The sequence below is a fragment of the Chiloscyllium punctatum genome, chromosome 4, assembly GCF_047496795.1.
Source record: "Chiloscyllium punctatum isolate Juve2018m chromosome 4, sChiPun1.3, whole genome shotgun sequence".
Taxonomy (NCBI): Eukaryota; Metazoa; Chordata; class Chondrichthyes; order Orectolobiformes; family Hemiscylliidae; genus Chiloscyllium; species Chiloscyllium punctatum.
Window position 1 is genome coordinate 95372319 of NC_092742.1, and position 144179 is coordinate 95516497.

At 41.6% G+C, this 144179-nt stretch overlaps 2 protein-coding genes across 2 annotated transcripts in view; one reads left to right on the forward strand and one right to left on the reverse strand.

Moving 5' to 3' along the window:
* The first annotated feature begins 5495 nt into the window (after window positions 1-5495).
* On the forward strand, window positions 5496-117393 carry LOC140475995 (cytosolic phospholipase A2 zeta-like). The gene is made up of 20 exons (XM_072567897.1): window positions 5496-5594; window positions 13203-13275; window positions 19300-19436; window positions 24664-24786; window positions 26497-26537; window positions 36053-36095; window positions 42226-42292; window positions 48224-48402; window positions 52233-52346; window positions 55744-55784; window positions 58522-58657; window positions 65204-65340; window positions 70327-70549; window positions 81647-81761; window positions 82937-83074; window positions 84028-84135; window positions 92139-92321; window positions 108177-108343; window positions 115715-115901; window positions 116748-117393. The coding sequence occupies exons 1-20, from the start codon at window positions 5496-5498 to the stop codon at window positions 116954-116956; spliced, it is 2520 nt and encodes an 839-aa protein (XP_072423998.1). The 3' UTR covers window positions 116957-117393.
* Window positions 117394-119573: 2180 nt separating this feature from the next.
* The window catches only part of LOC140475996 (eIF-2-alpha kinase GCN2-like), a 127087-nt gene continuing 102481 nt past the window's right edge, over window positions 119574-144179 (reverse strand). The window contains exons 33-40 of the mRNA XM_072567898.1: window positions 142559-142639; window positions 139778-139887; window positions 137828-137886; window positions 135610-135707; window positions 128679-128747; window positions 127045-127089; window positions 126332-126450; window positions 119574-121694 (exon numbers count right to left, since the gene is read on the reverse strand). Of these exons, the coding sequence (XP_072423999.1) occupies window positions 121637-121694; window positions 126332-126450; window positions 127045-127089; window positions 128679-128747; window positions 135610-135707; window positions 137828-137886; window positions 139778-139887; window positions 142559-142639 (639 nt within the window). The 3' untranslated portion in view covers window positions 119574-121636. The remainder of the gene's footprint in view (window positions 121695-126331; window positions 126451-127044; window positions 127090-128678; window positions 128748-135609; window positions 135708-137827; window positions 137887-139777; window positions 139888-142558; window positions 142640-144179) is intronic.

Sequence of the window (144179 nt, forward strand, 5' to 3'; positions counted from 1 at the left end):
AGAATTTTTCCAGGCCTTTTATTCAGGGACGGCAGTTGCATAAAGAAGATTGCCTCCTGCAAGTTGGAACTGTATTGCTGCTCCTTTAGTAAAGGTGGTTAAAGTCCTGAACCTCCCTCTCTAACGGTATTGTGGATGTGCCTATATCACGTGGACTGCAGAGGCTCAAGAGATAGCTCAACACCATTTTTTCAGTGACAGTTAGGGGTTTGTAACATTGCTGACCTAGCATGTGGCACTCTTGTGATAGAATACAAATCAAAAATGTGAATCAGCTTTAGGGCTTCAATTTTCTGACTATAGGTATTGTCTTGCTTGTTAGTTGCAGGATATTAAATTTGTATGCAAAAGTATTGATGGAGTGACATAACCATTTGCGATGATTTTGAAATGAGCTGTTACAGAATTCAAGGTCATGTGACTTGTATTGCAGTGCAATCAAACATGCAAAATGTATTGCAATTATTGGAATTCTGAAATAAAAATGGAAATTGCTGGAAAGACTCATCCAGTCTGGCAACACCTGTGTGAAAAGAAACAGAGTTAATGTCTAAGGTTGTGACCTTTGTCAGAAAGTCAGCTGAGGTTCACAAGTGGTAAGCATGACATCTGTATCTCCCACCACAGATGCTGCAAGATTTTGAGTATTTTCAGCATTTTTTGTTTTTATAGAAAACAAATCACTTCTTTGAAATTGAATTTTGCCGTATGGTTCCATTAAAGTCTGGTTTATGAGGTAGTGTATTTACATGTTTCAAAGACTTTCATGTTATTAGGTCTCTGCCTTTGTTTTACTTGATTACTTTTCCTGTGACTGTCTGCTCATTTCATCTTGTTCTAAGGCCACCACTCCTTGTTGTGCTTCAGTAGTTTTGTATTTCCTCACTGTTTTCCATTGTTCTGGTGAATTGTTCAGTGCTAAATGATTGATTACCCATGTCCCAATGGAACTGTAGCCTTTGTTGACTAAATGATCACCTCTACATTCTCAGAGTGATTGAGTAATATCAAGTGTGTGGATGTTTTGTTAGTGGCAGGCATTGTTTGGTTAAAGACTAAGAACCCATGCTCATAGTGTATCTGAATAGCTCTGAACGTAATCCTTGAACCGGACTCATTTATTGTCAGTCTCTGGTGCAGTTGGTTGGAGTGTTCAGCTGATAATCAAACAGTTTGTGGTTTGAGACCATCCAGAGATAAAATCTTCATTATTGAGGAAGCTCCTTATTGTATAATGGTTCATATTCCTTTTTTCTCAGGAGATTTGTGTTCAGCTTCCTAGTGGGGATACGTCATTCTCTATGTTTAGCTGTGGAAGGTCAAGTCAGTATTTACTGCAGGAGACAGGGTGCATTATCAGCTTCAGGAATAACATTTTAACTTAATTTTGTAAGTTTCATTTTAAGACTTGTTGCATTTCAGACCGGGTTTTTTAAGTTGACCAGTTCATTAGAGTACTCTAAACAGTCAGCCAGGACGCTGGGTCAGTAGTTAGGAGATATAAACCTCCAACGCTATTTTGAATATAACTGCTATCAAATAAAAGATTTGTGAGGTGCTGCATTTTTTGAAAGCAAACCTTAGCAGGACTTATACACTTAATGGTAAGGTCTGTTACTGAACAGAGAGACCATGGAGTGCAGGTTCATAGCTCCTTGAAAGTAGAGTCACAGGTAGATAGGATAGTGAAGAAGGTGTTTGGTACGCTTTCCTTTATTGGTCAGAGTATTGAGTACAGGAGTTGGGAGGTCGTTTTGCAGCTGTACAGGACATTGGTTAGGCCATTGTTGAAATATAGCGTGCAATTCTGGTCCCCTTCCTATTGGAAGGATGCTGTGAAACTTGAAAGGATTCAGAAAAGATTTACAAGGATGTTGCCAGGGTTGGAGGATTTGAGCCATAGGGAGAGGCTGAATAGGCTGGGGCTGTTTTCCCTGGAGCGTCAGAGGCTGAGGGGTGACTTTATAGAGGTTTATAAAATCATGAGGGGCATGGAAAGGATAAATAGACAAAGTATTTTCCCTGGGGTGGGGGAGTCTAGAACTAGAGGGCATAGGTTTAGGGTGAAAGGGGAAAGATATAAAAGGGACCAAGGGGCAACTTGTTCTCACAGAGGGTGGTGTATGTATGGAATGAGCTGCCAGAGGAAGTGGTGGAGGCTGGTACGATTGCAACATTTAAAAGGCATGTGGATGGGTATATGAATAGGAAGGGTTTGGAGGGATATGGGCTGGGTGGGACTACATTAGGTTGGGATATCTGTTTTGCATGGATGAGTTGGACTGAAGGATCTATTTACGTGCTGTCCATCTCTATGACTCTATTTGTATTTCCTTTGAACTTTACCATCTGGCATGAATCCATATGACATCCAAGAGATTTTTCTTTCTAATTAGATGCACCGAGACTAGATCTGGAGACTCAGTAGCTCCCACAATTGAAATATGAACTTGGCATGTGAAGAGGATCAAATCTGCACCATATCTGATCCACCACTTACTGCCTAACACTGTGCAACTTATTGAGTGTATTCATTTGTTTTTAAATAAAAACTGAATTTGTATTGTAGGTACTTTCATTCCCATTGAGCTGGTAAGCTATCTGACAATTGAAAGGACAAAAGTATCACAACACAAGAATAGTGCAGTACAGGTACAAGCCTTTTGCTCGTTCTGTCTGTTCTGAACTAATCCCATCAGCCTGAAAATGGTCTGTATCCCTCTAATCATTGGCTGTATGTGTGTCTGTCTAAATGCCTCTTAAATGTCGATATCACCTCGGCAGCACATTTCAGGCACCTATCTCCTTTTGTATGTGGGGGAAATAAAATCTTTCCACACACATCTCCTTTAAAACTTTCCCATTCTCACCTTAAACCTTTGCTCCCTAGTATTTTACATTTCTGCCTTGGGAAAAAAGATTCCCAACAGTCAAACTTATCCATGCCTTTTATAGTTTTATATACTTCAATCAGGTCACCCTCAGCCTCCAAAGCTGTAAAGAAAACAATCCACGTTTGTCCAACCTCTCCATATATTGCACTCCAATCCAGGCAATATCTTGGTAAACCTCTTTTGTCACCCTCTCCAAAGCCGCCTATGCAGTATTATACAATGGGAATAGTTTATAATATGCAAAATGCTTGCTACAAATCTCTCCAAAGAATGACAGCACCGTTTACATTTGATAAATTGAATGCTTTTTGTTAACATTGTAATTGCTTTTATACTTGCATTGGATTCACTATACGTCTGCTTCCTCAGTGTATTTTAAATTAAATTAAAATTCATTAATTTTAGAGGACAGTCAAAACTGAATTTCACTTTTTATTTAAACAACACTTATTAATTGTAAAGTAATTCGTCCCCTGCAGCTGCAGTTATTTTTCTGTTAAAATGGATAAGAAAGATCCAATGTGGTCTAGAATCTCTAGATATTAAGTTACCCCATGTGAAATGTTGCTTCGGAGGTTCCATCATCATCTGCCCTAATCAGTTAAATTATTGAGTGTTGAGACTAGCAAAGGCTCCGCCCAAAGGTCAGGTTATGACTTAAGTGTTAACACAGGCTGAACAGGCTGGGGTTGTTTTCCCTGGAGCGTCAGAGGCTGAGGGATGACCTTATAGAGGTTTACAAAATTATGAGGGGCAAGGATTAGGTAAATAGGGAAAGACTTTTCCCTGGGGTGGGCGAGTCCAGAATGAGAGGGCATAGGTTTAGGGTGAGAGGCAAAAGATATAAAAGAGACCTGAGGAGCAACCTTTTCACGTAGACTGTAGTACATGTATGGAATGAGCTGCCAGAGGAAGTGGTGAAGGCTGGTACAGTTGCAACATTTAAGAGGCATTTGGATGGGTAGATGAATAGGAAGGGTTTGGAGGGATATGGGCCGGGTGCTGGCAGGTGGGACTAGGTTGGGTTGGGATAGCTGGTCGGCATGGATGGGTTGGACCGAAGGGTTTGTTTCCATGCTATATATTTGTATGACTGTATGACTCTAATATAGATTTACCATATGTGCTTTATGCATAAATCAACATGTCTTTTAATTGTCCACTGTCCGCATGATCGTTTTGTAATTGCTTCAGCTGTTTCTCAGGTCACTGCTGGAATTTCATTGAACAAGACTTTCCACTTGAGTGAGCTGTCACAGAAATGCATAAAACCTTTATAATGGCAAACAAACTTTCCTGCAACTAAAGGTGAGTTAGACCATAAGACATGGGAGTAGAAGTAGACTATTTGGCCCAGCGAGTCTAGTCCATCAATCAGTGAGATCATGGCTCAATCATTCCTCTCAATCATTCCTTTTGATTAAAAGCTGTCAAACTCAACTTTGGATATACGTAACAACCCAGCCTCTACATTGCTTTGTGGTGAAGAGTTCTGCAAATTGATTACCGTCATGAGGCATGCCTCCTCATCTCTGTTTTAAATGTGCAATTCCTTATTCTGAGATTATGTCCTCTGGTCCAACATTCCCACAAGGGGAAACAGCCTCTCAGAATCAAGCTGCCAAGGATCTAATTTGTTTTAAATTAAAGAATTGTGAAGGCTTACTGCATGGAAGAAGGCCACTCAGCCCATTATGTTTTGTGCAGCGGGCAAATACTCAATCAGCTTAATCGTGATGTTGTGTTGCTTTGAATGGATTACCACGACCAAATCACATCAGTTAAAATAAATATTCCCCTTTATCTTTCACAGTGCTATATCATACTCAAATTCACACTGTAGGTCTCAAACTTGTTAGCACAAATGCTTTTATGAGTGATCTAGTATTCTGGAGATATTTTTCATTACATGAGATGAGATAATAGTATGCTGACAAATGCTTGGGCATTCTGACGATGATTCCTAGTGCATGTGGGCTCAAATGCACAAAATTAGTGTCTCCTTTGGTGAGATTAATATAAAAAGATCCAAATAACACTCCAATCCAACAGTGAAAGTTAGAATAGATTATTGGTGTGAAATAAATTCTGACTAGATTCATATTATGCTTCACATGCCAAGAGAATAGTTTGCATCAAATTTAAAATTTTTCCTATTCCTCAATATGATCCACACAAAAGGTAACTTCACTGAGAGTGTATTCTGTTTATACAAGCTAGTATACATGAAATAGTACCCAAACAAGATTCCTTAATTTTTTTTTAATCTCTTGTCTCATTAAATGGGAAGTGACCAAAATTTCCTTTTCAAAGCACCTATGCAGTTGTTTCATAGTTCTACCACAAGATATGTGATGTAATATGAATGCAAACTCGAGAATAATGGGATTTTCATTAAGCTGTAGAAAAACTAGTTAAATCGCAAAGTGGTCATTTGCATTAATGACTTCTTACTGCATACTTCTTTACTATGCTACAATTGTTCAACAGTTTAGCCCCTCCAATTGCAGATAAAAAGTGGACTGACGAGAGGGACAAATAGACGACAATTAAAAACTCAGATTAAGTGGAACAAGCAGAACAACACTTCCAAATTTCACCATGTTCATGAGAGTGTCAACACGAATTCTCCCGTGTGTGGTTAGTGTTCTGTTTAAATCAGAAGATATACCAAGAAAAGCTACGCCAGTGTCTTTTAAGGTACTGTAACTTTGAACTTTACTCAACTGCATACACTATATTTTGTTGTCTTTTAGTTCCCTATGTTAGAAATAACCACATTTTAAACTTTGAAAGGTTAGAGTTCTTTGTGTTCAGTACGTGGCATCTGGAAACAAGACTGCCTTAGACCAGTGTACATATTGCGCAACAGAACTCTCCAGTCCAGCTGTGAATGTGACCCCTTGGAATACATACAAATAATAATGGGTGAAGGTTAACTAGTTCTCCATTTGATAGAGACAATAAAACAATATATTACATTCCACTTTCTTAAAAATGTAATGCCTCTATTGTTATAATTGTGGACGGCACAGTGGTTAGCACTGCTGCCTCACAGCGCCAGAGACCCGGGTTCAATTCCTACCTCAGGCAACTGTCTGTGTGGAGTTTGCACGTTCTCCCCGCTGTCTGCGTGGGTTTCCTCCGGGTGCTCCAGTTTCCTTCCATAGTCCAAAAGTGTGCAGGTCAGGTGAATTGGCCATCCTAAATTACCCGTAGTGTTAGGTGAAGGGGTAAATGTAAGGGAATGGGTCTGGGTGGGTTACTTTTTGGAGGGTCAGTGTGGACTTGTTGGGCCGAAGGGCCTGTTCCACACTGTAAGTAATCTAATCTAATAATTATGCATTCATTACATTTTCTAAACTACAGAGGATTGCTAATCAACACTTTTTTTAGTAATAAGTGAGTTTTTTTAGTCTTTCATTACATTTTTTTTAAAATATGATTCATTGTATTGTTTAGGTGATAAGAATATTGTGCATCCGTGCTTGCAATTTTCTTATTGGTGAGTTGGAGTGCTGTAGAGGCAATGTTGATCTGGTGTTTCGAGAGCCATTTATAATTATGTTTCTGCTGTTGTTGATTGTGTCTGATTTTCCAGCTCAAGCACATTGAATATGGACTGTCTTTCATCTTATTTGCATATCAGCTTCTATCTCAAGTATCATTGATCTTGGAGCCACAGCTTCAGCATAGTTTTGCTGGGTTCCACCTTTTCATGTACAATTGCCCTTTCAATAATTCAGGCAAAAATTTGAAATGCTCATTGAAGCACTGACCATCTTCTACCTGCACTAAACCTATATTGTTCAGTGAATTCCTTAAATTGTCTGTATACAGGAGACAGTGGCTTAATGATATTCCACAGTCATAATCCAGAGATCCAGATAATGTTCTGGGGACCTAAGTGTGAATTCCAGCACGGCAGATAGTAGAATTTGAATTCAGTGAAAGAAATCTGGAATTAAATCTGATAATGACTGTGATATTGTCAATTTGTTGTTAAAAACAGAAAAAAATATGGTGCAGTAATGTCCTTCATGCTTAGTGGCCTGTTCTAGCCTACATGTAATTTCAGCCCAACAGCAATATGGTTGACTCTTAACTGCCTTCTGAAATGGTCCAGCAAGTCATTACTGAATCAACCACTCCAAAGTCTAAGGAAGGAATGAAACAAACAAACCATCTAGCATCGAAAAAGGGACAGAAACAAGCAATGACAAACTCAGCCCTGTCAACCCTGCAAAGTTGTGAAGAAGGGTTACACCTGACATGACGACTACTTCACCACCTGATGCTGCCTGGCTTGCTGTGTTCTTCCAGCCTCCTGCTTATCTACCTTGGATCCCAGTATCTGCAGGTTTTTTTTTGTCTCCTACTAATATCTAGGGGCTAGTCCAAAATTGGAAAAGCTGTTGCAAAGAATAGTCAAGCTTCAGTCAATTCCGCAATAAATTACATGAAAGCTCTGCTGTCCTGCCACATCTTAGTTGTGACAATAGTTAAAAAAGAATTAAGCATCCACATCCTCAATAATCACATGGCTTGGCTCAGCCACAAAATAAATCTTTTAATGGCCTGATACAAAGCATCTAAGCTGATTTAATGATGCAACAACATGCCCAAAATGTTGACTCTCCTCCTCGGATGATGTCTGACCTGCTGTGCTTTTCCAGCACCACACCTTTTGGCTCTGACTCTCCAGCATCTGCAGTCCTCACTTTCTCCTAACATCTTGAATGATTTGTCAAATTTAAATCCTTCCGAGATTTAACTTTGCATCCCACCCAAAACACATTGTCAGCACGACTTTTTAGGTAGAAAGTTTTATTGAAAATAAAGAGGAAAAACATCCTATTTCTGCCCAAACTTTACTTAATTCAGTCAGGATGTAGTTATTACCCTTTAAGGTTAACTTATCCCCTCAGTCGCCATACCTCTCAGATTTGGTTCTTAACTTTTAATCCTCCATATGGTTGTTCCTTTCAGTGAGAACTCTTAGTCCACAAGCCAGCTTAAATGTTCCTGACCCCTGTCTGTGACTGACAATCCCTCCAGACTAAGATCACTACAGTTTGGCTGGAACCCTCATAATCTTCAACATTGTTTATCCTTCCAATATTGATTATTGACCTGAGTCAGGCTGACAAGTCCTGACTCCCTCCTGACTGTAGTAAAGTTGTCCTCTTTTATTAAGATTCATTTCAAACATACCTTAACCACATCATGAATAACAGGAAATTGCTGAGAGCTAATCCTCCTGAGTATATTTCACACTCGATCCAGTCAAGTACAATTGAAAATGCAGTCCGGACAACCTGATCAGTTCACTGTGGTTCTAAACATCACTGCTGTTGTTTGGTGATGATACAAGACTAGACAAAGGTTTGAATGATTTTTCTATACATAGTTTCTCCCAGACAACATGGGCCAGATCCTCTTTTATTATATTAAGATTTTTTTTCCCCAGTTCAGAGCCTTTACCTCCAATTCATCTTTGTCCTTTTTCATAACTATCTTAAGTCTTTTTGCATTATGGTCACATCATTGAAATGTTCCTCCACTGACACTTCTACCACTTACCTGCCTTTGTTCCCTAAAATTAGAACTTTCTTTAAACGAGATTAAAAATCTCCTGAGCCCATCTTAAGAAGTGTGCCCCCTCTGAGCCTTTCACATTTGTCTATGCCAGTTAATCTTGGGGAGTTAAAATTCCCTAATATAACTCTTTAAATTTTATATTTCTCTGAGATTTGTCTACATATCTGTCCCTGTATCTCTCACTGTCTGTATGTTTGAGGATTTATTGTAGACTCCCAGCAATGTGATTACACTCTTTTTGTTTTTAAGTTCTATCCATATGGTCGAATTTGAGGAACCTTCTAAGATATCATCCTTCCTTTTTGGAGTAATTGACTCTTTAATCAAGATTGCGACACTATCACTCTTACACCTGTCCCTTTCTTGATTGAAGTTTCTACACCCATCCTGTCCCTCCCTCAGCCATGTTTCCATGATAGCAATGACCTCACGTTACCACGTGCTAATCAATACCCTCAATTCATCTGCCTTACTCACAAAACTCCTTGCATTAGCGTAAATGCTATCCAGACTCTCCATGCTCTCTTATGTTATAATCTGACTGTATATTCTCTGCCTTGCAAATGACTTGTTTATTTTTCTCTATGATTGCCTGTGTATCGTTCTCTACTGAATCTCCACTCTGTGAATCCCATCCCTTGCCAAGCCATTTAAATCCTCATTAACAGCACTGGCAGAGTTAAGATTAAGCCCAGCATGACTCTTCGGAACTTCTGAATTTTTTCTTCCCTATAAGTGACTGTGCACCATTCTCTATTAAATCATCTTTCTTGAAAGAAGGTTTTCCTTAATGCAGCTTTAAAATCGAGGAAAACAACTTGCTCATTATTAATTAATCAGCTGTCTGTTTGTGCTGCCTTTTATCAGCCTTATCAAATTCTGGTGGGATTCCTTTGGAAGTTAGCTAATGCTACAGTTGGCTCACTCTCTCACCCTATCTCCTGCTGATTTCATAGCCACAAAATCTTCTGATCTCTAGCTCTTTCTACTGTTCGTTTTGTGGTCCCAGATGTAGCTATTGGAGAGAATTCTTAGGGATAAACTCTATTTTGCACATTTGGAACAGCAAAGCCTAATTAGGGGCAGTCAGCATGGCTTTGTACAGCACCGGTCATGTCTTACTAACCTAATTGAATTTTTTGAGGATGTGACAAAAGTGATTAGCGAGGGTTGAGCAGTGGATGTTGTCTGCACGGATTTTAGTAAGGCATTTCAACAAGGTCCCTCATTGTAGGCTCATCCAGAAAATTAAGATGCATAGGATTCATGATGACCTGGCTGCGTGGATTCAGAATTGGCTTGCCCATAGACAGAAGGTAGAGATGGAAGAGTGTTTTTCAGACTGGAGGTCTGTGACAAGTGGTGTTCCACAGGGATCTGTACTGGGATCTCTGCTGTTTATGATATATGTAAATGACTTCGATGAAAATGTAACCGGGTGGGTTAAGTAAGTTTGCAGATGATGCAAAGAAGTTGTGGGTAGTGTAGTGTGGCAGGATGTAGATCAATTGCAGATATGGGCAGAGAAATGGCACATGGATTTTAATCCAGGTAAGTGTGAGGTGCTGCACTTTTGGAGATCACAAATTAAGGAAAAATAATAGTAGGACTCTGAAAACATTGATGTACAGAAGGATCTTGTGGTTCAAGTCCATACCTCCCTGAAAGTGGCCACACAAGTAGATAGGGTGGTAAAGATGGTGTATGGCATGCTTGCTGTTGTTGGTCGAGAACTGAGTACAAGAGTCAGGATGTCATGTTGCAGCTTTACAAGACTTTGGTTAGGCCATACTTAGAGTACTGCATTTAATTCTGTTTGCCACATTACAGGAAGGATGTGGAAGCTTTGGAGAGGGTGCAGAAGAGGTTCACCAGGCTGCTTTGGAGATGCCGGTGTTGGACTGGGGTGTACAAAGTTAAAAGTCACACAGCATCAGGTTATAGTCCAACAGGTTTAATTGGAAGCACTAGCTTATGGAGCACCGTTCCTTCAGCACCTGATGAAGGAGCGGCGCTCCGAAAGCTAGTGCTTCCGAATAAACCTGTTGGACTATAACCTGATGTTGTGTGATTTTTAACTTTGTGCCAGGATGCTGCCCAGATTAGAGAGTATGATCTTTAAGGAGCTAGAAAAATTTGGGTTGTTTTCTCTGGAGCAACGGACGCTGAGGGGAGACTCAATAGAAGTCTATAAAATTATGAAATGCATAGGTAGATAGATTTGAGCATCAGAATCTTTTTCCCAGAGTTGAAATGTGTAAAACTAGGGGCATGCATTTAGGGTGAGAGGGGGGTAAATTCAAAGAAAATGTGAGAGGCAAGATGTTTACATAGTAATAGGAGTATGGAACACACTGGGGTGGTGGTGGAGGAGGCAGGTACAATAGAGGCATTTAAGGGACTTTTAGATAAGCACATAGGCAAGGAATGGAGGGATATGGACCAATGGCAGGCAGAAAGGATTAGTTTAATTTGGCATTATGTTCTCATCGTGGACCGAAGGGCCTGTTCCTGTGCTGTACAATTCTATGTTCTGTCTGTGAATTTATGTAGTCATTCACAGCTTCAGCACATCTTTCTCTCTCTTTTGCTGTATATTCCTTTGGCACTGTTCCACTGCATCAGCTCTGCTGCCTTTATCATGTGTTAATTGAAGGCTAGATATTTGCATAGTCAGCATTTTTATCTGTCTGCTCCTGGCTTCACGTGTTGTGGCAATGTCTACAGCCTGTGCTGGTGAGCTTAAATGTAATTGTTTGTCTCCTGTCCACAGAAAGATTTGTTCACCCTCTCTATATTGCTTATGCCTTTTCAAAATCTAGACTATCAATTCTGTTTAAACTTCTTAAGATGTCTTTATGACAACATTAGCTTCCAAATTCATTGTGAGTGGTGCTTTCATTGTTGAGCCAGTCAACATTCAGTTGTTTTCACATAGTGCACTCAGCTTTTTAGTTTCTACATCTGTGGTACTTGTTTAGGTCAATTTATCCCAATCAGCATTAAGTTAATTGAAAATGTTATTTTGTTTACTCAAAGATGTTTTTTGTCACCATAATACATCTTCTCTTGCCTTTTGGTTCCCATGTGTTAGAAATAATCTTACTTTAGACTTTGTAAGGTTGGAGCTTTTTGTGTTTAATACAGCATGCCATGCTACCTGGTAAGAAGACTGTCTGAGACCTGTATATTGTTGGATGTCACGTGGTTGACTCGTGCTGCCATTAGCCAAGCTATTCCAGTACAGTTATAAGAATGGCATCGTAATAACGCCCCAGTATGTCCAGTCCACAAAAAGATGGCCTGCCCTTCTGGTCACACTGTTGGTATGACTGACTCAAGTCCCTTTCTAGTCATTGTGTGGAGATTCAACAGTAGTAATGTCATTGAATGTCAGGGACTGATGACAGGATTCTCTATTGTTGGAAGTGGTCATTGCCTGGCACTTCACAGAATCATAGAATTGTTACAGCTCAGAAGGATGCCATTTAGCCCATTATGCCAACAACAACTGTTCAAATGAGCTCTTCAAAATTCTATGGTGCAAATGTTACTTGCCATCTATTAGCTGAAGCCTGGATATTATTCAGGTCTTGCTGGACTGCTTCATTACATGAATGTGGCTGAATGTTATGAAATCATCAATAAACATACCTATATCTGACCTATTGCAGGGCAGGTCATTGAAGCAGCTGAAGATGGTTCAGCGTAGAACACTATCCAGAGAAACGTTCTGAAGCTGAGCTGATGTAGCCCTGGAAGCCTATCCATCATTTGCAAGGCACAAGTGAGATGTGTGATGGAATTACATTTGACTTGATGAGTTTTGCTCCAGCACCTTGCAGAAGCTTGACGTCATCCAGAACCTTGTAGCCTACTTGCTTGGCATCTCATATAGCACCTTCAGAAAGGTTCCTTGGACAGCACTTTCTAAACCTACAACTTCTACCTCCCAGCACTGCTGACTCTCTGCTTCCCATAATGGCTGGTGTATAACCTAATTACATTTGTTTATTTAATTGTTCTTGTTCCCCTGGATAGTTCTGTAGTTGCAGTTGATGCCTAATTTACCTGTAGCTAGATTAGCCAATAGTAGTTAATCGTGCTTCAATATTTGTACGACCTGAGACCAAAAGATCATAATACTGTTCTTTGGGATACTGTCAGACTTCAAATGCTTGACAACTTTCATATTATCTAAAACTAGAATGGCCTGTTCTTGTTTGCACAGAGAATTCCTTTCCCACCTCCTTTCTTAATAAATCCAGCTACAATAAACAGGAAAGGAGACTAACACAAATAATCCCTGTGACCCCTCCAACCAATAAACTATGGCGTATATTGTGTTCCTTCATTCTTTCTGGGTCAATATCCTGGGACTCAGTACCTAAAAACACTGTGCATTTCTTGCACCACATAGATTTTACTTGTTCCAGAAGGCAACTCACCTTCTCGAGCACACTTGGGCATGGGCAATAAATAGCCATCAATGCACACATTCCCTTGCAAGAATAAAAATAGATCTGGATCTTACTGAATTATTTATTCACTAATTCAAACAGAAGCATAAAAAACAGAAAGTGCCAGAGAAAACAATATGCCTGGCAGCATCTGTGGAGAGACAAATAAAGTTAACTTTTTGGTACCTTTAATTGGTATCAACTTTCACTGCATGACTTTGGGTAATAACACTGCTTTCCTTTTCAGAAAGAGAGTCATCCTTACTATGACTTATCTGTGAAAATTCTACGAGCAAAAAATATTGTTGGAGGAGATTTCTGTAAGTAATTACCTGTTTATCTATTTGTGTATTTGTGATTTTGCTGATACTTTCAGAGGTTGTGTCTGTAATTGGAACAACAGTAGAAATAATTGTGTACTGGCAGTTGATACCTATTTTACCTGTAGCTACTTTAGTCTATAGCAGTTCACCATGCTTCAAAAATTTGTATGACCTGAGACCATAAGATCAATATTTTGTATACTGTTCCTTGGGATACTGTCAGATTTTGAATGCTTGACTATTTTCATAGTATTTAAAACTAGATTGGTCTGTTCTTGTTTGCACAGAAAATTCTTTTCTCACCTCCTTTACTTGACAAAACTAGTCACAATATACAGCAAAGGAGACTAACATGAATAATCCCTGATCCTTGCATGCAGTGAATCTCTAAATGTATGTGCAGGTATTACTTGGAGATATACCAGTTATGTGTATTTTTATTTTAGAGAGATGTGGTTTCTGATTTTCATCATCTTAATCTGGTATGTACAAACATAGCTCTTGTACAGAAGTAGGTCCCATAGTTTCCTTTTCATTTAAAAGGTTCTGAGTAAATGGCCAAGAGGAGTCTTGATAAATTTAGAAAAAGACTTGTTTCCTCGCAGTGCCCTATCTCTTCCTCCTCACCGGTACAATTTCCTGTACTGTGCCCCAACAATTCAGCATAAATACCTCAATATCATTCTGATTACCTCAACCAAGCGTACAAAACGCATTGGATGGCAGAGAGTCCCTGGAGTCTCATTGCAAAAATATATGGTGGGATTCATTATATAGTGACATTATTACGCTCAGTTCTTTTTAGTATTTCCCACTTCTCAGTACCAGGGAAGCCTGTGCATGTGGTAATGGTGAGGTATCAAATTCACTGGGACCCACTGAAACACCAAATCTGTTTATAGCATTCAGTTGCTGAAAATCCTTAACCTGGATACCATTCGGATGAAACACAAATGGAGTCAGAGCAGCAATGCATACTGCCCTGTCATTAGTCCATAATAGAAGTAATCACTTTCCAGTCACCCAAAAAGACCTTATGAACCCATTTGTGTATAATGTGTTTTCTCAATTCTTTGATGGATGCTCTCGTGTCGTGCTCCCCTTTGGTGTGCTGGAGACAGGCTGCTGCCCCTTTTCCTGGGAAAAGGTTTCTTGCTATCCACCCTGTCTAAACTTTCCATGATTTTGTAGGTCTCAATCAGATCCCCACTCGACCTTTGTCGTTTCAATGAAAATAATCCGAATCTACTCAACCTCTCATCATAGCTAGCACCGTCCATACCAGCCCTAGTGAACCTCCTCTGCACCGTCTCCGAAGCATCCACATCCTTTTGGTAACATGACGACCAGAACTGTATGCAGAATTCTGAAAGTGCCAAACCAAAGTCTTATACAATTGTAACACGACCTGCCAACTACTGTACTTAATACCCCGTTTGATGAAGGGAAGCATGTCATATGTCGTCTTGACAACTCTACTGACCTGCATTGCCACCTTCAGGGAACAATGGGCCTGAACACCCAGATCTCTCTGTACATCAATTTTCCCCAGGACTTCTCTTGAATTGGATCTTCCAAAATGCATCATTTCGCATTTGTCCAGATTGAACTCCATCTGCCATTTCTCTGCCCAACTCACCAATCTATCTATATTCTGCTGTATTCTCTGACAGTCCCCTTCACTATCTGTTACTCCACCAATTTTAATGTCATCTGAAAACTTGTTAATGAGGCAACCTAAACTTCCTCCAAATTATTTATGTTTATCACAAACAACGGTGGTCCCAGCACGGATCCCTGTGGGACACCACTGGTCACTGATCTCCATTTTGAGAAGCACCCTTCCACTACTACTGTCTCCTGTTGCCCGACCAGTTCTCTATCCATCCAGCTAGAACACCCTGGACCCCATGCGACTTCACCTTCTCCATCAGCCTACCATGGGGAATCTTATCAAATGCCTTACTAAAGTCCATGTATATGACATATGCATCCCTTCCTTCAACAATCAACTTTGTCATCTCTTCAAAGAATTCTATTAGGTCTATAAGACACCACCTTCCCTGCACAAAACCGTGCTGCTATCACTGATAAGCCCATTTTCTTCCAAATGGATATGTATCCTATCCGTCAGTATCTTCTCCAACAACTTCCCTACTAGTGACGTCAGGCTCACAGGTCTGTAATTACCTAGATTATCCCTGCTACCCTTCTTAAACAGGGGACAACGTTAGCAATTCTCCAGTCCTCTGGGACTTCCCCCGTGTTCAAGGATGCTGCAAAGATATCTGTTAAAGCTTCAGTTATTTCCTCTCTCACTTCCCTCAGTAACCTGGAATAGATTCCATCTGGACCTGGGAATTTGTCCAGGTTAATGCCTTTTAGAAGGCCCAACATTTCCTCCCTCCTTATGCCGATTTGACTTAGAGTAATCAAAGATCTAACCCTAACCTCAACATCCGCCATGTCCCTCTCCTCTGTGAATACCGATGCAAAGTACTCATTAAGAATCTCCCATTTTCTCTGACTCCATGCATATCTTTCTTCCTTTGTCCTTCAGTGGGCTAACCCTTCCCTCGTTACCCTCTTGCTCCTTATGTATGAATAAAAGGCTTTGGGGTTATCCTTAACCCTGCTTGCCAAGGATATCTCATGACCTCTTTTAGCTCTCTTAATTCTTCAAAGTTAAAGGCCCATATTCTGTCAGTCTCTCAGCTGGTTTTATAAGTTGCAGCTGTGACATGTTCATTCCAGTATGAGTGTCCTTTTCATCTGCTTTAAACATAACCATAAAAGGTGTATATATATCCATGCTGTTGCTATATGCCGCGCAAAGACATCTTGGTGCATCCTCTGAGGCTTCCTCCACCTTGCCAGAGACTAATGTTAGGATCTCAAGGCTGGTAACTGCAGAGACCAATGTTTCACCTGGTGGGGAAACAAATAATGATTATGAAAGTCACCATCATCAGTAAGCTTCTCAGGATCAATAAGGAGAGATCACATCCAGAGTGAGGCACAGCCACATTGAGTGTATATACTTATGGGATTTTGGAGCAGCTCAGAAATTTGGTGATGCAGGGAAGAAGTTTTTTTTTTCTTTTGGTTAATAGTTTCTAAGGCCTTTTAAACAGGATAAATTAAAGCCCAGCATAATAGGCCCAGCAGAAAACAAAGGGTGACAGCACAGGGAAACTGCAAGTTTATTGGTTGGTAATAACTACTCATTTGACTATGTTATTATAAGGTACTTTCACATTAAAGGCAAGTAGGAGAAATATTTTGCAGATTAAAAACTAAAAACTCATAAGAAATTAAAAAGAAATAACTTAACTATAAATAAAATCTATTCCTATAATAAAAGAGATGGAAGGCAAGGCCAGGTAATTGCATGATATGGGAGCTGGTGGACGCCATTGTGGTTCATGTTAGCCACATCTATCATAAGTGTTGGTTGTTTGAGGGATCGTTCAGCTGGAGTTGCCAATTAGCTGGAGTCTGAACTTTGAACATCGCGACACGTCAGAGAGAGGCAGAGTTACTTGGATGCAGTGCTTGAGGAGGTGCTCACACCTTTAGATTAATGACCTTGAATTCAGTCAATGATCAGGGGCAGGAAGGGTGTGATTTGGTTATGAGCAGGGTAGGCAAAGGAATTCAAGAGGTAGTGTCGAAGGAGCCTCAGCTCTGAGCTTGTCTAACAGGTTTGAAATTCTTTCTCCCTGTGTGGATGAAAGTAGGGGCTTCAGGGAGGATAAGCAAACTGACCACACCACTGTGGTACAAGAAGCCATGGAGGTTTGTAAAGAGACATCTAGTTGTAATTGGGGATAGTATAATCAGACAGACAGATACTGTTTTCTGTGGCCAAGATCAAGAGATCTGAAGACTGTGTTACCAGCCTGGTGCCTGTCTCATCTGGGCTTCAGAAGGACTTAAGAGTGGGAGGGGAAAGATCCAGTTGTTATGCTTTACATAAGCACCAACAATATAAGTAGAAAGAAGACAAAGGTTCTATTCAGGGAATATGACAACTATATTAAAAAGCATATTCAAAAAGGTGGTCATGCCTGGATTACTACCTGAGCTATGAGATAATCGGCAGAGTCAGCAACATTAAAGAGGAAAAAAATGTGTCTCAAAGATTGGTGTGCAAGGAATGGGCTCAAAGTTTGGGATATTGGCACCAGTACTGAGGAAGAAGGGAGCTGTTCCAATGGGACAGGCTCTGCCTGAATCCTGCTGGGACCACAGTCCTGGCAAATCACATAACTAGGGTTTTAAGCTAAATAGTAGGGGATGAATTCAGTTGCGTGGAAAACTATCAAAACTACTGCTTCTCGGATGCTGCCTGAACTACTGTGCTTTTCCAGCACCACTCTAATCTAAACTTTGGTTTCCAGCATCTGCAGTCATTGCTTTTATCTGGAAATCTATCAAATCAAAGGTAGAGGAGAAAGTGGGATTGCAGGTCAGTGATGTGCTGATTGTTACCACAATATAAAAGGGACTGTCAATATGCGTGAATGTCATATTGAACCAAGAAACCATAAGTGTGGGAAATTCAAAAATAGAACAAGCGTAAAAGCTTTGTGTCCTAATGTAGGAAGTACTTGGAATAAGATACATCAACTGTGAATGTGTAAATTGGGGTAAATAAATATGATCTCATTGGCATTAAGGAAACTTGGTCACAAGGATATCAAAACTGGGAACTTAACATTGAGGGTTATTTGATTTTTTTGGAAGGACTGGTGGGATAGGTGATGAAATAAACACAGCTGTAAGAGATGATCGAGGCTCACAGGATGTCAAGTTCGTTTGGGCAGCAGTCGAAAACAGCAAGGAAAGGAAGACATTGATGGAAATGTAGTGTACAGATCCTCAAACATGAGCCACTCTGAGAGAGACTGTAAATCAACAAATAAGAATAGGAGGATGTAAAAAGAATAGAGCAATAATTATGGGTGACTTAGATCTTTATGTTGCTTGAGTTAATCAAATTTAAAAGGGTAACTATGGCAACTGGTTCATAGAGATAGTTCTAAGAAATAGTCTCCTAAACAGTGGCATGGCAAAAATATATCCCAGAGAGGAGGAAAGATTGAGAGAAGCATAAGCCAGCCATGGCTAACCAATGAAGTTAAGGAAATTATTAAATTGAAAGCAAAAGCATATAAAGAGGAAAAAGTCAGTGATTGCTCTGAAGTCTGAGATAAATTCAGAATCCAGCAAAAGAAGAATAAAAAGATAATAAAGACAGAAAATAAACTACTAAGGTAATCTAGCAAGGAAAATAAAAGCTGACAGTAAGAGCTTCTTTGAATATATCAGATAGAAGAGAGAGAGGTCAAAGTGAATATAGGACTCTTACAAAATGAACTTGAGACAGTTACGAGGGATAAGGAAATGGTAGAGGAGTTTAACAGATATTTTGCATTCGTCTTTAAGGTGGAAGATGCTTCAAACATCACAGTAATACAAAACAATATGGGATAGGAATTAAGTAACATCTGTTCCTCTCTCTCTTTCTGTCTTGCTCTGTCGTTTTCTTTCTTTCTTTGTCTCTCTCTCTCTTATTCCTCCCCTCCCCCCGCCAATCTCTGGCCCTCTCTCTCTCTATTTTCAAAGGAGCCCATCTTGTAGTTGGTACACACTGCTGCCACTGTGTGTGTGGCCAGCAATAAATGTTTAAGGTGGTACTTGTGTTTTGAAATATAATCAGAACAATTGTTATACTAGCATAATAATATGCTTCTCTGTACATATTTATAGAAATGAAAAGGCATGTGGTGTTCTCAGCGCGACAAGGTCCTCCTAAAAAGGATCAAACAAGATTTTGTTTGATACATTCGAGTAACAAGTTAAGACTCCTGATATTTTTTAATAGTGCTGAACTAATTTTAATATGCAGGAGTAGCAGGGACCAAGGCTGTCTGCCTATTCTATTCTATTGTGCAATAACATGCCTGAACATGCATTGAAATGGCTTTTGATTGTTTCAAATTTGATTGTTCCCAGTACGTGCAGCAGACTGTTATGTTTCTTTGCACCTCCCTACGGCATCTGCAGTTGATTACAGAACAAAAACCATACCCAATACCAATAATCCTGAGTGGAATGAAACATTCACATACAGGCTACAGAGTATGGTGAAGGTAAGCCAGGCTTGATAAAAGAAGGCAATGTATAATGGTATGGAACAGTGAGTTCTCATCTAAGTGTTACATGAACTATCCTGCAGATTGGAAAAGGGACGCTCTGTTGTATTGCTGATTTCAAAGCTGCTAAATTTAGAATGGTTTTATGGAAGAAATTAATATCATTCTATTGTACTGAAATGTCATATTGCATAATTGTGGAAGGGAGACAGATGCAAAGCCATATTGGGTCACATTGGGAAGGATATACAGGGACCATGTTAGATTATATTAGGGAACGGTTTATAGAGATCATATTGCGTCAAAGTGGGAAGGGTATACAGAGCCCATGTTGGGTTACACTGGGAAAGGTTTGCAGAGCCCATGTTGGGTAACATTGGGAGAAGTATGCAGAGACCATATTTGATCACTTTGGGGGTGGAGGGCATTGGATCATATTTTTCAGGGGGTTGTGATGCACTGCGCTCATTTGTGTCATGTTTGGAGGAGTGGGTGGCACTGCCCATACTAGGTCATGGTGAGTATAAAGACCATATTGTGTTACAGGTAAGTAAATCCCATATTATGTAAGGTTGAGGAAGGTGTACAGAGTTATATTAGGGGTGGATATGCAGATTTCATATTGTTATGTTGGACAAGGTGTGCAGAGTTCTGTTATGTGCAAAATCTGTATTTTGTCACTGTGGGAAAGTATGTGCTCAACCGTATTGTGCTATGTTGAGAAAATGCAGCAACCAAGCTATGTCACATTGAAAGTGGTGAAAAGGTCTAGAGGAACAAATGTTCAAGGCATTTAGGGGTTCAAGAATTTCAGAATATCTGTGGTAGACTAGGATCATAGTAGTCTAAAGAGCAGAGTCCTAGATGGTCTTTGGGTGATTTTCTACTGCAATGTGTTTCTAGTCCACTGAGAAAGATGGTACTGCTTGACTTGGTCCATGAGCATATGGTGGACTATTTGAATCAGAGTCAAGGCAGTGATAAAGGGGAAAACTAAGACATGCAAGGCAAGAGAAATAGTGATAAAAAGGAAGAAGTGTCCTTATGATAGATGTTGGGTCGATAATAAATTGAGAAGTAGGCTGAATATAGAAAGGTTCAGAGAGAAATTGAAAAAAATGAAAGGCTTTTAAAGCCAACATAAAAGACAATCAATAGTCTTCTGTAGGCATTGAACTAGTAAGAAGAATATAGTCAATTAGCAGCCAGAAAGAGAATTTAGATATGGAGACAGAGGTACTGCTGAGTTTGTAAATAAATATTTGTATCTGTCTTTGCCAAGGATGTGAAGGTACAGTGCCAGGTCATGGTGAAAGAGGAGGTAATTTAGATGCTTAAATGTTCAAAATTGATGAGCTATTTGATAAGGCTACCTGTCCTTAAAGCACCAGGATTGGATGAGATTCAAAGATATTCAAGGAAGTGAAAGTGGGAATTGTGGAGGTACTAGTTGTCCTTGGATGCAGGGTTGGTGTCACAGCACTGGAGATGTTTTTTTTTTAGATTACTTACAGTGTGCATGTTATACCCCGTTCAAGAATTACAGGCGGTTTTAGATTAGATTAGATTCCCTACAGTGTGGAAACAGGCCCTTCAGCTCAACAAGTCCATACCGACCCTCCTAAGAGTAACCCACCCAGACCCATTTCCCTCTAACTAATGTGCCTAACACTATGGGCAATTAAGCATGGCCAATTCACCTGACCTGCACATCTTTGGACTGTGGGACGAAAACGGAGCACCCTGAGGAAACCCACACAGACACGGAGAATGTGCAACCTCTACACAGACAGTCACCCGAGGCAGGAATCGAACCCCCACCTCTCCTTCCCCCACCTCTCTCCCTCTCTCTCTCTCCCTCTATACCTCTGTCTCTCCCACCCTCTCTCTCTCTTTCCCCCCCTCCCCCCCCACTCCGCCTCTTTGTCTGTCTCTCTCTCTCTCTCTCTCTCTTTTTGATGATGGCAATACTGTTTTTGTGCTGCATATAATTCTGGAAGCTATTTGACAGATTTGAGAAGTCACAGGTTTGAGAAATGAAATGAACAAGTAGTAAAGTGTATGAAGTTAGCTGAGTTACAGGGACTGAAGAGAAATAGTTAGTGGATGTTTTTCAGACTTGAGGAAGATAGCTGTTGGAGTTCATCAACTATTAGACTGACTATTCCTGATGGATATTAGTGATCGAGACCTTAGTGTTTCAAAATTTTCAAATGATACAAAACCTGGGGGCATTCTGTGATGATGGTGTTGAATCTCAAAAACGTATATGTATATCAGGGGAATGAGCAGAATAGTGGCAGATGAAATTAAATGCATTGAAATGTGAAGTTATTCATTTTGGTAGATTAAAACAGAGAAATCATAAAATAAAGAATAAAATTCTAGAGAGTGTGTAGGGGTAAATATGCATGCGTACACATCATTGAAAGTTGCAGGATTGGTTGAGAGTATGGTTATTAAAGCATATAGCACCTGATGTTCAATTAATAGAGCATAAGCAACAAAATCATATTACACTTGTGTACAACAATATTTCATTCACTTGTGAGTACCATATTTAAGAAGGGTTTGAAAGCATTAGAATGAGTGCAGGGAAAATTCATAAGAATGTTTCCAGGGAAGAGGAACCTTAGTTATGAAGATAGACTTGAGAAATTAGGACTGTTTTTCTTGTAGGTGAGAAGGTTGAGAAGTGATTTGATAGTATTCAAAATCGTAGTCGATGGTTAGAGTAGGTGGGAAAAGCTGTCCCCATTGATGGAAGGGTTAAGAACACCAGGACGTACATTGAAGGTACAGGCCAAAAAAAAGAGACATGAGGAATTCTTCATAAAATTAGTGGTTAGGGTTTGGAATGCACTACATGAGAATAGCTAGAAGCAGGTTCAGTTGAGGCATTTAAGAAGGTAGTAGATCATTATTTGAAAAGGAAGACAATGCAGGACTACAGTGCCAAAGTGGAAGTGGCATGTGGTGATTTACTTTTTAGGAGAGCCAGCAGAGACATGGTGGACTGAATGATCTCCTTTTCTGTAATCATTCTGTAATTGTCTATGATTCTGGATAATGCATTGTTCATTTGGTGTTACATGAGGAAGGATGGGAAGAGCCCATATTGTAGGCAAAAGTGAGGACCGCAGATGCTGGAAACCAGAGTTTAGATCAGAGTGGTGCTAGAAAAGCACAGCAGGTCAGGCAGCATCCGAGGAGCAGGAAAATCAACATTTCGGGCAAAAGCCTCAGGCATCAGGACTGATGAAGGACTTTTGCCCGAAATGTTGATTTTCCTGCTCTTTGGATGCTGCCTGACCTGCTGTGTTTTTCCAGCATCACTCTGATCAGAGCCCATATTGTATCCCACTGGATGTAGTGCGCAATGCACATAATGTGTCTCGATGGAAATAGCCCAAAACCCAGATTTTTTTGCAATGGGGAATCTTGTGCAGCACTCATATATTTTGTCACATTTACACTTACTGATAGAGATTGTTTCGAATAGTGTCACACACTGTTTTACTATTTGGTTTAATTGGAGACTGATAAGTTTCCTTAGAAGTTCCTTTAGACAGCCATAAGTTTCCTTAGACTCATAGAGGTGTACAGCATGGAAACAGACCCTCAGGTCCAACACGTTCATGCCAACTAGGTATCCTAAATTAATCTATTCCCATTTGCCAGCATTTGGCCCTTCCTATTCATGTACCCATCCAGATGCCTTTTTAAATGTTGCAGTTGTACCAACTTCTCTGGCAGTTCAATCCATACACACATCACCCCTGTGTGAAAATGTTGCTCCCTTTTAAATCTTTCTCTTCTCACCTTAACCTATGCCCTCTAGTTTTGGACTCCCCTACCCTGAGAAAAACACCTTGACTTATCTATGTCCCTCATGATTTTATGAATCTGTATAAACTTACCCTTCAGCCTCTGATGTTTCATGGACAATAGCCTCAGCCTATTCAGCCTCTCCCTCTACCTCAAATCTTCCAACACTAGCAACAGCCTTGTAAATCTTGTCTGAACCCTTTCAAGTTTCACAACATCTTTAGCAAGGAGACCAGGATTGAACACAGTATTCCAAAAGTGGCCTGACCAATATCCTAGGAGACAGTGAAGTCTGCAGATGCTGGAGATCAGAGTTGAGAGTGTGTTGCTGGAAAAGCACAGCAAGTCAGACAGCATCTGAGGATCAAGAAAATCAACGCTTCAGGCCAGAACCCTTCATCAGGAATATGAACAGCTCCGGCCTGGAACGTTGATTTTCCTGCTCCTCGGATGCTGCCTGACCAATGTCCCATACAGCCACAACATGTCCTCCCAACTCCTATACTCAATGCACTGACCAATAAAGGCAAGCATACCAAATGCTGCCTTCACTATCCTATCTACATGCGACTCCACTTTCAAGGAACTATGAACCTGCACTCCAAGGTCTATTTGTTTGGCACCACTTCCCAGGACCTTACCATTAAGTGTTTAACTCCTACCATGATTTGCTCTACCAAATCGTAGCATTTCACATTTATCTAGATTAAACTCTAAATACCACTCCTCGGTGCATCTGATAGAGGTCCCGTTGTATTCTGAGGCAACCTTCTTCGCTGTCCACTACACTGCCAATTTTGGTGTCATCTGTAAATTTACTAACCATGCCTCCTGTATTCACATCCACATCATTGACATCAATGACAAAAAGCGGTGGACCCAGTACCTAACTCTGTGGTATACCACCATTCACGGGCCTGCTGTCTGAAAAGCAACCTTACACCACTACCCTCTGTCTCTTATCTTCTAAGTTAAAAATCACACAACACCAGGTTATAGTCTAACAGGTGTATTTGGAAGTACAAGCTTTTGGAGCACTGCAGTGCTCCTTTGCAAGGTAGCTTGCTGACCCCAGTCCAACACTGGCACCTCCACATCTTCCAGCAAATTTTGTATCCAAGTGACTAGTTCTCCCTGTATTACATGTGATCTAACCTTGTTAACCAGTCTACTGTGCAGACCGTGGTCCAATGTGTTGCTGAAGTCTATATAGGCAACATCCACTGCTCTGTCTTCACCAATGCTTTTCATCACTTCTTCAAAAAATTCACTCGTTTGTGAGACACAATTTCCCTTCCTTAACAAGATATTGTTTGCCTGATGATCTTGTATTGTGCAGTGTTTTGTTATGATGTATTTTCTGTTCTGTTTGAGAGATTTTCCTTGTTTTATTTAGCATGTACTGGAGCTCTCCCTCTATGATGCCAATGTTAAAGGGACAAAACATCTATCGACCGTAGCCATTGATATTGGAAAAATTGAACATGGTAGCAACTTGAAGACTACTATAGACCTGAAGGTGAAGTATCTGTTTTGCTATGATAGAATCATGTCCCGCACATGTCCCTTTTTCTCTACATATTAAGGGAAAGTGTAGTGTGTGCTGTCAATGTTTTTAAAAGGAACGCAGCCAACAGAGGTTATGTTTATAAAAGGGGAACCCAGCTTGTCATAGGACTGTATTATGACAGAAGATTGCCTATGCAACTACAATAGCTATACTTCAAAAGTAAGGTTCTGAAATACTGTGAGGACATGTAAGGTCTGTGCAAATGCACATTGCTTCTCACTTGAGACTTGTTCTGATAATCATATTATGCCAGAACTCAGGAAAGAAATAGCAATTACTCCCGTTTCCTGGTTTGTGGGCCTTCTTTCAAGCACTGATTTTCTTTTGCCAATTTACCACACAGACTAGGACCAGGAGTAGACCATTTGGTCCATCAAGGCTGCTTCACCATTGAGTAGGATCATGGCTGATCCAACATTGCTAATATCCATTTGCCTGTGTTTTCCCTGTAACCCTTGAATCTCTGCTTGATCAAGAATCTACATATCTCACCCTTAAATATACACAATGACTCTGCCCCCACAGCTGTCTGAGAGTTACCAAAGACTCTCAACTGCCTGAGAGAAGACATTTCTCCTCATCTCAATTTTAAATTAGGCCCTTTTATTACAAGACTATGTCATCAAGTCTTAGACTCACCAACAAGGGAAAACATCTTCCCAGCATTTTGCGTGTCAAACCCCTTTAAGAAACTGATATCTTTCAATGAGATCACCCTTCAATTCTTCTTGACTGCAGTGAGTAATATTCCAACTATTTAGCCTTTGTTCATAAGACAATCCTTCCACATCAGGAATCATCCTCTGAACTGCCTCCAATTAAATAATGTCTTCTCTTAAATAAACTGCTCACAGTACTCCAGATGTAGTCTCACCAGCAGCTTGTACGGTTGCAAAGTGAACAACTTTGCATTTTCTCGTATACTTTATGTGCCAGCGTTTTATCCATTTACTTAACCTTCAATATCTCTCTGTATGTTTCCCTGTTCAACTATCAAGGCTGTAATATAGCTAGGGGTAGAAGGAGTCAAAAGTGGGCAATCCTCACACTACTTTTGAATGATCATGAGTTAGGTGCCACAGGATCTTCATACCATGACTTGATATTTATCAAAATGATTTTATGTTAACGAGTATTTGTTAATGCTCAACACACAACAAACACACTGTTGACTTGATCAGTACTTCTCAAACCATGGAATGGAATTTCACCTTTCATCTAGTTAATGTCACCCCACACACCAAGTTTCCAGCTCTGGTGAGCTTTTAAAATTCTTCCTGTTGGCCTTGGATGGGCAGTATTGTGGATTTACGAGAATGATATCTGAATTCCAATGATTAAATTGCAAAGATGAGTTTCATAAGCTAGGGTTGTATTTCCTGGAATATAAAAGTTGGAGCATAGGTGAATACGCAGCTGTGAGTAACTAAATATTGTAGTCTATTCCTGTTTCCTGCATTCCTCATTTACATTTTTCTCGATCACGATTACTGAGGCCAGTCCTAGTGCTGGTATTCAAGAAATGTCTTTTAAAAGTAGTATGAAGTCAAAGACAATCTGATTGCTAGATTTCCCTGCATCTCAGCTCAATGCACCATTAAAAACTGAAAGCAATAAATGAGCAATGGAATCTCATTACATTTAATCTGTTCCTTTTAGGATGATGAACAACTGGAAGTGGAGTTTCATTTGGCAAAATCGTGAGTGTTGAAATTACGGTGTATCAGGATTTTGAGGATAGGAAAAATGTCTTTCAATAGTATTGTCATTTTTGTAACCACTTCTTTTCAAAAGCCTTTTGCTGTAGGTACCAACATTCAGCCATGTGATTTTTAACAAGCGGCTGATTATTTTGAACAGAGTAAGTTATAGACTGACTGGTTTATGCACTAGTTCAACTTTTGCCATCTTCTATATATCTATATATTTGAGAAATTGCACAGGTATCATTTTCACAAAAGAGGACAAATCGTATCAGACCTATTATCACCTTATCAAACCTCTTCTAATTATTAGCATAGTGGTAGAAGTATCATTGAGCAATGCATATCCATCCATAGCCTGCTTACTGCTGCTCAGATCAGATTTCACCAAAGCCACTGGACCACCAACTTGTCACAGACCTGATCTTGAAGTGAGTGCAGGAGCTGACGCCAGCTGACGAGTAAGCAGCAAAGCACTGTACACAGCACCCAGGAACCTGCTGTACTGAGGTAAACAAGAGTCAGGAGAAAGCCCTGAAACTAAACTCAACCAAGTCAAAGTCATTCATTACTCTAATGTTACAAAGCATAATCGTTGATCTGAGGCTTGGAAGAGTTTTAGAAATTTACAAAAGGTGACCAAAAATTAAAAAAAACAGAAGAAATAGAGTCTGAGAGTAAACCAGCTAGGAATACAAAATCAGCTTGTAATAGCCTTTATGAATTTATGAAAAGAGACATAATGAGAGTACATGTTGGTCCCTTAGAAACAGGCGAAGAAAAGCTTTTCATGGAAATTGATGTAGTAGTAAAGATGCTGGGTAAATATTTTGCATGTACCTTCATTATATGAGGACATAAATTATATACCAGAAATAGCAAATGGCCAAAGGGGCTGTTCCTTATTTGTAAACAGAAGATAACTAATAGAAAAAAAGTATGAGAGGAAACTTAAGAGACTAAGTTCCCAAGTATCCAAGATATGGTGTTGTACAAACTAGAGTTCTAAATGGGGTAGTTGCAGAGTTACTGGTTAAGATCTTTCAGTATTCCCTAATGTAACAGTGCTTCAGGAAAGAGGGGAGATAGAAAATAGTGAACTGAAGGTAGTTAATGTGACTTGTGTTATCAGGAAACCAGAAATTATTACTAGAAAGACTTAACAATACACTTAGACAATCATGTTATGATCAGAAAGAGTCTTATTGTTTTGTGAAAGTAATTTCAATTTTGAGAAATGTGTGCATGGACGTCATTGGGTAGATTTGAGCCAGTAGATGTCATAGAATTATTACAACATCGGAGAAAACTATTTAGCCCATTATGTCTGCATTGTCTTTCCAAATGAGCAGTTCAATCACTGGTATTCTGTTGCATTTTTCCATAACCTTGCTTCTTCCTTTTCAGTTAATTTCCTTTTGAAAACTTGAGTTGAACTTGCCTCTGTTGCAGTCTCAGGCAATCCACACATTAACCGCTCACTGAATGAAAGTGTTTTCCTCATCTCACCTTTACTATTGCCAATTACTTTCAATATGAGCCATCTCACTTTTGATCTTTTCACAAGTGAGAAGTTTCTTCCTATCTACTATATTAAGACACCTCATGATTTTGAATGCCTCTAATAAATCTCTTTTCAGTCTTCTCTTGAAGAAAATATGTAATATGCTTTGACTGCCAAAGGACATTTAAATAAGTTACCACACAATGGTTTAGTGTATAAGTCAGGGCTGATGGATTTGAGTGATGTAGAAATATGATGTAAGGATGAGTTAACGAACAAGAAGCAGAAAGTATGAATAAATGGGCATTTTCATTTGGAAGATTGTAACTAATGAAGTATCGCAAGAGTTGGTGCTGAGCCCTTATAATTAAATTACTTAGACAGAGTTGAGTGTAATTGATTCAAATTTGTTAATGGTATAAAGCTACTGGGGACACAAGCCATGAGAAGGACTTGGAGATTGCAGTGAATCGATAACAATATGGCATATGGAGAATAATGTGGAGAGTTGTGAGATTTGTTAGTAAGAATAGAAAAGCAGCAACATTTTTTAACGGATGGGAAATTTTTAAATGAAGATGTTTAGAGAAACTTCGGTGTGCAAGTACCAAAAGATAATGCTCATCTATCTCTCTGACTATGAATGGCTCCAGCATTGTGGAGTTTCACAAACTTCCAAAGGGGTTATTGTTGATCAGAGGCTTAACTGAATAAACCTCATCTCTACTGTGGCTACAGAAGTGGGACAGACTGAGTATTGTGCAGTTGTTTCTTCTGGATCACATTATGTCACCACACCTGTCTCCCTGGAGTAATCTGATAGATAGTTGATTTCCACATTATATAAACATGTTAACAAACAAGATTAGCAAATTATAAACATTTGACACAATCTAAAGATTATGCTTTAAATTTGAATATCATTTCCACCTTTCAACAGCTGATCTATTTTTCAACTATACCCTACAATGATCTCTACATCAGGTTTCTGCTGCATTCCCTTTTACCATTGCTTAAACATAGCCAAAGTAAATATTTGATAAATCAGAATTAACGATATTGTAATTATTACAATATCCAAATTGATCTTTATCTGTGGATGTATACTCATATGACAATTAAAGCCACACAGGGCTTTCCTTAGTGGCAGAGATAAGATGATGGCATTCTACAGCTATTGTTTTCTTCTCATCCTGGGAGAGAGGTTCCCACTGTTAAGTTATTGATGTGATTTGATTTATTACTGTCATGTGTACTGAGGTACAGCAAGAAGTGTTATCTTGAGTGCTTTACAGGCATAATGTACTACACAAATGCATCAGGGTAACATAACAGAGTGCACGATACAGTTACAGCTGCAGAGAGAGATGAACATTTATGAGATCCATTCAAAAGTTTGATCGGGAAGAAGCTGTTCTTGAATATGTTTGTATGTGTATTCAAACTGTTATATCTTCTGCCTAATTGAAGAAGGTATGAGAGAGTATAACTGGAGTGGGAGGTGTCTTTGATTATGTTGGCTGCTTTCCCAATGCATAGATAAAGTCAGTGGATGAGGCTGGTTTGCATGATGGACCGGGCTGTGTTTAAACCTCTCTGTAGTTTCTTCAGTCTTGGAAAGAGCAGTTGCCATACCCATGCTGGGATGCTTCCTGTGGTGCATCTGTAAATGTTTGTAAGTGTCATTATGCACATGCCAAATTTTCTTAGCCTTCTGAGGAAGTAAAGGCGTCATTGTGCTTTCCTGACCGCTTGTGAGTGGACCAGCACAGACTATTGGTGTTCATCACTCCCAGGAAATTGATGCTCTCAACCATTTCACCTCAGCACCATAGATAAAGACAGGGGCATTCTCTCCACTCTTCTTCAGTAGGGAGTGGATCTCCCTGTTCATACGTGGTTTCCAGTTGGGGAATGTTCGAATTAACTTCTTTGGCACACAATCAACTACACAGTAATGAAGTCTGTAACAGTAACAGCATACTCATTTAGGTTGGCCACTGAGTTCTTGAATTTGGACCAGTCCACTGACTATGCAGTCCCATTGACACCTTTCCGTTTCCTCAGACTAACACTGTACTACTTTCTGTATTGGCTCCTCACGCTTCAGCTTCTGCTTATAAGTTAGGAGGAGGAGCGCAGTTTTGTGGTTTGATTTTTTTTTGTTGCCTATCACATGCTAATTCCCACACCTTCAACGGAAAATATGTTGCTTTACATTTGCCTTCTACATTTGATTATAATCTTTTATGTAAATCATAAGATACCGTCACCACTTTCATGTCAGTTAATTTTCACTTTCTCTGCCACAAACAGGTAGATAGGGTTCTCAACCATAACAATCATCATCATCCCATGTTTATTCATCTGTAAGTATCAAGATAGCAGCTGTTCTTATCTACAGTTCTTTAATGGATCTGATTCTTCCCCTTTGATGTGACTCAAACGTATCTTAACGTTCCTTGATTTAGATCTTTTCTGAGTCAACATTTTCTTTTTCAATCTAACACGTGTTTCTTCATAATTCAAAATATTTCATCACTATTCCATGAAGATCATCTTCCAGGTTCATTTTCTGAATCTCCTGTTTCACTTGCGCAAGACTTCTCCTTAAATTTAGTGAGCCCCCCCCCCCCCCCCCCCCCACCAAGCGGCTAAAAGTTTCTGTGCTTCTAGTCCCTTCTGTCTTGACCCATCCAAAATAACATGTTGGAATTACTCTAATTTTGTTTTTCAAACATTTTCAATTGATTGACATGCGAATACCAACCCAGTTTCTTCATATTATTACAAAGGGAAGGTCGACACCCCTCTGATAGTTAAAACTGAAACACCCAGAGTAGCTCCCCTCACCTCGTAATCTGATAAAAGAAGTGTGAAAAGTGGTCTAACTTACCTCTTATACCTGATCTGTTATAAAGCAATGATTAAATCAAATGGAATCCTTTCACCCACTCTAATTAACAGGTAACAATTTATTTATCTAACTCCAACAGTGAACAAATTAACAGAATTATTAACAAACCAAACAATCCCTCTCTAACCACCTATTCCTGAATAAAACTATATTCTAATAGTGTACTGTTCCAATAACAAGTGTACAACTTATATAATGTAATAAGAAAATAATGAATTAAAACTTAGTCTCTGAAAGTTCACACAGAACATGTCTTCTAGGATGTTCCTCTCTCCAGCCTTTCTCCTGCTGATCTCAAGTCACAAGTACCCTTCTTCTGTTGATCCTGCTGTCAGGGATGTTTTATCTGTGAATTCTTCTGTTAGGACCTTTAGCTAGAACTGACGTGGTATGTTTTATAGATAGATGGTGCTTTTCTTTTAAGAGAGTGCGAAGATTTCTTGTGAGAGCCCAGTATTTATTTCTCAGATTGCGTGTTTATCTCTCTTCAGATGGCAGTTGGCTCTCCCCTCTCTGTGCAACTGCCCCCATCTTTATATCCCCTATGACACATCAAATTCTTACAATGTGATTGGTTTCACCTCCATAAGTTTTAAATTCAATTGACTTTGATTGCTGAATGCTTGGTTTAAATTATTTGGCTGAGCCCAGCTTGTTGCCAAAACATTAAAACAAGACCGCTGTTTTGCCTGCCAGCTATAAGGCCTTTTGATACACTTGTTTCAGCTTTGGGGCTCTCTGTACTTTGGGGCTTGCAAACTTCCAGGCACAGTCTCTCAAAGGGATCACGCACAGTGTTTCAATTCATGAGTATTCTAACAACTTTGTAACAGTATCTACCATCATTTTGTTTACTGAGGTTTTGTCCACTATAACTATTTGGCCCAGCATATTTTCAGGACAAAAAGATCAAGCTTGACTTATTGTCCCACATTTAATTATGCTTGTTTCGCCTCTTCATCAGTTTGTCCAGCGTCCATTCATTAATCTAGTATGCCTACATTCTCTTTTTTCAGCACACTGATCTGCACTGTTTTGAGCACATATCAAACAGTTTTCCACATCATGTTTTATGTCCTTTGTTCTGTTTACTATAGCCTTCACTCCCTGATGTCCTTGCACATCATGGCACTGATAAATTATTTGATTTCTATCATGTTTTGGAACCATTCATTTACCTCCTTCATTATCAGTCTTTTGTCAGTCTCTACCTTAGATTTCCATCTGGTACCTCAGTTGGGCAATCTCCTTTCACAGTCTCTGTCAGCATTGGACTGACTGAGCTTCCACCAAGTCCTCAACCTTAATTTGTGAGATGGCTGCAGTATCTATTTAGCCTGTCTTTTCCCCTAGGTGTCTTCGCTTGTATAAAAGTGGATGAGTGGATTGTACATAGTTGCAGTACTCGCTCCTTCCTTTGCTAATTCATCCAATCTTCTGTTACCCTTTTTTATTCGCAATGGGCCTTGATATTTCTTATGCCGTATTTTTCACATTTTTCCCTTCTGCTTCAATTTCTCTGTTTGCCAGTGGTGCAGATGGAAGAGGATTTCCATCTGGTGAGGCAAAACCTTTTGCTTTCCCAAGGGGTAAAAATTCTGTCTGACTGTTGCATACTGTCAGAATGTATGTTTAATGGTGGTAGATATCGATCAGGATGGGAATGCAGCTGTTGGCAGTTCTGCTGCCTTTGCACTTGTGCTGAAGGGTAATTTTAAAACAGTATCTTCTACTGTATGTCCTTGTTAGTTCTCTGTATGAATTCTTCATCCCCTTAGACTGATGTCCTCCACTGTCGGGAATTGTGAACAAAACTTTTCAACACTTTTTTTTTATTTTGTCCCTGGTTGTTTTGATCCAAAAGGTCCTATAAGTGCTTTTGATGTCATCACCTGGCATTCACATGGTTCTCTGTGGTCGTCAAAGTTTGCAGTAGAATGAGTAATAGATTTAGTCTTCAGGGCAACACAGTGGCAGTGGTTAGCAATGCAGCCTCACAGCGCCAGGGACCAGCCTTGGGAGACTACCTGAATTGAGTTTGCACGTTCTTCCCATGCCTGAGTGGGTTTCCTTTGGATGTTCTGGTTTTCTACCCCAATCCAAAGATACGCAGGTCAAGTGGGTTGGCTATGCTAAATTGCACATCGTGTTAGATGCATTAGTCAGAGGGAATTGGGTCTGAGTGGGTTATTCTTCGGAGGATCAATGTAGACTTGTTGGGCCAAATGACCTGTCCTGCACATCTTTGGATTGTGGGAGGAAACCGGAGCACCCGGAGGAAACCCACACAGACACGGGGAGAATGTGCAAACTCCACACAGACAGTCACCTGAGGCTGGAATTGAACCTGGGTCCCTGGCGTGGTGAGATAGCAGTGCTAACCACTGAGCCACCGTGCCACCCTCAAATGTTCATTGAATTTCCGTCTGTAGCAAAAAGTCATCCACATACTACTCTGCATTCACACTGAGGTAAGGAACGCAGTCATTGTGCCAATCTCTGGTGAAAAATCTGATGGAGAGTTGTGGAAACTTTGGGGAAGGCTTGTCCAAGTGTATTGCTGCCTCTAGAGAGTGAATGCAAACTTGTACTGACATTGCCATTGCAGTGATATTTACCAGAATCCATTGCCAATGTCAAGAGTGGTAAACCATTTCAACTGAGGCGCTGTTTCATCATTGTTCTGTGGCTAGTGGTCACAGTTGAGGTAGTCAGAAGTGTGACATTGTTGAATTATGGACAGTGGATCATTAAGCACCATGATCCATCTGGTTTGCAGACTGGTCAAATTGGAGAGTTAATGGTGAACACAACACACCTTGGAATGCCCTCCTGTAGCAGACTGTCAACAATTCTTCCTCTGCCAGCTTGGGGAACGCATATTGTTTCTGGGAATCTGTCTTTCAAGCAAGATTTCTCCTCCATTTAGCCACAGTCAACAGCATGTTGTTGCTCAGTAGTCATTGTGCTGGTCATCCAGGTGCCATAATTCTGCCGTAGTGCACATCCTGTTTCTATATTCCCCTTCTGTGCTACTCCTAAATTTGAAAATATTTTCCACACTCGATACTTCACTGGATCAAAGTACAATCTATTTCGCCTCATTATACCCATTTCTAAGATATGTTGCATTGATGGGGTTAAGTCCACATCTATATAGACACTATATATGTCACTGAGTATTATTTTATTCTGGGTATACCAAGAGGGATCACTCCCCCTTGCTCAGTTTACAGTTGTTCTGGAGCTCCTGGTATCCCATGAGAATTTTGTGAGGTGGCCTCCTATCTCGTCTGCTACCTCTGGGTGGCCAAACAGATCCTATTCTCCGTCCTGTACCCATTCCGGTGAGACCTGACATGCGACTTCCCTCTAAGTCACTTGGGCAACCCACTAGTCAATGGCGTTTTTCACCACAATCCTTCTACTCTGGCATCCTTTTCATCATTCTAGAAGGAGGCCATAGGATGCTCAGGTTGGTACATCCTTGTAGCACCTCCTTGATATTGGGGTGCTGGTCACACAGTACCCTGAAGGGGTTGTGGGTACGTGGGATGAGTTTGGGTTGGTACGGCACAGGGCAGCATCAGTGGTGTCTGCGTTGGCAAAGTCCATCAGGCACTCAGTGGCAAGGACGTTGGTGAAGGTGATATGGTGCCAAGAGTGGTTACTTCTGTTCTAGCAGCGTGTGGAAGGGAACTCATGCCTGGCGATCAGGCCCATAGCCCGTGACAGAGCACTTAATGGTTGAACGCTTTTTATCTTTATTTTTCTGCTTTATTTTCTCTGGTCTAGTTTATTTTTCTGTGTTTTAAGATGGTGGCAGACAGTGATGACACTATGCATAACTTTTTACTATATTATGTAATAAAATACACATGACAGATAAATGAAATCAAACCAGTTAACCAAGGATTAAAAGTATTTTATTACAATATTAATGAATAAGTAACAAAATACGTAGAACTTATAAGCTGTAAAGAATACTGACCTGCAGGATGTGAAGCAAATAGTCTCAGCCTCAGTGCTGTTTCTCACTTGTGTCCCTGACCTATGGTTCCTTCAGTGAGGGTTGTTCCTAGATTCTTGCTATCACTTGCCTCTATTTCAATGTTATATCTTCATCTTGGTATCTGTCTTTGTCATTTGCCCCCTGAATGGACCAGTGATCAACAATCCAATAAGTATCGACTTCTAGTATACTCACCAACTCTACATTCCACTGAGGTCCAACAAGCATCTATCAGCTATGAGTTCCAGCTGGTGTCTTAACATTGTAGCTTTCTTGCCATGTTTCTGATCAAGCACAAACAAAGGAATGCTCTGCAGACTTGGTTTGTAATTACTAACCTTTCATTTTCTGTAGCTTGATGTGTTGCAGAGTTCAGTAGAGTCCAAAATCCACAAAAGAGCAGTTGCACAAATCTATTCCTTCAGATTTAGAAGATTAAGGGGCAAGTTAGTCAGCGAACCATGTTATTAAAGGGAATGGATGGGTAAATAGAAAGAAACTTGTAACACTGGATGAGAAAATTAGGACAAGGAGCCTTTGCATAAATGTTAGAGCCAGGCCTTTGGGAAGTGAACGTTTTAACATGCAAAAGACGGTAAAAGTTTCAAATTAACTTTAATAAACAGCTAAAGATGCTATATTAGTTGTTAGTTTTAAATCTGAGGTAGAGTTTTGTGAACCAAAGGCAATAAGGGGCATGAAGTAAAGGCAGATGCACGATAGTAGATCATAGACAATGTCCTACAGTGGCAGACTGACTCAAACAGCTTCATGGTCTATTCCTATATTTACATTTCACACTACGCAGAACACAGGCAAATAGGCCTGTTACAAGGACCCCAAAACTAGCTAGAGAGAGGAGCACATTAAAAGCTCAATGTTTTATTTCACCACCTATTATCATTATTTCATTTTCTATCTTCCTAGTATTGAATTCACTCAGCAATGTTCCATCCTGATATAGTAAGGAATCTTTGGTAGTTGTGAGTGAATATTGCTGTAAGATAATTCAGTCTTGGATCTTTCACTATGTGATCCTTCATTTATAATATCAATGTGTTCCTTTTGCCCTTTTATAGCAAAGATCCTCCTGTCGAAATCCTCACTAATGGCGTGCTTGTGGTGAGTTATGCATTTATTTTAAGTTACATATCTGTTCACTGATTACAAATGGCGTTGTTCCTTATGAAAGAACAGGAGTTAGAAACTGTCCTAAATGTCTGAGGTTCACTCATTTACTTCCTTTTACCTCCATTTTCATCAGATGTATTTCCATCACACACCAAATCACAGTAACTGTATACTTCAGGAATCCACTGTGATTGTTTCCCCTTTCTTGACCTCACTTGTACTAAAAGCAGTTCATGAGAAATTGGAATGGGCTGAAACCTGGTACCTTTGTTCTTTTTAACTAATGCTGTATTCTTCTGTTGCCCCTTCCAAAATGAGCAACTTCACATTTTCCCATATTATACTCTTTTAACCATCATTGCACCTACTTATTTGAGCTATGAGTATCCCACTGTACACTGTTTGTATCCCCCTTTCAACCTGTCTTTCTACTTAGTTTTGTATTGTCTGTGAATTTAGCTACAGCACGTTCAGCTTCTCACTCCACGCCTTTAATATGTATTGTAAACAGTTGTGCCAGCACTGATGCCAACTTGAAAAAGAACCCTTATTCCCACTCACTGCTTCCTTCTCATTAACCAATTTTATATCTTTACTAATAGCGCTACCTCTAGCACAGAGAACTCTTGTTTTATGTCTTAACAAGGTACCTCACAAAAGGTTAAATGCCATCTGGAGATCCAAATGCAACACATCTGGTTCCCTTCTACCCATTCTGCTTGAGATTTGCTTGAAAATCTCTCTCACACATTACTGAGACACAATTTCATTTTCATGAAACCATGCTGATTGTGCTTGATTAGATTACTGATTTCCAAATGTTCTGCTATTTTATTCCCTTAATTGAATTTAGTACTTTTCCAACAATAGATGTTAAACTATAGTTATTCACAGTTTTCCTCCTCTTGTATAGGGGTGTTATTGTTAGCAGTCTTCCAATCCTCTGGTACTTTGTCAGAATCCAATGACTTTTGGAAATTTACAACCAATGCATCCACTATCTCTGTAGCTACCTTTTTTAGGATCTCAATATGCAAGCCATCATATCTGCCTTTTAGCCCCACTAGTTCATCTAGATTAGATTAGATTAGATTACTTACAGTGTGGAAACAGGCCCTTCGGCCCAACAAGTCCACACCGCCCCGCCGAAGCGTAACCCACCCATACCCCTACATCTACATTTACCCCTTACCTAACACTATGGGCAATTTAGCATGGCCAATTCACCTGACCTGCACATCTTTGGACTGTGGGAGGAAACCGGAGCACCCGGAGGAAACCCACGCAGACACGGGGAGAACGTGCAAACTCCACACAGTCAGTCGCCTGAGGCAGGAATTGAACCCGGGTCTCTGGCGCTGTGAGGCAGCAGTGCTAACCACTGTGCCACCATGCCGCCCATCTAATACTACTTCTCTAGGGATATTGATGGTTGTACTTCCTCCCCTGTTTTCTTCAGTATTAATGGGGTGTTTGAAGTACCACAGAATAGAATAGAATCCCTACATTGTGGAAAGAGGCCACTTGGCCCAACAATCCACACTGACCCTCTGAAAAGAGTATCCCACTCAGACCCATTCCCATCCCCAATTACTCTATATTTCCTGTAACTAGTTCACCCAGCCTACACATCCCTGAACACTATGAGCAACTTAGCATGGCCAATTCACCTAACCTGCACATCTTTAGATTGTGGGAGGAAACCAGAGAATCCGGAGGAAAGTCACGCAGACACAGGAGAATGTGCATATTTTACACAGTCACCTGAAGCTGGAATCGAACTTGGGTCCCTGACACTGTAAGGCAGCAGTGCTAACCCCTGAGCCACCATGCCGCCATCCACTGTAAGGACTGATGTCAAATATCTGCTAAACTCCTCTGCTATTTCCTAATCCTCATAACTGTCTCCCCAGATTCATTTTCTAAGGGGCCTGTGTTCACTCCGATTTTTCTCTTCCCTTTTTTTATTTGTAAAGAAGCTTTTATTGTCAGTTTATATATTCCGTGTTAGTTTGCTCTCATTGTATCTTTCCTGTCTTTATTATCTTTTTAGTACTCCTTTGCTGGATTATGAGTTTATCCCAGACTTCAGAGCTATCACTGACTTCTGCCTCGTTTATATGCTTTTGCTTTCAATTTAATACTCTCCTTAACTTCCTTAGTTAGCCATGACTGGCTTATCTGCCTGTCAGAATGTTTCCTCCTCACAGGGAAAAAATATTGCTGAGAGTCATGAATCACCTCCTTAAATGTCTCCCTCATTCCTCTTAACCAATCTGTCCATTTCACTTTGGCCATGAACTTTATTTATGTACAGTTGTTTCCAACCCAAGTTTCTCACTCTTGAACTGAATATTAATTAATATTGTATTATCACTACTTCCTAATGGATATTTCCCGCCTCAGACTGTGTGGAGTTTGCACATTCTCCCCGTGTCTGCATGGGTTTCCTCCGGGTGCTCCGGTTTCCTCCCACAATCCAAAAAATGTGCAGGTTAGGTGAATTGGCCATGCTAAATTGCCCGTAGTGTTAGGTGAAGGGGTAAAAATAGGGGAATGGGTCTGGGTGGGTTACGCTTCGGCGGGTCGGTGTGGACTTGTTGGGCCAAAGGGCCTGTTTCCACACTATAAGTAATCTAATCTAATTTTACTTTGAGGTTATTTATTAAGTCAAAAATCACAAGACACAGCGTTATAGTCCAACAGGTTTATTTGAAACCACAACCTTTCCAACTCCTGCTCCTTCTTCAGGCAACTGCCAAAAGCTTGTGGTTTCAAGTAAACCTATTGGACTATAACCCAGCATCGTGTGATTTTTGACTTTGTCAACCCCAATCCAATACTGGCACCATTACTACATCCAAGATAACCTGCTCCCTGGTTTTTCCATTACATATTGCTCTAGAAAACTATCCCTTATGCACTGTGAATTTGTTGTTGTAGCCACTCTTTCAAATTTGATTAACCCAGTGAACATGAAGATTAAAGCCATCCATAATTATTGCTGTTTTTTTTGACATGCTCCTATTATTTGTTGAATTGTAGCCTTTCTGACAGAGTGGTTACTGTTGGGAGTCTGTTTACTATTCCAACCAATATTTTCTTGCCTTTACTGCTTTTTATCTCTGCCCAAATGGACACTAACATCATCTGAATCTAGATCATTTCCTATAGCTGTCCTTGTTTCATCTCTTATTTATAGCGCTACCCTACCAACTTTTCCATTCTTCCTGTCTGTCCAAGATCTCAAATATCCCTCAATGTTGAGCTCCCAGTTTTGATCTCCTTATAACCATGCTTCCATCATGGTTATGAGATCATATTCATTTACTTTGATTTGTGCCACCATTTCATCTATCTTTATTCTGAATGCTTTTTGAATTAAGATACAAAGCTTTTTAAGTTTGTTCTTTGGGACTGGAGGATTTCAGTTATAGGGAGAGGCTGGATAGGCTGGGACTTTTTTCCCTGAAGCATTGAAAATTGAGGTTATAAAATCATGAGAGGCATACATAAGGTGAATAGCCAAGGTCTTTTGCCTAGAGTAGAGGAGTCCAAAACTAGGTAGCATGGGTTTAAGGTGAGAGGGGAAAGATTTAAAAGGGACCTAAGGTGCAACATTTTCACACAGAAGTCGGTGTGTATATGAAATGAACTGCCAGAGGAAGTGGTAGAGGCGGTTACAATTGCAACACTTAAAAGACATTTGGACAGATACATGAATAGAAAGGGTTTAGAGGACTATAGGTCAAATGCAGGCAAATGGAACTGGTTTCATTTGGGAAACCAGTCGGCATGGATGAGGGGACCAAAGGGTCTGTTTCTGTGCTGTGTGACTGTATAAATCTGTAACATGACATACAGATATTCTGACCCTTCCTTTTATTTTCTGATAAAATCAGCCCCGTCACGAACCTATATTCCTACCTTCTCCTTTACCTTTCATTTTATAATTTCCCATGGAACTGAATCCACTACCCCACTATTTAGTTTAACGCCCTGGCTACACCCCTATTTTTTTGATTCACCAGGACTGTGGTCCCAGCATGATTCAGGTGGACCCTTTCGGAACAGCTACCTCCTTCCTCAAAACTGTCTCATGAATTCAAACACATTTCTTCCACTCCAATCTTTGAACAACATGTTTACTTCTTTAATCTTGTTGACCCTGTGTCAATTTGCTGGTGGTCAGGTAGTTAATCTAAGGAGTGTGACTGCCTCCTGAAACACAGCATCCAGGTAACTCACCCACATCCTGTTATGTTGCAGTGTTCACAGCTCAGACTCCAGATCATCAAGCAATGCTTGCCACAGGTGTGGTCACTGTGAACCACAATGGGGTTCACCAGCTCCTACATTATGCTGGTACAACATATCACTTGGCTCAACATCTCTATTTTATTTACATATATTTTGGGCAGCACCGTGGTTCAGTGGTTAGCACTACTGCCTCACAGCACCAGGGTCCCAGGTTTGATTCCAGCCTTGGGCGACTGTCTGTACGGAGTTTGCACGTTCTCCCCGTGTCTGCGTGGGTTTCCTCCGGTTGCTCAGGTTTCCTCCCACAGTCCAAAGATGTGCAGGTCAGGTGAAGTGGCCATGCTAAATTGCCCGTAGTGTTAGGTGCATTAGTCAGAAGGAAATGGGACTGGGTAGGTTTCTCTTTGGAGGGTCGGCGTGGACTTGTTGGGCCGAAGGGCCTGTTTCCTCACTGTAGGGAATCTAATCTAATCATAGTTCATAAGTTTTTCAAAACATTTCCTATTGGTCTCTCAGTTTTTAATCTTTAAATTGTTTCCCATATTTATCTTTGATCTGAAACTAATTAGCAATCATTATCAAACTAAGAACTTGCAGTTTTCCTGTGACGACATTTTGTTTTTATACTGGGCCCCTGATTCTGGGCTTCAATTTATCCTGTATTAAAATAAAACCTTATAAGTAGCAAAGCAAAAAGCTTCTCTTTTCCCTATGCACTGAATTTCCACATTGTTCCAAAATCCCCAAATATGCACTCATTCAGGCTGTGCTTTGCTCCAGATGCAATCATTCCTTACTGACCATGTGTAGCTTACCAATCATGGTATAGAAGTGATTGTCGTTCACTAAAGTTTATATTTCAGCATATATGCAACACTGGTTCACCTTTATTTGCTTCCACGCGTGATTCAGATGACCAGTCACTGATGAAAATGATAGTGATTCCTGACATTATCAGGAGCAAAAAGGCAAGCATGCAGTGAAATTACATAGTTATAGAGATGTACAGCACAGAAACAGACCCTTCCATCCAACTCGTCCATGCCGACCAGATATCCCAACCCAATCTAGTCCCACCTGCCAGCACCGTCCCATATCCCTCCCAACCCTTCCTATTCATAAATCCACCCAAATGCCTTTAAATGTTGCAATTGTACCGTCCTCCACCACTTCCTCTGGCAGCCCATCCCACACATGCACCACTCTCTCTGTGAAAAAGTTGCCCCTTATATCTTTTCTCTCTTATATCTCTCTCTTATATCTTTCCCTTCTCACCCTAAACCTATGCCCTCTAGTTCTGTACTCCCCCACCCCAGGGAAAAGACCTTGTCTATTTACCACGTCCATGCCCCTCATGATTTTATAAAAGTCTATAAGGTCACTCCTCAGCCTCCGACGCTCCAAGGAAAACAGCCCTAGCCTATTCAACCTCTCCCTATAGCTCAAATCCTCCAACCCTGGCAACATCCTTGTAAATCTTTTCTGAATCCTTTCAGGTTTCACAACATCCTTCCAATAACAAGGAGACCAGAACTATGGCGTAACCGATGTCCTGTACAGCCGCAACATGACCTCTCAACTCCTGTACTCAGTACCCTGACCAATAAAGGAAAGCACACCAAATGCTTTCTTCACTATCCTATCTAACTGCGACTCCCCTTTCAAGGAGCTATGAACCTTTGTTCAACTCCCAAGGACCTTACCATTAAGTGTATAAGTCCTGCTAAGGTTTGCTTTCCCAAAATGCATTTAATAATCTAATTTGGTGACCCAGTACCTGTAATCCAGAACCTGTGCATTTGATATCTCCTGCTTATTTTTATTCTGAATTAATTTGCTTTCTCTTTTCCCCCTTGACTAGGCTCAACCCTGTACAGGTGTGGAAACCAAAGTGAAGAAGGTCAACAATCTCCAGCAGGTAGGCACAGGTAAGTGCTGTATGGTCAGAGTGTTATAGGTTTGTGTTCTGCCTTATAGGCTTATATGTCACTGCCTAACATAGGATAAATTATCACTGTCCAAAGCCATAAATGATGTCAATAAAACAACAAACTCGGTATGTTGGAAATCGTGTAGGCAATTGGAATACCCACTCCACTGCTTCAGGATTGGAAAGCAAGCTGATATCTTGTATCTGGATGACATAGTGTAGAATTACCGTGTATCTTCATAGAAGATAACTTAGAGGGCAACTTTGCTTGTTTGTCACTTTGGAAAAACAGTATTATGAAATCATAGAGAAGAAAAGGAGGCTGTTCACTCCTTTGTAGCAACACCAGCTCATTGAAAGAGCTTTTCAATTAGTTCCGTTCCCCTGCATTTTTACTCAAAACCATGCATTTTTTTTCTTTTTGTTTAATTAAATAAAATATCTATTCCTTTCATTAAATGTATTATTGAGTGGTTTCTGTCACTCCTTCAGTTGGTAAATATCAAGTCATAACTTACCATATGAAGTTATTCACATCCCTGTCTACCCCTTAGTAATTGAATGTCTTGTGTTATTTGGTAAATAACCCAGGTAATGTAGCATAAATTCAGTTTAGAATAGAAATTAATCCCTACAGTGTGGAAACAGTCTCTTCAGCCCAACAAGTCCGCACCGACCCTCCAGTTTTGCCTAAAACATTGACCTTCCTGCTCCTCGGATGCTGCCTGACCTGCTGTGCTTTTCCAGCACTACGGTCTAGACTTTATCCCTGATGGTGCCTAACCCACACATCCCTGAACACTCGAGGCAATTTAGCATGGCTAATTCACCTCACCTGAACATCTTTGGTTTGTGGGAAGAAATCGGAGAACCTGAAGGATACTCACGCAAACATGGGGCGAATGTGCAAACCTCAGTTGCCTGAGGTTGGAATCGAACCTGGCACAGTCCCTGGCACTGTGAGGCAGCAGTGCTAACCACTGAGCCATCGTGCCACCCTCAGTTTCATACAGAATATTATACAGAATTATTTAACATATTTGACCACAACATGGACTTACAAATAACTAGGTGTACACTGTTTCCTAAATTGCTTTTGCTGAACTGCATATGGCAAATAATCATATGATTCTTGGCATACTACAGAAACACAGCTGCTCAAGCAATAACACAACAAATACCTTAAATCTGTGCTTCTGACCACCACCCCATTCCCATTTCATCATATTAGTTTGCTGTTATTTAATCTCTTAAAGTCCTTCATAACTTTGAGCACCTTTATTCATTTTTGCCTTAGTACTGTTTAAGAAGGGTGGTAAGGACAAGCCAGGGAACTATAGACCAGTGGGCCTAACATCGGTGGTGGGCAAGTTGTTGGAGGGAATCCTGAGGGACAGGATGTACATGTATTTGGAAAGGCAAGGACTGATTTGGGATAGTCAACATGGCTTTGTGCGTGAGAAATCATGTCTCACAAACTTGATTGAGTTTTTTGAAGAAGTAACAAAGAGAATTGATAGAACATAGAACATAGAACATTACAGCGCAGTACAGGCCCTTCGGCCCTCGATGTTGCGCCGATCAAAGCCCACCTAACCTACACTAAGCCACTATCCTCCATATACCTATCCAATGCCCGCTTAAATACCCATAAAGAGGGAGAGTCCACTACTGCTACTGGCAGGGCATTCCATGAGGGCAGATCAGTGGACGTGATCTATATGGACTTCAGTAAGGCCATATCGATCAAGATTCCCCATGGGAGACTGGTTAGCAAGGTTAAATCTCATGAAATACAGGGAGAACTAGCCATTTGGATACAGAACTGACTCGAAGGTGGTGGTGGAGGGTTGTTTTTCAGACTGGAGGCCTGTGACCAGTGGAGTACCACAAGATCGGTGCTGGGTCCACTACTTTTCGTCATTTATATAAATGGTTTGGACGTGAGCATTAGAGGTATAGTTACTAAGTTTGCAGATGATACCAAAATTAGAGGTGTAGTGGACAGCGAAGAAGGTTACTTCAGATTGCAATGGAATCTTGATCAGATGGGCCAATGGGCTGAGAAGTGCCAGGTGGAGTTTAATTTAGATAAAAGTGAGGTGCTGCATTTTGGAAAAGCAAATCTTAACAGGACTTATACACCTTAATGGTAAGGTCCTAGGGAGTGTTGCTGAACAGAGACCTTGGAGTGCAGGTTCATAGCTCCTTTGAAAGTGGAGTCGCAGGTAGACAGAATAGTGAAGAAGGCGTTTGGTATGCTTTCCTTTATCGGTCAGAGTATTGAGGAGGTCATGTTGTGGCTGTATGAACAGTTAGGCTACTGTAAGACTATTGCGTGCAATTCTGGTATCCTTTCTATTGGAAGGATATTGTGAATTTTGAAAGGGTTGAGAATTTACGAGGATGTTTCCAGAGTTGCAGGATTTGAGCTATAGGGAGAGGCTGAATAGACTATGGCTGTTTTCCTTGGAGCGTCGGAGGCTGAGGGGTGACCTTATCGAGGTTTACAAAAGCATGAAGGGCATGGATCGGATAAATAGACAAAGTCTTTTCCCTGGGGTGGGGGTGTCCAGAACTAGAGGGCATAGGTTTAGGGTGAGAGGGGAAAGTTTATAAAAGAGACCTAAGGAGCAACCTTTTCACGCAGAGGATGGTACGTGTATGGAATGAGCTGCCAGAGGAAGTGGTGGAGGCTGGTACAATTACAGCATTTAAAAGGCATTTGTTTGGGAATATGAATAGGAGGGTTTGGGGAATATGGGATGGGTGCTGGCAGGTGGGACTAGATTGGGTTGGGATATCTGATCGGCATGGACGGGTTGGACCAAAGGGTCTGTTTCTGTGCTGTACATCTGTATGACTCTTGTCTGATCTAGAGAGAACACTGAATTATATCACAACTTCTCTCGTCTCCCATTCATCTATCATTCTACTAAGTATTTAATGCACCTCCTCCATGGCCTTGATATCCTTCAACGTTACATCAATGTCCATATTTCTCAACCACACTCTAACATTTGGTGGGTGCAATGATGGAAGCTATTTTACCAGAGAAGGATCTTCGTCACAACTACTACTACATTGAAGATGTTTGAAACTCACACACAGGAATATAGTAGATGAGTTTTTTTTTCCAATATGTCTGGAAATATCTATTTGAAAAGGCTTTTAAGTTTTTCTTTCTTTCTCTCTCTCACACTCACTCACTCACTCCCATATATATCCTGTAAGAACCTGTATTTGATTTTACCTCTTTTGTTAAGGGGGTGTTCATGGGGATGTTGTAGGTATTTGGAACAGCATCATTAAGTTGCGATAGAGTTGATTGGATTTTCAGATATATTATTCTATATTCTGTTCTGTTTTGTTTCGTGGTTGGACCAGCTGCATCATTCCTGAAATATCCAATTTACCCCTGCTTAAAACAACTAGAAAACTTAGAGTCTGGGCTACCTTCTTGAAATGTTTTGAGATGGCCTGGCCTGGTCCCTAACAATGTAACTTGGGTATCTGGCCAAAGATTTGCACATTAACAAACAAGCATGTTGTGAACAGCATTCCATGTTTCACTTGGGGACTGTAGTGATCGGGGCCAGGTGGACCTCGTTGACTGAGATTCTTGATTGGGGTTGTTAACCTTGGCCATTCAGGGAAACTTTGGCTGACCAGGAGATTACAATCTCATCAGTTAAGGTTTGGAGATGCCAGTGTTGGACTGGGGTGTACAAAGTTAAAAATCACACAACACCAGGTTATAGTCCAACAGTCCAAATCAAGAGTGACTCGGTGACTGGACCCGGCCTCTCTGCAGTTATTTCAGGGTCTCTTCCACCTTCAGGAATGAATATCAAGGTCAGTAGCCTTAGAGCCACCTTCTGTGTTCTTTACCCATCCGCACAGCCCAGGATCTCATGACATGAGTTGCTTTCAGCAAGCCAACTTGCTTTCATCTACATATGGTCCCCATTATCAGCTTTCCTTCCTCCCTGCAATGCTATCAACCATTCCTTTTCTGCCTGTCATTCTCTCTCTGGGCTTCATCTCCACGTATTGTTCACTTCCGCCTCCAACACATGTGTACATGGATATTTTCCTAGTTAACATAATTTCTGAATAAGTGTCACTGGACTGAAAATCTTAATTCTGCTTTCTCTCCACCGATATGGGCAGACCTGCTGTATTTCTGAGCAGTTTCTGATTTTTATAAGTCATATTTCTAGCATCTGTAGTTCTTTGTTTAATTATCAAATCATGAATAAGTTGTCCTAAGTTCTTGAAGAGTTCTAGGAAGATGGTGCCTGACAGTTGTTGCCTGATTTGATGAATGATAAAACTCTGACCTCCCTTTGAAGTTATTTAGCAAATGTGATCACAGGTAATCAGAAAGGGAGAACAGCAGAATGTTCTTATCTGTTGGCAACCTACATGGATGTTGGAATAATGGTTATTTGGTTGCAATGAGTCTGATTTGAGAGAGGTTAGCACCATAAGTTACAGAGAATGTCTTCTGCTATGCTGGTCAAGTAGGTGAAATGTAAAGTTTGCTTTTTCAGCAGAGTTTAATGACTCAGAGTGCGAGTACACCAGAAGAATTGCCTGTTATCCTGTTTTGCTGTATCTAACTTGATTCTCTGAGGTTATTTCCCTTGGAAACTCTCTGACCAGAGGGTATAATCTCAGAGTAAGAGGGTCGTCCATTTAAGACAAAGAGGAGGAAGAGTTTTTTTTCTCTAAGGGTCGTGAAACTGCACAGTCTGCACCATTAAATATATTCAAGGCTGAGATAGATAGACAGACAGACAGGCAGACATGTTACTGGGACTGGAGGATTTGAATTGAAAAGGGAGGCTGGATAGCATGGGACCTTTTTTCTCTGGGGCATAGGAGGTTGAAGGGGTTTATAGGGGTTTTATAAAATATTGAGGGGCATAGATACAATAAATAGTAAAGTTCTTTTCCCCAGGATAGGGGAGTCCAAAACTAGAGGGCACCAGTTTAAAGTGAGAGGAGAAAGATTTAAAAGGGACTTGAGGGGCAACTTCTTCTCTGAGGGTGGAACATATATGAAATGAATTGCCAGAGAAAATGGTAGATGCAGGTACAGTTACAACTAAAAGATGTTGAGAAAGGTATGTGAATAGGAAGGGTTTAAAGGGATTTGGGCCAAACACGGGCAGATGGGACTAATTTAGTTTGGGAATGTGGTCAGCATGGACATGTTGGACGAAAGGGTCTGTTTCTGTGCTGTATGACTAAACAGCTAGGAGTGTAGATGAGCCATGTCAATATCTGACACCAAATCACATGAAAAGATACCAGGGAAGTGACCAAAAGCTTTCTTAAAGACATATGTTTTAAGGAGTACTTAAAGAATGATAAAGCAATTGAGCAGTTTAGGCATGGAATTGCAGAGCTCAGAACCATAGCATTTGAAGTATGCTGCCAGTGGTGGAGCAGTTAAAATTGTGGATACATGCAACATTACTCCTTGCGTACATTCATTTTTGATATTAGGAATTGTGAGACTCTCCTGAGAGTCATTCCCTACTCTTTGTTCACTCCCTACAACCCTGCTCCTCCTCATACAGGCGCGCACACTTGTGAATCTCTGCCACCATTACTCAACATTGACCTGCCTCCCCAGTGTTGGTGTCTTTCAAAAGAGACTGACACTCTTGGTGGGCAAGATTCTAATGCTGTGGTAATAATTCCTGAAATATACCAACCAGTGATTTGTCAAATCTCTAACTGGCATGGAATACTAACAGACCTTGCAGAAAGAAGCGTTGGAAAGCACTTGCTGACTCTCCAGTTAGTGACCACGATCCCCATCATCTGGCACCAGACTCGTTCTGTAGTATGCAATACATACATCGTTTATTGTTTAAGTTATTGATGCAAAGTAAGTCCAGTTTTGCTCTTGCAGGTCTTAATGCACAGTATAATATGTCTGTGAGAGTTGATGGAGCCTATGAAGAGGAACAGTACACCACACTCAAACCTCTGTCAAATCCTGTGTGGGATGAAACATTTTTCTTCCACGTCGACAAGAGTTTGGATCCAAAACTGAATATTGACTTGATACAAACCAGCAAAGAGTTGCAGGTTAGAAACCTGTTTAAGTAATCATTCCACTTACTTTAAACCATTGTTTTAAAATACTCTGCATGAGGAGCAATTATTGCGAGTGAATAAGTAGGCCTATTGAATGTTGCTGTTTTAAATTAATAAAGTAGACCAGCAGGAGGCTGAAAGAACACAGCAAGCCAGGCAGCATCAGGAAGTGTAGAAGTCGATGTTCTGGGTGTAACCCTTCTTCAGGACCATTGTTAAATTTAATAAAGACGCTTCATACTTGTGCATAAATCACAAAAAGCTAACATCCGGTTCAGCAGGTAACAGGGAAGGCAAGTGGAATGTTGGCCATTGTTTAAAAAGGAATGGATCACAAAAATAGGGAGATCTTGCTAACAATCATAAAATGCACAAGTCAAACCACAGCTGGAACGCTGAATGATTTTGGTCCTGTTGTTTAAGGAAGGATAAGGAAAGAAAGATTGAACACCGACATGGAGGAACAGTCTTATAAGGAGAGGTTGAGTAGGTTGCACCTGTATTCAATTGGAGTTTAGAAGAATGAGAAGTGACCTTATTGAAACAATCAGGGTAGATGCAGAAAGGTGGTTTTCCCCTTGTGAGAGAGTATAGGCGCAGTATAGGTTCAAGTAATGCCTTGATGTCAAGGGTGGTCACCCTTGCTTCTCCTCTGGAATTCACTTTTTTGTCCATGTTTAGACCAAGGTTTAAACCATTCAGGAGCTGAATGACCATGGTGGAACTCAAGCAGAGCCTCACTGAGTTTATTAGATTAGATTAAATTCGATTACTTACAGTGTGGAAACAGGCCCTTTGGCCCAACAAGTCCACTCTGACCGTCCGAAGAGCAACCCCTACCTTTACCCCTTCACCTAACACTATGGGCAATTTAGCATGGACAGTTCACCTAATCTGCACGTTTTTGGACTGTGGGAGGAAACCAGAGCACCCGGAGGAAACCCACGCAGACACTGGGAGAATGTGCAAACTCCACACAGACAGTTGCCTGAGGCGGGAATTGAACCCAGGTCTCTGGTGCTGAGAGGCAGTGGAAGTGGCAGCAGTGCTAACCACTGTGCCACCGTGCCGCCCGTTATGATTGAGAATGGACTGGTGAGATGATAATTGGCCACGGTACACATTGACTTTTTGTGTACCAAATTACTTGGAAAATTATCTACATTGCCAAAGAGATGCCAATGTTGTAACTGTATTGAACAGCTGGCCCAGTGGCATAGCATGTTTTGGAGCATAGATCTCCAGTATGTTAGCAGAATGTTGTCAGAGCCTGAACCTTTGTGCAATACAGCACCTTCAGTTTTTTTTGTATCAAGTGGAATGAGTTTCTGGCTGAAAATGCTTGCAAAAGATTCAACCTTATTTCTTACCCTGATTTGCTGGCTCCCTCCACCACCATTTTTGAGGATGAAGATATTTGTAAGCCCCTCCTCCAGTGAATTGTTTCATTATCCGCCACCATTCGCAAGTGGAAGTGGCAGCACTGCAGAGCATAGATTTGATCTGTTGGCTTTAGAATTGGCTAACTCTGTCTGTCACAGGCTGCTTATGCTGTTTGGTATGCAAGTAGCCCTAAGTTATAGCTTCACAAGGTTGACATTTCTCAGTATTCCTTGTACTGTTCTTGACATATCCTCCTGCACTCTCAGTTAAACTAGAAGTGAACCCGGGCTTGGTGATAATAGAACATAGAAAAATACAGCGCAGTACAGGCCCTTCGGCCCTTGATGTTGCGCCGACCGAAGCCCACCTAACCTACACTAGCCCAATAACCTCCATATGCTTATCCAATGCCCGCTTAAATGACCATAAAGAGGGAGAATCCACCACTGCTACTGGCAGGGCATTCCATGAACTCACAACCCGCTGAGTAAAAAATCTACCCCTAACATCTGTCCTATACTTACCACCCCTTAATTTAAAGCTGTGTCCCCTAGTACCAGCTGACTCCATATGCGGAAAAAGGTTCTCACTGTCAACCCTATCTAAACCCCTAATCATCTTGTACACCTCTATCAAATCTCCCCTAAACCTTCTTTTCTCCAATGAGAAAAGTCCCAAGTGCCTCAGCCTTTCCTCATACGATCTTCCTACCATGCCAGGCAACATCCTGGTAAACCTCCTCTGCACTCGTTCCAATGTCTCCACATCCTTCCTATAGTATGGCGACCAAAACCGCACACAATACTCCAGATGAGGCCGCACCAGAGTCTTATACAACTGCAACATGACCTCAGGACTCCGGAACTCAATTCCTCTACCAATAAAGCCCAGTACACCATATGCCTTCTTCACAGCACTATTTACCTGGGTGGCAATAATAGTAGAGTGGGAGGTATTATGGGCCATGGGGTGTTACACTGTGGTTCAGTATAATTCGGGTGTTGTTGATGACCCATAGTGTCTATGGATGCCCAGTGTTGAGTTATTAGGTCAGCTCCATTTGGCCTGGTGATGACGCCACACAACACGAAAGTGTCTTCATTGTCAAGGCAGTACTTCATCTCTGTAAGGACTTGCAATGATTGCTTCTGTTGATACTGTCATGGACAGATGTTTGCGTGATATGTAGATTGTAGAGGGTGAGGTCAAACATATTTCCCTTTCTTTTTGTGCTCTCACACTTGCCATAAGGTCAGTGTCCTTTAGAACTCAGCCAGTAATGGTACTACCAAGCTACTCTTGGTGATGGAGATTAAAATCCTGCTGGTGGAGCTCCTGCCACTCTCTGCTTCTTCCAAATGTGGAGGCTAGTAGGTGGTAATCAGCAGGAAGTTTCCTTAAGTTTAGCCTGATGTTATGAGATTTCATGGGTGCTGGACTCAGGATTGAGGATTCCAAGAGCATTCCCTCCTGACTATATACAACCGTGCTGCCACTTCTGGTCAGTTTGTCATTGATGGGACAGGAATGGGCCAGGGTTAGTGATGTCTGGGACATTTTCTGAGAGAATTACAATGTCAGGTCTTTGCTTGACATACCTCAGGCATTAGTGAGGAGAATTGACAGGGTTATGTATGCCTGTTGTTGTTTCTGATGCCCTGGGTCAGTTAGCTCAGTTGGCTGATTAGCTGGTTTGCAATGCAGAATGATGCTAACAGTGTGGGTTGAATTCCCATGCTGGCTAAGATTACCATGAAGGACACTCCTTCTCAATCTCTCCTCTCGCCTTTGGTCTGCTAGGACGATGGTGACTTTACCTTACCGGGTGATCATCTGGTTTAATTTGTCTTAACAGATTTTGTATTGGTTAGATACAGCTGAGTGGTTTGCTCGACCATTTCAGAGGATGTTTGAAAGTTAGCCACATTGCTGAGGATCTGAAGTCACATCTAAGCCAAATCAAATAAGGATATTAGTAAATTCTCATGAGTGACAATATGATTTCATGGTCACCATTAGAGTAGCTTTTACTCCCAGTTTTATTAAATTTAACCCTCTGCCATAGTAGGATTCTGATGTCCCTGATGTCAGCCTGGGTGATTGGATTACTAGATCAGTGACAATATCACCATACTTTATTACATCTCCCTAATTCTCAGTCTTAAATGTCACACCTCTCATTCTGACACTGTGATAAGTGGCTCTAAAAAACACACAGACAACATTCCTTCCCCCCACCCCCAAGCAATTTTCCTGCACCGACTCTGTTAAATTCTTAAGAATTTAAAGTCTTAAATGCTTCAATCTGATATCTTGAGAGAAGTGGGATAGGGTTTTATTTTGGGACACTAAGATACGAAAGGACTGAATGTTTTCAATCGAGCAGATTCAATATGCTTGTTGCTTCACTGTGAACATTTTCTGCACATTTGTCACAGGATGATATGCATGTTGAAATGGTGAAGGAAACCTGTATTGTGGGTTCAGGGTCCCTGCCACTGTATCATCTTCCTATTGGAAAGAATGTGGACATGGTAATGAATCTTGACAAGGTGAGCAGTATTTAAATCCATTGGTCAGCTTCTAGATTTTTTTTGTCTAAACCACCTGTTATAGAGTCATTAAGATATACAGTATGGGAACTGACCCGTCCATGCTGACCAGATATCCTAAATAAATCCAGTCCCTTTTGCCAGCATTTGGTAATATTCATCTAAATCCTTCCTATTCATATACCCATCCAGGTGCCTTTTAAATTTTTAATTATACCAACCACCACTTCCTCTGGCAGCTGTCTGCGTGAAAAGGTGCCCCTTTGGTCCCTTTTAAATCTTTTCCTCTCTTACCTAAACCTATGCCCACTAGGTTTAGCCTCCCTGTACCCTGGGGAAAAGGTCTTTTTTTTAATTTACTCTAACCATGGCCTGCATAATCTTGCAAACCGCTATAAAGTCACCCCTCAGCCTTCAATGCTCCAGGGCAAATTCAGTCTATTCAGCCTCTCCCTATAGCTCAAACAATCCAACCCTGGCAACTTCCTTGTAAATATTTTCTGTACCCTTTTAAGTTTCACAATATCCTTCCTACGGCATGGAGACTAGAATTGCACGCAGAATTCCAATAGTGGTTTAACCAACGTCTTGTACAGCCGTAACATGACTTCCCATTTTCAGAGCTGTTATGATACAGTTCTGAAGAAGGTGGGTCTTGAACCGCGACTTCCTGGCTTAGAGCTGGGACACTATTACTGCAACACAAGAGCACCCTTTGGTTAGCTCCTATTCTTGAGTTGACTATAGGTGTGATATTTCTTATCATTAATTAGATTATTAGTGAGCAGTCTGTTCATAACTGCTCAGTGCTAAGAAAGTGGTGTTGATTGCACCTGAGTAGGGTTCTTGTAACACTTACTAGTCCCACAATAGGTCAGCTATGAAAATCTATTATGAATATCAGCATCTCAGCCTTTCTGCTGACTTTTAGAAATTGTCCTATTTCATTTCACTTTTGCCTAAAATAGTCAGACCTTCTGTTTATTTTCAATAAAAGATGAGGATGCAATGCTCCTCTGTGCAGTTTCAGCATCTCCCCATCTGTTCACTTTCATGTCATGGCAGAAGACTAGCATTTAGTGCAGAAGTGTTGGTTTAACTTCATTTTTAAATCCCACTGCTGCTGTGTAAATTGGAAAACACCTTCAGAGCGTTTGCACAAGCACAACAGCCAAATGCCCCACCCACCTTCCCCCACTCTACGCCATAAAGTTTAATGACTCCAGTCTCGTCAGAGATTGGGTCTATCTTTTGATTTCCCTGGAGAGAAATTATCCCTGACTGAGGAAATGGTACGCTTCGACTCTACGAAGCGTAGAAAGCAGTTATGAGAGTCTTGTGGTGCAATGGTAGTGTCTCTACCTCTAGGTCAGAAGTCTGGGTACTAGTCCCACCTGTTCAAGAAGTATGTCGTAACAATGTCCAAGAAAGCCGATTGACAATAACTAGAGGAAGGTGTGAAGTGGTTGAAATGTTGTGCAATCATTAATAGTGGCCTTCACTTCAATTTAATACAATTTAAAACTGAACATTATGCCTTCTGAATCAAATTAAAGTGAATCACACTTTCCAAACCCATTTGTCCATTATTATGAGTGAGCAGTTTGGAATTCTCTTAACTGTTTGGCTATCGCTATAGTTTGCAACTGGCCTGTTAAAATGAACTCAACAGTAACAATTTTATGAATGCAAGCCATGCCGAGGCAGTGCTACTTCAAGCTGTCAAATTTGCCAGTGCGAGAATATCCTGATTCCTTACCTCAGAGGGAAGTGGGGAGGAGACCCAAGCATTTTCCTAAAGAAAAAAGCTGAAAACTTGCATCAACCAGTCCCCTGCATGCCCTGTTAGATTTTAACATTTGTCAGAAATTTTCTATCCAGCTTGTTGACTGGGAGAACCACTGGCATGTGGTGCAGGGAAGAGTAGGAATAAAATGTATCTCCTCCCAACCACATGGAGGAAAGAAGTAACAAATAGAGGCCTTTTGGAAGGAAGCAAACCTGAAAAAGCAAAAAGAGTATTTTCATTTTTTTTTGGATTAAATTTCCACAAACCATGAACTAGTTGTACATCCTGGTCTCTGGTTGTAACATGAAAGAAAAATTTATCTATCCTCACATGTCCATTATTCATCACTGGCAGCTTGAATGATAACGAGTCTAGAGTGTGGTGCTGGAAAAGCACAGTAGGTCAGGCAGCATCCAAGAAGCAGGAGAATTGGCGTTTCGGGCAAAAGCCCTTCAGGGTGGGGGGCCATTCCTGATGAAGGGTTTTTGCCTGAAACATCAATTCTCCTGTTCCTCGGATGCTGCCTGACCTCCTGCGCTTTTCCAGCAACTCTCACTCGACTCTAATTTCCAGCATCTGCAGTCCTCACTTTCGCTGGCTTGAATGATAATACTTCCCCCAACAGGTCCACAGAGTATCACTTTTTCAATGCTGGAATTGGGAAAGGGATTCACATGTATTTCTGAAAATACATGTGTTTAGGCAGTAAAAAACAATTCAGAGGAGACTAAGTCAGAGAGGGAAGCTTGAGTTGGTTAGCAGAAGTAACTTTGCCTCCCCGTATCTCTTGTAGAATCAGAATGTTGACCTGAGACTAAAGGCTAAGAGATGGTGAGTTCATTTTGATCTCTGACTTATGTTCCATTAACTATCTATGCATATATCTACTGCAGTACACTGTTTACCTAAATGTCAGTCAGCCTAACCTTTAAATATTTCTCTTGTACTTGGGGAGAGCTGCTTGAAAATCAATATTCCAAATGGATGAATGCTGACTTTGCTTCCAAGGGCTGAAAGTGTGTGGTAGTGGAGTTTTTTTTCATTCACTTATGGATTGTGGGCATCATTGACTTGCCAGCATTTACTGCCGATCCCTAGTTGTCGTTGAGAAGGTGGTGGTGAGTTGCCTTCTTGAACCCCATCACAGACTTCACTAGTAAGTGTGTAGCAGACTGCATACTGAAAACGTTAATCCTAATGTTCCCCAACTGTAAACCATGGATAAACCAGCGCAGTACACTCCCTATTGAAGTCCAGGTCTGAGCTGTACAATTAGCAACCCTGGCCTATACAGTAAATCCCAGGTACGACCTTTGTAAGGCCATCAGAGACGCCAAGAGGCAATACCAAGAGGCTTGAGTCCCAGTCCAACCACACAAACACCCAATGTTTATGGCAAGGCTTGCACGACATAACAGGCTACAAAGTAAAATTGAAGGGTACTTAAGGACAACAGCAAAAGATGGCAAAGGGAATAAGAGAAGTGATGAGCACAGGAATCAAAGGTTAGAATCAAACAAGGTCACAGTAAAAAAAAAAAATAAGAGGAATAGGACAAGGAACATGAAAAAGACTAACCTTAAGGCTTTGTATCTGAATTTCATTCAGAATAAACTGGATGAATTAATCATGCAAATATATGTAAACAGGTATGTGAAAGTTCAGATTATGGGTAAGGGAAATGGCTGCAGAGTGACCAAGAATGAGAAGAAATCAGCTCAGACAATGTAGAATCTGTGTGGGTAGAATTGAGAAATGCCAAAGGGTAGAAAAACGTTTGTGGGAGTGGGTATATAAGCAACCAAAATGTAGTGGTGATTATGGGAATAATATTAAACAGGAAATCAGGAATGCATGCCGTAAAGGAACATCTGTAATTATGGGTGACTTTAATCTGCACATAGATCGGGCAAATCAAATTAGTCACAACACCATAGAGGCCAATACACTGAGGAACCAACTAGAGAATAGGTATCTTAGACTGGGTATTGTACAGTGAGAAAGGAATAATTAGTAATTTAGTTGTGAGGGACCTCTTTGTGATGAGCAACCATGATGTGATGGAATTTTCTTCATCAGGATGGAGAGTGAGGTAGTTGACTCTAAGAGTAGGATCCAGAAACTTAAGGGAAACTACGATAGTATGAGGCCTGCATTGGCTATGATTGACCAGGAAATGTTATTGGAAGGAATGACAGTGGATAAGTAATGGCAAATATTCAAAGAGCAAATTGGAGAACTACAAAAATTGTTTATTCTTGTCTGGCACAAGAGTGCAAGGAGATCAGTGGTCAAACTGTGGCATATGAGGGACATTCGAAATAAATAATAAGGTGCAAAGAGCAGAGGATTGGAAGCAGTTTCGAAGTCAGCAAAGGAGGACCAAGGGATGGAGAAAATAGAGTATGAGAGTAAGCTTGTAGGGAGCATAAGGCCAAACCGTAGTAGTTCGATGGGTATGTAAAAAGAACAAGATTGGTGAAAACTAATGTAGATCCTTACAGTCAGAAACAGGGAATTATAATAGGAAAGAAAAATGGTTAATGAACTCATTTATAATCATACCTCTGTTCTGTCTTCACCAATAAGAACAGAAATAACGTATTAGAAATGACTAAGAACATCGGGTTTAGTGAGAATTAGAAACCTCCCTCCTGATTTGCATTTATACTGAGATAGTTGTCTGCTCAGGTTCTGTTCCTCTCTCTCCTTAATAATCGTTTGCCTTCAAACCTGCTATCATCTCTCTCCATTTTTAAAACAAACCACTTATTATGCAAACTATCATACAATCTGCAAACCTGCTCTTCTCTCCAATCTCTGAATGTGTTCTCTTCTTCCTCATCCATTCCCATAATTCCTGGAATTCCATGTTTGAATTGCTCTAGTCATATTGTTGGTCCCAGCAAAATATCTAAATAGTTTTTACCAAAATCATGCATGACATTTGGTCTTCCTGCTTTTTAACCTGCCTGCAGTGTTCAACGCAATTGATCACCTCATTCGCTTTGATGCATCTTGACCATCATCCAACTGTGTGAGTAATGCATTCAGCCTGGTTCCATTCCCCTTTAATTGTAACCGGTGAATAAACATCAATGCTTGCCCTGCTTATTCTTGCGCTCATTCTCATTAGCCCCAGTGTTCTGCAAGCATTTATCCTTGCTGCCTCCAGTTTCCTGTCAGCATTTTGTCTCCCAGCGACATCATCTGAAAATACATCAGTTTCTACATATACACTGACAATAGTCATCTTTATATTGCTATCTCCTCTTACTCACTCTTCTGTTTCTAAATTGTCAAAACTGATTGTCTCACACTCAGTACTGAATGATCTTGTCTCTATTATGAATCCCATTTCCTTATAACTAACTAATCATCTCCATAACTGAGACTGTGCGCCAGACTATTTGCAACCACAGTGTTGTATTTTGATCATCAGTTGGGCTTTCAAATACATATCTGCGTATTGTGAAGACCAGGAATTTCCACCTCCATAACATTGCCCAGTTGACCCATCAAATGCAGCTCCACTGTTCTGTTGGTTTGCTACTGCCAAAGTTGGCTATTCTAACACTAACATCATACCCTCTGTAAAGTCTGCTGCCTGTGTGTAACTCAAAAATCTCCATCCATTCATCGCACCATACTCTTCATGTATAGCTCTCTCTTAATTATCCAAAAACCTCCCTTTTAAAGTTTTCATCTGTATTTTAAAATCCCTCCTTGGCTTGGCCAAGGAAATTTAATAGTTTATTAATTTCCTCCAGCCCTGACACACCTCAAGATATCTTTACTCCTCTAATTTTGGCCTGTTGTGAACATTCTCAATTCTACTGGCTCGTCCAGTAGTAACCATGCCTTCACTTGCATTGGGACTAAGCTCAGGAATTCCCTCCTTAAAGCCCTTGGTCTCTTTATCTTGCTTTCCACCTTAAGAATTCTTAAAATGTACCTCCTATCTGACTGAATGTCTCCTAACATGCCTTTGTGTCAGAGATTTGTTTAAAATGCCTATGTAAGTTTTGGTTGTTTGGTTATGCTAAAGGCCCCTTCTGAATACAAGTAATTGCTAAAAAGACTTGAAGACCTTAATGACTTGTCCTTGTTCCTGTCTACTATCTCTCTCTTCAAAACCTTTTTTCACTAATTCAACAAAGGTAGATTGTGCCTGTACGTACTCATGGATGTTCTCTTCTGTAGAACTTGTTTGGAAATTACACTTTATACATTTCAGAGAGTGTTAATGTCTTTTTAATGAAGTTTACTATTTAGTCTGACCATTGCTTTCAGCTCAGTCTTAACCCATGAATTCAGTGGGTTAAATTGATTTATACTTCCTCACTCAATGGATTGCATTTGACTGTGAATGTCTTTGTTGCACAGTTACGAAGGTCTTGATGTGCGCCTGAATTTTGACATTGCTGATCCAGAGAAGGAATTCCTTATAAAAAGAAAGAAATATAGTGCACGAGCACTGAAGAAGGTGCTGAACCTAAAGAAGACTCCTACGGACAGCCATGTATGAAGTAAAGCAAAGAATGCGGTGAACTGGTTACATGCTTTTCATTTGGGGGTAGAGGGGAGGGAAAGAAACCATTTTCTGTTGTTCAAGTTAACTATATTAGAGCAATAGACGCACTGCAGCTCTCAACAGTTTCAGTTTACTTTTTATAATAATGTAAAACATACTAACAATAATACTTGCTATAAATAAAGTAATTATAGTAGCCATGTCACTGTTTTAGTAATTGAGGTGAGGGTTAGTGCAGCTGCTTCAAATCCCTCCACATTGGCTCGGAAAATGTTAAACTAGGGGAAAATTGGACAGTTCGGATCTGTATCCGTTGGAATTTAGAAAAATGAGAGATTTTTTTTTCTGAAATATTTGAGATCCTGAGGGAGTTTGAATGGATGCTAAAAGGTTGTTTTCTAAAAGATACTAGAAATAGTCTGAAATAAGGAGTTCCCCTTTAAGGTAGAGATGAGGAGAAATAATTTCACTCAGAGAATTGTGAATTTATGGAATTCTCTACCCCATTGATAGGGTTGTGGATGCTACATCATTGAATGTGTTTTCAGGCTGTTGTGGATAGATCTTTGGGCTGAGGTAAACCTTATAGAGGTTTACAAAATTATGAGGGGCATGGATAGGATAAATAGGCAAAGTCTCTTCCCTGGGGTTGGGGAGTCCAGAACTGGAGGGCATAGGTTTAGGGTGACAGGGGAAAGATATAAAAGAGACCTAAAGGGCAACTTTTTCACACAGAGGGTGGTACAAGTATGGAATGAGCTGCCAGAGGAAGTGGTGGAGGCTGGTACAATTGCAACATTTAAGAAGCATTTGGATAGGTATATGAATAGGAAGGGTTTGGAGGGATATTGGCCGGGTGCTGGCAGGTGGGACTAGATTGGGTTGGGATATCTGGCCGGCATGGATGGGTTGGACCGAAGGGTCTGTTTCCATGCTGTACATTTCTATGACTGAGTGATTTGCTGTAACTGTAAGACTTTTGTAAAGTCCAGGCTGCTGAGTGAGTTGGAAGAGGAACATTAAGAAGAGGGGCATGAGTGACAGTGTGTGGTGGGAGTAGGAGAGCTAATTACAATGTAAGAGGGGAGAGGCGAATCACTGAATTTTCTAACTATAAGGATATGAAGAGCTTGGCTGAAACTTACATGAGTATATAAAACAATAACATTTTTACAAAATATTGTACTTTAAAATATATTTTTATGTTGATGACTAATATGAAAACTTTAGTAACGCTTTCAATGTTAGAATGCTGTCTTATTGCTGTTTACGTTATGCTAGCATCTGAGATATTGTTAACTTTTTAAAAAAGTAGATATTTTTCATGTTATATGGGCATCAGTCATAAGGCCAGCATTTGTTGCCTTCCATAATTGCCCTTGAGCAAGTGGTATTAAGTTAAAATAAGGTTACATGCGTAAAATTATTAGACTTTGCAAATCATTTTCCAATTTGAAGTGACTTAATGTTTGGATTCCATACAGACTATTCAGCAGGGCAGTCTGTTATCATAAAATCCTAGTGTGGAAACCGGCCATCAGGCCTGTTAAGTGCCTCAATGACATGATTTCTTGTCAGAAAGATTTTCAAATCCTAATGTCTGACCACTAATTTTCAAGCCTGATGGTTTATCAACTTTCAAGAATGTTGAATACTTTAATATTTCATTCCTCACTCTTATGTATCACATTAATTGTTTAATACACCTCTTAATTGCAATATCTGTTTTGACTCTTCCGTAAAAATAGACACAGTGAGGTTTCTTCTCAGATATTTAACAAAACAGGCATTGGTGAGAGATTTGGGAATCAGCACGAGGTGAGAGGTAGGGGCTTATCGATGTGACAGGCAAACAACCCTGTTTTCCAAACGTGTATTGAGCAGTGAGATGAGATTCTCATTAGAGTGTGGCAAGAGACCTTAGTGAAACTGTCATTGTATGTAATTTCCCATTCTCCAGCATGCCAGATGGAAATTATCACCCACTAGTTTCTAACATGAAAATCAGAGCAACCACCTTACAAATCCAGCTTTGCTGCTTGCTCCTGCAGACTTCCATGTTGGACAGCAGTCACTAATATCCCAATGACAGCAATTGCATGCATCATCTATCCATGAACCTTGGCATCAAAAATGTATCAGATTCACCACACCCTTATGGCATGTCTTCAATCCACTTGAAAGACCGTTCTGCACTTCCATGCTGCTTTTTGGAGCACCTTTCCTTGGAATGTGCTGCAAGAACATTTTGTGTGCAGGGATAGTAACAACAGTCTCAAGTATTCAACCAGAGCATAGCTCTGAGATCTTCACTTGCTCTCTTATCACCCCCTGGCTTTTGCACCTGCTTGGCTGCTTCTGGCCTTGCCTTTTTTGCACTTTGACCCCTTCAGCTAGAGCTCTGGGCAGTCTATCATGTTTGCCAGTGGTAGTCAGTCAAAAGGGCATCAGTGTGTTGTATAGGACCATGTGGCATATAACATGTTGATTAGACCACAGTTAGAATACTTTGTGCAGTCTTTGAATCCACATTAAAAGATTGCACTGAATAGGATGCAGAGGAGAGTTACCAGGATTTTGACTGGGCTGGGGAATTTTCATTACGAAGAGAATTGGATAGATTGGGGTTGTTTTCCTTTGAGAAGAGAAGAATGAGGGTGTGATATGATTGCAATTATGAGGGGCATAGGTAGGTTAGACAGAAAGAAACTTTTCCCCTTGGTGGGAAGCATCAGTGACCAGAGCATAGGTTTTAAGTAAGGGGCAGAAAGTTTAGTGGTGATGTGAGGAAACATGTAAACAGTGGTGGGAATCTGGAACTCACTGCCTATCAGAGTAGTAGAGGCAGAAACACTCAATATTCGAGAAGTATTTAGGAGTGTAGTTATGATGCCAAAGCATATAAGGCTATGGACAGTTGTTGGAAAATGGGATTAGAATCATCAGTTGCTTGATTTGACTGGCACAGACTTGATGTGCCTAAGGTCCTTTGCCTGTGCTGTGGGCCTGAGTCTATGATCTCTTTTAGGCCACCTCTTCATCTTCTTCTGTTTTCCAAAGAAGTGTTTCAGTTTACTCAATCTTTTCTAAATGTTGTCTCCTAATTTCTGATAACATCCTTGTGAATATTCTGTTTTCCCCAGTTTAAAAAAAATCCTTTTTGAAATACAGAGAGTGGAACTTCTGCCCAGTACTCTAGAGGGTAGAAATTGGGATGCATTAGGTCCAGTTCTAAGTCATGAAATAAGCACAGTTTAGCGGTGGGAGTCGTACTGTATGTAGCTACTGATGCCATCACCAAATCTGGGACTTTGTCAACATAATGTCAGTGTTCACAATTTTGTTTTTTGTTAGGTCTCAAAAATGAGAGTGCTCCCTGACTGTCACAGAGATTGCGAAACATTTCCACTTCTCACCCCCCCCCCCCCCCCCACCACCCCCAGCCATAAACAATCCAAATCTATCTCCTGACACTTAGTTAAGAATAGCTGGGAAAAGAGTGAGGCGGCCCAAAAGTCCTCATCTTTCACTAAGGCCTTGTGGAGATTTATTTCTGTCAATCCCCAGGTCTCCTGTCTCAATTTCACAATGAGGAGAATTATTTTCTGTTAGAGGATGGTGAGACTGTTATACTCTCGAAACCTTAGTAGAGAAAGACCATTGAATGTTAAGAGGACTCATATACGGGTGTAGGTTTGCTCGCTGAGCTGTAGGTTTGATATCCAGACGTTTCATTACCTGGCTAGGTAACATCATCAGTGGCGACCTCCAAATGAAGCGAAGTTGTTGTCTCCTGCTTTCTATTTATGTTTGTCCTGGATGGGGTTCCTGGGGTTTGTGGTGATGTCATTTCCTGTTTGTTTTCTGAGGGGTTGATAGATGGCATCTAGATCTATATGTTTGTTTATGCCGTTGTGGTTGGAGTGCCAGGCCTCTAGGAATTCTCTGGCATGTCTTTGTTTTAGCCTATCCCAGGATAGATGTGTTGTCCCAGTCGAATTGGTGGGTTTTTTTCATCCGTGTATAGGGCTACGAGGGAGAGAGGGTCGTGTCTTTTTGTGGCCAGCTGGTGTTCGTGTATCCTGGTAGCTAACTTTCTTCCTGTTTGTCCTATGTAGTGTTTGTGGCAGTCCTTGCATGGAATTTTGTAGGTGATGTTGGTTTTGTCCATGGGTCTTTAAAAGACCCAGCACAACCCATGGAGACAACAGCTTTGCTTCACTTGGAGGTCGCCACTGATGATGTTACCTAGCCAGGTAATGAAACGTCTGGATATCAAACCTACAGCTCAGCGAGCAAACCTACACCTTAAACCTCAACTTGAGCTACAAACTTTGCAGAACTCCTATACATCAGACATTTGATTAGTGCTATGATGCAGGGATAACAAACCAAACCAATCGGCCTGACTATCACTGGATTGGCAACACAGTGAAATCAAAATATTTAGTAACCCTCAATTACTCGTTTAATATTTAATAACATTTAATAACCCTCAATGTCCCTAACTAGACTTTACACAATAATATATCTTGGAAATCAACTTTTAACTTCAACAAAAATTTAACAATTTATTATTAAGAAATAACTTTAGCAGAACACAGATAAAACGACAAGGCAATATAATTAATATCCACAATCTAAGCAGCAATCAATCATAAAACTGCCCCCACCCTCTGACCCCCAGCCAGCTTTCACACCAGTAGACGGACACCGTTGAGGGATAAATTTAAAAATAAAATTTAAAAAACATATTTGCCATTTCAATGATGAATACTAGGCCTCGTGAAATTCTTCAATGATGGGTTGTATTACAGGTACTTAGGACTGTATATCTTGCTTGAATTCTGAATTCACCAGTCAGTGCAAATAGCTTAAGCAGACCTCTGGAAACTTTTACTACTTTCTTACAGACTGGGGTTCTTTTCTCAGAACTTTCACCAAGTCAGTAACTGGAGAGTAACCAGATGGAGCAAAAACTAAAAACAACCTCAATCCAGAAGCTTCCAAAACAAAGTTATCTCCTGGCCAAAAAAAGCAGTCACAGCTAGTTCACCCTTCAGTTTCATTTTTGTTTCAACGTTCTCTGTGGCTGGCCAGGACCAGTCCTTCCTTGACAGACAAATTCAACTTCAGACCATCTGCCAGTCCCTAAGCATAGCAACATCTCAGAACCTGATGTCTGCAGTGCAGTACTTAACCTGCATTATCTTGCCAGGCCAATTCCCAACAGCAAACATCAATCTTTTCTTCTCTCCTGGTTTTATTAAAGAAAAAACAGCTGTTGTTCAAAGTTCAATTCTCCTCTTCAGATCTTCGTTCCAACATAAAAATGAGAAAATTAGTGATGGTTTTGACATTAGCAAGGGAGTTGAATGTTGTCAGGGTAGGCAGCATAGTGCACTTGAAGCTACAAACACATCAGCCATAACCTTATAAAATGACAGAGCTGGCCCAAGGCATTAAGTAGTCTCTTTATGCTTCTGACTTTAATGTTCATATGGAAGCATAAGGGCTACCCTACAAAAGACACTGTATAAATGCAGATTCTACTAAAGGCACTGGTCTGCTTTGCTCCAACGTTATGTTAGTTTGTGTGTTCATTGGTCATTGTACCATCATTCAGCATTTTACACTGACTTCTTTTAATTACCTTTCTTAACTTTAACTGGCTCCTTGGACTTGTGTTCATGCTCTGGATGAAGTTATTATATTTGCCTTTGAGCAGTCATAGAATATTATAAAATGTCATATAAATCTATTTGGTTGGTTGTTTCTGCTAGTTTTTTTTTGGAGGACATATCCAATTAGTTTCACTCCCCTGTCTTTTCCACATAGTTCAGTCTTTCTAAAAGAAAGCTTCTCTTCTAAAGTTACTCTTGAATGGAGACGGCCTACTGTCTTTTCAGCCATTGCATTCTGGATCATCATGATTGGGGGAGCAAAACAAAAAATTCCTCCTAACTCTCCTGAATCTTGCTCATACAATACATTTTCATTACGTTCTATCCAACCTTGGTATCCATCCTAAAGGATGGACCCAGAAATGGACACACACAGTGTCCAGATAGAGGCTAACTACTGAATTATTAACTACTGTTGTATCATATCATCTTTGCTTATTTAGGCGTTTACTTATGGAAACAATCAAATGCTTGTATTTGCTCCAGCTTGTTTCATACGAATCAGGAAAATACAGTTGCTTCTAAAATATAATTGCTCCTTTTTTTAATGTACAAGGTTTGACTTTTATAATACTGTATGGATTAAAAAGTATTGTGTGTCATGATCTCGAGTAAAATTACAGAGCATCATTCAACTTTTTCTTTTCAAATTTAAGGTAAATGCTTCCGTGGACTAGTTCTCACTTGATTGGGACTTAACGAGAAAACTGTCTCTAAGAGTGGGTATGCTCAAAAGAGGCCAAATGGTCTCCTTTAGTGCATGGAATTATATAACTTCATTATAACAATCATTGATGGAGAAATGGTATCCCTGTATGGCACTCTGACTCATCCTGTTTATAATTTACAGGTACCTGTTATAGCAATCCTTGCCTCAGGGGGTGGAATTCGAGCAATGACATCCCTTTGTGGTGCTCTGCATGGGCTGCAGCAGATACACGTCCTGGACTGTATAACCTACATGATTGGAGTGTCAGGATCAACTTGGTGAGTTGAGTTGAATCAATAATGTATTTCTGTTAAATATCTTGCTTGATCTAGTGTACTTATCAAGGGTGATAGTTCAGGAAATGAAACTATTTCCCATTTTTGTATACATAAGCCCCAATATTGGTTAGTAGGTTACATGGAAGGGAATAGTCAGCCAGAGAACCCAGTACAGCAGGAACATGAAGACTCTGTTGACCTTCATGACAGGACTACATATAATAATATTTCCTGCCTGACAGCCAACCTAGACCATGAGCAGGTTCCTTTTCATTCTCAAGAAAACCTGAAAAATAAACTTTACATTTATCTTCTGGGTCTACCTACAAAGTACAACACTTAACAGCTTTTGCATCTCAGAAAGGTTGACACTGCCCCTCTTTATTCTGCTCAGGTTTCTGGTTGACATTGTAGGTTAGTGTCAAGAGAATTTAGCCCAATTAATTAGAGATCACAAACACAGATGGGACTGAGAACTGACAAGGATTTATTTAACAAACAGCGATATCACGGAAGAGACTTGACCCCACTGAAAGAGTCACGGACAGGCTGTTCAGAGGGAGCCACAGCTTCTTCCCCAGAGAATACAGTGGAATTTTATACCCTTACGACAGTGAAGTGTGAGTTATGAGACAATAGTGTGAGTTGTACAACAAAGAGAAATAAAGTTCATTCATTGAAAAGATTCAAGTGTTCAGTATCTGACAATGAGTTTCTTAATTGACTCAGGAGATTCCAATCCTTGGCTGGAGTAGGCATTAGTGGTTTCTTCCTGGTATCAATGTGTTCGTATTGTTAAGGGGGCAAGCGAAGTACCTTTTTAGTTGAAGGCTTGACTCCTAGCGAGAGCAACTGTGCCCGAAGGACAGCAGACATGCTGGGTTGTTGTGGAGTGCGAGGCTCATTATCAATCTTAAGAAGTATATTCTCTTGGTCTGGGGCTGGATGAGTCATGTCCTGAGGTATATGTGATGTCTGGGGCGGTTGTTTTGGACAATTTGAGGCATTGTGGGTAGGCTTAGTAGATACATGCAGACATTTTGTGCTGTCTGTTTTGCGGCCATGTCATAGGGAGGCCAGGACCCATATTTTCTCCCACAGTTAGACACAGCATGGATTAAACACCAAGTAGAATTGCCTCTATACTGTTTCAATTTCCCATGGGAGGTACAGCACAAATTAGATACAGAATGAAGCTCTTCTGCAGTATGACATCAAATACTAAGGGAAGGTACAGCAAGAATTACTCTGGAAACAATGTTATGTTCTCCACCTCTATAAAAACTGATGATTTTAAAAAAGTTATTTGAATTTCCAGGTAATAACTGAAAGTGTGATGCTGCAAGATTCTATTGTAACAAAAGATGTCATACTTTAATGACTTAATGCTATCTTTCAAATAACGTTTTATTCCCCTTGAACATAACTGAATAAAACAGAATCGGTCCAAGGTTGTACTCAACTCCTAAGTCTTCTGTTATTTTCCTTTCTTGGCCTAAGAATATTCAATGTCAGAACTTCCTTCTACTGTGAAGAGTTTTCCCCAGAAGATCATGTTTTATTATAGACAATAGACAATAGACAATAGATGCAGGAGTAGGCCATTCAGCCCTTCGAGCCTGCACCGCCATTCAATATGATCATGGCTGATCATTCCCAATCAGTATCCTGTTCCAGCCTTATCTCCATAACCCTTGACTCCACTATCTTTGAGAGCTCTATCCAATTCTTTCTTAAATGAATCCAGAGACTGGGCCTCCACTGCCCTCTGGGGCAGAGCATTCCACACAGCCACCACTCTCTGGGTGAAGTAGTTTCTCCTCATCTCTGTCCTAAATGGTCTACCCCGTATTTTTAAGTTGTGTCCTCTGGTTCGGCACTCCCCCATCAGCGGAAATATGTTTCCTCCTGCCAGAGTGTCTTGTATTGTAGGCTGGGGAATCCTCTAGTTTAACTTTATGTCATTAAGAAAGCGCTCCAATTCTCATTCGCTTTTTTGATTAGATTAGATTCCCTACAGTATGGAAACAGGCCCTTCGGCCCAACTAGTCCACACCGACCCTCCGAAGAGTAATGCACCCAGACCCATTTTCCCCTACCCTATATTTACCCCTGACTAATGTGTGAATTTTGTCATGCGTGAATCGCAACAAGTTAGTGTGCAGGTACAGCACGTAATCAAAAGGCTAAATGTAAAAGCCAAGTGCTTTGGATGCCAGAGATCTGGAATACAAACGAAATACTGGAGACCCCAGCAGATCTGGCAGCATCTATGTCGAGACAAACTATCCACAGATATTGCTAGACTAGCTGAATTTCTCTAGCATTTTGTATGTAATCAAGAAGATTAATGGGAGCTTCAGTTAGTCAGGACATTGTGTGACCACATCTCAAATACTGTGCACACTTTGGTTTCCTTATTTAAAGAAGGATGTAAATGTGTAGAGGCAGTTCAGAGGAGGGTTACCTAGAATGAGTGGATGGGGAGGGAAGTGTATCCCTAGTGGTGGGATCTGTTTGTAGGTGGTGGAAATGGAGGAGAATGATGCGATGTATCAGGAGGTAGGTGGAGTGGAAGGTGAGCACCAGGGGGGTTCTGTCCTTGTTGCGATTGGAGGGTTCAAGGGCAGAGGTGCAGGAAGTGGTGGAGATGCGCTGGAGGACATTATCGATCACGTGGGAGGGGAAATTGCGGGCTTTGAAGGAGGACATCTGGGATTGGTCGTCCTGGGAGCAGATGCGGCAGAGGAATTGGGAATAAAGGATGACATTTTTACAGGAGGCAGGGTGGGAGGAGGTGCAGTCTAAATAGCTGTGGGAATCAGTGGGTTTGTCGTAGATGTCCGTGGTTAGTTGGTCACCAGAGATGGAAAAGTCTAGGAAGGGGAGGGAGGTTCTGCGATGGTCCAGGTGAATTTAAGGTCAGGGTGGAAGGTGTTGGTGAATTTGAACTGTTCAACCTCCTTGTGGGAGCACGAAGTAGTGCCGATACAGTCGTCATCGTAGCAGAGGAAAAGGTGGAGAATGGTGCCAATGTAGCTGTGGAAGATGGACTGCTTTACATACCCGATGAAGAGGCAGGGATAACTGCGGTCTCCTCTACAATGGGCATTCAGGGCACCCAACTTGTGGATCATTTCAGAGAACATCTGAGACACCCACACCAACCAACTCCACCACCACGTAGCCAAACACTTTAACTCCCCCTCCCACTCCACCAAGGACATGCAGGTCCTGGGCCGCCTCTATCACCAATCCCTAACCACCTGACGCTTGGAAAAAGAACACCTCGCTCCTACCATTCTGGATAGGAGTGAGAGTAAAGAGTTGTTATTATGAGGGTCTTTAACTTTCCAAATTTTGACTGGAAATACTATAGTTGGGTATACTATACTATACTTTGGAGAAAACTGACCCATCTAATGTGTGCAGGATTGTTTCCTGACACAGTATGTAGACAAGCCAACAAGGGGTGATACAAGTTGGCACGGTGGTGGCTCAATGGTTAGCACTGCTGCCTCACAGCACCAGGGTCCCAGGTTCAATTCCAGCCTTGGGTGACTGTCTGTCTGTGTGGAGTTTACATATTTTCTCTGTATCTGCATGGGTTTCCTCTGGGTGCTCCGGTTTCCTCCCACATTTCAAAGATGTGCAGATCAGGTGAATTGGCCACGCTAAATTGTCCATAATGTTAGGTGCATCAATCAAAGGGTGGTGGGCTACTCTTCGGAGGGCTGGTGTGGACTTGTTTTGCCAAAGGGCCTGTTTCCACACTGTAGGGAATCTAATCTAATCTAATACTACATTGGATTTGGTACTGGGTAATGAACCAGGCCAGATGTTAGATTTTTGGTTAGGTGAGCACTTTGATACTGACCACAATTAGGTTTGTTTACTTTAGTGATGGAAAGCAATGGGTGCAAGATTTAGGATGCATAGGATGGGGAAGGAAACTGCAGGGGATGGGCACAATTGAAATGTGAAGCTTATTCAAGGAACAGCTACTGTGTGTCCTTGATAAGTATGTGCTGGTCAGGCAGGCAGAAAGTTGTCGAGCAAGAGAGCTGTGGTTTATGAAGAAGTTGAATCTTTTGTCAAGAAGAAAAAGATGGTAGTTGGGGGCAGGACCCGGAGAAGTTATTGGCAGATAGGATCAAGGAAAGTCCTAAAATTTTCTGTAGATGTAAGATTAGGGCCAATCAAGGAAGTTGTGCGTGGAGTCCGAGGAGATGGGGAAGCGCTAAATAAATATTTGTCTTTCTCCATTGTGAATACTGACATATTGTCGAGGAGAATAGACTAGACGGGATTGAGGTTCATGAGGTGTTAGCAATTCTGGAAAGTGTGAAAATAGGGAAGTCCCCTGGGCCGGCTGGGATTTATCCTAGGATTCTCTGGGAAGCCAGGGAGGAGATTGCAGAAGCTTTGACTTTGATCTTTGTCGACATTCTCTACAGGAATAGTGTCAGAAGACTGGAGGATAGCAAATGCTGTCCCCTTGTTCAACAAGGAGTAGAGACAACCCTGGTAATTATAGACCAGTGAGCCTTAATTTGGTTGTGGGTAAAGTGTTGGAAAATGTTATGAGACAGGATTTATAATCCTCTAGAGAGGAATAATTTGATTAGGGATAGTCAACACAGTTTTGTGAGGGGTTGTGCAGCCATTCATGAACATCCCCACTTCTGACCTTGCGATGGAAGGAAAATCATTTAAAAAGCAGCTGAAAACAGTGTGGAAAATAGAATTCAAGAGTGATATGGAGCAGTGATCACAAATGAAACCAGCAGCATATTGGGTCTCAACATACTCCCAATGCTAGGATTCAGGTAAACCAGCAATCTCAATAAGTTTTGATAATTAGCACGATTAGTCACCCACAATAACCCTTGAATGATTATCACCTTTGTCATGCCTTCTAATACATCAACCTGGCAATCAACCTCTCGTCAGAAAAGCTTGTAAAACTAATGTAACTTCTCCCAGGTGTATGTCTACGCTGTATCAGGATGCCAATTGGTCTCTCAAGGATTTGAATGTTCACATTGAAAAGCTTAAGGAACAAGTGACTAAAAGCAAGACCAGTGCCCTGTCCAAGGATCGCTTGGGGTATTACATCAATGCTTTGGTAGAGAAAAGTCGTTCAGGGCACAGTGTATCAATTACAGACCTGTGGGGACTCATCATTGAATCATTTCTCTCTGGACAGGTACGGCCTTTGATAACATTCTCTGTCTCTGTAGTACTGCTCCACACCACCACCTTCCCCCCCCCTCCCCCCAACAACTCTCTCCCACCCCAAAAAAAAACATTCACATAAAGCATGGTAAATGTGCCTACAATACATGGACTGCAGCAGTACCTTCACAAGGGCAATGAGTGACTAATGTTACCCTTCCCCGTAATGCCTCTGTCGAGGAAATTAAATCGACTTCACTCAACTATTAGCAAGAGCGAAGAAAGGAGCTTTATTGTTACCTCTGCAGAAGTGACTCCAGTACACAAATGCTAGATGCCTTCATGTAAAGGAGTGCCTTAACATGGTACAGACACTTGCTTTATTCTGTTTCTTATCACACTCTCAAGGGCGAATCCCCTAGCCTTAGACATAACAGTTCTTTAGCTTTCGCTGAGTTCGACTATCGCAAGGTCGAGTTGAATGTTGACAGAATTCAAACAGTTTATACTGACCACAGACCTTCATCAAAGTATTGTTTAACTTATACAGCATTAAGTTAAAGAAAAGCATTCTCTTTCAAATTTCACAGTAAATGGATAATTTTCCATTACAGCCTCCACCCAAATTAAAAACTCCATTAAGCTACCAGTTCTTCCATGTGATCATTCTGTTGTGGTGTGGCGTTGATCCACTCAACAATAGATCTTCTAATTTCTGTACACCTTCCGATCCTGCTGGGGTTTGACTTCAATGAGCAATGTAACTAAGGAGAGAACAAATGAGGTGAATCCTGTTGCCTTCCTATGTACCCTTGATATGTAAGCAGCCATTGGCCAGGGCTTGTCACCCTGAAGTCATTCTGTACAATGTGAAAATGCATTGCCTCAGTTTAGATTGTGCTTGAAATTAAGCTGTCAAAATGTCAAAACCAACACTTCCGTTGCCAGTTTGCACTCAATGATGCAGTCACAGAGAAGAGGCACATCTATATAACATTTTCAGTGGGTTTTTCACAGAGGTATCCAGCAGACCATTTGGGAACCCTGGCTAATAATCAGATGTCTTTCTTTTTGTGACAACTAAAGAGTCATAGAGATGTACAGCATGGAAGCAGACTGTTCGGTCCAACCTGTCCATGCCCACCAGATATCCCAACCCAATCTAGTCCCACATGCCAGCACTTAGCCCATATCCCTCCAAACCCTTCCTACTCATATACCCATCCAAATGCTTCTTAAATGTTGCAATTGTACCAGCCTCCACCACATCCTCTGGCAGCTCATTCCATACACGTACCACCCTCTGCGTGAACTTGCCCCTTGGGTTTCTTTTATATCTTTCCCCTCTTACCCTTTAGTTCTGGACTCCCCGACCCCAGGGAAAAGACTTTGTCTATTTATCCTATCCATGCCCCTCATAATTTTGTAAACCTCTCAACCTCTGACGCTCCAGGGCAAACAGCCCCAGCCTGTTCAGCCTCTCCCTATAGCTCAAATCCTCCAACCCTGGCAACATCCTTGTAAATCTTTTTAGATTACTTACAGTGTGGAAACAGGACCTTCGGCCCAACAAGTCCACACCGATCCACCGAAGCGTAACCCGCCCAGACCTATTCCCCTACATTTACCCCTTCACCTAACACTGCGGGCAATTGAGCATGGCCACTTCACCTAACCTGCACATTTTTGGATTGTGGGAGGAAACCGGAGGAAACCCACACAGTCGCAGGGCGAATGTGCAAACTCCACACACAGATTGCCTGAGGCGGGAATTGAACCCAGGTCTCTGGCACTATGAGGCAGCAGTGCTAGCCACCGTGCCGCACACTTTTCTGAACCCTTTCAAGTTTCACAACATCTTTCCGATAGGAAGGAGACCAGAATTGCACGCAATATTCCAACGGTGGCATAACCATGTCCTGGACAGACGCAAGATGACCTCCCAACTCCTGTACTCAATACTCTGACCAATTAAGGAAAGCATACCAAGTGCCTCCACTATCCTATCTACCTGCGACTCCACTTTCAAGGAGCTATGAACCTGCACTCCAAGGTCCCCTTGTTCAGCAACACTCCCTAGGACCTTACCATTAAGTGTATAAGTCCTGCGAAAATTTGCTTTCCCAAAATGCAGCACCTCACATTTATCTGAATTAAACTCCATCTGCCATTTCTCAGCCCATTAGCCCATGTGGTCCAGATCCTGTTGTAATCTGAGGTAACCCTCTTCGCTATCCACTACACCTCCAATTTTGGTGTCCTCTGCAAACTTACTAACTGTACCTCTTATATTCGCATCCAAATCATTTATGTAAATGGCAAAAAGTAGAGGACCCAGCACCGATCCTTGTGGCACTCCATTGGTCACAGACCTCCAGTCTGAAAAACAACCCTCCACCACCACCCTCTGTCTTCTACCTTTGAGCCAGTTCTGTATCCAAGCCTGTTCTCCCTGTATTCCATGAGATCTAATCTTGCTAACCAGTCTCCCATGGGGAACCTTGTTGAATGCCTTACTGAAGTCCATATAGATCTCACCTACCGCTCTGCCCTCATCAATCCTCTTTGTTACTTCTTCAAAAAACTCAATTAAGTTTGTGAGACATGATTTCCCACTCACAAAACCATGTTGACTATCCCTAATCAGTCCTTGCCTTTCCAAATACATGTACATCCTGGCAGCATCTGTAAGGAGAGAAAAGAGCTGACGTTTCATGTCTAACTGATCCTTTGACTCGAAACGTCAGCTCTTTTCTCTCCTTACAGATGCTGCCAGACCTGCTGAGATTTTCCAGCATTTTCTCGTTTGGTTTCAGATTCCAGCATCCGCAGTAATTTGCTTTTATACATGTACATCCTGACCCTCAGGATTCCCTCCAACAACTTGCCCATCACCAAGGTCAGGCTCACCAGTCTATAGTTCCCTGGCTTGTCTTTACTGCCCTTTTTTTTTGTAAATATATATATATTAGCAATTTTTTTTAACTTTACAAACATAGTTGTGATTTTTTAAAAATAATTTTATCAGTATAATAAAAAGAAAAAAAACACAAATTACAATACAACTACTATCTACAACTATTAACCTACTCTATAATACAAAGCAAACCCTAACACTGTTCAAAGCAACACCAAAAAAACCACAAAATACAGAACAGCTATGTTTGACGCAAGGCTCCCAAACAAAGCAATGGGAGCATTGTATACATACCCGTATTAACTCGGGAGACCCCCTTCAGGGCCCAGGGCTTGACAAATCTAATCATCCTGGTTAAACAAACGGCCTAGTTAAGATAACTGATAAATCTATATCCAAATAACTCAAGTAGGGCTGCCATGTGTTATAAAAATTGTCTGTTGTGTGGTGCACCATGTTAGTGAGAAAGTCCAAGGGAATGTGGTCCATAATTAATGTCTGCCATCCCAGCAAGCTCAGCGGGTTCTCAGACACCCAATTCATCAGAATATTCTTCCGTGCACAGTATGCAAGAATATTAAATAGTTTCTTCCCATGCCCGTGTAAAGATGGTAAATTCGGTAGACCCAAGAGGAGAGAGATCAGGTCTACTTTGACTTCAGTCCTCAATACCCTCCCTATCTCTCCCGCCACTGCGCTCCAATAAACACGGAGCCTGTGGCACGTCCAGAAGCAATGGGTAAGAGTACCTACACTTATTTTACATTTGGTGCACACTGAAGATGCCCCTTTTTTAAACTTTGCCAGACGGTCTGGGGCCAGACGAGCCCTGTGCAGAACTTTTAACTGCGTCGCGCATATCCTGTTACAGATTGAGATCTTTCGAGCATTCTCCCACATGTTCTCCCATGTTTCAGAAGAGATCTCCACACCCAGCTCTTGCTCCCAGACCTCACATAACCGGTTAATAGCTTGCCAGGCCCTGCCACCCAGCAGGCGATAGAGGGCACTAACGGAAAGGGTGCTTGTTGAACGTAGCAACAACCCCTCTGTATCGGGCTTATAGGGCTTAGTGAGAAGCATAGTCGTCTTCTGAATGCAATCCCCAACCTGAAAAAAACGAAAAAGGTCTCTGCTGGGCAACCCGTATTTGTGGCTCAGTTGCTCAAAAGACATCATAACCTCTCCCTCAAACAAGTCTCCCAAACTAGAAACTCCTCTCGCTGCCCATAGTTTGAACCCTGAGTCCATCATCCCTGGTTGGAACCCTGGTATGCCAACTATTGGTGTAAGTGGTGAAGTCTTGGATAAACAACCCTCACTCTGACGCATCGCCCCTCCATGCCTTGACTATACTAATGACAATGGGGTTCCGGCAATGGTCCATAACTGTCCTCATCTTATCCGTGAACAATAGGTTAATAAGAGGGCACTTTGCCTGGGATGCCTCAATATCCAGCCATATTGAGTTTGGATTGTTACCTACCCAATTGCAGACAGAGGACATCAGGAAACTCAATTGATACGTCCTGATGTCTAGGAAATCAACTCCTCCTCCGCCTTGAGGCAACTGCAATTTAGTAAGATTGATGAGGGTGCCCACAATGCCAGACAAAGGAACCAAACCACCCCATAAGCTTCCGCAGCGTTGACCTGGGAAACATTATAGGGAGCATACGCATGGGATAAAGCAAACGAGGAAGAACATTCATCTTAATGAGAGATATTCAGCCCAGCCATGAAATTGGAAGAGCCTCCCATCTCTGGAGATCTTGCCTAATATTGTCAAGCAAGTGAGCAAAGTTAGTCCAAAATAACAGATCAAACTTGGGGGTAATAAAAATGCCTAGGTACCGGAACCCTGCCTGTGACCACTTAAAAGGGAACTTAGAGCCACCTTCAACTTCTGGCACATCCTTAAGGTTCTCCAAAGGCATAGCCTCCGATTTTGCAAAGTTAATCTTATATCCTGAAACAGCCCCAAATGAATTGATACAGTGTAACAAATGGGGTATGGAGGTGATCAGGTTCGATTAAAAACAGAAGGACATCATCTGCGTACAGTGTAATCTTGTGTGCCCTCGATCCCACGTTCGGAGCAGTTATGTGGACGTTCTGATGAATGGCCTCTGCCAGCGGCTCATTCACCAATGTGAACAACAATGGTGAGAGGGGGCAGCCTTGCCGACTACCCCTACCAATCTTCCCAGACTTCACCCCATTGGTGATGACCGCGGCCAGAGGGTGGCAATATCCTTGGTGTTCCCCATCATCAAGATGGGTTTCCTCCACCCAGCCCGAACTGTTTTAAGACATAAAAAAGATACAGCCATTCCACCCAGTCAAATGGGTCAAATCACCAACCTCTGAATTGATCGTTGCTGACAAACTTGGACCACATTCAGCAACCTTCTAATATTATTAGAGGACCTATGGCCCCTTATAAAGCCTGTCTGGTCCTCTTTAATAATATGGGGCAACACCCATTCCAATCTCAGCGCCAGGATCTTGGACAGAATCTTGAAGTCTGGATTTAATTTAATAGAGAGATGGGCCTGTATGAAGCACAATCCTCAGGAACCTTCCCCTTCTTAAGAATTAAGGAAATATTAGCTTCTCTCAAAGATGGTGGTAGGCGTTCACGCATATAGGAGTGATTGTACATCTCCAACACCGGCCCTGACAGAATCCCTATAAACTCCTTATAAAACTCACCCGGAAAACAAACATGGCCAGGCGCTTTCCCACTCTGAAGTTGCCTAGCTGCCTCCTGCATTTCCTGAACTGTCAAGGGGGCATTAAGGAGAGAGGCCTGTTCTAAGGTTACGCCTAGGAGGTCCAGGTTCTTAAAAAAGATCTCCATTTTAGCACTCCTGTCTTCGCAACCTTCAGACCGATACAATTCAGCATAAAAGCTCCAAAAAGCATCATTAATCTTTTTAGCATCGCATGTAAGGACTCCGGCGCTGTCTCTGATTGCAGTAATGGATTGGGGAGCACGCCTTTTCCTAGTCGTGTATGCTAAATACTTCCCTGGCCTATCCCTATATTCGAACAGCTTCTGTCCAGCAAATGCAAGTTCTTTCTTTGCATTTTGTGTCAGTATTGAATTCAAGGCAGCCCGAAGGGCCGTGATCCGCTGTAGCTTAGTCACCGAAGGCCGCGCAAAATATGCTGCCTCCGCAGCTTTCAACCGCGTCTCAAGTAGACACTGCTGTTCTGTCGTTTCTGGCTAGCCGAATAGGAAATAGCTAATCCCCTAGCAAAGGCCTTAGCAATCTCCCATAGCATGGACTGACTACTAGCTGTGTCTGAGTTGATAGTCAAGAATTCCTGAAACCCCTTCAAAAAGTATTCCACAAATTTGGAATCCTTAAGGAGAAAAGGGTCCAAACGCCAGTGCCGCAAACCTAACCCTTCACTCTTGGCCTTGACCTCCAAATATACTGCCGTGTGATCAGAGATAGCTATATTCCCAATTTTACAACTCCTAATAAATCCAGAAGGGCCAAGGGAGGCAGAAAGAGGTCAATCCTCGTGTCACATTTATGTGGGTTTGAAAAAAAGGTGAAGTCCCTACCGGTAGGGTGAAGACCTCTCCAAATATCCACCAGCCCCAACTCCTCACATAAGTCAACCACCTGCTTGGCCTGCGAAGAAATAGTTGGGGACCCACAAGGCATCCTGTCCACTGTCGGATCCAAAAGACAATTAAAATCCCCCCCCATAATAATGTGCTGTGCTCCAAAAGCACTCAACTTAGAGAAAGCACTAATCAAAAATTTGAGGGGATGTGCCAGAGGACAGTAGACGTTTAAAATGCCATATTCCTCCCCATGTATCAGGGCTTTAAATATCACAAACCATCCCTGGTCATCTTTCACCTGCTCTAATAATGTGAACGGAAGATTTTTCTGGATAAGTACCGCCACTCCCCTACTTTTAGTAGTAAAGGATGAAAAGAATACCCGGTCATAGCCCCTCTGTTGTAATTTCAGGTGTTCCCCATCATCAAGATGGATTTCCTGCAACAAAGCGATATCAACCCTTTCCCTCTTAAGGCTAGAAAGCACTTTCTTTTCCTTTTAATAGGCGAATGACTTCCCCTAATGTTCCAGGTGTTTCTTTTAATAAGACCCTTAGCCATAACCCCTTTCAGACACCCTTGAACCCCTTGGAGCATAAGTAAATAAAGACTCATAGAATCGAAAAACTATATATACAAAAACTACTCTATCTAACTATAAACAACTATTACTACCAAAAAACTAAAGAAAACCAACTATAGAACCTTGAATGGAAGACTCTTCCCCCTGCCTATAGGGAGCACTCACCCCACCCATCCACTCCTTCAAACCTGGACTGTGCCCCAGCCTTAGGCCAGAAAAATAAAGATGATCCTTAAATCAACAGAAAAAAAGACAAAATCAGGATGAGCACTCCACCCATCCCTGGCTTCATGACACCCCTACTTGTGACTAAAAGAGATGCAGAACAAACAAACAAAAAGGAAGAGAGACAACAAAGAACATCCACAAAATTTCCCATCAGAACATTATTTATTTAAAAAGGAACAACTTATTCCAAAGTCTTCCCCCTTTCCAAAAAGAAAATTATTAGGGAGAAAGAAAGGAATTTTAAAAAAGGAAGGGAAAACATGAGGAAAAATAGAAAATAGAACAAACATTAACCGTATTCTTCAGGCTAATCCGTCTATTTTAAAGTGTCCACAAAGATTTTGGCCTTATCTGCCAAGTCACATGTTTCAACTGAGTCCTCGTGGCTGAAATGAAGCAGTGCGGGGTATCTCATGGAGTTCTCGGTACCCAGTTTCCTCAGCCTCTTTTTAACTTCATCGAAGGACTTCCTCTTTCGGATTACAGCTGCTAACAAATCCTGGAAAAACATGATTTTTGACCCCTTGTACAGCAGCACCTGCGGATCTTTTCCCAGGGACCTGAAACCTTCTCTGACTTTTTGCTTGCTTATGAGTGGAAGTGCACTAGGACCGGGCAGGGATGCTGCACTGGCCCTGACCTGTGCACTGTAACTCAATACGCCCTTTCAATCTGAAACCTGCTGGACTCCGTGTGAAGGTCCAAAAACTTCGGCAGCCAGTTTTCAGAGAAGCTTCTCACCTTCCTCACCTTAATGGAGCCCGACAATTCGGAGATTTATCCTCCAACCTCGATTTTCGAGGTCGTTGACATGGTTTCACAAGGCCCGCACCTTTTGCTCCAGCACCTGGATCCGACTGGATGAGGACTCCATCGCAGCTTTCGAGGCCTTAGTGTTCTGTAAGGTTTTAAACTAATATTTCCACCATATTAGTTGGCCAGGGATGGCAAAAAAACACTGGTACGCCTTGGTTGTTAGGCAGAGCTGTCCACAGCAGTTCTACAGAATCGCCGCCATCTTGCCGAGTCCCCTTTTACTGCCCTTCTGAAACAGTGGCACCACGTTTGCCAACCTCCAGTCTTCCAGCACCTCACCTGTGACTATCAATGATACAAATATCTCAGCAAGAGGCCCAGCAATCACTTCTCTAGCTTCCCACAGAGTTCTCGGGTACACCTGATCAGGTCCTGGGGATTTATCCACCTTTAACCGTTTCAAGACATCCAGCACTTCCTCCTCTGTAATCTGGACATTTTGCAAGATGTCACCATCTATTTCCCTACAGTCTATATCTTCCATATCCTTTTCCACAGTAAATACTGATGCAAAATATCCTTTACTGAAATTAAACATCAAATAAGAGAGTCACTTGGCTGTCATACCAGACACCAGGATGCAGCTGATATGAGGCCGGTCTTACTGTGCTTATGTAAGCATAACCAATAAATGTTAGTACACGGGTATTCTTTGGGAAATATTAGTTTCTAGCAGGCATTTCTGAATGAATTGGAATTTCTTGCAGTTGATTTGCTGGTGCATTACCCATCACACTTGCCATCTTGAGGACTGGATTAATTAATGTGATATAAACAAGGGCCACCAGTCCCAGTTAATAATTTATTATTCACGGATTGTGAGCGTCACTGGCTAGGCTAGGATGTAGTAGGCATCCCTAATTCCCCAGATGGCAATTAAGAGTCAACTGCATTGCAATGGGTCTGGAGTCATGTGTAGGCCAGACCAGGTAAGGATGGCCATCTCACACCTGAAAGGACATTCGTGAGTTGGATAGATTTCTCTTGACAAAATTGACAGTGGTCTGTTGGTCATTATTAGAACCGTAATTCCAGATTTTTATTGAATTCAAATTTCAGAATCTGTCTCAGTGGATTGTAACCCAGGTCAAGCATTACCTGGGTCTCTAGATTAATAGTCTAGCAATAATATCACAAGGCCATCACCACCCCACATTCATTATTAGTAGCTGGAGATTCTGATGATTTGTGCTTTTCATTTGGATACAAGATCACACCAAGAATGGTCTTTCTCATATCATCCAAGTGCAGCTTGTGTACTAGTGCAAAACATATACCCAAGTCATTCAGAGCCTCTAGCCAATAGAGGTGAATTTGTAACAGAAAAGACAAAACAATCTCAACATCCTAGAAGTGGGATCAGCCTTACTGTAGTCATTTACCTCGTTTAGATAAAGGCTAAGGGAAAAAAAGTTAGTGATGAGTAAGCCTGTTTCATACAATTAGTCTTTGAAATCATCTGGATATCATGGATTTCTATCAGTTGTTCTCCATTGATTCTTCCAGTGCACTGAAGGGTATGGTAACCTAGCAATACATGGGGAGCTTGAATTGCAGACTGTCACCTTGTCCAAGCTAAAAAGTTGACTAAATCTTTGCTTTTGTCTGGCCTTAACTATGTTCACCTGATCAGTAATGAAGGTAGCAATTCAGTCATTTTACTTTAAACTTAGGCATAAAAAGCAATTTACAAAGAGAGCATTGCAACCAGATGGGACACCATTAAAAAATTTGTTTTTTGTTGAACCAAAGGAAAAATGACATGACCTTGGACTATTCTAATCAAGCTGTAGCTAGTGCTATCTTACATAACAATGCTGTGCTTAATCACGAGTAAACCTCAGTGTGTGCTTATTCTTAGCAAATGACTTTGCAGTTATCTACAATCTACACACATGAATAGCTATTAAAATAGTCACCTTGTCATAAATATCCAAATTTCCTTATTTCGTTAACTAATTGGCCTTTCGGTCCATTGTATCAGACAGGTGTCAGGGATTGCTACGCCTGTAACAGGAAGATCAGGTTGTTGCAACAGCAGTGGCTGCAGCAATTGTGCTTTACAGTCCCAGGTTGTTCTCTCAGATTTTCCTCCACCGCCTTCATCTTTCTCCAAGGCCAGATGGAAGAAGACATAATTTATGCTCTATTGTCTTCAAATGTTGTTTGAAAAGAACCCTCAATTGGATGCTCTCCTTTCCTAGTTTACTGCACTTCAATCATTTTGAAATGGTTGGTTTTTCCTCTTGTCCATTTTTCCTGCAGTTGGCGCTGACCCAAGTGAACAAGCTACAGTAATAGCAACACAATTGACACAAAGAAAATTCTTTTTAATTGGGATCATTGTAGCTAAACCTCCAACAGTCGAGTCAATGTAGGAACTCATGGCGTTTGGTGTATCACACAGTTCTTGAGAGATCCTCAATAAAGCCCTGTACTCCTGCACAAAAGGAGTATGCTTTTTGGAGATGCTCACACCTTTACCAGTGTTAACGTGTGCAGCTTCAGCACTGAATGCATTCCAATGTGAGACACTTGGCTTGCACATGCGCAGTCAATCAGGCCACCCAGTGTTGATCTATTCTGCCTGCATCAAAGCAGTTTTTACTGTTCCTGCATTCGGAGGATTATGGTAATTGAATTTTAATTAGTCTAATCAACTTAGAGGTCATGACAATCATTTAGGTGTATCACATTCCACATCGGAAAGTGCCAGCAGAACTCCACAAAAACCTGCATCACACACAACTTGTCTATTTTTGTCGATGATTAACCTCAGGCTCTTGCATGAACAACACTGTGTGTCAATCAAATTGTTGCTATGCGAGCACTCTCCTTTGAGTACAAATATGCCCAAAAGATAATTTGCACTGTCAACAGAAATTTTGTTGCCTTTTACCCAAACAAGGCTCTAGTGTTTTAAATAGTGTGTGTGTATGTGTGTAAAATACTTTGTTGAAAAGCAGTAAAATACTTAAAGTAATATCTCTGTATTTAGGAGAATAAAACCAAGCTGTCAGACCAGCAGAGAGCTATAAGGAGGGGACAGAACCCGTTTCCTATCTATGCCAGTCTTAATGTGAGGTCAAACCTCAGCGCTCGAGATTTTGGAGGTACAGATCTTGATGGGGTGTGTTGTGTTGTTACCAAGCCTTTGCAGGGAGGGGTCATCAAATTTGCTAATCTGTTCCTGTCTCTGGCTGTTTTTTCCCAGGGGTGGACTGGTACTGGCAAGCACTTACACTCAACTCAGCAGGTTGAGTTGGATAATGGGTGAACTAATTTCAGTCTGTCACAGAGATTGCAATTTTCCCAGTGATACATGGGTACTATTTGTGGCAGTGCCTTGGGAACTTGGGGGAGATGTCAGTATAGTGGAAGGTCAGAGCTGTTGAAAGTTCAAGGCTTCCTAACCTTTAATGACAGAAAATGACAAATTTATGTCACTGATAGTGCTGAGGATGCGTCAATGGCAGACTGATCGTGCATCTCTTCTGCCCCTGCTGTATTCTCCTGCTGCAGCACTCTTAATGTAGTTCAGTGAAGGCAATGTCTCATGCAAAATCAATCTCTCACCAACTAATGTCCCTCATTTGGTAGTAAACCTCAAAATGTGTTGTTAATTGGCAGGAAGTTTGAACAGGGAGGCTTGCTACTGCTGATAACTGCATCTGGACATAGAAATGGCCCAGACAACTGAAAATTATCTACATTCAGAAATGTCTGCTCTGTCACTCAGCAGATGCTCTCAAATAGAGAGCAGGTCAGTTTGGAGTTTGTAAACTGGGTGGGATTTTTAATTTGGAGAGACTGCCTGTTGTTTTGGTAGGGGAATTCAGTTCTTACCTCAATACCTGTCCTTTTGTGGGAGCTGGCAACCGATGCACTGCACACTTCAAACTTTTTTATGTGGATGGATTATGCTTTAATTCACCTGTCTATCCCCCCATACCATCAGAAGGGTATCCTGAGAGCATTTTAAAAATATGGAGAAAATGCCAGTACCATTTCTTCGATCGACATTATAAGTGACTGGTTCATCACTTGTTGCTGTAACTCTGCAATTAATGTCTAGAAGGAGGTGAGGTGGAAATCGTGCTATTCCTAAATGTTCATGCACATGTCTAGTCCTGCTGAGAAAGTGGCCATTGCCATTTCACAAGTTAAGAATCTTGGGGCTGCAGACCGTGTGAAAATAGTCTTTTATTTTCATATGGATGCAACTTGGTGTAACGAGTCTACTATGGAGACCACAGCCAACAAGAAGCAAAATCTTCTGTCTTTGCAGAGTGGTTTGAGTGCACTCCTTATGAAGCTGGACTTCCAAAATATGGAGCTTACATCCCCATTCAGCATTTTGGAAGCAAATTCTTCATGGGATACCTGATAAAGAAATGTCCAGAAATGAGAATCAGCTTCTTGGAAGGTACAGTTAACAATCAAATAAGAAATCTAAACGTCTCATTGCATAGAAATTTATAAGTTAAACTTGGAGTCACGGCTTCTGTGAAGAAGTACGTATTATAGTTTGTTAAGAAAAAAGTCTTTCTTATTAACAGTCTTATTAAAAATCTTTCTTTTAATAGCCTGGGGTGACAAATACCATTTTCTTTCTTCTGTTAATTCCAAAGGTTCTTCCTCTTAACATATTTTAAAATTCCCAATGGGTTTAGTCATCGTCCTTTCTTGTAAAAATAAAATAACTAAAGTCTGGCATTCTCTAATATCCATTATTGTGCATCTTTCTTTGACAGACCCAAACATACCACAGAATATTGGTTTGATATGGGGAAGTGATATGTAATATAGTTTTGTATTTGTGTAATTTTGATTAGATTCATGAATCCATTGGATTAGTTATCTTAGGCAAGATTAGGGGGTCATAAAATTGGAATTGACACCCCAGAATGGGCTAGGTTTTGGGCTTTGTAGAGCAATACGTTTCATGTTCTCTTTCCTGATCCATATCCAGTGCCCAGACTGAGAATGTGAAGTTTGTTCTGACATACAGGCAATCTCTTCCATTAAGAATATTTACTTGCCTAATTTCCTGAAGGGTTCAGTATACCACTACGTGTACTTTGAACCCGAGAAGAGTGGAATAGAAAGACCCTGGGTGGGAGGGCTTCTGCTTTTGTACCTCTGTGGAGGTGACTCAGCATCCTGGGAAGGAGGAGTGGGGATGATTCTAGGGCGAAGAACGTGATTGTGCACTACTGGCAGGAATTTGGTGTAGCCTTGGGGTACCCCCTCAGTGTGGGTGGGGATCCCTTTACTCTCCGGTGGGGGTAAAGGATCTAAGAAGTTAGAATAAGAAATACTCTGAAAAATGACTGTTCTCCTCCTCCTCCTCCTCCTCCTCCTCCTCCTGCTCCTCAGGCCAGTGGGGTAGTGCTTTTGCAGCCAACCTGGAGGAGATCCTGAGGGAGATGATAGGCACCTCCAACATGTGGATGCAGAACTTACAGAATGCTATCAAGATAACAGGTACTAATCTATCTTTTGTTTTTGTTTTAGAACTGCTAGTAATTTCCATTCTCGCCCTGCTATTTGTGCAAAGGCACTGACCAAGATCTAGGACATCTTTCTTTGAGAGCTACAGGGAGACTTATAAATCATGAAACTTATGGTTGAATGGGAAACCTTTGTCTTTTTCTCCTTGACACTTGGGTAGTGCCGTGGAAATCCAGCCCTACTATTCCCGGAATTGAGATGAATGTTAAGATTAAATGAAACTACTACAAATCCCTATTTGCCTTATTGACTGCTACCCAGGATAAAAGCAAATTATACCAGATTCTTTCAGTAGTAGTTAAAGATTAACTTTTTTTTGTAACATACTTGAACAAGAATAGGATTTCAAATTTAAAAATCACAGAAAACCAGGTTATAGTCCAACAAGTTTAATTGGAAGCACACTAGCTTTCGGAGCGACGCTCCTTCATCAGGTGATAGTCATCAGCTGATGAAGGAGCGTTGCTCCAAAAGCTAGTGCTTCCAATTAAACCTGTTGGACTATAACCTGGTGTTCTGTGATTTTTTAACTTTGTCCATCCCAGTCCAACACCGGCATCTCCAAATCAGGATTTCTAATATTTAACTTTACCCCCAAATTCCCAGACAGACGCAAAAGAAAAAGGCATAAAACATAATTTTTTTTGAGGAGAAAAGTCAGGAGAACACAGCTGTGTCGCATCAGTCCAAAATACAATCCTTTTAATTCATCAGAAATGCTTTGGTGTTATTTGCACTGTCATAATCCACCTGTTGTTCGCTAGTTTCGTGTTTGGACCCAGGTTTTTCTTTTCTCAGTACGCTTCAGATTCTTCCTTTCAGCAACTCTCAATATAGTTTTTCTCTGCTTTTCCAACACAGTTAGCAAGGCACTTTCTTTAAGAACAAAGGAGGAGAGAGAGAGAGAGAGATGCCGAAATTATAACTTGCTGGAGCCTGTGTTGTCTTCTGTTAAACTGTGTTAAACTGCGTTAAACTGCAGCTTGGCTAATCAGAAGCTTATTGTAATGAGCTCTCCTGAACTCATAACAAATAGTTGCATTTGAAAACAATTCAAAAGACTGCCTGAACATAAACAGGTACTGCTGCTTTGTCTGAACACAGTATTCCCAAAATTAACGTTGTTGCATCGGCATCAGTTAGCTCCACTTGTTTTTCCAAAGCTGCAAATTCCTGTTATTTCCTCCTCTTTTAAAGCAGTGTCCATTCTTTTTCTCATTTTCAGTCTATATTTCAAAAAATAAAAAGTTGTTGTCTCTTACGTTCATCCTGATGAGTCTCCTCCAGAAGCCCTACAGCCTCACAGGTGCCAATCTTCATCTAATTCAATTCACTCCACATGATATCAAAAAATGACTGGAGACATTGGATACGGCAAAGGCCATAGGCCCTGACAACATTCTAAATAGTGGTGAAGAAATGTGCTCCTGATCTTAACAGGATAATCCAACCCAGTCAATTATCGTCCCATTCGTCTACCTACAAACATTAGTAAAGTGATGGAAGGTGTAAATAGCTGTACTATCAAGCAGCGCCTGCTTACCGACACCCAGTACATATTCCTCCAGGGCCACTCAACTTCTGACTTCATTACAGTGTTGGTTCAAGCATGAATAAAAGAGTTTAATTACAGAGTTGAGGTGAGTATGAATCCCCTCGACATCAAGGTCACATTTAACCAAGGAGCCCTAACAAAACTGGATATCAATGGATATCAGAGGCAAACTTTCCACTGGTTGGATTCATACCTGGCACATAGGAAGGTGATTGTGGTTGTTCAAGGTTAGTCATCTCCGCTCCAGGACACCTCTGCAGGAGCTCCTTGTAGAATATATAAAACAGTACAGGCCCTACGGCCCTCAATGTTGTACCAACCTTTTATCTTTACACTCAGAGCAAACTAAGCTACACACCATTCTTCTACTGTCATCCATGTGCCTATCCAAGTGTCACTTAAATATTACTTTCATATCTGACTCTACTACCACCATCGGCCGTACATTCCATGCACCTAACACCCTCTGTGTAAAGAACTGACCTCTGACAACTTCCCTAAACCTTACTCCAATCACCTTAAAATTATGCCCCTTCGTGATAGCCATTTCTGCCTTGGGAAAAGGTCTCTGGCTATCCACCCTATCTGTGCTTCTCATCACCATCTTGTACACCTTGATCAAGTGTACATTCTCATTCCTCCTTTGCTCCACTGAGAAAAGCCCAAGCTCCCTCAACCTTCCTTTATACGACTTGGCCTCCAGTCCAGGCAGCTTCCTGGTAAATCGCCTCTGCACCCTCTCTAAAGCTTCCAAATCCTTCATAAATGAGGCAACCAGAACTGAACACAATACTCCAACTGTCATCTAACCAGGGCTGTATAGAGCTGCAGCATGAACTTACAGCTCTTAAACTCAATCCCCCTGCTGATGAAAGCTAACACGTCTTACATTTTAACAACCCTATCAACTTGGGTGGAAACTTTAAGGGATCTATGGACCTGGACCCCAAGATCCTTCTGTTCCTCCACACTGCCAAGAAACCTCCTTTAACCTGTAATCTGCATCCAAAATGAATCACTTCACTCTTCTCTGTGTAGAACTCAATCTGCCACTTCTCAGTCTAGTTCTGCACCTTGTCAATATCCCCTTGCATCATACAACAGCCCTCCACACTATCCACAACTCCACCAACCTTCGTGTCATCAACAAATATACAAATGCATCCTTCCACTTCCTCTAAGTAATTTATGAAAATCACAAAGAGCAGAGGTCCCAGAGAGATGCCTATGAAACACCACTGGTCATGGTGAATACTTTCCATTTACCATCACCCTCTGTCTTCTATGGGCCAGCCAATTCTGTATCCAAACTGACAGATTTCTCTGTAACCATGCCTCCTTACTTTGTCAATAAGCCTACCATGGGGAACCTTATCATATGCCCAGCTAAAATCCGTATACACCACTTCCACTGCTCTACCTTCATCAGTATTTTGTCACATCCTCAAAGAATTCAATAAGGCTTGTGAGGCATTATTTTCCCCTCACAAAGCCATGCTGACTGTCTCAAATCAAACTGTGCTTTTCCAAATAATCATAAATCCTGTTTCTCAGAATCCTCTCCAACAATTTGCTCACCATTGATGTAAGACTGATCTGTAATTCTCAGATCCCTGTTGCCTTTCTTGAATAAGGAAATAACATTTGCCACCATCCAATCATCTGGTACTACTTCAGTGGACAGTGAGGATGCAAAGATCATCGCCAAAGGCTCAGCCCTTGTTTCCCATAGTAACCTTGGTATATCCAATCTAGATCAAGAAACCTATCTATTTCCATGTTTTTCAAAATTTTCAGCACATCCACCTCCTTAACATCAACCTGTTTGAACAAATCAGCCCATTTCATGCTGTCCTCACAAATGACAAGGTCGCTCTCACTACTGAATACTGAAGCAAAGTATTCATTAAGGATCTCCCCTACATCCTCAGACTCCAGGCACAATTCCCTCCACTATCCCTGATAGGCCCTACCCTCACTCTAGCCATCCTCTTGTTCCTCACATAACACCTCATAGAACACCTTAGGGTTTTCCTTAATCCTACCCGCCAAGGCCCCCTTCTAGCTCTTCAATTCTTCAGTTCCTCCCTGGCTACCTTGTAACCCTCTAGAGCCCTGTCTGATCCTTGCTTCCTCAACCTTAAGTAAGCTTCCTTCTTCCTGTTGACTAAATGTTCCACATCTCGTCATCCAAGGTTCCTTTACCCTACCATCCCTTCCTTGCTTCAGTGGGACAAACTTATTCAACACTTGCAGCAAATGCTCCCTAAACAACCTCTGCATTTCTGCTGTGCATTTCTCTGAGAATATCCCTTCCCAATTTATGCTCCACAGTTCCTGCCTAATAGCATTGTAATTCCCCTTTCTCCAATTAAATACTTTCCTATACCATCTAATCCTATCCCTCTCCATGACTATAGTAAAGGTAAGGGAGTTGTGATCACTATCACCAAAATGCACTCCCATCGAGAGATCTGACACCCCCAGTAAAGTGACTGCTCCCTTTCTGTAGGTGCAACACTATCCCTGATTAGCAATGCTACTCTCCCACCTCTTTTCCCCCTCTCTCAATTCCTTTTGAAACATCTAAACCCTGGAACATCCAACAATTATTGCAGCCCCTGTGATATCCAAGTCTCCGTAATGGCCACAACATTGTAGCTTCAAGTACTGATCCATGCTCTAAGCTGATCACCCTTTTCCTGACACTTGCGTTAAAATAAACACACTTCATCCCATCACACTGACTGCAACTTTGCCCTATCAACTGTCTATCCTTCCTCACAGACTCTCTGCATGCTGTATATGCCTCTTTACCAGTTACCCCCCATTCTTTGATCCATCACTCCAGTTCCCATCACCTTGCCAAACTAGTTTAAACCCTCCCGAAGAGCTCTAACAAACCTTCCACCCAGGATATTGGTGCCCCTTCAGTTCAGGTGCAACCCGTATCCTCCTTCCAACCATCTTCAGTTGCTTTGATCTTTCCTCTAATGTAAATTCAGAAGAGGGGTTGTTTGCTGATGAGTAGCATTCACATCTCCTCAGACACTGAAGCAGTCCATGTTCAAATGTAGCAAGACATGTTGTGCAAGTTTAGGCTGACAAGTGGCAGGTGACATTTGCAGTACACAGATACGAAGCAACAAACACTTCCAAAAACCAAGAATCTAACTAGTGCTCCTTTACATTCTTTGGTATTGCCATCATTAAATCCCCCATGATCAATGTTCTGGGACCAGAAACCGAATGGGGCTACCTATATAAATACTGTGGCTGCAAGCACAGATCAGAGGCTAGGAAACACATATCTTACTTCCTCATTCCCCACAGCCTGTCCACCATCTGTATGGCACAAGTAAGGAGTGTGATTGAATATTCGCCACTTGTCTGAATGAATGCAGCTCCAAGAACACTCAAGAAACTTGAAATCAACCAGGACAAGCAACCTGTCTGATTGGCAACACAACCACAAACATTCAGGCTGTTCACCATCGATACTCAGAAACAGCAGTGTGTGCTATCTAAAAGATGCACTGCCAAAATTCACAAAAGATCCTTTAGACCACTCCTTTCAAACGTATGACAACTACTGTTTAGAAGGAAAAGGGCAGCAGTCGCAAAGGAACACCACCACCTTCTCAAGGGCAGCTGAGAAAAGCAATATGCAATAGTTTGACCAGGGACCCATATATCCCATGAGTGAATTGTAAAGATTCATCCCCATCTGACTTCAGCTTCCTTTAAATTTAATAAGCTCAGACTTCAGCGATTACGGTGAACAGCTGGTTGAGACATTCACACTTGGCAGGATCACCTAAGGCACCATCAGGTCCTGTTCACATAAAGTCAGAGAAATCTTCCATGCACTTCCATGGGCCATTTGGCCCCGCGAGGTTTCAGTGGTCAAAAACTATTTAGTCTAATCCAATTTCCAGCACTTGGCCCATAGTCTTGAATTCCTTGGCATTGCAAGTGCACATCTAAATACTACTTATAGTATGAGGGTTTCTGTCTTTCCCACCCTAACAGGCAATGAGTTTCAGATTCCTACCACCAGGTGAAAAAGCTTTTCCTCACATTTACTCTAAACCTTCTGCCTCTTGTCTTCAATCTATGTCCCCGGTCATTGATCCCTCCATCAAGGGGAAAGGTTTCTTCCTGTCTATCTTATCTATGTTCCTCAATTTTTTACATCTCAATCATATTCCCTCTCTGTCTCCTCTGTCTAAGGAAAACAAACCCAGTCTATTCAGTCTCTTTTCGCAACTAAAACTCTCCAGCACAGGCAGCATCCTGGTAAATCTCCTTTGCCCTTTCCAGTGCTGTCACATTCTTCCTAAAATGTGGATTCCAGAACTGCACACAACATTCTTGCTGTGGTCTAAACAATACTTTATACAAATCCAGCATTACCTCCCTACTCAAAAAACTCTGCCTCAGCTAATAAAGGCAGGTATCTTGTATGCCTTCATAACCACTTTATCTACCTCTGCCTCACTATCTTCAAGGACTGGTGGCCGTGTTCACCAAGAACCTTCTGATTCCCAGGACTTTCCATTTATCATGTATTCCCTCACCTTGTTTTTCCTGGCAAGTAGATCACTGCACACTCACGCAGATTGAATTCCTCAGCTAATTCTCATTATTCCAGGAGTTTTCTAGAATGAAAATAGGGCTTATATGACACATTGCAACGTCATCTGTCCTGCCCCCTCTGCCCTCACCTCCAACAAATAGATAATTAGTTGAAGAGGAGAAATTTGGAGGGCAGTGGGAGAATTGCTGCTGCAGGAACATGCCAGGCTGAATGGCCTGTGCACTGTAACCAATCCAGGAGTCTAAACATTCTGTGATAAGTGCAGGAAAGTTTAAAATTCCTTCATTATTCAGTTACCTGTTCTCCAGAGCATTAACCTAGGCCAGTTACAATATCCACTACACCACTGCCCTAGATCTGAAGCCAGCTTTTTCTCTCCTATCACAGTCATGTCCTTTGTAGCGTCCTTGTCCATCTGCTATTCCCTCAACTTTATTTCCGCTAAACTGCTAACCAGTGAACTCACCTACTAGCTCTGTCTTCCTTAGTGAATGTTACCAGGTCATTGTTCCCCCCCCACCACTGCTCCCAACTTCAGATCTGCTGTCATTACATACTGTCTCAAAAAAATCCATCTTTGATTCCAGTGTCGTTGCAAAGTATCTTTGTCTCTAGAATCCTTGAACATGTCACCTCACAAATGCATGCCCATCTTTTCTCCACTCTGTGACTGTAACAAGGATAAATTTCCTCCTTCCTCGTCTCAATCTGTTAGCAATCTTTGACATAGTTGACCACACCATTGTTCTCCAAGGTGTCCCTACCATCATCCAGCTAATCCATTCTTATCTAAACATTGAATTTCACATCCAATGACTTTTTCTGCTGCTATTGCATTAGCTCTGTTCACAGGAGTATCCCTGGTTTCTTCTTAATTTCTTTCTTCCAAGCTCAAACCTTCATATTCTTTTTGATCCTGAGTTGATGGTCCACAACACCAAGATTACATACATCCATCTCTGTAACATGCTTTGTCTCTATACCTGCCTCAGCTCCTCTGTTTCTCAGCCTATCGTCATGCCTTTGAGAATAGTAAAGTTTAGAAATAACAACCTATACAGGACAGTTCCCACTTTATAAACTTCAGTTCAGCCAGAACTCTGCTGCATATATTTTAATTGGTTCACCAATTTCTGATGTGTTCACTGAATTGGTTCCCGGTCCAGCAACACTTCATTTTTAAAATTCTTCATCCTTGTCTTCAAATCCCTTCATAGCCTGGCCCATTCCTATTGGTCTAATATATTCCAGGCGGACAACTCTCCCAAGATCCGTGCATTATTCCAGCTTGAGCCTCTTGATCAGCTTTGATTTTCATCATTCTGCTAATTGATAGCTGTGACTTCAGCTGACTGGGCTCTCAAATCTGGAATTCCCTCCCTAAAAGACACTCCCTGAGACCTACCTCTTTGACCAAACTCTTGGTGTGACTCCTTGTCCCTTTATGTCCTGATCTGTCGGTGTTAAATTTTGTTTGGGAAGTGCTTTAGAACATTTCATTGCATTAATGTAAGTGCAAGTTGTTATTGTCTTACCAGATAGCACAGTTATAACCATGCCTGTTTATAAACGTATATCTCGTTATGGCTAGGAATGAACAATGAAAATGTATTGAGGCTCATAAATAATAAAACACTGCTTGTATGGTCTATAAACATCACCCTTCGGTTCAAGGTGCCTAACAACCTTTTACTTGTTTTGTACAAAGTATTAATTCTGTTGTCTTGCATATTATGGTTGTATCCATTCAAGGGTTTGATATCACTGAATTCACACCCTCTCCTGATCTGAAAGTGATATGTAAACATGTTTTTGATACAGATAATCCACAAACAAGAAAAAATCAACCTCCAACGCGGACAATCATTCCATCAGGCCTGCTGGACACTATGGTAAAGAATTTATTTGTGTCACGCCTGACTGGGTCAGAGATCTGCAACTTCCTAGATGGCCTCGTTCTGCATCAGCTGTATGAGCAGAACCACTACTTCATGCGTGGACAAAGTATGTTTTCCGTCTGTAATGCTGAAATGTTGTGTTAATGTTGCAGTATTGACATATGCTAACTGGGTGATGCCACTAATTATTCAAATCACATTTACCATGGCATGACCCATAACAAAACTATGCTGTCTGTCCCTGATTAATCTGTCGCTTCTTTGCTCTGATTGTAACAGTTAGTCCAGCACCAAGGTCAGACTCACTAGCTTATAATTATTTGGTCTACCCTTCCCACATTTTTTTGAATAATGGTACAACATTTATTCCCTATTTACTTCCTGACTTCCTTTAACAACCTTGGACATAGTTCAAACCGAAAGAACCGTGGATGCTGTAAATCAGAAGCAAAAACAGCAATTGCTGGCAAAGCTCAGTAAGTCTAGGCACATTTGTGAAGAGAAATTAGAGATAATGTTTCCGGTCCGGTGATCCTTCCTTAGAACTTCCTGAGATGCTGCCAGATTTCATAGAGATGTATAGTACAGAAACCGAACTTTCTGACCAACTCATCCCTGCTGACCAGATATCCCAACCCAATCTAGTCCCACCTGCCAGCACCTGGCCCATATCCCTCCAAACCCTTCCTATTCATATACCCATCCAAATGACTTTTAAATATTGCAATTGTACCAGCCTCTGCCCCTTCCGCTGGCAGCTCATTCCATACGTGTATCATCCTCTGCGTTAAAAGGTTGCCCCATAGGTCCCTTTTATATCTTTCCCCCTCACTCTAAACTTATGCCTTCTATTTACCCTATCCGTGTCCCTCATAACCTTCTTAACCTCTAAGGTTATCCCTCAGTCTCCGACACTCCAGGGAAACCAGCCCAGCCTATTCAGCCTCTACCTATAGCTCAAACCCTCCAGCCCTGGAGACATTCTTGTAAATCTTGTCTGAACCAGTTCAAGTTTCACAATGTCCTTCCTATTTGAGGAAGACCAGAATTGTGCACACTATTCCTTAGTAAAGTCCTGTACCATTGGCTTAACCAATGTCCTGTACAGCTGCAATGTGATCTCTGAACTCTCTTACTCGATGCTCTGACCAAAAAAAAGAAAGCATACTAAACATCATCTTTCTTATCCTATCGATCTGAGACTCTGCTTTCAAGGAACTATAAACCTGCACTCCAAGGTCTCTTCATTCAGCAACACTCCCCAAGACCTTACCAATTAAGTGTATAAGTCCAGTTCTGATTTGCTGTTCCAAAATGTAGCACCTAGCGTTATCTAAATTTAAACTCCATCTGCCATCTCGGCCCATTGGCCCATCTAATCAAGATCCTGTTGTAATCTGAAGTAACCTCTTTCGTTGTCCATTACATGTCCAATTTTGGTGTTATCTGCAAACTTACTAACTAATATCTCCTATGTTCATCCAAATCATTTCTATAAATGATGAAAAGTAGTGGACCCACCACTGATCCTTGTGGCACTCCACTGGTCACAGGCCTCCAGTCTGAAAAGCAACCCTCCAACACCACCCTCTGTCTTCTACCTTCAAGCCAGTTCTGTATCCAAATGGCTAGTTCTCCCCATATTCCATGTGATCTAACCTTGCTAACCAGTCTACCATGAGGAACGGTGTCAAACGCCTTACTGAAGTCCATATAGATCACATCCACTGCTCTGTCCTCATCAATCCTCTTTGTTACATCTTCAAAATACTCAATCAAGTTAGTGAGATATGATTTCCCATGCACACAGCCATGCTGACTATTCCTAATCTGTCCTTGCCTATCCAAATAGATGGAAATCTTGTCTCTCAGGATTTCTTCCAACAACTTGCCCATCTCCAATGTCCATAGTTCCCTGGCTTTTCCTTACCACCTTTCTTAAATAGTAGCACCACGTTAGCTAACGTCCAGTCTTCTGGCACCTCACCTATGATTATTGATGATCTAAATATCTCAGCAAGGGGCCCAGCAATCACTTCCCTAGCATCCCAAAGCGTTCTAGGATACACCTGGTCAGATCTTGGGGTTTCCCGATGAAGAGCTTACGTTTGAGACATTGACTGTCCTGCTCCTCAGATGCTGCCTGACTTGCTGTGCTTTTCCAGCACCACACTTTTGACTCTAATCTCCAGCTCCCGTAGTCCTCATTTTCTCCTGAGGATTGTATTCACCATTATGCATTTTAAGGCATACAGCCCCACCACATCTGTGGACCATCTATTTCCCCACGTTCTGTATCTTCCATGTCTTTCTTCATAGTAAAAATTGATGCAAAATAGTCATTTAAGACCATAAGACATAGGAGTGGAAGGAAGGCCATTCGGCCCATCAAGTCCACTCCGCCATTCAATCATGGCTGATGTGCATTTCAGCTCCACTTACCAGCATTCTCCCCGTAGCCCTTAATTCCTCTAGACAACAAGAATCTATCAATCTCGGCCTTGAAGACATTTAGCGTCCCGGCTTCCACTGCACTCCGTGGCAATGAATTCCACAGGCCCACCACTCTCTGGCTGAAGAAATGTCTCCGCATTTCTGTTCTGAAATGACCCCCTCTAATTCTAAGGCTGTGTCCACGGGTCCTAGTCTCCTCGCCTAACAGAAACAATTTCCTAGCATCCACCTTTTCAAAGCCATGTGTTATTTTGTACGTCTCTATTAGATCTCCCCTTAATCTTCTAAACTCCAACGAATACAATCCCAGTATCCTCAGCCGTTCCTCATATGCTAGACCTGTCATTCCAGGGATCATCCGTGTGAATCTCCGCTGGACATGTTCCAGTGCCAGTATGTCCTTCCTGAGGTGTGGGGACCAAAACTGGACACAGTACTCCAAATGGGGCCTAACCAGAGCTTTATAAAGTCTTAGTAGTACATCTCTGCTTTTATATTCCAACCCTCTTGAGATAAGAGACAACATTGCATTCGCTTTCTTAATCACAGACTCAACCTGCATGTTTACCTTTAGAGAATCCTCGACTAGCACTCCCAGATCCCTTTGTGCTTTGGCTTTATTAATTTTCTCACCATTTAGAAAGCAGTCCATGCTTTTATTCTTTTTGCCAAAGTGCAAGACCTCGCACTTGCTCACGTTAAATTCCATCAGCCATTTCCTGGACCACTCTCCCAACCTGTCTAGATCCTTCTGTAGCCTCTCCACTTCCTCAGTACTACCTGCCTGTCCACCTAACTTCGTATCATCGGCAAACTTCGCTAGAATGCCCCCGGTTCCCTCATCCAAATCATTAATATATAATGCGAACAGCTGTGGCCCCAGCACCGAACCCTGCGGGACACCGCTCGTCACCGGCTGCCATTCTGAAAAAGAACCTTTTATCCCAACTCTCTGCCTTCTGTTAGACAGCCAATCCTCAATCCATCCCAGCAGCTCACCTTGAACACCATGGGCCCTCACCTTGCTCAGCAGCCTCCCGTGTGGCACCTTATCAAAGGCCTTTTGAAAGTCTAGATAGACCACATCCACTGGGTTTCCCTGGTCTAACCTACTTGTTACCTCTTCAAAAAATTCCAACAGGTTTGTCAGGCATGACCTCCCTTTACTAAATCCATGTTGAATGTAGACTGCCTTGCTGATCTTTGAGAGGTCCTATTCTCTCGCCTTTTGTCCTTAATGTATTTATAAAATCCCTTTGGATTCTCCTTAATCCTATTTGCCAAAGCTATCTCATGTCCCCTTTTTACCCTCCTGATTTCCCTCTTAAGCATACTCCTACTGCCTTTATTCTCTAAGGATTCACTCAATCTCTCCTGTCTATACCTGACATATGCTTCCTTCTTTTTCTTCACCAAAATCTCAATTTCTCTTGTCATCCAGCATTCTCTACACCTACCAGCCTTGTCTTTCACCCCTAATGGAAACATATTGTCTATGGACTCTCATTTTTGAAGGCTTCCCGTTTTCCATCTGACTCTTTACTTGTGAACATCTGCCCCCAATCAACTTTTAGATTCTGTCTAGCCTTTTCCATCACTATTGTAAAACTAATAGAATTATAGTCGCTGGCCCCAAAGGTGCTCTCCCACTGACACCTCAGTCATCTGCCCAGCCTTATTTCCCCAAGAGTAGGTCAAGTTTTGCACCTTCTCTTGTAGGTACATCCACGTACTGGATCAGAACATTTTCTAATACACACTTAACAAATTCCTCTCCATCTAAACCCTTGATACTATGGCAGTCACAGTCTATGTTTGGAAAGTTAAAATCCCCTACCATAACCACCCTATTATTCTTATAGATAACCGAGAATACAAATTTGTTTCTCGATTTCTTGCTGACTATTAGGGGGTCTATAATACAGTCCCAGTAAGGTTATCATCCCTTTTTTATTTCTCTGTTCCGTCCAAATAACTTCCCTAAATGTATTTCCGGGAATATCCTCCCTCAGCACAGCTATAATGCTATCCCTTATCAAAAACGCCACTCCCCCTCCTCTCTTGCCAACCTTCCTAATCTCCCTGGAACATTAAGCTGCCAGTCCTGCCCATCCCTGAGCCACATTTCTGGAATTGCTATGATATCCCAGTCCCATGTTCCTAACCATGCCCTGAGTTCATCTGTCTTCCCTGTTAGGCCTCTTGTGTTGACATAAATGCAGTTTCAGTCCTACCTCCTTCTCTGCCTTGTTCCTGCCTGCCCTGACTGTTTGACTTGCCCCTTTTACCAAGTGTACCAGTCTCAGATTGATCTCTTTCCTCAATATCTCCCTGGGTTCCACCCCTACCTTACTAGTTTAAATCCTCTTGAGCAGCTCTAGCAAATCTCCCTGCCAGGATATTAGTCCCCTTCCAATTCAGGTGCAGTCCATCCTTCTTGTACAGGTCACTTCTATCCCAGAAAAGATTCCAATTATCCAAAAATGTGAATCCTTCTCGCCTGCACCAGCTCCTCAGCCACACATTCATCTGCTCTAACCACCTATTCCTATCCTCACTAGCTCATAGCACTGGGAGTAATTCAGCTGTTACTACTCTCAAGGACTTCCTTTTTAAATTCCTGCCTAACTTCCGATATTCTCCCTTCAGAATTTCGTCCTTTTCTCTTCCTATGTCAATTGTTCCAATGTGTACAACGGCCTTCTGCTGGTCCCACAACCCTTTGAGATTATTCTGCACTCTTTCCCAGATATCCTTGATCTTGGCAGGAGGGAGGCAACACACCACTCTGATTTCTCGCTGTCGGCCACAGAAGCATCTGTCTGTGCCTCTGATTAGAGAGTCCACTGTCACAATCGGTCACTTGAACCTGATGTACCCCTCATTATATTACAGCCAATCTCAGTACCAGAAACTTGGCTATTCGTGCTACATTCCCCTAAGAGTGCGTTACATTTTCCAAAACACAATACTTGCTTGAGACAGAGATAACAACAGGAGACTCCTGCACTACCTACCTCCCTCCCACTCCTTTCCACGCCTGACAAACTTATTACATTCTTCAAGGAGGTAATGAGCAGATAGATAAAAGGGAGCCAGTAAATATTTGGCTTTCCAAAAAGTGTTCAGTAAGGTACTACTAGTAAGTCTACTTAAGATGCCATGGTGTTGAGGATAGTATATTAGCAGAGATGGAAGAGTGGCTAACAAGAGAATTGGGCTAAGGAGGGAATTTTAAAAATGGCGACTTGTAACTACTGGAGTGCCTCAGGGATCAGTGCTGGGCCCACAATTATTTACAATGTACATTCATGACTTGGATGAGGTAAGTGAACACTTTTTAGCCAAGCTTGCCTTCCCATTTATTTTTGGGTCATCTGCAAGTCGTGAGGGTGACATTGACAATCTGCAGACAAATAAAAGGTAAATGAGTAAGCAAAAGCTTGACAATTCGAATATAGTGTGGGAAAGTTAGGTTATGCCAACCCTAACCCTATCACGGATTTGTCAGGAAGAAGATGGGCAGCACGGTGGCACAGTGGTTAGCACTGCTGCCTCACAGCGCCAGAGACCTGGGTTCAATTCCCACCTCAGGTGACTGACTGTTTGCACATTCTCCCCGTGTCTGCGTGGGTTTCCTCCGGGTGCTCCAGTTTCCTCCCACAATCCAAAAATGTGCGGGTCAGGTGAATTGGCCATGCTAAATTGCCCGCAGTGTTAGGTGAAGGGGTAAATGTAGGGGTATGGGTGGGTTGTGCTTCGGCGGGTCGGTGTGGACTTGTTGGGCCAAAGAGCCTGTTTCCACACTGTTATGTAATCTAATCTAAAAAATATCTGATTTTAAATGCAGAAAGATGCAGAAAACTTCAGCACCAAGGGATTGGGGATATTTATGCATGAATCCCAGAAACTTAAGTTTTACAGGTGACATGGAAGACAAATAGAATGTTGGCTTTGTTTCAAAGAGAATGGAATATAAATATAAGGATGTCTTGCTAAAGCTATACAAGGCTTTAGCGAGACATAGTTGAATCACATCTGCAACACTGGTTTTGGTTCTCTTAGCTAAGGAAAGGCACTTCACTTTGGAAACTCCCCACCCCCCCCAAATTTATTTCTTATAAGGATGTATTGTGTAGGTTGGGCTTGTACTCTAGAAGAATGTTGGAATGGAGAGGTTATATATGGAGAGATTATTTCTCCTTGTGGGACAGTCTAGGACCAAAGGACACAATCTCTTAAATTTAAGCTGAAATGAGGAGGAATTGATTTCTCTGAGGGTAGTGATTCTGTGAAATTCTTTACTGTAAAGGGCTTTTGAGGCTGGGTCAGTGAGTATTTTCAAGGCTAAAAAAGACATTTTCAATCAGTAAGGGAATCAAGGTTTATGAGTCAAAGGCTGAAAGTGGAGTTGAGAATTATCAGATCAAGGGGATGAGCAAGAATCCAAGGAAAATAATGAAAGGTATCTCAATGGTGAGGGGTACAGACAAGCATTTCAGTGACCACAGATGTGACTCTAGGATGGTCTGTTCCCTCACTGTGCCAGGGTCTGGAATGTCACTGAACAGCTGCAAGGCATCCTGAAAGGGCAGGAAGGTAAGTCAGTGGTACAGTGATAATAGGTAGACTGAGGAATGAAGGCATGCATAAAGAATTCAGGGAGCTAAGCAATAGGTTGAAAACCAGGACCTCCAAGGAATAATGTCTGAATTACTCCTGATGCCACGTTATCAAGTACTGAAATAGGACAATAGAGCAGATGAATGCATGACTCAACAGTTGATGCAGGAGGGAGGGTTTTAGATCTCTTAGTCACTGGGAGCATTTCTGAAGAAGCTGGGATCTGTATATGTGGGGCAATCTGCACCTGAAATAGAATAGGCCCAACATCCTTGTGGGAAGGTTTGCTAGTGTTGTTGGGAGGGGTTGAAACTAGTTTGGCAGTGGGAGGGGAACATAGTGTTGTTCAATTGGGACACAGCATACTTTAGTAATGGAAACAAAGAACAGCAAGTTCAGCTATGTTGAGATACAAAGGAGTAAGAAGAGGCTGTATGACCTCTAATGCTAGGAATATTAAGGGTGAGGATTGACATGTGAAACTGCAATGTTTTAGACATCACAGGTGTGTTTCAGGAAGGCGCAGGATTGGCACCTCATTAATCTGGGGTATTGGATCTTCAGGTGAGACAGGGAAAGGTGAAAAATTGGAGATGATACTGCATTATTAATTAAGAAGTCCGTTACTTAAGTATATATCTTCAAATGAGTCTGTGGGTAGCACTTTGGAAGATAAAGGGTAGTCTCAAAGCTGGCATGTATTATAGGCCCCCAAAGCAGGCAGTAGAGGAGCAGATAGTAATTAGAAATTATATTAAGGGATTTCAACTTCCCAATATTAATTGGGGTAGTCATAGCATAAAGGGGAAAGATTTAGAGCCATGACTTATACAGCATGGAAACAGACCCTTCGGTCCAACCAGTCCATGCTGAGCATAATCCCAAACTGAACTAGCCCCATCTGCCTGCTCCTGGCCCATATCCTTCCAAACTTTTCCTATTCATGTATTGATCCAAAAGTCTTTTAACATTATAATTGTACCCACGTCCACCACTTCTGCTGAACCATCCTGCGTAAAAAAATTGCCCCTCAAGTATTTTTTTAATCTCTCTCTCCTCTCACCTTAAAAATATGCCCTCTAGTCTTGCAAACCTCCATCCTAGGGGAAATACAAATACCACTAGCTATTTATTTATTTATCTATTTATTTTATAAACTTATCCAGTCTTTCTTCATAACTCAAACCTTCCATACATCCTGGCAACATCCTGGCAAATCATCTCTTCTGAACCAGTTTAATAATATCCTTCTTATAACGAGGGGCTAATGCCAACATTGGGACAACTGTCTCTCAGACGAGTCAAGCAGCAGCATGACATTCCTACTCATGGAATTGTACCTTAAAGACGTTGTCCCAGACACTCCCAATTATCATCCCTGGATATGTGTCCCGTCTCACCAGCAGATCTGACCCAGCAGAAGGAGTTGCCCTGCAAGTCCCCAACATTGACTCCACACCCCAGGAAGTCTCATGGCTTCAGGCGAAATGCAAGCAAATAATTCTCCTGCTGATTACCACACATGGTCCTCTCTCAGTTGATGAGAGAGGATGAGAGAAAACACTTGGAGGAAGCATCGAGAGTGGCAAGGAGAGTTGTTTTCTGTCAACATGTTCAATGTCTGTTAAGGACAGGTGCAGTGCTGAGCTAAATTTGGAAGAGTGAAGCCAGACAGGTGGTCAGCATTTTAGTGGCAATGAGCACAACACTTACATTTTAAGTTTATGGAAATGGGTGGTCTGCAAAAAAAAAAGGGTTTTGCATTGAGGGGGAAGGCAGAATTTATTAAAATAAGGCAGGATCTGGCCAAAGTAAACTGGGAACTTGGGGGAAAATCTACAGCAGAACAGTCCAGGGTGTTCAGCAAGGGAATGTAGATAGTACAGCCCAACATGTTCCCTTTAGGGAACAAGCCCAGAAAACCCTTGGTGTCCAGGAATATTCAGGACTGGCTAAGAAAGAAAAGTCTTCTAGAAGATGCAAAGGGAACAAAACAGTGGACACCCTAGTGGAATACAAGTAGTGTAGGGGGTTTATTTTAACAATTAGGAGAACAAAGAAGGGACATGTAAAAACATTGGCAGGTAACATTAGGGAGAATCCCAAGATATTCTCAGTGTAGCAGAGGGAAGAGGATAACCAGGGAGAGAGAGTAGGGCCCATTAGGAACCAAGAGGGCAGTGTGTTTGTGTGGAGCTGAAAGACATTGACAGGATATTAAATGAGTGTTTCACATTTACCTTCACTCACGAGGAGGTTGTAGGTGCAGAATTTGGGAAGAGGGACTGTAAAGTTCTTGAGCAGATTGACAGAGGGAATGTAGAGGTATTGGAGGTTTGGCAGGCTTAACGATGGGCAAATTGCAAGTCTGGATGAGTTGTATCCCTGAACGCTGTGGGAGGCAAGGCAGGAAATTACAAGGGCTTTGACCCACATTTTTAATTCCACTCAGGCTATGAGAGGTGCTGGTGGGCTGGAGGATAGCTGAGGTGGTTCTGCTTTTCAAGAAGTGTGATGGCGATAACAAGGGAATTACAGACTAGTGAGTCTTAAATCAGTAGTGTGGAAAATTCTGAAAGAGAGAATTTATCTCCTCTCCATTTGGAGAGGCACAATTTGATCAGGGATCATCTGCATGCGTAACAAATTTGGTTGAGTTTTTCAGGTGTGTAGGTGAGGGTAACACACTTGATGTAGTTTATGTGGATTTCAGCAAAGCCTTTCACACTGGAGACTAAAAAAGAAGGTAGAGGCACACGGGATTCAGGGTAACTTGACAGGTTGGATCCAAAATTGCTTCAGTGGTGGGAGACAGAGGGTGGTTGTAGAAGGCTGTTTGTGTGGAGGCAGGTGTCCATAGGCACACAACAAGGATCAGTGCTGGGTCCCTTTTTTATTCATTACTTATATAAAAACAATATACATGAGTGTGGGAGACAGTAATAACTTCCAGCATGTTCCTGTGAGGGTGAAGGGCAAGATTAGCAAGAATAGGGAACCCTGAATGATGAGATATTGAGGCTTTCACCAGAAAAGAGGAGGCATGGCTCAGTTACAGATAGCTAGGATCGAGAGAATCCCGAGTGGTATATAGAGGATACAGGAGTTTACTGAAGAAGGAATCAGAAGGACGAAAAGGGGGCACAAAACAGCTTTGTCTGGGAAGATTAGGGTGAATCTAATAGAGGTTATTTAGTATATTAAAGGAAGATTAATAACTAGAGAAAGAAGAGGACCACTCAAGGATCAAAGCAGACAGGTGAATAAATCTCTTGGTCCTGACCAGATATATGCAAGAACACTGCAAGAAGCTAGAGAAGAAATTGGCGGGATCCTGGTTAATATTTTTGCATCACCGTTAGCCATGGGTGAGGTCCCGGAAGACTGGAGGATAGTGAATCTTTTGCCCTTATTCAAGAACGGCTGCAATGAAAAACCTGGGAAGCATAGATCAGTAAGCCTAACACCTGTGGTGGGTACATTACTTGAGAAGATTCTGAGATAAGATATACATGCATTTGGAAAGACCGGGTTTGATTCGGAGTAGTTAGCATGGTTTTGTGTATAAGAGGTCATGCCTCACAAATTTGTTAGAGTTCTTTGAAGTGACCAGGAAGGTTGATAAGGGCAGGATGCTTAGACATAGTCTATATGGATTTCAGTAAGCCTTTTGATAAGGTTCCACATGGTGGGCTGCTCTGAAAGGTTAGATCACATGGAGTCCGGAGGAGCTGGCAAATTGGATACACAATTGGCTTGATAGTAGGTAGCAAAGGGTAATAGTGGAAGGATGTTTGTTGAATTTGAGGCCTGTGATTAGTGATGTGCCTCAGGGGTCATGCAGTTTGTTATCTATATCACTGATTTGGTTGAGAATGTACAAGGCATAATTAGTAAGTTTGCAGATGACATTAAAATAGGTGGTATTGTGAGCAGTGAGGGAGGTTATCAGAAATTGCAGCAGGACCTTGAACAGCTGGGGAATTGGGCTGAGAAATGGCAAATACGTGTGAGGTCTTGCATCTTGAAAAGTCAAATCAAGGTAGGAGTTTCATGGTGAATGGTAAGGCCTTAAGGAGTGTAGTGGAACAGAGGGTTCTTGGAGTTCAGATGCACAGTTCTCTGAAAGTGGAGTCACAGGTGGACAGGGCAGTGAAGACGACATTTGGCACATTGGCCTTCATCAGTCAGGGCAATGAGTATAGGAGTTGAGAAGTTATGTTGCAGTTGTACAGGACATTGGTGAGGCCACAGTTAGAGTTTTGTGTTCAGCTTTGGTCACCTTGCTATAGGACGTTATTAATCTGGAAAGGAGTACAGAAGAAGTTTACATGGATGTTGCCAGGACTCAATGGTCTGAGTTATAGGGAGAGGTTGGACAAGCTAAGACCTTTTTCTTTAGAGCATAGGACACTGAGGGGGGACTTAATAGAGGTGTATAAAATCATGAGAGGCATGGATGCGGTGAATATTGTTAGTCTTTTTTCCCAGGATTGGGGAATCGAGGACTAGAGGGCATCAGTTTAATTTCAGAGGGGAAAGAATAAAAGGGAAACTGAGGAGCAACTTTTTTTTAAAGAGGGTGATACACATATGGAATGAGCTGCTAGCAGAAGTGGTTGAGGCAGAAACATTAACATTTAAAAGGCATTTGGACAAATACATTGATTGAAAGGATATGGGCCAAATGGGATTAGCATAGATGGACGTTTTGGTCGGCATGGACCAGTTTGGGCCAAAGGGCCTGTCTCCATGCGGTAGGACTCTAAGTAAGTTTCTGGGTGATATAAAGATTGGCTAGTTGATTAATATTAAAAAGGAAGTCTTTGGTTACAGGGAGATATAAATGGGTTGGTCAGTTGGGTATTAGTGACAGAGGAAAATCGCCTATACAGTGTATTCAAAAAGAACGGATACCCAATGAACACAGTCCACTGCTTTCTCAGCAACAAACTCAAACAAGCAGAGAAAACACGTCCAGAAACCCTAGCCACTCTCCCCTATATCAAAGACATCTTAGAAATGACTGCCAGATTACTCAGACCTCTTGGCATCCTTACATACAGATGAGGAAGGACACCACTTCACCTGGGACAACGCATTCATTCTAGGACAAGCCACACAAAGACACTCACGAGAATTCCTTGAAAAATGGCATTCTAACTGGGAGTCTATCATGAGAAAAAGAAAAGGAAATAACATTACCACAGGAAATGACCAACTCTAGGAAACCTAAACACCCAAACAGAAAGTGGTCCATACCACCAGCGCTTCACCCGGAGGCTTACTGATGATGTTACCTAGTATGGTGACGAAACGTCTGAAAATGAACCTTGCAGATCAGCAAGCAAACCTACATCCAGAACCTCAACCTGAGCTACAAATCTTTTCAAAACTCGCTGATTTTCAGATTTCTTGAAAATGCAGTATTTTGCTTTTAATACTTCTGAGGTGTACCCTCATGTACCTGCAGTTAAGGACATTTATAGGAACATCTGGTGAAAGGAGAGGAGAGGAGAGTACTGAGTGATATTATGCTTTGTCTAGAGTCAGTTCACTGCCTTGATCCAAAGGTGAAGGCTGGCTTTTGAGATGAAATATTGGAGAGCTTGGATATGTCTGCTGCTGCAGCAAGAGACAGCAACTTCAAACGAGGGATAAACTAAGGGGTAGAGTAATAGCAATTCTATCCAATGCAAAGACTGCAGTTCATACTTAAGATTTTTTTAAAAAAGAAATCAAATTATTAACACACCAGTGATTGTGTTAGATTTGTCATTAGTAGAAAACAAGATGTGCGTAAGTTGTGTAAAATTTTGAAGGGAGCAATGCAATAGCATCCTCTTGTGGCTTTTGTTAAACTTGTACTACGACAAATTGGTTTAGTTCAGTATTTATGTGCGGAAAACTGGTTTTAGTCTGTCCCATAAATATATCATTCTTTCATTCTTCTAGACTTCAATCTTTCCTCACATGCCAAAGGCCTGCATTCCCATTGTGTCTGTCTTCTTGAGTCATAGAGATGTACAGCATGGAAACAGACCCTTCGGTCCAACCCGTCCACGCCGACCAATATCCCAACCCAATCTAGTCCCACCTGCCAGCACCCAGCCCATATCCCTCCAAACCCTTCCAATTTTTATACCCATCCAAATGCCTCTTAAATGTTGCAATTGTACCAGCATCCACCACATCCTCTGGCAGCTCATTCCATACACGTATCACCCTCTGTGTGGAAAAAGTTGCCCCATAGGTCTCTTTTATATCTTTCCCCTCTCATCCTTAAACCTATGCCCTTTAGTTCTGGACTCCCCAACCCCAGGGAAAAGACTTTGTCTATTTATCCTATCCACGCTCCTCATAATTTTGTAAACCTCTATAAGGTCACCCCTCAGCCTCTGACACTCCAGGGAAAATAGCCCCAGCCTGTTCAGCATCTCCCTGTAGCTCAGATCCTCCAACCCTGGCAACATCCTTGTAAATCTTGCCTGAACCCTTTCAAGTTTCACAACATCTTTCCTATAGGAAGGAGACCAGAATTGCACGCAATATTCCAACAGTGCCCTAACCAATGTCCCGTACAGCCGCAACATGACCTCCCAACTCATGTACTCAATACTCTGACTAATAAAGGAAAGTATACCAAACGCCTTCTTCACTATCCCATCTACCTGCGACTCCACTTTCAAGAAGCTATGAACCTGTAATCCAAGGTCTGTTCAGCAACACTCCCTAGGACCTTCCCATTAAGTGTATAAGTCCTGCTAAGATTTGCTTTCCCAAAATGCAGCACCTCGCATTTATCTGAATTAAACTCCAACTGCCACTTCTTGGCCCATTGGCCCATCTGGTTCAGATCCTGTTGTACTCTGAGGTAACCTCTTTGCTGTCCACTGCACCTCCAATTTTGGTGTCATCTGCAAACTTACTAACTGTACCTCTTATGCTCGCATCCAAATCATTTATATAAATGACAAACAGTAGAGGACCCAGCACCGATCCTTGTGGCACTCCACTGGTCACAGGCCTCCAGTCTGAAAAACCCTCCTCCACCACCCTCTGTCTTCTAACTTTGAGCCAGTTCTGTATCCAAGTGGCTTGTTTTCCCTTTATTCCATGAGATCTAACCTTGCTAATCAGTCTCCCATGGGAAACCTTGTTGAATGCCTTACTGAAGTCCATATAGTTGCTTACAGTTTAAACTGTTCTCAGGGAGACTAAACTGTAAACTCAACTTTCCTACCTGTACATTATAACCCTCTTTATAATAAAAGACCAACATTCTATTTTCATTTCTAAATATTTGCTGCAACTGAACATTAATACATTTTGTGATTCATGTACAAAGACCTCTTTACTGCAGTTTACTGTAGTCTCTCTCAGTTTAAATAAAATTCAACTTACTATTCTTCTTCCCATACTGGACAGTCTGACATTTTCTTACATCATACTCCATCTGGCAGTCTTTGTCTACGCATTTAACTATCTATTCCATTGTATATGTTTTTGTATCCTCCTCATAACCTGCTTTCCTATCTTTGTATGATTATCAAACATGGCTTTAATACAGGTGATGCCTGCTTCTAAGCTATTAATGTAAACTGTAATTAGCATTGGTCTCTGAGATGCTTCACTAAATACAGTTTGCCTACCTGAAAATAATCAATTTATTATGATTTTTTTTAAAAATTAGGTAATCCGCAATCTTTTCCAATGCAATGAACCCACTTGTGCAGTAACATTTCCTGGGCTACTCTAGCAAATACCTTTTGGAAATTCAAATATACTACATCTGCAGGCTCAACTTTGTGCACCTGACTTGTTACATCTCAAAGAACTCAGAATTCCTTTACACAAAATTATATTGATTCTGCCTAACTATATCATGCTTTTCTAATGCCCTCCTACAACCTCTTGAATAATGGATTTTCCCCAAAGCCAGATGTTGGACTAATTGGTAAATAGTTTCCTGTCTCCTTCATTTAAAATCATTGGTGATCTTCTACATGACCTCCGCCTTCCTACCCTCTGCCATAGTTTTTGATTTCCTTGCTGTCCAAAATTGTGACTATCTAAATCTTGAATCTTTAATAGACCTGTCCGGTAGAGACAAAAAGTTTCACAACCCACCAAGAAATTCTCCTCATGTTGACCCCTCATCCGAGTGGGACTCTAGACCTTTCAGAGCTGAAAATGTGTTGCTGGAAAAGCGCAGCAGGTCAGGCAGCGTCCAAGGAACAGGAGAATCGACGTTTTGGGCATCAGCCCTTCTTCAGGCCTGAAATGTTGATTCTCCTGCTCCTTGGATGCTGCCTGACCTGCTACGCTTTTCCAGCAACACATTTTCAGCCCTGATCTCCAGCATCTGCAGTCCTCACTTTCTCCTCTAGACCTTTCAGCCAGTTTCATATATCCTTCAAAAGTCACCTAAAATTATTATACATTTCAGTGAAATCATCTGTCATTCTCTGAACCACAAGAAATGGAGGCATTCCACCTACCTCTCTATTCAAGTTGTGATGTGATTGTAGATCTGTATAAAAACTGTTCAAACGGTCAGGTGTGTAATTATAAAAGTAGCCTTTGGAAATGAAACACCTAACTTCTGAGTTCACATTTTGAGTTCGATATGACTCCTTTTCATCTAAAGAACAGTCGACTAGACTAGAAATGTTAACTCTATTTGTCTCCCAGATAGAGCCTGCTGAGCTTCTCCAGGATTTTGTGTTTCAGATTTCCAAAATCCACACTATTTTGCTTTTAACTAGCTTATCCTCCTGGTTGTTTTGACATGTTGACATTATTTTCATGACTGAAGGAAACATTTTTTTGGTTCTCTTTTGCCTGTTCTTTTAATTTATGCTATTTTTAACAAATCTTCCAGTTGAACATCTGGACTCTGCTCCAAACAAACTGACACCTATGGCAAAGCAGTTGTATTTGGTTGATGCTGGATTCTCAATTAATTCGGCATTTCCCCTTGCCCTACGGTCACAGCGACGTATCGATGTCATCCTGTCCTTTAGTTTTAGCCGAGGATCGCCATTTAAGGTGAGGAGATTGATCTGTAACAGTGTTCCCTGTCAACATAGTTATGTGACCTCGATGTATATCTGCCCTATAAGCTGAATTTCTACCCAGACAGCATAATGTATACGGTGCTTATAATATTAATTGTGGAACATTAATGTGTTTGTCCTCATTTTTAAAAATGTAGATTTTAGATTATAAAAAAGAGGATTTGAGTTTGGTACATGACATTTATTTACATGCTATCTCATATTTTTAAATGAACTTATTTGACTGTGGCCATCACATCCTGGAGATCTAGGAATTGACAAAGTTGACATTGAGAGGATGTTTGCTCATGTGAGGAAATCTAGAATGAGGGGTCACAGTTTTAGAATAAAGAATAGCAGGTTTAAAATAGAGATGAGAAATTACTTCCCTCAAAGGTTCGTGAGTCTGTGGAATTCACTACCCCAGCACATGGTTTAATGCCAGCATATCTTGTAAATTTAAGGAGCTAGAGGACAGTAATGGGTAATTAGTAATGAGTTGAAAGGTGCACAGAAGGGTGGAGTTAAGGCTGAGATGTGATCAGCAATGATTTATGAAAGAGCAAGCTTGACTGGCTAAATTGCTTACTTCAATTCCTAGTTATGCTTTTAAGATTACCTGCACTGAATGGTCAATTCTCTATACCCTTGGGACAAGGTGAGCAATAATTACTCAACTGTTGGGGTTACCTACATCAAGGAAAAAAAACATAAATATAGTCAGAGGGAGAGATAGAGACATTTGTCACAACCATACATTTCTAACACATAGTTCTTTAGTTATTTTGCTCTTTATACCTTAGAAACATTCCTGGGAATCCATACTTATAAGACAAATGCTCATTATCAAAGACTCAACAGTGACATTTGTTATAGTCTTAAGGATTGCTGTAATGACCACTTTCCTGGCCAAGGCATCGTTTGATTACCTAATGTTTCAACTATACCTTGTGTAGCCAGTTTCTGGAAGCAGACCAAATTCAATGAACTTTGCTCAAAATGCTTTTTTTTTCTCGTTAGGTTTAGATTAGATTACTTAGAGTGTGGCAACAGGCCCTTCAGCCCAACAAGTCCACACCGACCCTCCGAAGAGCAACCCACCTAGACCCATTCCCCTACATTTACCCCCTCACCTAACACTACGGGCAATTTAGCATGGCCAATTCACCTAACCTGCATGTTTTTGAACTGTGGGAGGAAACCGGAGCACCCGGAGGAAACCCACACAGACACTGGGAGAATAGAACATAGGACAGTACAGCACAGAACAGGCCCTTCAGCCCACGATGTTGTGCTGACCATTGATCCTCATGTATGCACCCTCAAATTTCTGTGATCATATGCGTGTCCAGTAGTCTCTTAAATGTCCCCAGTGACCTTGCTTCCACAACTGCTGCTGGCAACGCATTCCATGCTCTCACAACTCTCTGTGTAAAGAACCCGCCTCTGACATCCCCTCTAGTCCAAAGATGTGCAGGGCAGGTGAATTGGCCATGCTAAATTGTCCGTAGTGTTAGGTAAGGGGTAGATGTAGGGGTATGGGTGGGTTGCGCTTCAGCGGAGCGGTGTGGACTTGTTGGGCCGAAGGGCCTGTTTCCACACTGTAAGTAATCTAATCTAATCTAATCTATACTTTCCTCCAACCAGCTTAAAACTATGATCACTCGTGTTAGCCATTTCTGCCCTGGGAAATAGTCTCTGGCTATTGACTCTATCTATGCCTCTCATTATCTTGTATAACTCAATTAGGTCCCCTCTCCTCCTCTTTTTCTCCAATGAAAAATGTCCGAGCTCAGTCAACCTCTCTTCATAAGATAAGCCCTCCAGTCCAGGCAGCATCCTGGTAAACCTCCTCTGAACCCTCTCCAAAGCATCCACATCTTTCCTATAATAGGGCAACCAAAACTGGACGCAGTATTCCAAGTGCGGTCTAACCAAAGTTTTATAGTGCTGCAACAAGATCTCATGAGGGATTCCGGTTTCTGGACAACTGGGGTTCTTTCTGGGGAAGGTGGGAGCTCTATAAACAGGATGGTCTCCACCTGAACTTGAGGGGCACCAGCATCCTTGGGGGGAGGTTTGCTAGTGCTCTTTGGGAGGGTCTTTGCAGGGGCATGGGAACCTGGACTGTAGCTTTAGGGTACAGGACCTTGAGTGTAGGGAGGTTAGGAACAAGGCATCGATCTCGAAGGAGGGTGCGGGTAAAGAGGATGGTGGCTTGAAGTGTGTATACTTCAATGCCAGAAGTATAAGAAATAAGGTAGGTGAACTTCCAGCATGGGTTGGTACCTGGGACTTCGATGTTGTGGCCATTACAGAGATGTGGGTAGAACAGGGACAGGAATGGCTATTGCAGGTTCCAGGGTTTAAATGTTTTAGTAAGGTCAGAGGTGGGGGTAAAAGAGGGGGAGGTGTGGCATTGCTTGTCAAGGATAGTATTACAGCAGTAGAAAGGGTGATGGAGGAAGACTTGCCATCTGAGGTAGTTTGGGCTGAGGTTAGAAATAGGAAAGGTGAGGTCACCCTGTTAGGAGTTTTCTACAGGCCTCCTAATAGTCCGAGAGAAGTAGAGGAAAGTATTGCAAGGATGATTCAGGAGAAGAGTGAAAGTAGTAGGGTGGTTGTTATGGGGGACTTTAACTTCCCAGATATTGACTGGGAAAGCTATAGCTCAAGTTCGTTTGATGGGTCGGTGTTTCTCCAATGTGTGCAGGAGGATTTCCTGACACAATATGTAGACAGGCCAACAAGAGGTGAGGCCATACTGGATTTGGTTCTAGGTAATGAACCAGGCCAGGTGTTAGACTTGGAGGTAGGTGAGCACTTCGGGGACAGTGACCACAACTCGGTGACTTTTACTCTAGTGATGGAGAGGGATAAGTGTTATATCCCTCTCCATGGGCAGGAGTTATAGCTGGGGGCAGGGAAATTATGATGCGGTGAGGCATGACGTAGGATGTGTGGATTGGAAAAATAGGCTTCAGGGGAAGGACACAAATGATATGTGGAGCTTGTTCAAGGAGCAGCCATTGGGTGTCCTTGATAAGTATGTACCAGTCAGGCAGGGAGGAAAGGGTCGTGTGAGGGAGCCGTGGTTTAATAAGGAATTGGAATCCCTTGTAAAAGGGAAGAGGGCGGCCTATGTAAAGATGAGGCGTGAAGGTTCAGTTGGGGCGATTGAGTGTTATAAGGTAGCCAGGAAGGATCTAAAGAGAGAGCTAAGAGCAGCGAGAAGGGGACATGAAAAGTCCTTGGTTGGTAGGATTAGGGAAAACCCTAAGGCTTTCTATAGGTATGTCAGGAATAAAAGGATGACTAGGGTAGGTATCGGTCCAGTCAAGGATAGTAGTGGGAAGTTGTGCGTGGAGGCAGAGGAGATCGGTGAGACACTAAATCAATACTTTTCGTCAGTATTCACTCAGGAACAGGACACTGTTGCTGATATGAATATTGAGTCACAAGTGATTAGAATGGATGGCTTTGAGGTATGTAGGGAAGAGGTCTGGGGAATACTGGAAAGGATGAAAATAGATAAGTCCCCTGGGCCTGATGGCATTTATCCTAGGATCCACGGGGAAGCTCGGGAGGAGATAGCGGAGCCATTGGCCTTGATTTTTATGTCGTCGTCTACAGGAATAGTGCCAGAAGACTGGAGGATAGCGAATGTGGTTCCCTTGTTCAAGAAGGGGAGTAGGGACAGCCCTAGTAACTATAGGCCAGTGAGTCTCACTTCTGTTGTGGGCAAAGTCTTAGAGTGAATTGTAAGGGATAGGATTTATGAACATCTGGATAGGAATAATGTGATCAAGGATAGCATGGTTTTGTGAAGGGCAGGTCGTGCCTCATAAACCTTATTGAGTTCTTCGAGAAGGTGACCAAGGAAGTGGACGAGGGTAAAGCAGTAGATGTGGTGTATATGGATTTTAGCAAGGTGTTCGATAAGGTACCCCATGGTAGGCTACTGCAAAAATTACAGAGGTATGGCATTGAGGGCGCATTAGAGGTTTGGATTAGGAATTGGCTGGCTGGAAGGAGACAGAGGGTAGTTGTTGATGGTAAAGGTTCATCTTGGAGTGCAGTTACTAGCGGTGTTCCGCAAGGATCTGTTTTGGGACCATTGCTGTTTGTCATTTTTATAAATGACCTGGAGGAGGGGCTTGAAGGCTGGGTGAGCAAGTTTGCGGATGATACGAAAGTTGGTGGAGTTGTGGACAACGAAGAAGGATGTGGCAGGTTACAGCGGGATATAGATAAGTTGCAGAGCTGGGCAGAAAGGTGGCAAATGGAGTTCAATGTAGCTAAGTGTGAAGTCATTCACTTTGGTAGGAGTAACAAGAAGATGGATTACTGGGCTAATGGTAGTGTGGATGAGCAGAGGGATCTTGGTGTCCATGTACACAGATCTCTGAAAGTTGCCACCCAGGTAAATAGTGCGGTGAAGATGGCATATGGCGTACTGGACTTTATTGGTAGAGGAATTGAGTTCCAGAGTCCTGAGGTCATGTTGCAGTTGTATAAGACTCTGGTGTGGCCTTATCTGGAGTATTGTGTACAGTTTTGGTCGCCATACTATAGGAAGGATGTGGAGGCACTGGAACGGGTGCAGAGGTGGTTTACCAGGACGTTGCCTGGCATGGTAGGAAGATCGTATGAGGAAAGGCTGAGGCTCTTGGGGCTGTTCTCATTGGAGAAAAGAAGGTTTAGGGGAGATTTGAAAGAGGTGTACAAGATGATTAGGGGTTTAGATAGGGTTGACAGTGAGAACCTTTTTCCGCGTATGGAGTCAGCTGTTACTAGGGGACACAGCTTTAAATTAAGGGGAGGTTGGTATAGGACAGATGTTAGGGGTAGATTCTTTACTCAGCGGGTTGCGTGTTCATGGAATGCCCTACCAGTATCCGTGGTAGACTCTCCCTCTTTATGGTCATTCAAGCGGGCATTGGATAAGCCAATGGAGATTATTGGGCTAGTGTAGGTTAGGTAGGCTTCAGTCGGCGCAACATCAAGGGCCGAAGGGCCTGTACTGCGCTGTATTTTTCTATGTTCTATGACTCTTAAACTCAATCCCCCTGTTAATGAAAGCCAAAAAACCATATGCTTTCTTAACAAACATGTCCACTTGGACGGCCATTTTAAGGGATCTATGTACCTGCACACCAAGATCCCTCTGTTCCTCCACACTGCCAAGAATCCTATCCTTAATCCTGTACTCGGCTTTCAAATTCGACCTTCCAAATGCATCACTTCGCATTTATCCAGATTGAACTCCATCTGCCACCTCTCAGCCCATCTCTGCATCCTGTCAATATCCCACTGCAGCCTACAACCGCCCTCTATACTGTCAACGACACCTCCAGCCTTTGTGTCGGCTGCAATCTTGCTGACCCATCCTTCAATCCCCTCATCCAAGTCATTAATAAAAATTACAAACAGTAGAGGCCCAAGGACAGAGTCCTGTGGAACATCACTCACCACTGACTTCCAGGCAGAATATTTTCCTTCTACTACCACTCACTGTCTTCTGTTGGCCAGCCAATTCTGTATCCAGACAGCTAAGTTCCCCTGTATCCCATTCCTCCTGACCTTCTGAATGAGCCTACCATGGGGAACCTTATCAAATGCCTTGCTGAAGTCCACATATACCATATCCACAGCTCGACCCTCATCAACGTTTCTAGTCACATCCTCAAAGAACTCGATAAGGTTTGTGAGGCATGACCTGCACCTCACAAAGCTGTGTTAACTGCATTTAATCAAGCCATGCTCTTCCAGATGGTCATAAATCCTGTCTAACACCTTGCAGACGACAGACATGAGACTTACTGGTCTGTAATTGCCGGGGATTTCCCTATTTCCTTTCTTGAAGGGAGGAATTACATTTGCCCCTCTCCAGTCCTCAGGTACGACTCCAGTGGAGAGTGAGGATGCAAAGATCTTCCCAAGTGGCAAAGCAATTGCATTTCTCGTTTCCCAAAGCAGCCGAGGACAAATCTGGTCCGGGCCTGGCGACTTGTCAATCTTAATATTTGACAAAATTTTCAGCACATCAACTTCCTCTATCTCTATCCATTCCAGCATGGATACCTGCTCTTCAAAGGTTTCATTCACTACAATGTTCGTTTCTTTTGTAAAGACAGAAGCAAAAAACTCATTTAGGGCTTCCCCTACCTCCTCAGACTCCACACAAATTCCCTATGCTATCCTTGATCGGCCCTACTCTTTCTTTGACCATTCTCTTCTTCCTCACATAAGTGTCAAGTGCCTTTGTGTTCTCCCAAGCCTTTCTCGTGCCCCCTCCTGGCTCTCCTCCGACCAATTTCTGAGTTCCTTCCTCGCCTGCCTGTAATCCTCTAGAGCTGAGCTTGACCCTAGCTTCCTCCACCTTATGTAAGCTACCTTTTTCCTTTTGACGAGAAGCTCCACCGCTTCTTGCCTGTCTCAGAGGGACATATTTATTCATCACTTGCAACAACTGTTCCTTAAACCGTCTCCACATGTCTATAGTGCCTTTACCATGGAACATGTGCAAACTCCACACACAGTTGCCTGAGGCGGGAATTGAACCCGGGTGTCTGGCGCTGTGAGGCAGCAGTGCTAACCACTGTGCCACCGTGCCGCTATGACTGGGTTTCCTCCCACAGTCCAAAAATGTGCAGGTTAGGTGAATTGGCTATGCTAAATTGCCCGTAGTGTTAGGTGAAGGGGTAAATGTAGGGGAATGGGTCTGGGTGGGTTGTTCTTCGGAGGGTCGGTATGGACTTGTTGGGCCGAAGGGCCTGTTTCCACACTGTAAGCAATCTAATCTAATCTTAAATGGTACTTAATTTTCTACTGAGATACAACCAAGGCAAGTGCAGTGCTGAGTAATCAGTTAAAATTCAAAGCCTTGGAAAGGCAGGACTGGAGTTTATTACTCTGTACTTACATTCACATCCTTGTCGAGAACATATCAAATCTTGACTAGAAATTTAGGCTTTTGTCTATTAATACTTGGAAAGATGCAAGAAAACTAGTAAATCACAGATCAGCACAGTTTAGATTGTATATAGGATGCCAAAAAATTCTAAATAAGACATGGAAAAACCATTTTCACAGTTTAGTGGCTTTGTTATTCTTATTGGGGAAGGAGGAATCAATCAGCTATAAATCTCATTGGATTGGATAGGAAAGCCAGAAAATTCCTCTGTGCTGTCTAATAGGTTAGACATATTGAGATAATTATTGTAAAGTAACTGATAAATTAACTTTACAGAGAAGCATTTACAAAGTTATACATGTTTCAGTTATATCCCACACTTACTCTTCAGATTTTACCATGTCTTTAACCTTTGTTCTCCTTGCGATCTTTCCCACTTCTAACCAGGTTCTGAAGAAGACGGCGGACTTTTGTAAAGAACATGATATCCCTTTCCCAAAAATTGATGTGGCAGACATTCTTGAAAATAGTCTACAAGAATGCTATGTCTTCATGGATGAAAACAATCCCAGAGTTCCTATAGTAGTTCATTTCCCCCTCACAAATGCCACATTCAAAGATTATGTTTCTCCAGGTAAGAAACTATCCAGCACATAGCAAAACAAACTACTGCTAGATATAAACAATGGCAAACTAGTGATTAAAAAAATTCATTTATTTTATCCAAAGATTAACCTAAGAGCCTAAATCCCACTTCCTCCATGAGGCATGAACTCCTTCAGTTAAAATCACCATTCTTATCACCATCTGTGCATTTGTGAATCAGTAGCTTAGTGTGTTTCCTCAGGCACTTCTCAGCTTTCTTTAAAACTGATGACTGAGCTCCTCAAAAGTCAACCTATCTACTCCAACTCATTTTCTATCTGAAGCCTTCATTTCCTTCCCAAGCATCTTTTTTGTCACCCTTCATTCATACATTTATCAATTCCAGTTTTCATTTTTCCAACAATCCCATCCTGTGTTCCACACAAATGTGTCGAAGGCATTTCACCCACATATCCCTGAAAACCAAATTCCCTTTTCACTCCTGCTCTTGCTCCCAGTAAATTCAAAATCCTCTTTATCTCCAATGCACCATCAGTTTTGCTTCTCCTGTATCTGTAAGTTACTTCACTTACTCTTTCATCTTGTCTCCATTTCATTCCCCTCTATCTTGTCCTCTCTAATCACCCATGTCCACCTTCAGCATTCTGGAGCTCATGCTCACTCTCACTATCTTCTTTTCAACACTCCTGTAACCTATCCCAAAGATAATTTGCAAAGCCTCCAACTCTTCAGCTGTTACTCAATCTTTTATTTTCTCCTTTAAGTGTTCTGTGAAATATTGCTATGTTAATCACTAATATATAAATGTGCATTGTCAAAAGTAAAAAAACCTGAGCAGAACTTTGTCGGCCACTGCTTTCTGTATCTATTGTAGGAGTCCCACGTGCATCTGAGGAAGATAAAGTCAATCACAGTTTTGTCCTGGAAGCTGAGAATTCACCATATAGCACCCTGAACTTTACGTACACACCTGATGATTTTGACAAGCTGATTGATCTAAATTGCTACAATGTGATGAACAGTAAAGATATTATTCTGATGATCTTGAGCAAGGCATTAGCCAAAAGGAGGGGAGCCACATAAATGAATGATACTGAATTGTGGAACAAACCTTGTTCTTTCCTCTTCATCCATCCCTTGGTTTATTTGAAGCTGATTCAGCCTTAATCTCCTCACTGATTTCTTGTGTTGCAGAAATGTTAGCAGACATCTAGCTCAGACCTTGGTCTGATCTGTTCAGAACATGTCACTGGCAAGTATCAAATTCTGATGCAGGTGCCTCCCTTTAGTCTTCTGGTTTAACTTTCTGGAAATGCAACTCAGCATCATGGCATTGGGATTTAAAATTTAATAAACATCCCAGCAAAGAGTATCAAATTGTCTCATGGTCCAAGAACTCTGACCTCTACTGAAAGGTCATCAACTTATCAATATTGAATGGCTCAGATTCAGACTTAGATTAGAAACACAATTTCTGACCCTAATAGACTTAAAACCTGTCCACTTTACATGACCTTTACTCTGGAAATTTCTGGACATGGGATTTCTGCTATGAATCTGTCTAGGAATCCTTAAACCTAGCAATGGAGGTGATCATCATCAAAACCATGTCCCCCTTTAAATGAGAGTTTAAATGTCTAGTAGACACTTTGATAACTACTGTGGAATGACAATATGTGAAGTGAGTGAGTAGGATAGTAGGGTGCCAGGAAAGTGGATTAGTGCTTAGAGTGTTTTCTTCTTGAGTGGGGTGGTGACTGCAGCAAGGAGTTTGGCTCAGATGAGGGGAGGGATGTTGGTGGCTAAGTGCTGGGAGTGTGTTAGGTCTGGAGGGAAATTGGCAAGTCAGGATTTCAGTTTTAGTTAGTTAGGGCTATGGTCAATTTTTAAATCATCTGACTTTTCCCAAGCAATTATTAATTGGCCATGCTAAATTGCCCATCGTGTTAGGTGCATTAGTCAGGGGTGAATGTAGGGGAATGGGTCTGGGTGGGTTGCTCTTCGGAGGATCGGTGTGGACTTGTTGGGTCAAAGGGCCTGTTTCCACACTGTAGGGAATCTAATCTAAAATAAAAGTGGCAGTGAGTCACCAGTCTCCAAGGGGATTTATGATGATCTGGCTATCTATTATCTGGGGCATTAACTCTATTTCTTCTCGATCACTGCTCCCAGACTTGAATATTTTAAGCATTTTGTTTTTATTTCAGATTTCCAGTAGTCACAAAATTGTACTTTTGTACTTCGCTATCTACATTACTGTCACCTTTTACTCTTCTAATTCATAGTCAAATATGAGGTGTTACCTGAAAAGAAAGCAGCCTTTTTTTTATTTGGTGTAATTCACATTTAAATTATTCATGGACTTTGTGTGTCAGTCTACAGGCAACTGCTCCAACATAACATTTGTCAAGAGAAAAAAAAATCCAATCAGCTTCAGTTTTCCATTTTCTACAAAGCACATTTATAGTATGCTTAGATTCTCAGTTTATCAGATTATTATCACTTAAATTTGAATTACCAATGTTTAAATGAATTGTTTGTTGGTATTTAAGATTTACTGACCAAGGTGCTGTTATTCCTCCGGTTAATCAATTCTGGGAGTACCTCCTATTGAGGGACAGTCTGTAAAATATAATATTCTTTAAATTTACATATTAAATGATTCCATGTAGATATTTTCTATTGAACCTGTTCAGATGTTATTATAGACCTCTGGAGTAAATGGGACTTAAACCTAGGACTGCAGGTTCAGACATCGGGATACTATCACTGTAAGCTGAGGTGAATTCAGGGCTTCACTAATCATCAAAACACATTTGGGAACAAATCCATTTCCAGACTGGCAATCTATAGCCAGAGATCAAAAATCGGGTCACAACTAGTCTACAGTTTACATTCATGTCTTGGTTGAAGGGATAGAGTGGCTTGAAGACAAATTTCGTGAGGATAATACAAGGGAGGCTACAAAGGGATTTAAACATGTTAAGTGAATGGACAGGAAATATTATTGAAGTGGACACAAAGCATCTGGGTGTCCTTGTGCACGTGAGAACAGCAAGTAATTAGGAAGGCAAATGGAATTTCGTCATTTATCCTGAAGTGAAATAGAATATTAAAATATGGACATCTTAAATAAGGAGACAATAGTATTGGAAGCAGTTCAGAGAAGGTACGTTTACCACAGTATTGAGATGAAAGGTTTGTCTTTGAGAGAAGGATGATTTTATTGAAAAGTAAGAGGTTGGGGGTGGGGGCTGGCAGAGAAGATGCTGTGAGGATGTTTACCATGATGGGGGAGATCAAGAAAGATAACTTCAAAATAAATACTCTCCTATTTAATAGAGATGATGCATTGTATCCTGGTGGCTTGTATGTTAGAAATAAGATCAGAGGAACACAGCAAGAAACAAAGTTTCAAAATTAAATGGTTGTTGGTTGGAAATACAAAAAGCATTTTTGAAATTAAGATTATATAGATGAAGCATGAGTGTATTCTTTTCAATAACATGTTGGTGTTTGTGCATTATCTTTACTCATCAGATTGTTCAGGGCAGGGGCAAGCTATACAGAGCAATTTACAATCAGTCTGGGCTAGGTTTGATTATCGATTTAACTAACTAACTAAGTCGCACACCTGTTCCTTCACACTTGAACAAAGCCAACAAGTGATGAGATATAGAGAAATGTCAGGACACAGGTATTTCACAGAGGCATACAGATTTATTTGTTTTCACTGGAGGTTTTTTAAAAATCTAAATTCACAGCATCAGGATTATTTTTCCTAGCATATTCTAACCTGCTCAGTACAAGACGATAGAGGTGTCCCAGATTATCAACCTTATCTGAAGCTGTCACAAAAAGATGTTCCTGTGAAGGGATGTTACAAGAATAAAGGAACACATTTTAGGTTTTGGACAAGAGATACCGGGGCGTGGAGGGAAGGGAAGAAGAACTTGGTGAATGGCAATACCTAGAACTCACTACCTGTTACAGCAGTGGAAGCAAAGATAATCAATCATTTCAAAAATACCTGGAAAACTATTGGACAGAATTAAATGTACAGGGATAGAATCATAGTTTCTGACTCTCACTTTTCCAAAGTTGTGTCCATGGAAAGGAAGCATTGGCCTTGATTCATGGTAATGACATTTTGTTTAATTGTGATAAGTTTTCTAAATGTTTTAGGATTTTTGTTTGAAGAGTAGAAGGGGACTGACTGGATTGCTGGACTGAGAATGCTAAAACTAATGGGCCAAGTGATTTCTTCCTATACCATGGAAACTTGGGAAAGCCCTCAGGACCTATTCCCATTTAGCCTTGGTTATGTGTCCTTCTCTCTTGCGTTAAGACAGGAGGAACACTGAGCGAAATACAGATAGTCAATGATAAAATGCAATGGCTACAGCTAAATCAAACCTTCCAAAATCCTATGTTTGTTTATTTTAATACTTGAGTCACAAATTTAGCTTCAGTATTGTTCCCAACCTCTGTCTGGTTAGCAACAGAGGTGAAAGGCTGCACTCAACATGAGTAGACTCAGGACAAGGTAAACCAGTTTGAACGTGCTAAGCCAATCACCGACCCAATATTACTGAAGGTGACAATCTGCTGATACAACATGGAGATTAATTTTGGTTAAGGAGCACTATGGTTTAAATTCATATACCATGATTTTTAACTAAACCAATGTGTAAAAATTCCTTTCCTGCAGTTTAATGTAGTCACTGATTAAGGAATGCTATGGTTTGAATTCATACACATGACTTTTAACTAAACAACATGTATGAAAATTCCTCTCCTGCAGATTACTTTATTCACGGGAAGAATCGTTAAATAGGATGGATCCTATGTATCCTTCAAATTCAGTACAGTCTCAGAAAATTCACTTTTGAGACCCAGGATCAAACTGATGATAGTCACCAATTGTTGGATCATACCTGGAAATTAATAAATTTAAAAGGCACTTTTTCTCCACTTAGATCATATAATTTTGTAACTCAAATAGACAATGTGACTCAAGTGTAAAGCTGCAACTAGAAACAGGAGTATATTTGAATACGTGACAACACTGCAGACTCAGTGTCCCAGCAAGCACTGGGTGTAGCCCGAGTGAAAGTGGCTGTTCAAAACTCAAGGTTCTCTCAGCTGAGGGCAGGGAAATACTCTCTCTGTGAGGTGGTATGGGACCATATTCAGCTTAACACTACCTTATTTGTGAGAGTAGGTGGAGCAGATGATCTGCAGAGGCACGTAACAAAACAGATCATATACAGTGAAAAACAACAAAGGAACTGCTCACTAACACATTTCATACTGATATTAAATTTTTGCCATAAAAAATAGCATCCTTTCTCAATCAGGAAAGCATACAGTATTTACAACATGAAAAGGATCCTCAGTTATTTTAAACTCCAGTCCATGCTGTCTGAAACACTCAGAAGCCTAATTTAGCCAACAGCCTGCTGGTGCTTCTACCTGGTAAGACAACTAAACAGGTTGTCTGACAGCCTCCAAAACACTAAAGACAGTGGGTCACCACCTTTGCTTTGGGAGGTGGGCAAGTTTTGGAGAAACTGAATGAAAGTGCAAGGCTGAGGACATCTAGAGGAGTGCTGACTGGATGGTACATGGTTTAACACGTTGCCTCACATCAGTACACAGCTGGATGGAAGAATTTCTATTGATTCAAATACTCCAACTGATGCCCAGCTTGTGAACTCCACAGGTAGTTTCCTCGGTCAATACAACCCTTCTGTACAAACATTAGAATAGAATCCTGTAGTAGTCGTCTCTGTAACTGTACAAAACAAGGCAGGATACTCTGTAGAGACATAAATATGCAACAAGTTCAGAAGGCAGAACATAGTTAGAGCTGGCTGTAGAATACAGGTTAACTGACCCTTACCTTTTTACAGGGTTCCTACTTCCTTGCTGTGGGTAGAGATCCCTACTATGAAATGTGTTCATCAATGGGGCGGCTCAGTGGTCAGCATTGCTGCCTCACAGCACCAGGGTCCCAGGTTTAAGTCCGGCCTCGGGTGACTGACTGTGTGGAATTTGCAACGTTCTCCCTGTGTCTGCATAGGTTTCCTCCAGATGCTCCGGTTTCCTCCCACAATCCAAAGATGTGCAGGTCAGGTGAATTAGCCATTCTAAATTGCCCATAGTGTTAGGTGCTTTAGTCAGAGGGAAATGGGTCTGGATGGGTTACTCTTCAGAGGGTCGGTGTGGACTGGTTGGGCCGAAGGGCCTGTTTCTACAGTGTAGGGAATCTAATCTAATCTAATTATTTAGTTGCAACCCAGTCACCAGTGAACACCAGCAGAAAACAAAAATACCTCAGAGGGTCCATGTTACATCTAGTATAGGACTGAAATTATTATTATCATAGTCACAAAAGCTGGAGCTGTTAAGACTGGGAGAGAGGCAGCTCATTTCAGAATCCCCTGCTGCTGTTTTCCTGAGACTAGTTAATGGGGAAGTGTATGGTTTACCTGCATGGGACAGTTTTCTGGACGTGTGGAGGGAGCTTTACTCACACCTTAAGAACACTCTTAAACAGACCATTTGCCTCAACTGTTCTCCATATCCCTGAATTTCTTGAAAATACAAAAATCTACCTTTGTCAGCTTTTAAATGTATTTGACAATGGAACATTTACAATACTCAAAGAAGAAATTCTTAATTTCAATGCTAAGTTATCTGACTCTTATCCTGGAACATAGAACATAGAACAGTACAGCACAGAACAGGCCCTTCAGCCCACGATGTTGTGCTGACCATTGATCCTCATGTATGCACCCTCAAATTTCTGTGATCATATGCACTGTGTTCCTGTGTTATAGGTTTACCAGGCAGAGGAAACAAGCCATCAATGTCAAGCCTCTTCAAAATCTTAACTCTTAATGAGATCCACTTATTATTCAATTCCAAAGAACGTACACCCAATTTGTTCAATGTGCTGTTTCCAATGAAATTATATACTGCCTTAAATGTGGAGATCAAAACTGCACATAATGCTCCAGATATAATCTCACCAGAATAACATAACTGTAGTAATACTGTAACTGCACCCCAAATCCCTTGCAATAAAGGCCAACATGTAATTTGCCTAATCTGCTTACTGTACCTGCATGCTATCCATGCATGCCTTTTATGAGTACACCCTAGTCCTTCTGAAAATCAACATTTAAACATTCACAATTTTAAAAAAAAAATTACCTAATGAACAATGGTTTTAAAAGAATAATAACACCAGGTTATAGTCGGACTATAACCTGGTGTTGTGTGATTTTTACCTTTGTCCACCCCAGTCCAACACCAGCAGCTCCACGTCATGGCTACCTAATGAATGATCTCAGATATCCCATATTACAGTCCACCTGCCACCTGGTAGTTCAATCACTTGATCTGTTATACCTCTTTATACCTTCTCTCCACTTACATTCTTATCTAGCTTTGTATTAACAAATATGTTACCCACATTCTTTTTATTAAAGTCATTATTATAGCCTGTAAATAACTTATCAAATGACTTGGAAATTCAAGTATATTTTCTGCTGGCTTCCCTTTACTCATCCCACTGATTTAAGTTCTCAAAATTTAAAAATGAATACATCTGCCAAGCACAATTCTGCTTTTGTATAGCCATGTCAATTCTAACCATGCAATGATTTTTGAAATGCATTGTTAAGATTTTCCAAATAGCAGGTTCCAACATTCTCCTGATAGAGTCATAGAGATGTACAGCACGAAAACAGACCCTTCGGTCTGACTTGTCTAAGCCGACCAGATATCCTAAATTAACGTAGTTCCATTTGCCAGCACTTGGCCCATATCCCTCTAAACCTTCTTGTTCAAATACCCATCCAGATGCCTTTCAAATGTTGTGATTGTACCAGCATCCACCCACTTCCTCTGGCAACTCATTCCATACACACACCACCCTTTGTGTAAAAAGTTGCCCTTTAGGTCCCTTTTAAATCTTTCCCCTCTCACTCTAAACCTATGCCCTCTAGTTCTGGACTCTCACATGCCAGGGAAATGACTGTCTATTTACCCTATCCATACACCTCACGATATTATAAACCTCTAAGGTCACCTAGACGCTAAAACAGCCCTAGTCTATTCAGCCTCTCCCTTTAGTTCAAAACCTCCAACCCTGGCAACATCCTCAAATCTTTCCTGAACCCTTTCAAGATAACGGTTTTCCCTCTACCGTCTTACATGAATACTGAAGTTACATTCGCTATCTTCTAGTGTGTTAATGGCTGTTCATCAATATGGTAAGGAGAAAAGCGCAGCAGGTCAGGCAGCATCCAAGGAACAGGAGAATCGACGTTTCGGGCATAAGCCCTTCGGTTCTCCTGTTCCTTGGATGCTGCCTGACCTGCTGCGCTTTTCCAGCAACACATTTTCAGCATCAATATGATAAGTTGTACAATGTAAAAACAATGACTGCAGATGCTGGAAACCAGATTCTGGATTAGTGATGCTGGAAGAGCACAGCAGTTCAGGCAGCATCCAAGTAGCTTCAAAATCGACGTTTCTGGCAAAAGCCCTTCATCAGGAATAAAGGCAGTGAGCCTGAAGCGTGGAGAGATAAGCTAGAGGAGGGTGGGGGTGGGGAGAAAGTAGCATAGAGTACAATGGGTGAGTGGGGGAGGGGATGAAGGTGATAGGTCAAGGCAGAGGAAATGACGTGGGAGTTGCAGTGGGAGAGGGACTCCCCGAGATTCCACGCTTCAGGCTCACTGCCTTTATTCCTGATGAAGGGCTTTTGCCCGAAACGTCGATTTCGAAGCTACTTGGATGCTGCCTGAACTGCTGTGCTCTTCCAGCACCACTAATCCAGTAACTTGTACAAGCGCTATTTCTACAGTACTTCTTTCAGAACCTTAAGGCAAACCGTCATGGTTCTGGAATTTTTCAGCTTTTAATCCCTTAGGTTTCTCCAATGCTTTTTCTCTGTTGGCATTAAGTTCCTCACCCTCTTTAGTCATTCTGTTATATTCTATGTTTTGTCAATGCAAATTTATTGTAACAACTCACAAATGGGGGATGCAGTTTCTAAAGCGTGGAACGTTTAAAACATGTTGGCTGTAATGCCAATACAGCACCAACATATTTAAATGCTATTTCTAGTGTAATTTTTCTATAAGATGAGGTTGCACAAGAACACGATGATCGCAATGTGTCTCTATTGTCAAGTCTGATACAAAAGTATCTCCTTCACTGCTGTCATTTCCTTTGATAATTCCAAAAACACTGAGTCCTCTGGCTTATTTCCATTTTTTGCAACATTACAAGCCTCTTTTTACATTCTTACATACTTTAAAATAACTAGAACTAGGGGGCATAGCCTCAAAACAAGGGGGAGGGGGAGAGGATTTAGGACTGAGTTGAGGAGGAAAGTCTTCATCCAAAGAGTTGTGAATCTGGAATTCCCTACCCAGTGAAACAGCTGAGACTCCCTCGTTGAATGTTTTTAAGGCCAAGGTAGGTAACGTTTTGAATAGTAAAGGAACTAAGGGCTATGGTGAGCACGCAGGCAAGTGGAGGTGAGTCCACGAAAAGATCAGCCATGATCTTATTCAATTACCTCCTATTTCTTGTGTTCTGCGTAAGCCATTGATAGCACTTTCTCACAGAATCTTTGTACGAAATACAATGAATTTTTATTCACGATTTTAATTCACCACCACTTTAAATGTTTTCCATTGTTTACTTACTGCTATAACTTTTAGTTTATTTGTCCATCATAAATCTAAAATAACAATCGAGAGGAGCAGAGTGGATCACTCTGCAACTTATTCTGGACATCGCTAATGTATTGTGACTACTTCACCACCAGAGTATCTTCTACTGTGAGGTTTCTAATTACCCATCCCACATTACATTGTATGAACAATAAAATGGTTTTACATCCAAGAAGGTATACTCTGTATCTAACCCCTTGCTGTACTACACTGTTTGATGGGACAGTGTCAAGGTAGCTTTACTCAGCATCTAACCCCATGTCCTGGGATACATAAAACAAAAAAAATGTAATGGATGCCCGAAAAAAATGGGGCTGATCCTCATTCTCCAGCTTGATGAGCACAAAACTACAAATTTCATTTTAGTTTGGTTTCTAGAATGGATTCGCAGTTGTAGTTATTCAAAAATAGCATCATGAACTGGGAATGTAAAGCCTGCTATATTCCAGAGTTTTGTGGTATTTCTCAAGGGGTCAGACTATCTAATCAAAGTTTCACCTACTGTACTATCCCCCAATTCTCCAATGCAGTATCTGGAGCAACATCCAGGAATATGCCCAATGCTCCATTACAAGGAACCCTCCCCCACTGCCTCTACAAACAGTACCCATCACAACAGCCAGGAACTTCACCAATGTTGCAATACAGCAGCCAGGAATCTCTCCTACTACTCAAGTACTCAAATGTGCTTCCATCTTACCTCTTGATCAACTTGAAGTGATGGATTTGGTCACAGATGGATTTCAGGTAGCGCTGTTTAGTTGACCGGGAAAGCAGGTGTTGCACACTGACATTGAACGCTTGCTCATCTCCACCGTACTAGGACAGCAGGAATAACAAATCAGAGCAGAATGCAACACCCAATAATTCCAATACTGACATACATGCAGAGTGTTGAGGTGACCAAACAGAAAGTACACTCTCAGATTTGCTACTGATCAATAAGGAGAAAGATGCAGAATACGCAACCTAGAATTAGGCTCTGTTGAAGCCATACAGATTAGAAGCTGTGGAGTTTGATCAGTGGCTCCAGCAGACAATTATCTTGTGTCAGATGTCAATCGTTGTTTTACAACAGGCCTCAGCAGCTCTAGGCTTGGCAATGAAAAAATCTGATCAAAGGAGGAATCAGTCTGGGCTGTGATCCCAGTCATACCATGGATTAACCAGCTAACCCAAACTATCTTGAGGACTGAGTAGGTTTGTGACAGATCTGTAACAGATCAACCATTCTTACTACAGTATGGAGGGGGGCTGTGAGAAAATGAAGGAAGTGAGAGAAAATAAGCAAAAATGTGAGAAAATAAGCAGATTTTATAAACAAAAAGAACACAATAGTAAGCTGTGAGAGTCTTCACCAAACTCCCTGGGAAATAACAGTCATTTACTAATGATATATAAATGAAATCTTACCTCAAGCGATAAGAAGCTGATCAGAGTTTCCTTCGATATGTCAACCTGCAAATTACATCACACATCTAGTTGCATATGTGATTTATTTCCCCAAATTCTACAGTTGGTGGAATTTAAATTCAGTTAATAAATCTGAAATATAAAGCAGTAACAAGTGACCATAAATCCTTTGCTGATTGTGCATGGTCCATCAGGGTCACTAGTGCTCTTCAGGGAATGAAATTTTGCTGTTCTGACCCGGTCTGGTATACGCGTGACTCCAGACCCACAACAGTACGGGTGACTCTGAACTGCCTCTGAAATGGCCTACAAAGCCACTCAGATCAGGAGCAGTTAGGGAGGGGCACCAAATGCTGGGCCTGCCAGTGTCACCCACATCTCGTGAAAGAACGACAAAGCAAAGGTCCACGGGTCAAATCACATTCCAGACAGTTTTAAGCAGTAAATCTAGGCTGACCTTTCATTGCATTACCCTTGCCTACCAATAATTTTACTCTCCAACTCATCAGCTTTTTGCAAGAGTGGGAATGATGATCAAGCATTCCAGATTTTCTGGAGCCATACCCTATTGAGGCTTTTTACCCCTCGCCTCGGGTGAGAGCATGTTTTGTATGGGATTTTTGGAGCAGCAGAAATTGGAAAGTTTGTGGTTTGTGTTTAAGGCTGGCCAGCAGGTAGATCTGAAAGGCAACAGCATAACGGCCCAGGCGACTATGCCCATCACTATACACATCCACTTCACCAACTTGCATGTTTACCAAACCATCCTGCTCTCACAGGTTCATTCGGTGACCCCACCTCACCAACACACACACAAATTTCCAGAGCATTTGTGTGAGGACGTGCCTCCGAACACCCCTGTAGAATGATCTAACTTTAATTTTAAGGTTATGCCCTCATATTCTACATTCTCCTACAGGAGGAAAGAGGGAATTCTTGTCTTTCCTAAAAAGAAATGCACACATCTTAAACACTTCAATTAGATCACCCCCTTAATGGTGAAGAGTGTTTAAGAAACCAGTACTTGTAATTTAGCTCTTTTGGCCTAGAATTATTCTAATAAATCTGTGTTACACCAATCTTTTCAAGCCAACATACGCTTCCTGAGCTTTAATGTCCAAAAACTGAAGAATATTCCACAGTGGCTCTAATCACTACTTTATGAATTATGCTTGACATAAAGGCCAACATTGTTCCTGTCCATTATTTATTACTGATTACTATACATGTATTTCTCAACCATTTTGTTTCTCCACACTTCTATTTTTAAAAAATATACTGATCTCTCTACTTAGCTTCAAAGTTTTCAGTATGACTGTGCACATTCACAGACTCATCATCAAAGGGAAAGACGTCAAAATGGGAAGCTCTGTTTAGACCAACTCTACTAAATCAGAGCGCTTTGTATAAGCCAATTTTAATAGAAGTCTGTTTTCTCAGTGCAAAGAAGGGACACACTAAAAAATGTGCCATTCATCCCTCCCCCTATCCCTTTGACTCAGTGCCTTTCTTCAGACAGTGAACATGCAATGAGTACCCCTCTCCCCAATGATCATGGCAGCTCCACAGTTGGCTGCAGCTTCAGATTCTAAATTTGCCCAGCACCAGCACATGTCAATGTTTCAGTGACTCACCGCTAAAACCTCAATGTCATTGCTTTTCTGCTGCAGGTTACTGACAAAGGTTTGAAGTCTTGAGAGAACCTGAAAAGCGAAGAGCTGCTTTAAGAATGACTTATGTTGGGTACAGGACATTAAATCATGAAAGAAATGGGGCTAGCTGTCCTGTTCTCTCAAAACCATTCACTGTTGTTTAGTCATCAGGTTTTACTCTTGTAAGTTTTGTTAATCTACATGTTTAGTAAACAGTGATGAATATCTAACTACATAGTTGTGCTCACCTGCAAAGGTCATGCTATTTTAGAACTTACATGAGTATGAAGTCAGCTGCACAGCAAGAGCTTTTCTGTTGAAGGTAAACAGCCGATGGAAAAGGGAGGCGTTTAGATTGCTAGCACTTAAATTAGAATGGAAATAACAATAGCATTGTACAGTTGTTAAAAGATCACCCAGTAAAATTTTCCACAGGATTTGAAAACAATCATTAACAGAAAGTTGGACTTGTTGAGAAGACCAGAATTTATTGCCCATTCCTAACAGTCCTGGTAAAGTTGCTGGTAGGTTGCCTTAATGAACACCTGTGGTACACTTGGTGTAGGGGTACCCAAGCTATTCCCACATATTTCCTGCCCTTGTCTTTTGAAGTGATGGATTTGGAAAGTATTGTAAAAAGAACCTTGGTGAGATGCTGCAGTGCACATTGCTGTGTAAGTGGTATGGGGTAGTGGATGGTTAAGCTTGTGGATGGGTGCTAAACAAGCATGGCCAGCGACCGTTACAGGTGAGCGCCGCGAGAACACGCGTTCCATCAACGCGAATCGGCTTTAACGCGATCGCTGAACGGGGCCACTTCTCCTCAAACACCCGTTTATTAACACGCGAAATCGGCTGCAACGCGACCTGTGAACGGCTGGGCCTTTTCTTCCTGCAACGCGATTCCAAACCCCCCAACCACCTTCGCCCCAGCAGTGGCTGCGGAGCAAAATCCAGCCTCACCTTCCTCTTTGTCTTGCAAAGTACAAATTCAGATCTTCACAAAAAGAAACTGTCTGCCAGAATCCAGGCTCAGGATCCCCTTGTCTTGCAAAATGCAAATTCAGTGTCAGCTGTAAGATCTTCACAAAATCTGTATTCAGTGTGCTCAGTTAAAATTCACACAACACCAGGCTGTAGTCCAACAGGTTTATTTGGAAGCACTAGCTTTCGGAGCGCTGCTCCTTCGTCAGGTGGTTGTGGAGTGTAGGGTCGTGGGACACAGAATTTGCGGCAGGACATCTCTGTCAGGCAGTGAAGGCGATGTATTGTGCAAGCCCGGATTGCTTTTGGGTCTTTCATCTTTTTGAGTGGGTTGCAGGTTTCGGTTCATTAATATGTAAATTGCTTACCTGTAGCGGGCAGCGGTGTTTTTTTTTCCCCCTCTCTCCACAGAAAGAGCGGGAGCTGCAGAGGAAGTGACGGCGAGCAGAGGGGCAGCCGGGACGGAAAAGTGAGTATATAAGTCCGGAAGGCGGCTAAACCCGAGATTCTACACCTGTAGTATCTCCCACCCGCCCTCCTCCTCTAACCTTCTTAACTACTCTGCTTTTTCTTTTAAGGTAAGGATTTTTATTTCTTTACTGGGGACTAGTTAAAAAATTTACTTCGTGTTTTTTTTTGTGTGTATACATCAAGTCCTTACGTAGGGTAAAAAAAAACTATAGCAGAGAGGTATCAGAAGGTATTCTATCTCATACTTGTACTAAGTAAGTAATTAACTAACTAAGCAGAGATGGCTGGGCAGGTGATGTGCTGTTGCTGTATGATGTGGGAGCTGGCTGATCCCATTGTGAACGGCAGTGACCACATCTGCAGCAAGTGTTGGTTGCTGGAAGAACTCCGGATCAGAGTTGATGATCTGGAATCTGAGCTTCAAACACTGCGGCATATCCGGGAGGGGGAGAGTTACCTGGACGCTTTGTTTCAGGAGGCAGTCACACCTGGGAGATTAATTAATTCGCACTCAGCTAGTGATCAGGCACAAAAGAGTGTGACTGTAAGTGAGGCAGGTAGGGGGACCCAGAGTTCAGGAGTGGAGGAGCCTCAGCCCTTGACCTTGTCCAACAGGTACGAGATTCTTGCTCCCTGTTCGGATGAGGAAAAGGGCTCTGGACAGGATGAGCCAACTGACCAAGGCACCATGGTGCAGAAGGCCATTCAAGAGGGGGGAGCTAATAGACAGGTAGTGGTTATAGGGGATTCTATAATTAGGGGGACAGATAGTATCCTTTGCAAGCCGGATCGGGAGTCTCGCATGGTGTGTTGCCTGCCCGGTGCCAGGGTGCGAGACATCTCTGACCGGCTTGAAAGGATATTGGAGCGGGAGGGGGAGGATCCAGTTGTTGTGGTCCACGTTGGTACCAACAACATAGGCAAGACTAGGGTGGAGGACCTGTTTGGGCATTACGAAGCACTAGGCAGGAAATTGAAGCACAGGTCCTCAAGGGTCATAATCTCCGGATTACTGCCCGAGCCACGTGCCAATTGGCATAGGGACAAGAAAATTAGAAGTGTAAACACGTGGCTAAGGGATTGGTGTGGGAAAGAGGGATTCCACTTCATGGGGCACTGGCATCAGTTTTGGAACAGGGGGGATCTGTACCGTTGGGACGGTCTCCACCTGAACCGATCAGGTACCAATGTTCTGGCGAAGAGGATAAATAGGGTGGTCAGTAGGACTTTAAACTTCTGAGTTGGGGGGAAGGGAAAGTGAAAGCAACAGGGAGTATGGAGGTAAATGGAAAGATAAGCAGCAGGATAGCATGTTTCCAGGCGGATTTAAAATTGAGGCAGACTGAGAATGCAGAAAAAAGCAAAAATAACTTAGGACATATGACTTACAACATCTCTAATAATGAAGTTAGCATTAAGGCACTTTACCTGAATGCTCGTAGCATTCATAACAAAGCCGATGAATTAATGGCACAGATAATAGTGAATGATTATGATGTAGTAGGCATCACAGAGACTTGGTTACAGGGGGGTCAGGACTGGCAGTTAAACCTCCATGGTTTTTCGACTTATCGAAAAGACAGAGAGGTGGGCAGAGGGGGTGGAGTTGCCTTGTTAGTTAAGAACAAAATTAAATCTATGGTATTGAATGACATAGTGTCGGATGATGTGGAGTCTGTGTGGGTGGAATTGAGGAACCACAAAGGCAAAAAAACCATAATTGGAGTTGTGTACAGACCTCCTAACAGTGGTCAGGACCAGGGACGCAACATGTACCGGGAAATACAGAAGGCATGTCAGAAAGGCAAGGTTACATTGATCATGGGTGACTTCAATATGCAGGTGGACTGGATAAATAATGTTGCTAGTGGATCTAAAGAAAGGGAATTCATGGAATGCTTACAGGATGGCTTTTTGGAACAGCTAGTCATGGAGCCCACAAGAGAGCAGGCTATTCTGGACCTAGTGCTTTGCAATGAACCAGACTCTATAAAAGATCTTAAAGTAAGGGAACCCTTAGGAAGTAGCGACCATAATATGGTAGAGTTCAGTCTGGAGTTTGAAAGGGAGAAGGCGAAATCTGATGTAATGGTGTTACAGTTGAATAAAGGTAATTATGAGGGCATGAGAGAGGAACTGACTAAAATAGACTGGAAGCAGAGGCTAACCGGGAAGACACTAGAGCAAAAATGGCAGGAGTTTGTAGGTATAATTGAGGACACTGTACAGAGGTTCATTCCCAAGAAAAGAAAGATTAACCGGGGAGGGATTAGACAACCTTGGCTGACAAAGGAAGTCAGGAAATGTATTAAAGAAAAAGAGAGATCCTATAAAGTGGCTAAGAACAGTGGGAAATCAGAAGATTGGGAAGGATACAAAAGCAAACAGAGGATAACAAAGAGTGTAATAAGAAATGAGAGGATCAAATATGAAGGTAGGCTAGCCAGTAATATTAGAAATAATAGTAAAAGTTTCTTTCAGTACATAAGAAACAAACGACAGGCAAAAGTAGACATTGGGCCACTTCAAACTGATGCAGGGAGCCTAGTGATGGGAGATAAGGAAATAGCAGGAGAACTTAACAAGTACTTTGCGTCAGTTTTCACAGTGGAAGACAGGAGTAATATCCCAAAAATTAAAGGGTGTCACGGGGCTGAGTTGAGTATGGTTGCCATTACGAAAGAGATAGTGCTAGAAAAGTTAAAAAGTCTTAAAATTGATAAATCTCCTGGCCCCGATGGGATACACCCTAGAGTTCTGAGAGAGGTTGCTGAGGAAATAGCAGAGGCATTGGTTGAGATCTTTCAAGAGTCACTGGAGTCAGGAAAGGTCCCGGACGATTGGAAGATGGCTGTAGTAACCCCCTTGTTCAAGAAAGGATCAAGGCAAAAGATGGAAAATTATAGGCCAATCAGCTTAACCTCGGTTGTTGGTAAAATTCTAGAATCCATCATTAAGGATGAGGTTTCTAAATTCTTGGAAGAGCAGAGTCTGATTAGAACAAGTCAACATGGATTTAGTAAAGGGAGGTCATGCCTGACTAACCTGTTGGAATTTTTTGAAGAGGTAACAAGTAGGTTAGACCAGGGGAACCCAGTGGATGTGGTCTATCTGGACTTTCAAAAGGCCTTTGATAAGGTGCCACACGGGAGACTGCTGAGCAAGGTGAGGGCCCATGGTGTTCGAGGTGAGCTGCTGGGATGGATTGAGGATTGGCTATCTAACAGAAGGCAGAGAGTTGGGATAAAAGGTTCTTTTTCAGAATGGCAGCCGGTGACGAGCGGTGTCCCGCAGGGTTCGGTGCTGGGGCCACAGCTGTTCGCATTATATATTAATGATTTGGATGAGGGAACCGGGGGCATTCTAGCGAAGTTTGCCGATGATACAAAGTTAGGTAGACAGGCAGGTAGTACTGAGGAAGTGGGGAGGCTACAGAAGGATCTAGACAGGTTGGGAGAGTGGTTCAGGAAATGGCTGATGGAATTTAATGTGAGCAAGTGCGAGGTCTTGCACTTTGGCAAAAAGAATATAGGAATGGACTACTTTCTAAATGGTGAGAAACTTAATAAAGCCAAAGCACAAAGGGATCTGGGAGTGCTAGTCGAGGATTCTCTAAAGGTAAACATGCAGGTTGAGTCTGTGATTAAGAAAGCGAATGCAATGTTGTCTCTTATCTCAAGAGGGTTGGAATATAAAAGCAGAGATGTACTACTAAGACTTTATAAAGCTCTGGTTAGGCCCCATTTGGAGTACTGTGTCCAGTTTTGGTCCCCACACCTCAGGAAGGACATACTGGCACTGGAACGTGTCCAGCGGAGATTCACACGGATGATCCCTGGAATGACAGGTCTAGCATATGAGGAACGGCTGAGGATACTGGGGTTGTATTCGTTGGAGTTTAGAAGATTAAGGGAAGATCTAATAGAGACGTACAAAATAATATATGGCTTTGAAAAGGTGGATGCTAGAAAATTGTTTCTGTTAGGCGAGGAGACTAGGACCCGTGGACACAGCCTTAGAATTAGAGGGGGTCATTTCAGAACGGAAATGCGGAGACATTTCTTCAGCCAGAGAGTGGTGGGCCTGTGGAATTCATTGCCACGGAGTGCAGTGGAAGCCGGGACGCTAAATGTCTTCAAGGCCGAGATTGATAGGTTCTTGTTGTCTAGAGGAATTAAGGGCTACGGGGAGAACGCTGGCAAGTGGAGCTGAAATGCGCATCAGCCATGATTGAATGGCGGAGTGGACTCGATGGGCCGAATGGCCTTACTTCCACTCCTATGTCTTATGGTCTTATGGTCTTATGCTGCTTTAATAAAAGCTAAATACTACAAATGCTGGAAACCTGGAATAAAAGAAGAAAATGCTGAAGAAACTCAGAAGTCCTGAGTGGTGCCTTCTGGATGGTAGGCAGGCTTTGGTGAGTCAGGGAACAATTGACTATGAATCCTGTGGAAAGTCAATGACCTGTTCTAGTGGATACAGTATTTATATGGTTTTGGACAATAGTAATCCCTCGTGTGCACAAGATAGGAGGTTCAGCAATGATAATGTCATCCATGTGTCATGGAGAAATGGTGAGGCATGCTCCTCCTGGATGTACTTATGTAGCCACCTGTCAGCACAAGACTGGATGTTGTTCAGGTCTTGGTGCATGGGCACACAGAATACTGCAGTATCTAAGCAGTCAAGAATTACATTGAAGGTTGGTGCGACTTGAATCTTAAGTTTCTCATTTAATGCATTATGTTGGCTAATCTCTCAAAAGAAGAGGTAGTTCTCCCTTTTCATACATATATCACCTATGAAGAAGCATTCTAATAGAGCTCTGAATATAACATGTCTTCCTGAGGGGTTTTGTTGAAGCATGACTTAAGAATAATCGGTGCTGCCATGTGCATTGGGAAGGGAAGAGAGTATGAAAGCATCACAGGAGGAGCCAGTAAAATTATCCCTCGAGGGACCTGGGCATGAGGTCTATTTTCAGCTTAGGTCAATGGCAGAGTATGAGAAAATGGGAATGAAGCATTAAATAAAATAAAGCACCAATAACACAAATCAAAGAAATTACCAACAAAACCAACAGGTTTAATCGGAAGCACTAGCTTTCGGAGCACTGGCAACCATCTGATGAAAGAGCAGCGCTCCGAAAGCTAGTGCTTCTAATTAAACCTGTTGTACTTGAACCTGGTGTTGTGTGATTTTTAACTTTGTACACCCCAGTCCAACACTGGCATCTCCAAATCATGACCAATAAAACCAACATCCAGCACATTTCAGTTAGAATCTATTATCACTGGCGGCTGACAGAGGGTTCAATTTTTCAAATCTACAATGATCTGATCTGACAGTGCAGTGTTATCTGGCAATGAGGTATTTTCTTTCCAATCTCAGCGACAGTTTGGTTTAGGTTCTGTCTAAAGTGTAGAAGCTCCCAGAGAGGAGATCCACTTCTTACCTTTTCCTCATATCGCCGTTTCATGCTTGCTGACAGTTTCTCAGGTGAAATTAAATTAAAATTTGGCACTAACGAGCTTCCATGAGATTCAAAAGGTCCTGTGGGTGAGGGCAAAATGGTAAAGAGACACTTTTGACATACCTGGTGAAGTAGACAAACATTACTTTTAAGAACAGAATGTTATAATTATTTAATATACTGCTCAAACCATTGTTAGGGGACAGGAGAAGAGAGCACACAGATATTTCAATCCCGATCTCAAAATTATCCGGCCTTGCAAGATGCCTTATAGTTAAATCACCTCATCCTGACATCCTATGCCTCCAATAGGAGTCTTCTTCAGAACCCTAAATTGGACAGCATTTGCTAAATAATCCAGCATGCCAATAATAATACTGACAATTAATTTAAGATCAGTCAGGTTCACATGTGGCTGGTACCTGCCAAAAACTACATATATTAATACGCGGTCCTGTTCTTTAAGAGATGGAAATAACATATACATGTTGCTAATTTCAACACTGTCAAAAAGCTTCAATAAAACTTGGTCTTTTTCAGCAGTACTCACGTTCTGTACTATTTCAAAATATTCTTAAGATAATTTAAAGATTACGGAGATTAACTAATCTATTGTGTGAGTCAGAATCTTACTGTGTCTATTGTAAGATTCAATGTCAAGAACAGCTCACTATTTCTAAAACAGAGTGAACACATTTAAAGCAGGAAATGCTCAGCAGGTCCGACAGCCATGGAGAGAGAAATAGAATAATTAACAATACATGTCAATAACCTTCCTATTAGAAACATGGAAGCACTGAGGACATGGAGTGTATTATAAGTGTACTTGCACACCCATCACCAAGAGTGGCATAGTAGCAACACAACTAACTGAAAACTAACAAGCACAAGAGTCAGCAAACAGTAAGAGATCTGCGAAGCAAATGAAAGCCCACTGAAAATGAGAATGACAGAGCTGCTGGAACCTCAAGAATGCACATGCTGCACAATGTGGGAACTTCATCACCCATGTCCTGCATGATCATTTGTGCAGCAGGTATCATCGGGTGCAGCAGCTTGAGCTCTGCAATTAGGAACTGAGTAATGGCATCAATGCATTGCATCGACAAAGCTGAGAGCTACACCAATGGATCATTTAAGAGGACACAGGGAAGAAAGGGAAATAAAGTAACCAACACATAGTCACAGAAGACCAGACAGGTAGAACAGGTACCCTCCTCAGTGCATCAGGTTAACCGTCCAATATTCAGTTCTGAATATCAATCAGAATGATGGCTCACATGAGAAGTGTACCCAGAGCCAAGACTATGGCACCATGAGTCAGCTGCATAGGGGACTCATGGAAGACTGGAAGAGCAATATTGACAGGAATTTGACAGGTTATGGAACAGGTAGATTTGTCTGTGGCCATGGCACAATCTACAAACGCATGTTGTTTTCCTGGTGCCAGGATAATGCATGTCCGTGGGCACCAGTGTGTGTCTGCATGAATGGAGGCGGGTATGTGTGTCTATGGGCATGTGTGTGTGTGTGTGTGTGTGTGTGTGTGTGGGCATGTGCACACGTGTATATATAAGCCAGCCAGCACGTGGCCTTGGCAATAATGTTAAGAACAAATGAATCAGATTTACAAAAGAAACTAAAGGAATTTCTTTCTTTCCTTAAAAATAAAAGAAATTATCTTGGTTTGTGAGACTGCATCAGTGGCAAAGCCACAGGTAACCAAGGGCATGTCTCCATTATTAAAGTAGCTCCAGAGTTGGAGGGCAGCTTTTGCTAAAAAAAAATTTCTGCTGCAAGATAGAAATTCAATTGTTCTAAGGAATGTCACACTGAACTGAACTCAAACTGTGCCAGTCAAAGCCTTAATATTATTTCAACTAGGATTTTTAAAAAATCTTCAGCATGCTCTGAAGAGGTGGAACGTTGTAGTTACCACCAATGCTAACTGCCCTGTCTGCACTGTAAAGTCACCAACCCTATTTATTACTTGTTTCCTAAATCGACCCAAAACACTGAAAAAATGAGTCAGATCTCAGGACGTGAAATGGAATTGGACTCATAAATGGTAAACCAGTGAATTCTCATGGTTGGAATCAATCACCCATATCATTATTCAACACACTTGTCCCACTTCACAGTGAGAGACCAAGACAATGGTAAATGTTGAAACCATGCGTGGTCACGGAGCTAACAGTACCTGCAGAACTGCTGAGTGATCCCTTCAGGTTCTGAGAGGAGGGGCTCTCTGGAGATTCCCTGTTTAAAAGAAAACACAAGGAAGATGGTCAACAGAACCCAACCTGGGAAACCTCAAGCCTGGTAAGGATAGGAGTCGTCAGGTCAAGAAATGATCAGTTTTCATAAGTCGATTTCATTCATCTTCGCTTTTTTTACATGACCATTCAAAACTTCTCATTTGAATAACTTGCTCCTGATGTGACCATTCAGCTGCAGAAAGGAGGCCATAGAGCTCAAGGGTTCAAATATATTATAACCAGCAGTGAGACAAAGAGGCACATGAATTACGTAGGACAGTATATTCTTGCTTCTGTGCTCTATGAAAGGCAATGATCTCTTCCCTCATGTAACTGGTGGTGAATCACACACGTTAAGAGGATTCTACTTTTAATCGTATTTTCAAACCAAGACACAATGAGACAATAAAGGATTGCAGTTTGAAGAAATCACAATTGAATAAGTAAAACATTACAGGAGTCCCTTCAGTCTGTTGTGTCTGTTCTGCAAGAGAAACAGTCAGTCCCATTCTCTCCTTGACCCTACAATTACCTCTCTTCAGATGCTTAATCAATTTTCTTTTGAAAGCCAACATTGAAACTGTCTCCATAAACTTCCAGGCAGTACCTTCCAGATCCTAACCTCATGTACATCTGTATCCTCTAGCCCTCAAATTCTTTATCAAATGGAATGGTTTCTCTCTGTCCAGGCACTTCAAAGTCTTGAAAGTCTCTATCAAATCTCAACCATCCCCAGCTTCTCAATTTATCCACACACCTGAAGTGCCTCATTCTTGGAAGCATTCTTATCAGTCTTTTCTGAACCCGCTCTGATGTCTTCACATCCTCCCTGAGGTGTCATGCCAGAATTGGACACAATGCTACAACTGAGGTAAAAAAATCAAAGTTTTATAACTGTTCAAATTATTCAGAAAGTCCACAATCCCATATACTTTATTAATTGTCTCAACCTGCCCTACCTCCTCCAATGTTTTAGAACATAGAACAATACAGCACAGCACAGCACAGAACAGGCCCTTCAGCCCACGATGTTGTGCTGACCACTGATCCTCATGTATGCACCCTCAAATTTCTGTGACCATATGCAAGTCCAGCAGTCTCTTAAATGTCCCCAATGGCCTTGCTTCCACAATTGCTGCTGGCAACGCATTCTATGCTCTCACAACTCTCTGTGTAAAGAACCCGCCTCTGACATCCCCTCTATACTTTCCTCCAACCAGCTTGAAACTATGACCCCTTGTGTTAGTCACTTCTGCCCTGGGAAATAGTCTCTGGCTATCGACTCTATCTATGCCTCTCATTATCTTGTATACCTCAATTAGGTCCCCTCTCCTCCTCCTTTTCTCCAATGTTTTCTGCATACATATCCCCAGGTCTCCAACAATTCCACTGCATGTCCCCCATCATTCTCACAGTTCACAATATTTCCAAGTTAATGTGAACCATAATCCTAAACTCAGATCCCAACGTTCCACAAAATACAATATTAACGAAATATTCACTAACCCTACACATCACAGTTAAATCCAAAAGTCATCAAGGGCCCTTCACTGAATCAGTAGAAGATAGATAGGAATTCTGACGGTGTTGACTGCAATTAGCTCAGAATTAAGAGTCCATTGCAGAAAATCCACAGTCTCCTCTATCAATTAAAAAAAATAGTAAGACTTGTTTCTGCTCTTTCCTCTTGCATTTTCAATATGAATCCAAATTCTTTGGTTCAGATTCACAAGTCTCCTGTACTTCAGAACCCACTACCTGATCTGAGCTGAACTTCTCTATGCTGGTGAACACAGCCTTGGCCTCCAGTCTCCCCTTACTCTACTAGCTAGTTCATACAAGACACCAATCATCACAATCGTTGACCCTCTGGTCTACAGTAAAACTCTCACCTGTTGCTCTTTTCGTCTGAGATTTTAGATTTGATTTTCTTTAAGTGCTCCACTACCTCTGCTTCCAAAATTCGTTTTTCAGTCTGTTTGTCCTTTTCAAACGATCGCACCTGAACACAGCAAAGGAAAAATCATCACAACATGACAAATGCCCAACCTCCTCGGCACAGTCATGAATTCAGAATTGCTGTCTCAGCACAGCCATGCAGCCAGGAATTAGAGTCATAGAGGTGTACAGCACAGAAACAGAACCTTTGGTCCAACTTATCCATGCCGACCAGATATCCTAAATTAATCTAGTCCCACTTGCCAGCATTTGGCCCATATCCCTCCAAACCCGTCCTATTCATATACCCATCCAGATGCCTTTTAAATGTTGTAATTGTACCAGCCTCCACCACCACCTCTGGCAGCTCATTCCATACATACATCACCCTCTGCATGAAAAAGTTGTCCCTTAGGTCCCTTTTAAATCTTTCCCCTCTCATCTTAAACCTAGTTTTGGACTCCCTTACCTTGGGAAAAAGACATTGGCTATTCATCTTCCAATGCCCCTTATGATTTTATAAATCTCTATAAGGTCACCCTCAGCCTCCGATTTTCCAAGAAAAGTAGTCCCAGTCTATTCAGCCTCTCCCTATAGCTCCAAACCCAGCAACATCCTTGTATATCTGTTCTGAACCCTTTCAAGTGTAATCTTGCCGAAATACTGGGGGTTATAATCAACTAGGTTTCCTGATGAAGAGCTCATGCTTGAATCGTTGACTCTCCTGCTCCTCGGATACTGCCTGACCAGCTGTGCTTTTCCAGCACCACACTTTGACTCTAAATATTGGGGGTGCAGAGTTGGCCATTTCTCTTAAAGGTAGGGAATTCCCAGTTTCCATGAGTTCAAACAGGATCTCTCATAACTCCTCCAACCACACTTTGCCTGCTCCCTACAAGATCACATACAGAGTACCTTCTCCTTCTCTATCATCACTTTTCCCAATCACACATAGGGTCTTACCAGCGATCTCAAAAACCAAATTAACTTCACACAACCAATTCCTCATGCCCAACCATAAGCAAGCTCTAAGTTTTCCTTCCTATCCTTTCATCACCAGGTCTGCCTTTCCCAGATCAGATCTGCACCCCCACGTCTCCCCAGCAATAGAGTCTCCTCCATCGTACTGCAAGGTTCCCAAACTCATGCCTGAAAGTGTAAAACATTATAATTCAATTGATTAAGAACCTATAAACCTTGCACTGTCATTTCATATCTGAGAAATAAGAACAGGTAAAAAAATGGTGGATATAGGAAGGCTACAGCAAAAGGAACACAGAATAACTATCACAGGAGCAACATCTGTTTCTATAACCTTGCAGAATTTACTAGATTAGATTCCTTACAGTGTGGAAACAGGCCCTTCAGCCCAACCAGATTTACTACTCAATTTTTATATCATTTAATCAAATCAGAATACTGTAACTCTGATAAGACAACAGCAGCAAAACACTCCTAATAAATATACTTTACTGCCTAGAGGGAGATTTTTCTGACCATTGAACTAACATCTGTGAAAACCTTGAGATGCTCTATTACCACCTCTCAAGATACACTCATCAGAAATGCAGCCAGTGCTACAAATCAATTTATTATCTTAAAGGATTCTGTTGGGTATTGACAAAATCAGGAATGAAGGGATAGTTGGTGGCACACATTCCTTATCTGGCCATCTCGTAACACTACCTCTATTGCTGTTACAGAAATGTCATCTGCGTTCTTAAAACCATGAGGCAGGGTCACAGCCAATACAAACTGTAAAAGCTGTGGTGAAATTATTTTCAATTACCTGACCAGAATGGGGCCAGAGTGAAAAGGGAAACATTTACGTAGAAAATTCAGTTTCATCTTTCTGTATGCTTTATCTTTGCTTGTTCCATTCTTTTGCCTTTCCCTCTATATTAACACAGGGGGCTGACAAAGGAGATCAAACCTGACAGGGAGAAGTCTTAAAGTTCACTGATTGCAGCAACTGACAAAATATTGTAGATGCAAGTGATAAGCAGTTTGGGTGATAAACAACCACTTCACAGTGGGGTAATTAGTAGCAGCTCACATGAGCAGTCAGCAGAGACTGGGAGAGATAATGTACAAAACTTTAAGGTTTAGCAAACACCCTATAATGAAGGGAATAAAGACAGTGACACTCATCATCACAGAAGTGACCAGCTCTAGTGTCTGGGACTCCATCGGAAAACCTCAGCTGGGATCATCATTCATGGGTAATATTTAAACAAGCTGGTGGGTCCTATGCTTTACTTTGCTTCATTTGTATTCGTTGATAAAATTCTGTTTGTTGATCAGTTGGATTCAGAATAAATGAACTGACTGATCAGAGTGATCTTTAAAAGTATTGAGGTTACCATTCTGCCCCTTCATTTCCCTCATGAAGTCATGAACTCATGCAGACAACTATCCAAGTGCAAATATCAGAGCGATTAATTAAATACAATCTTAAAAATGCTGGGTTGACAGGGGCATGCTGAAACTTATGGATAATTTCCAATCTGCAACATGATTGACTGCATGACAATTAAACTCCAGATGACCCATGTAAACATTTCGGTAATATAGTACCTGTTAGATTTTGCGGCCTTCTAAAGGGCGCAGTTCCAACACAGTATTCACTGATTCAGTAGTGTATATGATCATCAATATGGACGTATTTGCTGTTAAGTAAAGAGCACTGGGGATTTTAATACTCAGATAAATCTTATAAGTTAAAAGTGCATTACCTTCACATGTTTACTCTCCTTATCAGAGATAAGGATGGAGTGACTGATTCCAACCTGTTTGCAATGCTCCTGAGCTTCTTCCTGAGATAGAAAATGCCAGCACTGTAACTACATTCACTTGAAATCAGAAACAGAGCTTTAATTCATACTGAGCACAGAATGTAGTCAGTTAACATTGTTATGGACCGGACCAAACCCCCTCAAAATATATTAAGATAGCCCAGACCCTAACTTTTAAAAGGTAAGTGTAAGCCATTGCATTCCAGATGTAATTCAATCAGTCAAACTACTTTAAGCAAACACACTATTTTTACACTACAATTAAAATACACTCAAAACAAAAATAAAATAGAAGAATTTTCTTAACTGCAACTTTATCGAAATGCTCTACAGAATTATATATATGTACACACCAACTACTACTAATTAACTGTTCCAATATAGTAACAGCCCATAAACACACCCTTGGCAAAGGCAAATTCAGTAAAATATCTTGTCTCACATGCAATTCTAAGAGAACCCCAGCTTTTAGCTGTAACAGAGAGAGAAAGAGCTTCCACATCCAGCTTCAAGAACCCAGCAACGGCTGAAAGCTAAAACTAAAAATCCTGGTTCTTTGGGAGCTTGACTCCATCCATTCAGGTTGCTTCTATTATTCCAACTTTAACAAAAAAAACCCCAAGGCCGCACAAGCTGTTTACTTTATTCGCTTTGAGCAGATTACTCGTTACCTCAGTCTCAACCTTTCTTCATAAAAGAAACAGGACAAAATACACCTCTTAAAGCCATAGTATCATCACAATATAACAAACAAAGGTTGATTTAGTGTGAGAATAAACCATGAGGCAGCATATACCGTACACAAATTCAATTCCTTGTCATGCCAAGTTAACTTGTCTCAGCTAGAGTTATCAAGAGTGGAGCGAGTGAAGACATCCACGCATCTTCTTACCTTTTTGCTGTCAGATGACCATGACCACACAGATCATGTGACCCAGCTCAGTTGAGACACTCCCTTTTATTCCAATAATTTACACATGAAGAATGACCAAGGCTCCCATGGGCTATCAGTGGGAGACCAGATCTAAGGCCAAGTCCTCCCAACAGTACTTTTAATAATGTAGAGCCTATTCTTATCGAAATGAACTATATATTGTTTACTCTAGACAATGCTTCTCATTGCACCAGACGACGGCTATCCTTGCAACACTAGACCACATAAGCCCTTAAAGACTGGATGTAGAATATGGGTCTGAAAGGGTTAATACTTGATTGAGCCCACTAAGCACCACCCACACTGATGATGTCATGAGGAACTGGTGGGATAGTAAGGTGGAATCTTGTGGGAAATGGACCCAAGGTTCATTCCTGCCAACAGCCTGATCTTATAACCTGTAAGGGCCAGACACCAGATAGCCTCAGCCCGGAGAAAAACTACATATTTAGAAGATATAAATTGCAGTACACACAACACAGACAAGCTGAGAAATCATGGTGTTAAACACCAAAGTACATCTGCCTCTTCCATTCCCCTAAATCAAGGTGCGTGGAGGTCAATTTCCATCACTGGACCTCTCGTCCCTTAAATTATACTTGCATCCCAAATCTACTACATGCATTA

Excerpts from the sequence above, each read along its gene's own strand:
- LOC140475995 (XM_072567897.1), top strand. The coding sequence starts at position 5,496 with ATGTTCATGAGAGTGTCAACACGAATTCTCCCGTGTGTGGTTAGTGTT. Across the intron at positions 26,538-36,052 it reads GAGTTTCATTTGGCAAAATC|CAAAGATCCTCCTGTCGAAA; the intron begins GTGAGTGTTGAA and ends GCCCTTTTATAG. Across the intron at positions 70,550-81,646 it reads AATCATTTCTCTCTGGACAG|GAGAATAAAACCAAGCTGTC; the intron begins GTACGGCCTTTG and ends CTCTGTATTTAG.